We start from the raw sequence: 127,193 nt of genomic DNA on the forward strand, positions 1-127,193 counted from the left end.
ATAATACCCTAAAGATCTTAATAATCTTAACCCTAATAATCTTGTCAAACAGGTTTTGCATTAGAATCTGATTTTAAGAAAATATATGTAACATTGTCTTAATAAGATATTACAGCTAATATTGAGGTGGATTTAACCAGTAACAACAATGGTTGCATATTATCCCAGCAGAGGAAACTATCCTCTTATTATTGTCCTTATTTTCAGAGTAAAAGCAATTGAACAACTTCTCAGTTTCAGAGAATGTTGTCTGGTCCCAGTATTGGAAATGAAGCAGCTGTTTAGTTTTTCAGTGTTTAAATAAAAAATTATAAAAATAAGAATGTTTATGTTTCCTTCATTTAACACAAAGTCACTGACTTTTATTAAGCTGTTTGAAGATATTGTTAAAATTCTTTCAGCTCAATAAAGAATAGTTGAAGAATCTTAACTTAGTTAAATTTTTGGTTTTCTTTCTCATTTTAAGTTTTTTTATGCTGATTTTAAGAATTCCAACCAAACAAAACTTTTCTACCCCATTGGCAGATTATTTTTGCTCAATAAAAGAAAATGTGATTAAATTTAAGAATGTCTGTCTGTTCCTGCAGTGTTGAAATAATGAGGAGCAGGTTTCAGTTTAACAGGTTCAATTCAGAGACTTTTATCTTTAAGAAATAAACATGATGAATATAATCATCCTCTTTATCTCTAACTGCTCTGTTCCACTGTCACACTGACCTTCACTGGTAATATCTTCAGTGGGACATCATCGACAGTGTAAATGAATGGAAACATCCTCTCAGTGAAAGTGTGTGTGAAGGTGTGTATGTGTGTCTTAGTATCAGGATCAGAGAATGACAGCTTTCCTCTGTTCCAGTCCAGATTCACTCTGATCCTCTGGAGCTTCTTCTGAACTACAAGATCAGTTGGTGGAGCTGATGGTGACTGTGCTGAGTATTTACCTTCATACAACCATATTACCCATAATCCAGACAGTTCGTCTCCCTTCCTCTGGACAGACTCTGCTAACACACCAAGAAACCAGAATGTACTGTCTCCAACCTCGACATCCCAGCTGTGAGTCCCTGAGTTAAAGCCCTCTGAGCCCAGAACAGAGCAGTCATGATCAAACCTCTCTGGATTATCAGGAAGCTGCTGTTCATCTCCTCGTCTCACACTGGTCAGATCTTCAGACAGGATGAGTTTTGGATGAGCAGTGTTTGGATCCAGAATCACAGGACTGTATGAGACCATGTCCTTCATCTTGTTCCAGATGTTGAAGGTCAGGTTGCCCAGGTGTTTGGCCTCGTCTATCAGAGCTCCTGAGGGCAGCTGTGGATCCTCCAGCAGGGGGCGCTGCTGGACTCTTTGCACTGCAGCCTTGTAGTTGTTCAGGAATGAGACGTCTTCAGCTCTCAGCTCCTCCTCTGTGGCTCTGACTGTGTCTGACAGAGCTGCTATCTCTCTGCTCAGAGCCTCCATCTTCTCCTTCATCATCTGACTCTTCTGCTCCTCTTCCTCCCTCAGTGCAGCCAGCCTGACCTCCTCTTCCTCTTCTAGAAATTGGTGAAGCTTCTTAAACTGCTCCTTAATCTGCCTCTCTGTGCGTCGGGCCTGGACCTTCATGTGTTCTGCTGTTTGATCAAACTTCACTTTAACTCCTTCACAAACCTTTAACTTCTCCTTTAAGGGCTCCAGAATTTCCTCAAGTTCCTTCTTGTGATGTCGTGCAGCTTCATCGATGGGTCTGAATCTGTGGTTGGAGTGTTTTTCTGAATCTCTGCAGACGACACACACTGGCTGCTGATGGTCCAGACAGAAGAGTTTGAGTTTCTCAGAGTGCAGACTGCAGAGAGCCTCTGAAGATCTCTGATCGCTCTCCTGTAAGAAACTCTCACACAGGTTCTTTAAAGTCAGATTACAGGGTGGTTCTTTCCTCGAAGATCTTCTCTTACAAACTGGACACTCACATGTTTGTTTCTCTGTCCACCAGCTCTTCAGACAGTCTTTACAGAAGCTGTGGCTGCATGACAGAACAACAGGATCTCTAAAGACATCATGACAGATCGGACAGCAGAGATCCTCCTCTAATCTGGAAGCCATTTTGTCTCTGAGTGCAGCTGGAAACAACAAACAGCACGTTAAACATGAACTCAGGTATGTTTCCACACCCTGCTGTAAAATGTTGCCTCAGTTACTTTCACTTTGAGTTTATAGTGTTTTTTTTAAGTCAGCAGCAGGTTGAACTACTTCAGTATACTTCAGTATACTTCAGTACTTCAGTACTACTGAGGGAGAACAGTAACTGTTCTCCCTCAGTTAAAGTCACAGCTTTGTAATGAAGGTAAATCTTACCGTCTGTCTCTCTGTTTGTGTGTCTCTCCTCAGTGAGAACTGAACAGAAACAACCTGTTTCTCGGTTGGTCTCAGGTGATGTCAGTATGGGGCGGAGTTTTGTCAGCTCATTGTTAAAGGGAAATATGATCCATCACACTGCTCTGAGATAACATCACAAAGAAAACACGACCAGAGAAAAATCTTACTCACTGATATTTCTGTTTTACTTTGTTTTAAGTGTCAGCCTACAGCTACATAGCAGGCCTCAGTCTGCAGTGTCTAGCATGGATTGATTTTATATAAGCAGAGGTTGGTGAGTGATGAAAGCTGCCATCATCTACACAACAACAATAGTCAGTTTCAACCGGTAGAGTGGGGTAACTATGCAGCTTTTATAGAAAAATATGTAAAATTCAAATGCTTCAGACTAATACGTCCAGATTTGGAGTTGAATTAATCAAGAACACTAATGAATACCCATACACAGAGGTTTTCAGCAGAAAAACGTGGTTTGGAGTTTAGTTACTCTTTACAGTGTACCTCTTCCTCGCCTCACTCAAGGAATGTTGTCCAGTAAGATACCTCACTCATGTTATCAGAGAATCAGTAAAGTTCTACTTCAAACAATCACTCGGTGTCTCACTGTGGGGATATACAGACTCCTGTGTTGCCAGACAAGCTCATCTTGAAGATCGACTGGCAACCATTAGGATGACGAATCGCGATCCCAGCAAAGTGACAACTAGTGCATAGAACCTTGCACAGGTATGAGGTGAAGCCAAACTGGCTGCTAAGCATATATCTTGGATAGACACACCTCAAAACAGGACCCAGGACATTGAAATCCCCCTAGAAGAGATCAGCTGGTGCCTGAAGTCCCTTGCTGCTGTAGGCCACAAAGATTGCCCCAAATAGCAATGAGAATGAACAACTGATCCTTTTCCAAAACCATCGTGTTGCCCCCTGTATGCCCACATAGATGCATAATGCATCCTCAGGATAATTTATGCATCTGTTCTAAGAAGGACACATGTCAAGGGAGGGACACACCAAAGTATAGTTCTTCGCTATAAAGACCGGATTACACCACACGTGCTTCTGCAGCAAATTGAAGACTGTCAGGGTCCACCGAAAATGCATGAATATTGCTGAACCACTTCAGAGATTCCAGTGCCAACAAAAGAGCAGTGTTAAGTGAGAGCACTTTCAGTTCTACCTGATCCAAGGGCTCAAATAGTGGGGTGAGACAGTGCATCCGAAACAGTTGATAGATCCCACGATGGGGCAATCTGTTTGAGCACTCTTCACAAAACAGCTTACAAGGGATGTTGTCCCAAAGCCTTACAATCAAAACCCACATGGCATGCAGCAATAGCAGCCAAGTAAAGTACCAACATGTTTTTATAAACAGTTTTGGCACCGGGGCATGTAACATTACAGTTGGCAACAGTTAGCTTCTTTTAGCAACAAGTCCATCTGGAAACTCCATAAATCATCTCGATACTTTCGTCACACTGTCCTCTGTCTGTCTCTGAGGTTGTGTTCATAAGGAGGCTGCTGAGTCCTGTTCATTTGAGGCTACTGGCAGCTAAATTAGCAGTTAGCTAACAGCAGCTAGATCAGAGAACGACAGCTTTCCTCTGTTCCAGTCCAGATTCACTCTGATCCTCTGGAGCTTCTTCTGAACTACGAGACCAATTGGTGGAGCTGTTGGTGACTGTGCTGAGTATTTACCTTCATACAACCATATTACCCATAATCCAGACTGTATGTTTCCCTTCCTCTGGACAGACTCTGCTAACACACCCAGAAACCAACCTCTACTGTCTCCAACCTCGACATCCCAGCTGTGAGTCCCTGAGTTAAAGCCCTCAGAGCCCAGAACAGACCGATGGAAATCAAACCATGTCCTTCATCTTGTTCCAGATGTTGAAGGTCAGGTTGCCCAGGTGTTTGGCCTCGTCTATCAGAGCTCCTGAGGGCAGCTGTGGATCCTCCAGCAGGGGGCGCTGCTGGACTCTTTCCACTGCAGCCTTGTAGTTGTTCAGGAATGAGACGTCTTCAGCTCTCAGCTCCTCCTCTGTGGCTCTGACTGTGTCTGAAAGAGCTGCTATCTCTCTGCTCAGAGCCTCCATCTTCTCCTTCATCATCTGACTCTTCTGCTCCTCTTCCTCCCTCAGTACAGCCAGCCTGGCCTCCTCTTCCTCTTCTAGAAACTGGTGAAGCTTCTTGAACTGCTTCTTAATCTGCCTCTGCCGCTGTTTGATCAAACTTCACTTTAACTCCTTCACAAACCGTTAACTTCTTCTTTAAGGGCTCCAGAGTTTCCTGAAGTTCCTTCTTGTGTTGTCGTGCAGCTTCATCGATGGGTCTGAATCTGTGGTTGGAGTGTTTTTCTGAATCTCTGCAGACGACACACACTGGCTGCTGATGGTCCAGACAGAAGAGTTTGAGTTTCTCAGAGTGCAGACTGCAGAGAGCCTCTGAAGATCTCTGATCTCTCTCCTGTAAGAAACTCTCACACAGGTTCTTTAAAGTCAGATTACAGGGTGGTTCTTCCCTTGAAGATCGTCTCTTACAAACTGGACACTCACGTGTTTGTTTCTCTGTCCACCAGCTCTTCAGACAGTCTTTACAGAAGCTGTGGCTGCATGACAGAACAACAGGATCTCTAAAGACATCATGACAGACCGGACAGCAGAGATCCTCCTCTAATCTGGAAGCCATTTTGTCAGGAACATCTGTTTCCTGGTTGGTCTCAGGTGATGTCAGTAAGGGGCGGAGTTTTGTCAGCTCACTGCTGTGTCTCATTTTAATCTTTTGTACTCATATTTCTGTGATTCCTTTTACTGACTGTTGAAGTGTCGGCCTACAGCTACATAGAAGGCCTCAGTCTGCAGTCTAGCATGGATTGGTTTTATATAAATTGGGCTTGGTGACTGACGAAAGCTGCCACCACATATGTCACCTGCCAGAAGGCTGCTTTCTTAAATAATATTTGAGTTCAATATTCTTTAACATGTTGTTGTTTGTTACTGTGCATTAAATGGTCTGTCTGTGCGTGGCGCCTAATTTTGATGTTTCATTCCGTTCATCGCAGCCAGCGACCGGCAAGGTCCCTATTGTTTTTGCTTGATTTCTTCTTCTTCTTACCTATTATTATTTTTAGCCCCCATTGACTGCATTTTTGCCCCCCTGAATATATACGAAAAGTCAATTTTATTTGGCAAAGTTGTCAGGCCTGGTGAAAATGGGGATATTCTATGGGTCGCTTTCGTGTTGGCCACTAGGTGGCGCTAGTATCATAAAAAATGCGTTTATGCTAATAACTTCTGCATAGTTTGTCGCACATTCAAAAACCTTATATCCACACGTTCGGTGAATGGAGCTGAATCTCCCCATATAGGCCACGCCCACTTCCGCCTATAATTTTTCTCCGCTAGAGCGCGAAATGTCCGTAAACTACTTGTTCTCCCCATGCGCTTTGTCCGATTCGCACAAAATTCTTCACGTATCATCTGAGGACCCTCATAATAAAAAAGTGATTAACAGAATTTTGATATTTCAAAAAACCAGCACGTTATAAAATTAGCACTTCCTGTGGATTTTTCGTCAAAAAAGGAAGTGGACCATTTCTACATTTTTACACCAAACTTGGGTCCATAGTTCCCCATGTCTTCCTTAAGCATCGTGCACAATTTCAGGCCATCGACACTAGGTGGCGCTCTTTAAAATGAAGAAGTTTATATCTCTACAACGGTATGTGTGATTAAGATGAAACTTGGTACGATGCTTCCCCATGGCTCCCTGAGGCTCCCTTAAAAAGGACAAAAAAAATACGCCACTAGGTGGCACTCTTTTGGCATGATAAATCACTGTGCGGAGACCATAATAGTTATGAATATGAAATTCACAAGGCACGTGTAGAGTAGTGCCTGAAGCTCACATACCAGAAATCGTGTTTGTCGTGTGTGTAGCGCCCCCTACAGGATAAAAAAACAGCAGCCCCGGTGCCACGTTTCACCGATATGTATGAAACTCCGTAGGCACATTCAACATGCCGTGACGTACAAAAAAGCCTCTTGGACCCATACCCGAAACCCCACAGGAAGTCGGCCATTTTGATTTTCATTTTCACTTTTCGCGTTGTATTTGAACGAACTCCTCCTAGGGAATATATCGGATATGCTTCAAAATTTGTGAGTACAGTCAAGAAATGGTTCTGATTAAAAGTTGTGCTATTTGTGCATGTACGTTGAAGGGCGTGTCCGTGGCGTGCCCTCAAAGTTGGCCATAGTGAATTCCGTGCACATTTTTGGTCAGGTTGAATCAAATGTCAAACTCTTGATGGCATTTCCGGCATTTTGCAATGATTTTCAGCGTTTTTTTGCGTTGTATTTGAACAAACTCCTCCTAGAGAATTTATCAGATCTGCTTCAAAACTAGTCAGTACAGTGAAAAAATGGTGCTGATTAAAAGTTGTGCTATTTGTGACTGTATGTTAAAGGGCGTGTCTGTGGCGTTCCCTCAAAGTTGGCCAGGTTGAATCGAATGTCAAGCTGTGATGCTATTTCCGGCGTTTAAGGGCTTCTGTTTTAACTAACTCCTCCTACAGATTTTATCAGATTGACTTCAAATTCGATCACTTCAATCTACACACATTGGTTATCAAAAGTTGTGCTATTTGTGACTGTATGTTTAACCGTGTGCCTGTGACGACGTGTCGAATTCAACCGATTGGCCATCAAACAGATAGTACTCATATCTTCAGTGGACAGTCCCACCCTGAACACGTCCTCATAACGTACATGATCCAATCTCAATGAAACTTCACGTGTTTGATAACAGTCCCATCCTGAACACGTCCTATAACGTACATGATCCAATCTCAATGAAACTTCACGTGTTTGATAACAGTCCCATCCTGAACACGTCCTCATAACGTACATGATCCAATCTCAATGAAACTTCACGTGTTTGATAACAGTCCCATCCTGAACACGTCCTCATAACGTACATGATCCAATCTCAATGAAACTTCACGTGTTTGATAACAGTCCCACCCTGAACACGTCTACATGACAATATTCAGACATAGTGATAGTGCCACATACTGGTAACAGGAAGTATCACGTTTTATACTTTCATGTTCTACTCCTCGCAGGATGATCAGATCCAGCTGAAATTTACTTATAAAATCCAAAACACATTGTTGATGATATGTGTTGACTGTGGTGAGGGGGCGTGTCTGTGGGGTGGCGGGAAATTTTGATGGACCGCCACAAAACACGAATTCGCTATAACTTGAGTGTACATTGTCCAATCGGCTCCACACTTCAAATGTTTGATCACAGTCCCGCCCTGAACACGTGTACATGACAATATTCAGACATAGTGATAGCGCCACCTACTGGCAACAGGAAGTAAGCGCTGTGTGGCGATTTTGAGCAGATTAACGGCAGATTTTCATGTTGTGGTCGGCACGTGTTACAACGGCAGGCGACGCGGCCGCAGCACGCCCCGAGTTGTGTGGAGTGCGAGGTCCTGCCCAACGCTGCTTGCAGCTTTAATTTTAATTGTTTTAGCCCCTCACTCAGATTATGTAAACCTGGGTGTGTAATTTGTTTGAAACTCAATTGTCTGTAGGACAATCTGTGAGCTATGACACTTAAAAGCTGGTTGACAGATGCAAATGCTTCCTTGTCAGTTACAATCGGTTCACACAACATGCAGCAAACTTTTGGCATCAAATCTATTTTTTAAAATGCAGCAGACGGTCACATCTACACTCATACAGCCAGTTATTTATGATCAGATTTGTTGTTGTGGTTAATTGTACATGCAAAAAACACTTATACTTTCTACTTTTAATGGGTTAATAGTTTAGAAGATGCATTTTCTGTAAAATAAATGTAATTCTACTTGATTTGAACTGTTATTGATGCTCCACTGAGGCTGTGGTGGAAATTATTTCTTAAAGACTGTGCACCGTGCAAACGTAATATCAGTGAAAGAAATGAAGTCGGTTATAGTACAAAATTGTTCTTTTAATAGAAAACCATTTTGACTCAACTCAGAAGTTCACAACGTCAAGCTGGTTTTACATAAATTGTTGAAGAAAAGTCTTGTTTTCTTGACATGGCTCCTCCCATCTTGTGCAAAATGCTGCTGGTCTCATGTGAATGAAGAACAAAAAAAAAAATCTACAGTGGGTTCTGCACAACAAACCAGATCTCTGCACGCTGGATAAAGCTTTTAAAGAGCGGGGGGTCACAAAGAAATCCAACTCTTCCCATCAAACCTCAGTTCCTGCATTCAATCAATGCCAGTCTGGTCGGTTCAATCTGGAACAACAAGCTAAAAAACAACGCAGCACCTGCACATTGTGCTTTCTGAGAACATTTCAAGGCAGTGATACCAGGTCAGATGGTGATTCAGAGTCAACAAAAACCAAGACATTTTCACAGGAGAGAAGAAACAAGAGTGGAGTAATCTGCAGCGAATCCATCCCCTTTGGTCTAACAAACTATAAAATAGGTTCTGATAACGTTTGTTTCTCCCCAATACAGATTCCTGAAGTTACCGGGTACCGGTCTTAATTGCTATCATTATTGTCTGGCCTGGCTCAGGCGATGACTCTATCCTAGTAGCAGGGTCCTGTTTTGGGGCTAATAAATTACACAGTAACAGGTCGATACTAACCGATAACAAACTCTGCTATAAAACGTCCCGGGTGGAGTTCAGCTACATTATTAGAGTCTTCTGTACATGACGGCCGGCACAGCAACAGGAAAAAAAAACCAAAACCAGAGAAAGTTCTTCAGTTCATGTTGATGGCTTCACCTGTGTACAGCTCCAGGCTCCGCCTCCTCTGAATGTAGGCTGCAGCTATTCATTATAATTCATTATCATTTTGTCAATTAATCATTTAGATGATAAATTAAGGGAAGATGCAGCAGTTCCCAGAGCCCTTGTGAGAGACCAGCAGTCCCCAAATCCCCAAAAGCTTCAGTACGATTTGAAACAAAAAGCAGCAAACGCCAAAGAAACTGGAACCAGCACCTGGAGAAACAGTTCAGATGTTTGATCTGTGACAGTTCAGACCACCCAAAGGACTGTTTCAGTACAAGTGAGAAATCAGAAGATCTACACTTCTAGACTTCAGCCTCAGAGATAACTCTAAATGAGTAGCACACAAAGACAATTGTGGATTTCAAAATGTGAAGTGGGACACGGTTTAATGTCCGTTTGTCGTCCGGGAGAAAAAACAACAAGTCCGTTTAAACGAAAGAAGAAGCAACGATGCGTCTTGGCGTTGGTGTGCTGGCAGTAGAGGTCGCTGTGAGAGAGGAGCTTCCAGATGAGTGTTTCTGAAGAGTAAAAAGATGTAGCACCAGCAGCAGGAACTGCACCAGAGGACAGCGTGTGGGTCCCAGGTGAGTCCTCCTGAGTTCTCTGCATGTGTAAACAGAAACTCAGTCACCCAAAACCTGATCCAGGATCCGATCGCAGCTGTCTGAGTGGGTTTGTGTTCGACTCAAGTCTTTAGAAAATTGAAGGATAGAATAAATATTCAGAGATATTGATGATCAGATGGAGAACCAGCAGTTGTGTGAGACTGTAGAGAGACCTGGACGCCTGATCAGAGACCTGGACGCCTGATCAGAGACCTTTTTAAAGATTTGTAGACCTAATTGGAAACCAGATTACACACCTGGAGATACCTAGAAAACCAGTAGGAGTCCTGGGCACCTTATCAGACACCTGGTCAAAAAATCTGTGACACTAATGTGGATGTAAACAAACTGGGTGATAAAGAAAACCTTTGGTGGAGTGTTGCTATATGTAGATGATGAACCCATTTGAGTTTGTTAACGAAACTACGGAGCGAGCACAAAGTGAATCTGAGCGGAGGCCAAACTGAAGGTCAGAGCGATTCCTCCTCTTTGTTTGACTACAGCGAGCAGCTGTTTTAGTTCAATGACTGAACCTTTTTAAGAATTAAACTGTATTTGTGGCTGTTTTGAAAAGATTTACATCTTGAGGAGGAACCAATCTGCTTGAAGCTGAGAGCCACAGACAGGAAGTGAGAGAAGCACAGACACTGCTCGTTATCTTTTGACAAAAGGAAAACTACAATATTGCTAGCTTCCTCTTTTGGGTCCATTCAGACTGGAGTTGTGCTTTCTCCGTAGTTTTGTTGTTAATAAACGTCTTGGGTTGGACGTGACAGGAAACGGTTGCAGCAGAGTGATCGACTGAGACATTAAACCCGGTTACATATCAGGACACTTGACACAGAACAACAAGAAAATGTTGTTTTTTTTGTTCAAGTTTTTCTAAACTCCTGTCTTTAGTTATGAAATGATAAACGCCTCTGACGCGTCTCTTCTATGTAAATGTGTAAAATCTTCCTCTTGTTTCCGAAGTAATCTGCCCTGTGAAACAGAATCCCTGCAGTAAACCTGTGTCTGTTCCTTTTGATAGATTCTGGCCTGAAGCCTCATTTTATAACCACAATCCTGTTTGGGGATCTTTGTGTGTCTCTGATTGACGGTCAGTTTGAAACCGAACCGGAGCCGCAGAGTTTCTGCTTGGTCGACCGTTCTATCGCAGCTCCTCCACCCTCTGCCTCTTCCTCCGCCTCTTCCTCCTCCTGCTGCTGCTCACTCTGCTGGTTTCCTTTCTCCAGGCAGCCGTTGTTAGTCTCATCACTACAGGGTTTATACTCCACCGGATCGAGATCTGGATCTGGATCTGGATCCAGCTCCGGCTGGGACTCCACGGCCGTCTCCCAGTCCTCCTCTTCCTCTTCCTCGTCGTCTTCCTCCCTGTCTTTCTGGCGGGCCTGGTTCTGGGTGAGGCGGAGGCGGGCCATGGCCTGGTCGATGGTCATCGTGCTGACCAAGTTGAAGTCGTGCATGCTGATGAGGTGCAGCAGGAAGTTGCGAAAGAGGTTGTGTTTGACGATGTGGGCGGCGTTGCGTTCGGCGAACAGCAGGCAGGCCTCGTTCATCTGGTTGTCCGCGATGAAGCTGGAAGGAGAGACAGGATGATTTAAAATGTCATGGACAATGATTTCTTAAAATAGTGGGAGCCCTGAATTTGTCCGATACGTTTTTTCCACAAGAAAGAGTTTCCTCATTAAAACCCTTAAAAAGTCGTCTACTATCCATGAATACAAACAAGAAGAAAAGCTGATGTATCTCGCTTTGAATGACAAGCGAACACGCCAGGAAACAACAAATATGACGATGAGATCGTTTCACTTGAAATATTCAAGATTTGATTCACACAAGTGACTGAGTGAATGAAAACACCAGATTATGTTGAAAAATCTATCTTTTTTCAATTCAAGCACTGTTCAAATGAACAATTAACAAAGAATTGTCAGAGATGCGTCACTTAATGTGTCGGGTCCATTTATTACTCCAATTACTGCACTTGTGCATCATTAGCTTGTGAAATAAAGCAGATTATAGCTGTTAACTGTGTGTCAGATATATTAAATTATCACAGATATTCTGTTCCTTGCCTTAACTTTAGGTTATTATTAATTATTCTGCAGTGTTTCTGACAATAACTCATCTTTGAGTTATTTAATTCCCGCCAGGGTAAACCAAATAAGATCTGATAAGTGGATTTGATAACACATTTGTATACAATAAGACCGCACTGAACCCTAACCCTACTTATACGCACCCGTGCTTCATGACGTGGAGGTTCCACAGCTTCATGATCTCCTTCTCCCCCTCGTTGACGTCAGTAAAGTCCTCGATTTGCTGCAGTGAGAGCAGAGCATTAGTATTAGCTAGCAAGGCAACATTAACTGCTTCTACTGCCCCAAACCTCATCAACCGGATCAACAGTCAAACAAAGAGCTGTTTTAACAACTGGAGCTACCTAACACTGACAAGTAAACTTCAGCGGCCCTTCACTCGTTCACCGGCTGTAAACTAACCTTGGCAGTCTTCTCTTTCAGCCAGTACGGGTCCCGCTCGTCTTCGCTGTCAACTTCCATCTCTTGAGGTCGCAGCGGCACACAGCTGTCGCTGTGGAAGTAGAGGCGGTTGTGTCCGCTGATGTGCGGCCTCTGCTGCTCCCGATCGCTGTCCTCTGGCTCCAGAAACTCAGACAGACTTGCCTTTGTCCTCTTAGGTCTGGAAAATATTAAGATTTCCAATGTGAACACAGCTCCCTCGAGAGTTATTGCCACCCTCTGACGGGTAAAGTGAGGATGTAGAAAAGCTCCAGAATCAGAGTGAAGAGATCATCAGCGGTACCTGCAGGTGAGAATGTGGGTGACGGCGGTCCTCTTCACCGGGCCGTTCCTGCTGAAGGCGAAGCCCGGCTGGTTGTGGATGTCCTGCGGGTTTCCTGCATATGAACCATCGTAACTCTCGTTGATGGAGACCTCGACTTTCGCTCCTTTAGGGTGGGGCTGCCAAACATCAGGAGAGGTTCGCAAGATCAGAACTGACAGCGACAACAACCTTTTTATTGCTTCATTTTTACTTTTTTTTAAAATCAGGATCTTTATGTCTGTCTCCCTCTCCCCCTCTCTCTCTCTCTCTCTCTCTCTCTCTTTCTCTTTCTCACCACATAGTTGAAGATGAAGCGGGAGTGAGACAGTTTGAGGTGTTTGAGCAGACTGTAGAGCTTCCTGCAGTTGAGGGTGCACCAGGGGCAGTGGAGGTCGTCTCTGGCCTCCGTCTGCTGCCGTGTGTTGTTGTTGTACTGGAACTGGACGGGAAGAACCAGAACAAAGGCTGAGATTGAAGCTCAGTGGTAATAACTCACATTGATATCAGACTGATAGAACAGGTTTGCTGTGCAGGCTGTCTGAGGAGAGACCGACCTGGTAGAAGATGCGCAGTTTCTGTCGGGGTTCAGCTGAGATTTGTTCTCTTCTCGTCTGCACGTCTGCATTTATGGATTCTTTAACAGCTGCAGCACAGAGGAGAAACACAACCATCACTCACTTTAAATAAAAGAAAAGCAGTTTCACCACCGACTGAATAATCTGAACACAATTTCAGCATCTGTTGCTGTTTCTCTGCTCACCCAGAGTGTGTGTGGCTCTCAGGGTGCTGGGTCTGGTGTCCTGGTTGGTCTCAGAGTTGCGGGTGGCCAGAGGTTTGGCCACAGGTGCAGTGGAGCAGTCAGAGGAGTCGCTGGTCCAACGCAGGGTGAACTGCAGGGTGGGACCCTGAGAGAAACTCTCAAACGGAGGCAAACGCTACAAAAAGAGAGCAGAGCGAGTTTAAAGCTCACTTATTATCAACCTGACAGACTTTTTACGGGTTTACATCCATCTACTGTCTCTGAGTGACACAACAAGTGAATAATACATTCCTGTTTAAATGTGTTTCATTCGATGATGCAGCCAGCTGAATGTTGGAAAAACCACCGAAGACGATTTTGGTGAGTTTAATTTAGTTTGAGTCCATTTTCAAGTGTTTTATGATTATCTGCTTGGTGGAATTACTGGTTTTGTGAATGGAGTCTGGTCAGCTGTTTTGTGAAGTTTGTATATCAATAACCTTTGACAAAGGAACCCCGGTGAATTTCACCGACTTGCTCTGCGTTTGAGGTCAGATCAGAATATTTTTATTTCTTTATAGAGTTAAAAAAATATTTAGTTTAAAAAGGAAAACTCTTCATCAGACAGATTTTATTGTTTTGGGTGACCTCAGCCTGATGATGACTCACAGAATTCAATAAATAAGACGTGTAAGAAACGAGGATTTAACTGCATGGTTTGGTGAAAACATCTCGCTTTTGAATTAATACGTTTCCCTCTCTCGCTCTCGCTCTCACCTTTCCATCCAGGATGGTCTCCCAGGTTGCCCTCTTCTTATTGACGGGACACTCCTCCATCTCTTGCATGGACACCTCATACTCGCCGTCTAACAGCTGCAGTCGTCTGCACACAAACATTTTCTCACTTGTTGATTCTGCAGCACTGAGTGTAACAGCAGTTTCTTCCTGTGTGTCAGCCTGTGACAGTTTGTGTGAGCCTCACCTGTTTTTATCAAAGACAGTCATCTGAGCCACAAATGTGGTTTCTCCCTCCTCTCTGAGAGAGGAGCTCCTCCTCTTCCTGTTTACCACTTCCTCTGCAAAATCTGAAACAGACGTAAATTACATTTAACCTTCTTTTCTAACACACAACACCGACAGAGAGGCTTCAGACTGATCGGTGCATCACAAAGAGCCAAACACACACAAATAAAGAATTTGGTTCATCACAACTTGGGTCTTATTTTTGCTGTTTTCACAGTTAATTACTGAGCTTAAAATATTGATGATATCAAGGAAAGTTGTAGCGGATTCTTGTGACATTGACGTGATGTAATCAGCCGGATAATGTCTGAACAATGTCGTCTCTGTTTGTGTTATTGGACAGTAGAAAACACAGTGTGCTCATGATCGTAGCATCATGTGTTACAGCATAATGTTTCCTACCCTTCACAAACAATCTTTGGTGAGTACAGACACTGAGCTGCAGAGGGCCGTTAACGGGACAAGAGTTTCATTTCCACCATTACTGAATTAAAAGTAAGTGGCAGTTAATTAGAGATGTCATGAGAACTGATACTTCGGTACCAAATCGATGCCAAGAACATTTTAAAAACGTACTAGTTTCTCTACAGGACCGTAAGTACCGTGGTTACCAGGGTAACAATTCTTCCCGACCAGGCGGAGCTTCTCTGGTTTATTTGACCAGCACGGACCAGTTGAAGCAACAGTGAACAGCAGAGTTCAATGGTTTAAAATAAAAAGGACTGTATGTTAAAGTACGTGGGATTTATTGTTTTGTTTTTGGTTTTTTTCCCGTTGTATCAAATTTCTATCGAGAGTCACAGAATTTCACTGATACTGTTATCGACTACTAAATCTCCGGTATCATTACATCCCTACAGTTAATCACAAATTTCCATCAAATGGCTTTAAAATCTGCACAGCTGCAACGCCCGCTGTCCTTAAACACCTGATTTACATGGAGGGAAAATCCCTTTAAGAGGCACAAAACAGGAGTAATGTCAGGATGGACCCAGATGAAATAGAGGTTGTGTTCAGAATACAACAGCCGCTCACCTCTGTTGTGGTGATTCTCTCCGTTAGCCAGGCCGTTGATCTGCGTTCGGGGGTAACCGGGCCTCGATACTCTGAAGAGTAGCGAGTAAGACTTGACCATGTGAGAGTTGCTGGGTTCAAACTCGCTGCTGGGAACCAGCAGAGTGGGGAAGGAGCCCGGCTTGGCCTGGACTCCAGCGCTCGCTTCTGGGTTCAGAGGAACCTGCTTCTTCCCCGTAGGGACCTGCTTCACCGGACAGCTCACATCCTGGACCAGAGGACAGAAATATCAGATGTGTTTCAGTGCAGGAAAAAGCAGGAGATGCTCGTCCTCTAAAAGACACACAGACAGACAGACACAGACACACACACACCTTCCTCTTCTTGTGACAGACTTTGACCAGCAGCACCTCCAGAGATACAGAGTTCTGCTCATTCTCACTGTCCTGAGACAGCTTCCCTGAGAACAGCACAACACAAACCAGGTCAAAACACTTCCTGTATCAGTGGAAGGAATATATATAGATGTATATATTTTAAAAAAGCCAAAAGGATGGCGGCTGAGAACTTACCAGCTTTATGAAAGAAACCAGTAAAGGTGAGCTGCAGGTTAGAGGCCAAACTGTGGGGAAAAACAACAACAACTTTAATCAACTTTACCTTTTAAAAACAGGTCAAATGTCCACTGGAGGTTCACATGGACAGCAGGTCTTAGAGCAGCAGTTATATTATTCAAAGAACTAAATTATATTCCAAAGTCTGGATTAGTAAGATTAGAAACTTTTGTCTTTATTGGAGCTACATTATTTTATGTGTTTTCCTTTAAATCACCATAATCTGACTGTTTCTGCAGGTTGGATTTAAAGCCTCATTCAGACCAGAAGATTCACAACGAGACGAGTTGAAACTTGAAAATGTTTGCAAGTTTCAACCCCGCCAGTTCGCACCAATGCAGGTAGTTGTGACGGAGTATCGCCTCCATCTCTGGACTTCCGCTGTAAACGGATTTTCAGACTTTTTCTGTAGTTGGACATAATTTCTAGTGCTTCAAAATATGAATGAGCCACGTCGGCTTTGTTTTGTAGTTGTTACAGATATGATCAACACTAAGTTTCCCTAAAAACACTTCTGCCATCTGACTGCTGGTGAGAATATATCACTATTATTATTTATACATACGTGATGGATGAAAATACATGAATATAACGTCCCTGTAAACAACAACAACATCACAGACAAACATGAAACATTAAATCTCTTTATGAGGACCGGATATTTTACCTGTGAGTCTCCTGTTCGCCTCTCATCTTTTCCACTTTGAACAACAGATTGTCAACCTTGGAGCTCTTCCTGTACATGCAGACAAACAGCGGGGGTTAACAACAATACCACCCAACAACAGATCCCTGTACAGGGGAAGAATTTCTATCAGTCCACTGACTAACATCCTCTGCACTTTTAATGGTCACTCTCCTGCCAGACAAGTCAACTGTATTATAATCCTTGTCTTGTTAAACTAAAGCAGATACTTCACATAAGATGAGATGCTTTAAATACTGTACAGACCAAATCGTGCAGCTTGAAACTGATTGTGTTTGAATAAGTTGCAAAAACACACAAATCTTTAAACAATAGAAGTAGTAATGGTTAAAGGCTGATGCCAAAACCACAACAAAGAAAAGCCGTGTATAATTATATTCTACAGGAAATTAGTCCAACAGTTTCCAACGACAACTTCCCAGATGGTTCTGTGTATCAGCTCTCCTGCTCACACAGGATCTGGTTCTCCAGATAAACAGTAAAATGTGTTTGTGAACAGATTTGAGGAGAGAAATAGTCAACAACAGAATCTGGATCCATATCTGATCAGCACTGTTTGACAGTTTGATCTGAGTTTGGTTGAGCTGGACGGACTCACTGAGAATGAGCTGTCAATCACAAGGTAGCCCCGCCCTAAAGCATACCCTGCTTTATGGTCTGTTTTACTCTAAATGGGACCATCAGTTACTAAATGAACATCATGCTGTATGGAAGAAGACTGAAACTAGAGACTGAGACCAGAAACTCAACAGGAAACTGTTTACTGAGGGAATAAATCAACTGAGAAGTCGGATTATTTCTCCATAAGACTGAATGGTATCAGTTTATATTGCAACCAGTGGAGCTGCCCCCTGCTGGCAGTTACAGAGAATGCAGGTTTAAGACACTTCACAGACCCAGAAGCTCTGTCCGTTATATAAACTGTCGATGTGCCATTCTGTGCGCGGACCTGAAGGTAGAAAGCCCACCTGGCTCAGATCAGCAGTGTGTCCGTGGGGGTTTTGGATTCACACACACACAGTTTGAGTTTGGTGACTTCACATAATTCGCAGTTCTGTCCAACTTCAACCTGAGCAGACGTCTAATGAGCCAACATAACTGGAAACACCTGCGAGCCTGTGCAGAAACCACCCTCACATCTTAAGCCCCTGAATCAACTAGAGTCCAATATCCGGCCAACGCACTGCATCGACCAAACACATGAAAGCTCTCAGTTCTGGTGCATTACTGCCATTATTCTACTGTTACTGACTGCTGGTGGACATGCTGTCGGCTGGGCAGCTTTTACATATGTAAAACATCAACAAGACAGGGAGGATAGGCTATGGACCCATTTAAAAAAAGCACTTTTGAAAAGACAACACAAGAAAGAAACTACTCTACTTGATCGCACTGAGCCTGAAAGATTACATTCATTAGAAAACATCAACAGCATTTAATCTAACTCATGAAATCTACTGTCTTTCTGTTTGTTTAGTTTATTCCAGGCTCTGTGAGCAGTCAATAACTGTGTGTGGAGTTTATTCATCTCAAATCACAAGCAGCGTTTCATGTGACTGAAGCATGCAACAGTGCAGCGGAAAGTGAAACTGAGCCGAGCTGCAGCGAACGCGTCACCGGGTTCACTGCCTCCGCTTCAAATCAGGAATAACATGATCTAACGGCTGCCACTTTAAGCCCTGAGCGAAGAACAGAAATTAGTGTTCATCAAAGAGGAAGAGTCCCAGTGTGATGAGAGCATGCCCATATAAGGACTCTACTAAACCTTATTGATTTTGATCGTAACAGAGATAAGCTGACAGTGTTTCACATATAAACTGATCAAATGACTAATGTTCCACAATAACTACGTTTTCTCTTTTATAAAAGTTTTGATTGATTTTAAAACTTCAAAATTAAAGAAAAATACTAAATAAGAGAATTAAGTTTCATGAGCTTTAAATTATTACATGAGCACTTGTTGCGCTGTAATACAGAATGTGTCCATTACTCAGTTAAATGTCATTTCTCTTTTCTTTTGCACATAAATGTAAACAAAAACAAACAAACAAACAAACACCTGCCATCTTGTGCTCCTGTTCACGTCGGAGGTTAACCACAGGTAAACCACCGTCATCAGGTGCTTCATTAGAAGTCTTTCGATGTCGCTGTCATTGTGACGTTTGAGTTTTGGTTCCATTTCAATCTTTTACTTTTCTGACAATAAAAACATTTCTACAAATGTCACTACCAGCGGTTCAGAAAGCTTTTGACTTTTTAAAAGACCATTATGAAGGAAATGTAAAACCTATTTCACGTCCAAACTGGTAATAAAAACATTTAATAATAAGTACAGAGGTGGTTTGCAGCTTTTGGTTACAAATGAAAAACTAATTATCACCTCCAAACACTCAACTTGCACCTACTTAGTGTAAATTTAATAATAATTAATAAAAATCATATTTATTCACCCTGAACTCAGAACCTGCTGAGCTTTAACAACCACGTGACAGCAGCAGACACTCTCTGTATTCAAACCCCCCCCCCATGTGTATTTTGCGCAGCGTCTGTATGCAAAGCAGCTCAACTGAAAAACGTCTCTCCTGTGATAGGAGGTTGGTTTTTTTTTCCTAACTGATCCAACCAGCCCACCGACGGTTTACTTTCAGTCCAGATAACACATGACCTGCTTTTCTATTTAACAGCAGGTTTCAATGCACAGAGAGGAGCGAAGACATAAAGAAAGACACCAAACACAAACTGATCGGAGAGCTTTTATCACAACAATCTGAAGGAATAGGTTTTATTTTTTACCTTTTGATGTTGTTCCTGGAGTTTCTGTGGGACATATAGGTGAGAGTCCTGTGCAGGAATATGGGCTGAAATGCAACAGGAAGAGATAAAACCTTGTGTTACAGATCTATTTCAACATGCTAAGAAATGTTTCCTCTCATCTCAAAAAGGTCAAGTTAATCATGTGACTGGGCTTCAGAGAGACACTCACAGCGATCAGGTTCCTGGTGCGGAGGAACCTGTAGATCTGTGTTGGTTCTGTAAATAAATAGAGTTACATCATCAGCACATTACTTTGTGTGTTATTCATCATTCAAATACAACGTTTGAAAGCTTCAACAAGAGTCAGGACATTTAAAAAGCACAATAAGATCAGTAAACTCAAATTCATTTAATTAATGAAGAACTTTAGCAAAAGTTATTTAACAAATAAAACTACCAAACATTTAAAGCTTAAAGGGGATCTGACATTTTGTAAACTCTATAATTGACTAAAATTGAATTAATAAATGATCTGAACATAATCCTTTTTACAGCAGATTGATTTAAAGAACATTTCATTTGCAGCTTAAAGTGGATTTGAACTTTACTCTTTCTAATTTTGACATTGTAAACTATTTAATTGACTAAAATGTAATTAAGCATTATTTGGGAGACTGTTAAAAATGAATTATTTGACTGTTTCCAATAAACTTTGATCTTCCAAGTTCACCTTAAATTAAAGACTCACACAACAACAAGTTATATAAGACCGATATAAAGTCTGACAGCACTTTAACAGCTGTAATTCACAGTAAAAGGACCCTGACTGTGGGTAGACTGAGAGAGTACAGTGTCTGTAGAGGACATTGTACAGCTGTACAGCTTCCTGTGACCTTTCATTTAAACTCCATCACTCAGATCTATTAATAAGCAACCTGACGACAGCAGGAACTCACTCTCGAAGGCCTGCAGGAACAACTCGTGGTCGGCCTGAATGAGCTGCAGGTTGGGCTTCTTGGCGGCTGCAGCCATCGCGGTGGAAGAGGAGGAGGAGGAGGAGGAGGAGGAAGAGGACTGGTGTAACCCGTTGGCTTTTCCCCCAGAACCAAAACCCACCGGATGGCTTCCACCTGAGGAGCTCTGCTTCTGTGGAGCCATTGTGCCCCCCCCCCGCCCCCCCCAACCCAAAACACACACAGCAACACAAACAGGCCGAAACAATCAGTCCCACTAGCAGATGTGAAGTCGTGTAAAAAAAAGAAAAAAAGAGAAAAGGAAGAAAGTGAGCTCGTCTTCCTTTGTGAAAACAAAAGAGCCGCGTCTGCAGAAAACCAGCCGGTTCCCACAAACAGCGGAGAATAAAAACTCTTTTATATTTCAGCAACCAGTGGAGACACACGCTGCTGTTCTCCTGAAGGAACCGGGGGAACCGGGAGGAACCGGGGGAACCGTCCCGGAGGTCGCTGAACGGGGCTGAAATGCGCGAAACAAGATTTCAGACTCCGGCAAGCTGACGCGGCTCGCTAGCTAACTGGCTAACTTCCTTAGCCAGTTAGCAGTGTCCCCCGGGCTAACTGGCTAGCATTGTCCGGCACTCTCAGCTTCACTAATGAGCCGCTCGGAAGCTGCTGCCCAACGACAGTCGGTTGTACGCACAAAGGGCACACGCTTTCAGAGGGTTCGATGCCATAACTTCACCAAAATCCGCATTATTTGTCGCCTCGAACGGAGCGCCAGTCGGCAAGTTGGGTTAGCGTCACTGGGAAACAGCGCGACGTAACACAGGCGTCATCCGGTCGGGATCTTCTGAATAAAGTTTAATTCAAATATAAAACAGTTAAAAAAACATGTTAAACTTAGTTTTTTAGTAAAACAAAAGCCGATATATAAAATATAAATACATCTCTATGGAAACACTGACTCCATTAAACACATATTATATCAAAGCGGTCTCTTAATCGAGTGTGTGCTTTTATTGTGAAGGCAGATTCCGTACGAGTTCCGTCTGCCTCGTGTCTATGTGCGACCCTTGACGGCTGTAGGTCGACGCTTCCTCTGTGACTTGTGTTGAAAGATCCCGCCTTCCGACCGCTCCAACCAATCAGCGCGCTTGTTTGTGAAGGGCTGCGCTGTGATTGGTGCTCGCGTTGTCCGAACTGGAGTAGGCGGGGCCGACAGCAGACACATTTGCCGCCTTGCTGAGACCGTGTCTGCATTATAATGTTTACTGTAAATAAGTTGTGTATAATATACTTTCACTCAGATTTTATCTTTTATCCTTGAAGGCAGATCATCACACTGCAATAATTTCATTCAATAATCATTAAAAATATAATAATTTTGAGACATCCACAAGTTAAAATGAAGTGTTTATAGCCACTAACTGATATTAATTGTTTATTCCCATGTATATATAAATATTACTATATAATATTACTAAATAACACCTTATTTAGTAATATAAAACAATATGGAGCTCTGACACTCACTGATTTGTCACCATTTAATCACCACAGAAATAGAAATGTTTGATTTTTATGAAGATTATTTCTCAAATACAAATCCATAAAAACAACCTTCAAACTATTAAAAATATAACGACTACTCGTGTGGTTAGAAGAGACGGTATGATCTCAGTAATCTCTCCTGATGTGGTCCCAGATTAGCTCAGTACTGCCAGCACACGACTAAACCACTGACCCGACATAATGGAGACTAAAATAGCTCATGAGCACACACACAGCACTTGAACCTACCACACACTGGTGAAATATGTCCACTGTGTTACTCAGCTGCAACAATAACTGACAGACAGACAGAGTCCAAAGCAAAGGAAATCACTGGCAGCATGTCTCCGCTCAGATCCTTTTTCACAGCAGCCCTTTTGACATGAAATAATAGGGTAAACATACTAATAGTGTAGCAGAGTTGGTCTTTTGTACAGACTTTAACAGCAATGTTACTCTGTAAAACAGCATATCTTAATAAATTGAGTGATATAACTTTATCCTCCATAAAAATGTGGAATTATTTAAATCTAACTCAAAAATTAACTGTTAGTAAATTAAATTAGTGCCATATTTTAAATATTACTGATATAATTCCAGTTTGTTTCATCGACTTATTTTCTTTCAGTTGACTTTATATCAAAAATGTAAGCGCGACTGGGACATAAAGTTTAGGATTTTATCCTTAAAAAAATAATATTATTTCAATTTATAAATCATCATAGATCCAAATAATTCTTAATAATCCCCCAAAAGTGCAAACATTTGATGTTAGTCGAGTAATTTCAACTTTTTGTTCAGGTACATTTATATAAGTTTAGATAAATGCTCTGTGATATTAGTTTTAAGTTAAATTTACTGAATGGAATTGGTAAAAGTAATTAATTTAAAAGTTACTTAAAATACTTTTACTCAAATCAAATATGTTTCATACTAAAATAGTTTGAGTTAATGAACTTAAATTGTTTCCTCACACAGTTATTTACTGTAATTCTTTACTCCTTTAATCACAGTAAGATTGTTGCTGTATTTTTACATAATCTTTTCCATCTAACAAGAATATTTTCCCTCTTGCTTTACACAGATTTTTGGCTGCAACAGCACATTAAATAAATATAAAACTGACTTATTTACCAGTAAAATACTAAAAACTAGGGCAGAATGTTCTTTCCTTTGTGGGTTTTCTGTTGACGGGGAACAAAGAGGTTAAAATTAAAACACAAACAAATGGGACAAAGAACAGCCTGGACTTAAATTCTGATTTATTATTCAAACATATTCCCTTTAATAGTAGCCATGGTAGTCAGAGCAAGTACACGAGAATGAAAGTAAGCAGGTACAGTAGTGAAAGTGACAACTTGATTTAAACGTTGGACCATTTTTCTGACATTCAGTAACAAAATATTTGGATGACAAACTGGAAACTGCGTCGGTAAAAATGTTAACGGACAAATTAAAAACACACACGTGAAACATAAAGAATAAATCACATAGAGGATGAATCCATATCCCAGTGTTTGAACTTCTTAACAGTGTTTAATGTGCTTTATCCAGGTCCGTCACTCACAAACCAGGAAAACTTACAGACCAGCAGCCAAAAGTGCAACCAGAGGGACGTCTGACACGAGGCATTAAAACCTATTAAAACCTATTAAAACCTATTAAAGACGACACAGTTTTACCTCAAAAAGTCCAGTAGTGGATAAAGTCGTTGGTGGGAAATGGTCCCTCCCCCAAAGTGACAAATCATGTAAACATCCGCCATCGTTTTCTAAGCCTGCCGTCTCAAGATCACAACTTAATTATTATGATGTTTTGTTTTTAACCTCCTGAGATCAATCTGAGTTCATTATGAGGCCGTTTTTCTTTTTAGACACAAATCTCAAAGCAGAGTTGTTTCCTACAAACTATCCAAAGTAGGTTTCAGCATGTTCCTCTCACCTTGTCAAGAAAGACGCGGCGCTGTAGTAAAAGTCTGAGTCAGGATCGAGTCCAGAAAAGGAACGTACTGTAATGCCAGCTGTTGATGGATTTTGAATCAATACCCATTTTCATCAACGGAGGAAGTTACATCAGAAACCATCTAGAATATTCAGCAAGACCAAATGCACAAGTCCGAGTCGAAAAACATCTCGAGACCGGACTCGAGTACTAAAGGACTGGAAAGAGGAATCTCGGAAGAGAACAGAGGAGAACGTTACATGATGACCTTCATTTGTTATTATAGAGAGAGATAATTACATCAGTATCTGAGGTTAATGGAGCCCTACAATCACATGATTCAGTTGTAAACATGAGAAAACAGTTGATCTCGAGGTCATTATGTTGTGATCTTGTGATAACAGGTTAAAAAACAACATACTAATCCAACAGAATCCAAAGTTTTCATCCTGAAGCGCTCAGAGAAAGTCTTCGCCCTCTCGTCACACACTGGGAAGATGTTTGAAATGAAAACACACTGACGTCCTTCAAGCTTGGCAAAAAAAGTGCAAAAGATGCCTCAAGAAGCTGTTATGATTTCGTTTTAGTATTACAGACAAACAGACACTGAGAGACGGACCCACAACCCGAACGGGTGCCGGATGAGTTTCAGAGACCGCATGTTGATGGAGTCCTTATGGAGCTTCGTTTCTCTTCCCATCAGTGCTCCTGACTTCATCTTCATCTGTTACTAAACACGCTTTGGAGCAGCCACGTAATCCAAACCGTCTCTCTGGCCAACATCAGCATGAAACTACCCTGGGAAACATGAGATATCCTGCGACGACACAACATCTAGCGGGTGCCTGGCCTCGGTCAAAAGGGGGCTCTCAGTGTTTTCTCCACAGTATGTAGGTCATCAGCAGGATGAGGCCTGCCGACAGGCCCGCGATCACAAACTGGTGGATGGAGAGGACGTTCTCCAGCGTGTGGATCCTCTCCTCCATGGCGCTGGTGTGGAAGTAGTCGTAGACGCCAGCTCCGATGCTCCACAGCGCCCACACGGCGTCCACCACCAGCGGCATGGCGAAGCAGACAGGGAGGCTCAGCTGCAGCAGATCAGATCTGTCAAAGACTGCGACAAGAACACAAGATTTCAACCCGGCACCGAGTAATCCCAGAGAGTCCTTTACACTGACAGAAACATACGCTTTAATGCTTTAATGCTTCGTTCACCTGCTTTATATCAGTGGGCTGGAAGATATGTTTTATATACAAAGATAAACCAAATCTATACCAAACTCAGGGCTGCACGATATGGTACAAATATTATAATGCCATTACGATGTTTCACAATTAGTGGGAATAATTCACAAGCTTAAATCGAAAAGAAAAACAGATAAAATTGTGATGATGTGACATTTTGTTGGAGTTGTAACAAACAATCAGAACAAAAATAAAATAAGTTTTAATAAAAAAATAAAAAGTTTTCTTAAATCTGGAGAACAACACTTGTAAGCCAGGGAATCTAAAATATGAATTATAATGCTGTTTGACACATTTTACATTTATTAAAAGAACTGCAGCTTCATGAAATTTGAATATTAACTGCGATTAACTGAGCAGCTTTAACAAAAATCACATGTAAAATATTAAAATTGAAGTAAAATAAGCTTAATCAATTAATCTGAATCATTCATTTAAACAACAAAATGTTTGTAAAACAATAGGAAAGAAAATATCACAATATTTTATTCTGTGATTTTGTATTGATGCTCAAAAAAACATATTTCTGTATTTTAGTGGTTAAACCTCCAAACATTGTTGGATGTTACAGAAACTTTTTAAAACTCAGATTTTAAGCACATGGTGCTGTGTTCTTAATAATAATAGTTTTAATTAAATCGTAATATATGTCCTAGCTCACAGTATCACAATATATCACCATACATTCATCATATAATCCTTTATACTGATTCACAGCCCCAGTTTGGTCACAGAGAACAGGTTCTTTCTTTCTCCACATTCAGCTTCAATCACTAAAACAAGTGTCAACTTAAACAACCTTGCATTATTTTCAGAGCCGAATTAAAGAACAGCTCACAATTACGTGTAATAAGTATTAATTGGTGCTTTTCCTAACATATAAACTATTTATCAGCACGGTGAAGGTTAATTCTGCATAGTTTTAAATACAATTTCGCCTGCGTGACTTTCAGCTTTCTGGAATATCTGTACAACAAACACACAATTATATCATTAACACAAACTCACATTTACAACACAATGAGGTTAATACGCAGATAAATAATCTAATAATCTAATAATCTAATAATCTGTAAAACGTTGTATAAATAAAATATCCTCGGCTAGCAGGCTAACGCTGAAGCTAACACACAGGCTTGTTTCTTCCTTCCAAGCTAGCACAGATTCTTTAAAGATGTCGTATTACTTACAGCATGAGATGCTTCCGGACACACTTTGTTCACACCAGACAACATGCAACTTTCACATCATCCTATCTGTAGCTACCATGTTTCTGGGAAAGACGGAATTCCCATCTGCCGTGAACCACTTTAGCTACTTCCGGGTTGTGTCCCGATCGAGATTCCCGTCGAGGTGACAGAGGTACGCCAAACTTCATTCAAAATTTGAGCGATTTTTATAAATTCACCACCCCACAAAAAATATAATTAATAAAACATCACCTAAAACATTTCATTAACCCAGAGGATATCATCGGGGATATTCGGCTGAAGATAATAATTCTGTCAATGTGTAGTTTGATTACAATGTGTTCACATCTCATCTGATCTTGGTAAACATTACGTGCTGCAAGACGGTCAAAATAATATATATTTTGAACGGAGTCTGGAATTTAGTCCTTTCAGAGTCGCAGCAGGTAATTGCAGAAACACTAATCACCCATCATACCAGGGGTAAATCACCAGAGTGTGCCCCATTTACATTGCCAGGCGCGGTGGCCAAGTGGTAAGGCGTCGGTCTCGTAAACCGAAGATCGCGGGTTCGAACCCCGTCCGTGCCTGTGACCTGTGAATTAAACCATGCTACTTTTTCGTATACCTTAATCTTGTGGATTCAATAATATCGACGAAATAACGCGACTGTTAAACACACACGGACATAGTTGATGTATTTTTCACCATTTTCAGCTTTAAATATCATAAAATATCACAAATCACATCCACAACAAAACAGTTGTGACTGAATGCAGCTCCTGTTGGAGAAAGTCTCTTATAAATCCACCAGAGGACACCAAAACAACATACCAGAATATATTCCATTACTAATGAATGCTTCACTGTAACTGCTGTGCGATAAAGAACCTTATTTATTTATAATTTATAAACCTAATGCTTTAAGGATTATTACTCTGATATTAGTCTACTTTTAGAGATGTTTGCACTGAGTCAATTGTCTGTCTGATCTCTGTGTACAACTTTCTGTCCATGTGGATGCAAACACAAAGCTGATGTAATAATACGTCTTAAAATTAGATTTTAGATAGATAGACAGAATACTTTATTTATCTCCGAAGGGAAATTATAGTGTTATAGCAGCTGATTCAGAGTCAGTTATTATTAGAAAGTCTTATTGCAGAGGGGGGGGGTCGTTCCTTAGAGCAGTGGGGTTGAATGAGTCTGTTGCTGAAGCTGCTCTTTAACTTTTGACGGTTCTTCAAGATAAAGTATGTCAGTTATTGTTATGTAGTGTATGGGTTAATTGTTTCCGTGCCAAGGCCCCCAAAATAGCATTAGTTTATGCTCGGGGGGCCCCCCTTTTGCAAAGTGTCTTTCAAGACACAAACAAGGGCAAAGGGAAAAACAACAACCCAGAATCCAACAAAAACAACTCCCAAATAAATGTTTTTTAAAAAACTTTTATTTTGTATCAGTTTGTATCAGTTTGTAGCAGATTTGTAGAAGTTTTTCTATTTTTGTTATTTAGCATTTCCCCTCATCTGGGGGCCCCACTTAGAAACCGGTTCCATTGTGCATATTCCCAAACACAATTTCTATTAAATGAGCACAAATCAGTTCATTCTCAGTAAGACTGGAGCTTCAGGAGCATCAGAGCAGTTGCACTTTCCCTGGTTAATGGTCCAGTCTTTTGTATATGTTAGGTGAGTACTGATTATTATTATGTACAGACATTGTCACTATAGGTTTTTATTAGATATTGGTGCACAGATGCATTTTAATCAACAAATCATCTACTTCACATAACGTATACACACATACATGTAATGTGGCTACACTGATTTCCATTGGCTGCAGAGCTTTATATTGCCTTGTTTGACATTATGACATTATGACATTACTCCAGCATGTCGTGTAAAGTTACAGTTTACGGTTAACAACTACCACGTCCCCATTGATTTCAAGCTCTGTGCTTTCCCAGTCAAAAACATTTCCTCTCTCTACTTTCTTCCCATAGAACATTTTTCGGATCGTGCTGTCTGAGAGGACAGTGTCCCACATATTGACATCACTGATCTCCCCAACAAAACTCTGTTTGGCGTCAAAGTTACCAAAGTATCTGTCCGAATCCTGTCCAAGGGCGACCTTGCCTCCGGCAAGGATAACGTGACCCTTCTTGTACATTTTGGTCAAGCTTTTCCTCCCGTCCACGAAGACGGCAGCCGTACCTGAACTGGAGTCCCAGGTGAAACACAGGTAGGTCTCCATGGGACCGAGCTCAGGAGTATTAAATAAAACACCATCTCCACTCAAGTAGAAGGACAACCTAAACACACATATATAAAATTAATTAGTATGCATCTTTTAAAACAGAGTTTCAGAAGGTTTAACAATGCAAAATAAAAATACATCAAGGTTTTAACACAAAGGAAATATAGAGCATTGGACTTGTTTGTCGTAATAGCAGCAGCAGTATTGTTAGTGTTAGTTTTTGCACTTGTAATAACAGAAGTATTCAGCAGTAGGCCTGGTGCTATTATTTGTTGTTTATTATTATTATTATTGTATATCTATGAATATCATATTAAATTTCTGCCAATAGAATATTTTTGTCATGAAAATTACAACAAAATTCAAAAGAATATGAATATCAAAATTCTGACATAAAAAGTACAAATTATAAGATAAAAAGTTGGTTATGAGATCAGAAAAGTGTCTACCTGCCGTCCAGCTCGCGCCACACATTGAGCTCATCAGAGTTTTCAGTCTGGTACGCAAAGAGGATGATCTCACGTTCACCGCTGAGCTCTGTGGCCACACGCATGCACAGGGTGAAGGCACTCAGATTGAGCGGTTTCAGAGGGGTCATCTCAACATAACTGGTACTGGTCTGAGTGGGGAACACCAGGGTCTTCCCTGAGAGGCAAGAAAATGTACAGCAACAGCAAAAACATCTGTATTTAAGAGTAGTCTGTTGGGGTCATAGATGATTGCAGTACAGAGAGAGATTAGCACACATTTTCTGACACCTCTTGTTTCCATATCATCTAATTTCCCATTATATATATATTTATATATTATAATTAGATTGTGGTTGGATAAATGTGCACATGTTGAAAGGAAACCTGTCAATCTGCTGCCCTAAATGTAATGCATCTACATAATTACCTACAATATTTTCCCTTTTATTCTTATAGAAACACCGAGGCGGTCTACAAGAAGGGCCAAAGCCGACTCCTTTTCTTGAGGAGGCTGAGGTCCTTTAACATCTGCCGGATGATGCTGAGGATGTTTTATGAGTCTGTTGTGGCCAGTGCGATCTTCTTCGCTGTCACATGCTGGTGGCAGTGGGCTGAAGGTTGCAGACAACAACAGACTAAATAAACTGACCAGAAGACTCCTCTCACCCAGATGCACCACAGAACGCCACAGGAAATCATTCCTGCCTGTGGTCATCAAACTCTACAACGCCTCCCTCAGAGAGTCAGACAAAGTTGCACTTTTTGCACATTTCAAAGTGTGATTTTAAACTGTACATTTTAACCCTAATATATATATATTTTTATATATTCTTAATATATTATATGTCTATTACATCTGGAGCATGTAATGAAAGTAATTTCCCCCTGGGATTATTAAAGTATTTCTGATTCTGATTCTGAGTCTGATTACTGTAAAGATGTTTAATCTATGTTCGTGTCTGTTAAAGGGAGACTATTGTATTCCTCTGGTGCTGCACAGAGTTAATAACATTTGAGTAAAAGTCATATACAGGGATTTACACTGCAAAAACAAACCAAATATTCCTAAATATAATCAAATGTTCTTGTATTGAACAACAACAATCTGCCAGTGCGGTAAGACAAATTGTTCTTGGCCAGAATTCTTAAAAATCTAGAAATAAAGGTTGAGCTCAGTGATTTAAGCAAATAAAAAGCAGGGCTAATAAATGAAGTGTTACGGTAATTTGCTGTTTTTTGCTGGAAAAACGACTTAAACAATAAACCACATATAAAAAGAATTTATAGTAATTCATTCTTTGGAAGTAAACAATCCCTTAAAAACCCACCAGGTCACTCACTTGAGTGAGTTTTAAACTGCTTAGAAAAGAATTAAAGGCTTTTCCCAAATAAAGGTTTTACGGTACATTCCTGTTTTTGCTGGAAAAATGACGTAAACAATTAAACGGTTATAAAAGTAGTTGCAGATGAAGTTTCTGTTCTTATTATTTAAACTTTAGTCAGTGTATTCACCTGTACGGTTCCAGATAAATGATCTTAAATTAAAAACAAAACAATACTTTCAGACATGCACATAAAGACACAAAGGAGAGGTTTAATATATAATTACCTGCCAGCACCGTGGAGACGGCACTGAGAAAAAGGACGGCTGAAAGTTTCATTTTGTCTAAGCAACCTTCAGAAGATTTATTATTATTAATTTCATGAATCATGCAATAATAGTTTTACATGTAGGAAAGGTTATTTGAAGGTAGTTCAATGAAGCTGTATACATACTGTACCGCTGCGAAGGTCCTGTTACAGACAGTCTGAACTGGAGGTTTTTATAATGTGATTATAAAAACTCCTCCCCATTAAATAATACTGAAATGCAAACAACAGCATCCTTCATCCTGCAGTCGTACTTGTGTAATATTCAGACAAACAGACTAGATTGGATCACATCACAAAGTCCAGGTATATTGAACAAGGCAACTTCCCAGCAAAAGGTTGAGGACAACAAACACCCGAGGGGAGGAATGTGGGACAGGGTTGCTTTTAAAGGCCCTTTGTAAAGACCAACAATGATCACAAGTTATTGATAAGTACTGTATATCCAAAGCTTAATGTGTATTCTTGGGGTACATTTTTGCTCACAAGTCCAGCTAAAGATGATCTCTAAAGTTACGTCAAACGCTTTCATTTACTCTCGGCTTCATTACTGCAACGCACTTTATCAGCCGGGACTTCCTCCAACTTCTCGTCACAGTTATTTAGTGTCATTAAGTTCCTGAACTGTTCCTGTCAGTCCATTCCTCTGAATCTGTGCCAAATTTAAACTTAATTCTTTATCTTTATTTCAGCACTGTATCAATAACACACATGTTGTCAGTCTCAGACCATTTCATGTATTTATTTAAGGTTTTTAAATGGAAGATTTGCCTTCTTTGTAATAGAGGACTTTGCATTAAGACACTTCAGCTGGTTTACCAAAACTGTATTTATTTACTTGATTGACATTCTGGGTCATAATATGATCAAAAATACAAAAAATAGAGTGAGAGACGGTATTTTTGTCTTCTAAAGACTCAAATGATGCCAATTCTTCTTTTGTTATGTGTGAAATATAAAAATGTTACAAGGGCTTGAATAAAATGTGTATTATAACTAACATGAAAACTATTACAGCATAAATAAAAGGCTTTCCGGAAAATATGTTTTGAGAAGTGATTCAATTCAAAAATCTGATTAGTAACATCGGGGCCCCCCAGGGAACTGTACTGTCTCCCTTCCTCTTCACCAGCTACACTGCAGACTTTAAGTACTGCACTGAGTCGTATCATCTGCAGAAATTCTCTGATGACACGGCTATCGTGGGGTGTGTTGAGAGTGGGAGGGAGGCTGAGTACAGGGACCTGGTTGACTGCTTTGTGAAGTGGTGTGGGGAGAACCACCTGCAGCTGAACGTGGCAAAGACAAAGGAGATGGTGGTGGATTTCAGGAGGAACAAGCCCCTGCCCTCTCCTGTCAGCATCAGCGGGACCGATGTGGATATGGTGTCGGTGTATAACTACTTGGGTGTCACACTGGACAATAAACTGACCTGGTCAACAAACTCAGAGGCCATCACAAGAAGGGTCTGAGCCGGCTTTACTTCCTGAGGAGGCTCAGGTCCTTCAATGTCTGCAACAGGATGCTACAGATGTTCTATCAGTCTGTTGTGGCGAGCACCATCTTCTTTGCTGCGGTGTCCTGGGGTGCGGGCATCCAGACAAAGGACGCCAACAGACTGAACAAACTCATCAAAAAGGCTGAATCTGTTGTTGGCTCTTAGCTTGTCACCCTGGAGGAGGTGGTGGAGGAGAGGATGCTGGCAAAACTGCTGGCAATCATGGACAATCCCTCCCACCCCCTCCACACAACACTGGACAAGCTAAAGAGCAGCTTCAGCAACAGACTCATTCAACCACGCTGCTCTAAGGAACGATACAGGAGATCGTTCCTCCCCACTGTTATAAGACTGTATAACTCATCTGCCTCTGTCAGATCCACAATCACAGAACTGGACTAAATCTACCTGTGGAACATATACTTCATTTTATACTATCATATGTGATATGTTTTATTGTTATTATTGTGTGATATTAACCATGTTGATATTATATATCATATTTATGAAATATTTTATTATTATATTAATAATATTATATTATTATTACTACAATTATTATTATTATATAACAATATATAACAATTTATAAGATATTATCTATTGTATGTATATCTTCTTGTATAGTCAAGTATCTATTATACATATGCTATATATCATATCACATCCTGTGTATATATATGTGTGTACATATTATATATATATTGTGTATACATATTATATACAGTATGTATGTATGCACACATGCACATGTTTACATTATATCAATATTAATGTTTAATATCTATGTGTATACATGTATATCTGTTCAGTCATCATATTATATATATATACATATTATTATTATTATATTATTATAAATATTATCATTATATACTGTTATTAACAATAACACTACCATCATGTCATCAGTACTATTACCACCATCTTGCAACTGCAACTCTTTGCACCTACCTACCTATTTATCTTTTTTTATCTTTTCTATCTAAGTATTTTATTCTATTGTATTTTATTGTATTTTAATGTACCTGGCTGCTATGACGACCCAATTTCCCTCTGGGGATTAATAAAGTCTATCCATTTATCTATCATATAGAGAGAGTGAGAGCGTGTCAGGCGGGGCTTTTATAACTGGGAAACACCGGGCCCAGGTGCTTCCGGCTATGCCGATTGGTCCAACCCACAAGTACCTGCTGCCTTAAAAGGAGCCACTGAGGGGACCGTCACACCCCCCTCCATAAGAACGGGGTCTTGAAAGGAATCCCGACAGAGAAATCTAACAAAAGATTTACCAATATAACCAAAATACTCTCAAAAAGATAACACATACTGTAGATTACCAACATTCTGTGTTAACAAGAAAAGCACAACATCAGAGGTGAAATATTGGCCCGCTCCAACGGTCCAACATCCCTTGCAGCACGTTCCTGCCCCAGCAACCAGTGCACCTAGGAAGCAGTTTAAGAGGCTAGGAAGAGGCAAGAGGAGAACCAAACACAGGAAAACAGTAAAGGTATCACACCTTCAAACGTCAGTCTGTCCAACTATGCTGTGAAGATAGTGACATGGTGGCTAAGGCTAAGGCAGTAAGGATGGATCACGACTACGTGACACACCCACCTGCAGGTAAGATTGTTCATAATGTTTAGTAGGCTAAGTTAACGCTAGTCAACTATGTGTACCGTTAATGGATAAATGCATTTCTAACTGAACAACTTCATATTTCTATATCATGAAATTCAACTAACGTTAGCCTACATCTGTAACATTTCAATTTGACACGACATGTGATTACTGCTCTGTGTTATGTTGAAAGGTGTCATAAATATGTTAAGACTGGTTTTTAATTTCTTTACCTTTACAGGTGCTCTGGATGACGCGTTAGATTACATCCATGACATAGAAGCCATGTTGCAAAAGACCGACCTACCACCCCCTACTCTCTTCAGTAGTAGTCCACTATGCCCCTTAAATTCCAGAGGTATTATCCCAATGTCAGAGTGATACTGGACTGCACAGAAATTGCCCTGGAGACAGCCTCATCCCTGACCTTACAGTCAGAAACATTTTCAAACTACAAAAACAGGACAACATTGAAAGGGCTGATTGGAGTTGCTCCCAGTGGTTTGGTGACATTCGTCTCACCCCTGTACACTGGGTGCATCTGGGAGAGATCACCAGGATCAGTGGAGTCCTTCCCTTGCTGGAGCCAGGAGACGATATCATGGCAGACAAAGGGTTCCTCATTCAAGACCTCCTTGCTGACGTTGGAGCTAAACTCATCATTCCACCTTTAAAACGTTCAGCTCAATTCAGCAAGGAGGAAACGGAACAAACCCAAGCCATTTCCCGCCTCAGAATAATAGTGGAGAGAGTGATCCGTAGGGTAAAGTCCTTTCACATCTGGGACTCTCCCGTGCCCCTCACACTGATTGGCAGTGTGGATCAGATCTGGCTTAACTGCTGTGTTCCAGCAAATTATCAAGGACCTTTTTGTTTTGAAGAGTGAATGAATTAACGTTTTGTATGTAAAGAATGTATAAATAATGTGTAAACAGTTTAGTGTTCACACATATTCTTAAACATCAAATTAAATGTAATTGTTATATTCTTAATATTGAACAATTAAAACAATTTTGTTGAAAATGATGCATCCTTTATTTTTTTTGTATGTGTAACACATATTTATAGTTAGTTTATACTCTAAACCACCTTCTGTAAACCAACTGTATACTACTGTCTACACTGCACTATATTTCTTGTACTGCCTGTCTATACTTTGTATATCACATTGCACTTCTGGTTAGACGCAAACTGCATTTCATTGTCTTTGTGCTTGTACTCTGCACAATGACAATAAAGTTGAATCTAATCTAATCTTATCAACTGATTAATAACTGATTAATAACAACTGATTCAATCAATAACAATAACAAACATTCAAGGCAAAACTGATTGGTAAAGACAAGATTAGTGGAATTCAAGGTATGCATTCATGTACATGCCATACTAATATATATCTAACTTCGCTTTCATTTCCGCTATGAATGAGTCATCACGGCAAATTCTTTCCACAGTTAAATTTGATAGGGTATCGGTAACAAAGTCACACCATGCCAGTCCTGTGATTGCCAATTGGCCCTGAACCTGCCAGTAGTATTTATGTGTACGTCTCAGACTCCTCAGGTGAGCAACCTGAGAAGGATCATTTTTTGGGCTGCTCTTCACCTCAACCAGGCCAAAAGGAGGCGACTCTGAGATGTGGTGCGTCAGGGTGAATGATGAAACCTGCTGGTAACACATTACATTGCATTATTTCAGCATAGTTTGCCAGCACTTCAGGCTCCACCAGCAGACCACGCTTCATCGCAGCTGTTTGCATTGTGGAGCCTCTGATCATGTGAACAGCTGCAGACTCCTGCTCAGCACTACCCGCCCTACTACTGCAAACATCCCGAAAACGACTGGCAGTCAGCCTTGGTCGCCGTAGTTGTGTCCACGCAGGACATTTGGACTGCTGCCGGGTTTCTTCTTCTATCTTGCTGGACAGCTCTGGTGACACTTGAAGAGACTCGAGATGCATTAGCTGATGTAGTGTCGGGACGAAATGCAAGGTGCAATGCAAGGTGTGCTGCATCAGTGGAAGGGATGGAAATTCTGGAGCCATGTGGTGTATGATGAGGTGACTGGACTTCTTGGGTGGACAGTGATAGGACAGGGGGGAACCACGAGGGAAAGACCCAAATTTAGATGGCGTCAGCTCCATCTCACAAAGCCCATCCAAAACAACAGCCATGAGAGGCTGGGGCAAGACAAGAAAACTTTATGTGTTATCTCACATGGAAATACACAACTTCACTTCGTAACGTTAATGTTAAGTCACAACACAATGTCTGTAACATTTCACATTTACCTAGTACAGCTTCACCAAATTACTGGTTGTTATGTTATCTCATGCCATCTCACTTAAACATACACACAACATCTTCAATGCGATGTGTTATACCTTATATTACAAATTCACACTCTGTATCTCCACATTCTTCACCACATCTGCGCTGGTGAACTTCGGTAAACAAGTCAGGCTTGTCGAAAAATCTCAACATTACCGTTAGCTGCCATTTCTCCATCAACAAAGCATGCAACGGAAGTGGGTTAAGGGTTAGGGTTGCGTAAATGGCCTATTCACTCTCAGGTTGGACCTGCTCAAACAGCACCTACAGGGAGGGGTCAGCCTGCTGCTCAGCAACCAGATCACTACAGGATATTGACACAGGAGAATTAGACAGAGGTATTGAGAACTTCCCGGAAACATTTTCCTTATTTGACCGAGCTTCAGATTTGAAAATTATGTTCATTTTCATCTGTCTGCAATCCCACCAGTGACCAAGGCAGGTGGAGGTACCTCTGCCCACATCCGAGCACCCATGAAATCGTTACCCAGAATTACATGAATTCCCCGAATCGGCAATGCCGGACGCACAGCTAGCTCAGCTTCACCCTGGAACAGCTCACAGTCAAGCTTCACTTTGTGCACCGGAACAAACATATTCAAATCCATACCCGGAACAGGAACAGAGCTGCCTGTTTGTGATTCGTTGGACAAGGGTAAAACCTCAGTGTGAATGAAAGAGTTAAATGCCCCAGTGTCTCTCAAAATAGTCACTGGCACCTTCTCCTTACTTCCCATCATAGACGCAAAACCTTCCCGAATAAATGGTCGGAAAGATTCCATATCCGAAGGATACAAGTCTTTTTTACGCATGCTAGAAATCAAATCAGGAGTGATGACTTGAGAAACAGGTGCGGCTACACAAACCCCTTTAACATTGTCACCAAAAGCAGCATTTCTAGGCTTTTGTTTTAACCACTGACAATCAATTTTCCAGTGTCCTGGTTTGTGACAGTAGTTACAAACTTTTTCTGGATCCCGTATATTGCCACCTCTACCATCAACTTGATAAGGTTTACCATGCCGGCCACCCGACTCCACCCACCAACAGGACCATTAACAGGTCTAGACCTCCCAGAACTGCCTCTGTGCGTCAGCACATAAACATCAGCAAGAGCTGCAGCTTCAGCTGCACTTTTTGCTTTCTGCTCACTGATGTATGTGGCAATACGCACTGGCACTGAATTTTTAAGTTGCTCAAGCACAATGAGATCACACAATCCCAATCCACAAGTACCTGCTGCCATGGGTGCAGATCCCGGGGGGGGGACAGGGGGCACATGTCCCCCCCAATTTCTGAAAAACATGAATTGTCCCCCCCAATAAAAATACCCTAAATCATTAAAAATTGAACAAATGTATTTTCAGACTTCACATTCTTCACATTTTAGATTCACATCTAAAAAGAAATGATTGAAATGGTGGAACAAATAATGTTTGACAAATATATTTCTGACTCCACATTCCATCTCTGGTCTCCTCCACTACAGTGCAAATGAATGGGTAGTTTCTTACACAGACGCTGATGACATCTGCAGGCTTTAAAAAAAACCGACCCCCTCAATCTTCCTCTCAGCTCTTGAACGTGGCTGCAGCCTGGGGCTCTGGTAGTTTGCTGCAGAAGAAGATGCCTTTCTGTGAGTCATTTTGATCGAAAGTAGAATACTAATACTAGAACAGTAGTGTGCCCATAAATGATTTAAAAACGTAATCAGACTCTGTTTGCCACCTGTAGTGAAGTAACTTCACTAGAAGCTAGTTTAGCAGCACTAGCTCTAATACTTCTACATGCACTAGCTAGATGGCTTGCCTGCTTGCTAGTGCACATTGCACTAGCTAGATGGCTTGCCTGCTTGCTAGTGCACATTGATCAGGTGTTTGTTTATATTACCTAGCTATATTACTGTGAAGTTAAGTTGAAGTATTTTGAATCATTCCATAATAAACCAGTGTCTGTCCTGTTTGTACGTGTGGTCCAGGTCACTGTTTCCCAAAGCATGGCAGAAAAAATGAGGGGACATACGAGATTTCTTTCTTGGGCCAATGAAAGTTAGGAAGACCGCTGAAGAGGTGGTGAGCAGCTTCAATAACATTACCAGACAAGATGATGGGGAAAGGGAGTCTCAGGTAAGGTTTCATAGTATGATGATTATTTATTTTGAATTGAGAGGCAGAAGAGGACATCAGGGAGAGCGGCGTGGTGGAGTGTCAGGCTCAGAGTTCAGGTTCAAGCTCCAGGGAGAGACCAGTGCCAGTGAACAACCAGACCAGTGCCAGGGAACAACCGGACCAGTGCCAGTGAACAACCAGACCAGTGCCAGGGAACAACCAGACCAGTGCCAGTGAACAACCAGACCAGTGCCAGGGAACAACCAGACCAGGCCAGAGCCCAGATGCAGTACAGGGGTAGAAGGTGGCACAAAACCTTATTAGCAACACCCAAAACACATAGAAACACAAAAGTTGTCAAAGAGGGTTTTATCTTTTCAAGAAATATGGTTTCAAGAGTACACCTGGCTCCATTACAATCCACAGGTCAAAGGGGTCTTGTGCTTTTATTGTAACAAAGTGTTTACTGACAACAGGTCCTCTTTTGGCCAAAAAGTGGACGCTGCTTTTGTAACTGAACAGGAAGAAGGCTTTAGAGAAATTTGCAGCTCACCAAAAAACCTACTCTCATTTGTCAACAGTGAGTGCACATGACTCTAACCCTGTCAGTGTCCAGCTATCCAGCTCATAGGCTAAACAACAGGAGGAGGAGGCCAGGCATAGCCTCCTGAGAATCGTCAGCTCTGTTCAGTACCTGGCAAGACAGGGTCAAGCCTTGAGAGGTAAATCTGGCAGTGGGAATCTCGACCAACTGTTGAAGCTGAGGTCAGAAGATGAAAAACCCTCACCACTAATAACACCAGCTGTCATGCACAGAATGAGATACTGAATGTAATGGCAAACACTGTCATTCGTGACATAGCAAACACCATCAGGTCTCTTCCCATTCTGAAGTTTTCAAAATTGTAGATGATACACAAGATATATCTGGTGCAGAGCAGGAGCCTATCTGCCTCCGCTATGTCGATCATGACCTAGTGCCACATGAAGAGTTTATTGGATTCAGGCCATTGCTGACATGGCCACTGATGTTTTGGTGAGGCTCAACCTACCGATGGCTGGTTTGCGGGGGCAAGGCTATGATGGAGCAGCTGACATGGCAGGCAAATACTCTGGTGCGCAGGCTATTCTGAGAAGACAGCAGCCACTAGCGCTGTAGGTCCACTGTGAGGCACACTGTTCCAATCTTATTACACAGGCTGCCTGCTCAGCCTCCCCACTGATCCGGGACTCACTCTTTTGGGTGTGCTCTTTGGTCAGTCAGGGAAATTCAAGGCCATGTTTGCAGACATCTGAGCCAATGACAACCTTGAAACCGCTGTGCCCAACCAGGTGGACAGTCTGGGACACAGCCATTAAGGCTGTGCTTACTCAGTATGACAGAGTTCTCTGCAGCTTGCATAAAATGGCTGGTAATACATCCAAATCTGCAGCCAGTGCCAGCAGCTTAGCAGAGCATTTTAGAAAGGGCAAAACAGTCTTACACTCGCTTCTGCTGTGGTAGGAGAGCTTGAATGCCTCAACAAATCCCTGCAGAGGAGAACCCAGACTGTCTCTGGTATGCTGGCAGCCGTCGACTGTGTCCGCTCCTCTTTCCAGGAGAAACGAAGTGACCAACACTGTGACCCTTTTTGAAAAGGCAAATGCTGCAGTGGTTGAGTCTGCACAGATACAACCCATTGAGGTGCCAAACGCCGACGCTTTCCTGGTGAAGCAGTTGACTACTACCGTGTGGAGTTCTTCAAGGTCTTCGATACTGTGGATGCTCAATTTGCTGAACGCTTTGATCAGGACAGTTTTAAGGATCTGCAGAAACTGGAGAATATGCTCCTCACTGGGCAGGTGGATGATGTGGTAGACCAGTACCCTGAGCTGAAAAGAGGTTCTCTTGCTGTTGAGTTGCCTTTATTTAAGAGTAAATATGAGTTCAGCTGCAGTAAGGAAGCAGCAGAGGTACTCAGGGAACTGCCTGTAGAGGTGCGGGGACTGTTTGAACAAGTGGAGGCTCTGGTTAGACTTTTATTGGTAGTGTCAGCATCTTCCTGTGAAGCAGAGAGGAGTTTTAGCACCCTGAGAAGTCTTAAAACCTTGCTTAGAGCCACCATGTCTCAGGAACAACTGAACAGTGTTGTCGTGTGTCAGGTACACAGAGACAAGGTTGATGAGCTGGATAGACCAAATCTCTGTCAGCAATTTATTGCTGGTAGTGAAACTTGTAAACACACCTTTGGCTCATTTGACTAGTTATGATAGTTTGTGAGTGTAGTGGTCAATACTCACATGATTGTATAATGAATGGATATGAATTCATGATGTTGTTGAGTCTACTTGTTGATGATGTTGATAGAATTTGTGACAACTGGTGTTGGAGTTAGATCAGCTCTGCTTCTTCCATCCCCATTTCAAACCCAGGTGGTTGTTTCTGTTTGGTGTTTTTGTTTGTTGTTGGTTGGTATTTGTTTCATCTGATTGGTTTGAAATAAACTATTTGAATTGAATTGAATTGAATATTTTTCATGATTTTGTTGAGTCTACTGGTCAGATGGATGATAAAAAAAAGGGCAACATAGGTACATTTTTTTTTTTTTTTACTATAAAACATGACTATATAAATGAATGGATATGAATTAATTGTCAAGTTGTAAAATTCAGTCCAGATACAGATGAGAAGAGTTATATAGATACAGGATCTCTTCTTCCAGGGAGTCCTGGAAAATGACAGATGAAAACAAACAAGGAATGATTTTATATAAATTTATGTAAATAAATCAGATTTTGTTGGGTCAACTTGTGTCGTGTTTATTGTGCTCTTAGAACTGTGTTTTTTTTAGAACTGTTTACCAGAATAACTTGCATTTTAAATACATGATCAGTTAGTTTACACAACTTGGTTAGGGCTTCATATTTTGATATTCATCCATATCAGTTAATCATGCATAAAGTAGTCCCATACACTGGGAGAAAAGGAAGATGGTGAGAAGGATTGGGGATCTGGGAGGGTTGGAGGGAGGCGAAAGATAAGAACATGAGCAGACATTATAGATCCTTAAAATGATGATTGAATGATGACCTTTAGCTCTCTCTGGCGGCCATGTTTGTTACTACATCCTGTGACTGAACGGGCGTTAGGACCCAGAGGAGACCTGCAGCGGGGAGGGCCGGGGAAACATGGCGGACCACAACAAGACAGACAGCGCAGAGAAGTTCTTCAGTGAAATATTAAGGTGCTTTCTTCTCTCTATTGGCACTTATCAATACAGTTATCGATTGGGATCAATCAGTTTCACACTGAGTCGCTGTGTGGTTGTTTATTAAACAGCTCACAGTTCATTTAACTGTCGGTTAGTAAAGTGAAGATATTCAGCTGCTAATCAATAATTATTGTTATCGATATTCTACTTTTATCTCTCTGTGTGTGAAAAGGACCATAATCATAAAGTATGGAAGCACATTTTCACCAAAAAAAGATTCTTTAAGTCAAAATATTGATAAAGTTTCTCATTCTTTTGAGATAATAAGTCAATAATTGAAGTTGTTTAATCATTATTCTCATTATAATGATTAATAAAAGGAATTCTACTTTTAGTCCTATAAGATAAAGTCCAACAGCACTTTATCCTGTAGGATTTCTATACGACTACTGCCTCTAAACCCTCATAAAGTCTTCTAAAAGGAGCTGTAGTTCCAGTGGTGATCAGTTATAATCTTATAGGATTTACTATAAAGTGTTATAATCTTAGATATAGTCTATAGGATTGTAGGTTTGGTTTTCTTATTCAAAACCTTTAATTTCTAGATATAGCACTTCTAAAATCAATCTGTTATAAACAGAGATACACTTTAATTACTTTAATATGTTAAAAACATTACAGAAAGTATTATAAACATGAATCATCCTCCGGTCTGTTACTGGAACGCTTGGAAATGTTAATGAAATATTATAATTGTAATATTCATTGTATTGATGTTTTTATGATTTAATGCAGCTGACTGATCTTTAAAGGAATAAAACCTGTCTGTGACAGTCAGTCACAACTTCATGACTCATAATGAGCTGGAAATAAACCGTCACATGCAGCTGTGTTTCATCCTGTAACATAATAATCTGAGTTCATCAGCTGTTACTGTTATACACTGAATATAATATGAAATATCCATAAGATATTGGTAGAAAGATCAATTTAAAACAATAATTGATCAGTTTATTTTCCAGTTTCAGTCTTTATCTGGTGATAAGAAGCATCGACTGTCTGAAGCTGAATGCTGTCGTCTTCCTTTTATCAATCTCAGTCCGTCGGAGCTGTTCGCGGCCCGATCCCGGAGCCACAAGATCCCAGTCAGAGGACAGAAGGATTTCTTCCCCGACGACTCGGACGAGCAGAGACGGCGACTCGAGCAGAGTCTGAAGGAGCACTGGAGCCTCGTCTCAGAGGAGAGAGTGGAGAAGCTGTGAGTAGACGTAGCGTCCGTCTGTCTGTCTGTCCTCAGGGATAATTACTGATGTATGATCCGCACGCTCAGCTCCTAACATCACTCCTTACTGATGCACTCAAGGATGTTTTCTCCCAAGACTGGTTGTTTCTGATTGTCCTTGAATGCATCATCATTGTAACCTGTGTTCTGCAGTCAGTAACTCTCCTCCCACTCCTCCAGTATCAGATTACTTCTGTCCATAGATCTCTGTTGTTGTGTCTTTATTGTCATATTTGAACTTTAATATTGTTTTTCTGTGTTTTATGTTTTAATGTCTCGTATCGACTTTCCTCCCGTCTCTCGTTCAGGTCGTCATTGTTAATGTAGAATTGGTTCTCAGTTGACTTATCTGGTTGAATAAAGGTCAAATAAAGGAAGAGGAGAGTTTAAAGCAGCTGCACTCTAATATTAAGATAAAGGTAAATGTGAACAGTGATGGATTACAGGCTGAATATAGTCCAGAACAATAAGTGGACAGTAGCTGAAAGTTAGGAAATATTTAAGGCTCCTTCAGTCAGTATGTTCGTATTAATAATGAGTCAAATGATTGCACGAAGAGTAAAAATAAAACATTATCACAGAGCTTTATTTTTGCCTCTTTTAGCTCACAGATTTGGATTTCCGTCACATTTCGGTTCAACAGGCAGCTGTTTTCAACAAGTGTAGTTAAAGAACCAGATGTTTCCCTCAGGAGTTGGAGCTAAAGGAGTGTGTGTGTGTGTGTGCAGAGTGTGTGTGTGTGTGTGTGTGTGTGTGTGTGTGTGTGTGTGTGTGTGTGTGTGTGTGTGTGTGTGAGCAGTGTGTGTGTCAGTATTACTTTATAAGGAGATAATGTGTCCATGCTGTGTTGCACTGATCTGAGGTCAGTACAGTTGATGCTGTGTTTTCTTCCTCTGTAGGGGAAACTTGGTGAAGGCCGTTTGGGTTCCCAGTGAGCAGATAGTGGAGCTCCAGTCTCCAGCTGTGAGTACTTTATCACTGACTTACACTGTATCCAGACATCCTGATGATCAATGATCTGATCTGTCCTTTGTGTTTAAACCTGCGAGTGGCAGCAAATCAGGAAGGAAACTTTAGAAAGGTTGTGAAACGCTGCCTGAGACACATTCTTAACTACGTGTCTCCTTTTGTAAATTCGGCAAATGTAAGAACACACTGTTATTTCTTACTGTTTATCATTTCCACCCGTAGGACGCGTCGTTTGGGCGTGCGTGGTGCAGGGAATCGAGTTAGCGCTCGACTCTGAGGCTCTAACTCTCACTCATCCTGCTGTAAACGATCAATGTCCTCACCATCGTCTTTTCTAAATGTTTACACTTCTCTCTCGTCCTAACTGACAGATAATCTGATCTACAGCCGTTACCGGCTGATGTTAGATATATATATAGTGTAATAATAATGCAGTGAATGACCTTATTTACCTGAAATCTACAACATAACTCAGTGTATTTGTCTGTTTTATTCATTAATAGAAATTCCATCTAAAACAACTTATTACTGGCTAAAGTAACAATGTATATGAGACTGTAATGTAATGTTATAAGGAGTTCGGTCTAGACCTGCTCTATTTGAAAAGTGTCCTTAGATAACTTCTGTTATGAATTGGTGCTACACAAATAGAATTGAATTGAATTGAATTGAATTAATGTACATGGAATAATAGAGTTATACCTGGCTTTTCTTTGTTCTATTATCAGCATTATATATCAGCAACCGGTTGCTCTGCTCTCTAAATCGATCCAGCACTAATCAGAGGCGCGTCTCTAAATATAAACAACCACCTACAGTATATTTAATGTATCTGAAAGATCCGAACCACCGTGCACACTACCTGCAGATGATCATTAACGTGAGTTTCTCTTTATCTGGACGATGTGTGATACAGATTGTAACACCAGGTGTAAGTGACACAAACTGTAAACACAATAATAAGTGAGTCAGATTGTTGTCATGGTAACGTGTGTGCGTAGGGAAAGTTCTGGCAGACGATGGGCTTTTCTGCCGACGGCAAGCAGCATCTCCTCCCTGAAGAGGCTCTGTACCTGCTGGAGTGTGTGAGTGGCAGATAACAGCTCTTTCTTTATGTTATATTATATTTCATATTTAACCCTCGCTGTGTGACACACTGATGCTCTGCGTTTCCAGGGCAACCTGCAGGTGTTTTACCGGGACCTGCCGCTGTCCATCCAGGACGGCTATGAGCGGTTTCTGTCCTCCAGCAGCGTCAGCCTGCAGCAGTATCAGGTACAGATAGAAGCCCACACACGCTGACGGAGGACTGCACTGCTGCACCGCTCTAACAACTCTTTCTTTCTTTCATCACAAAGGTGTTTGCACATTTGAAGAGGCTCGGCTACGTGGTGCACAGGTTCGATCCCAGGTGACAGAATCTTAATGCCCCGTTCAGACAGAGTATCGGTGGAGCCGCGGGGACGGCAGTGGTTTGTTAACTCTGGACCCTGAATGTGGTTGTTGTGTCTTACAGTTCGGAGCCGTCGTCCTACTCCAGGCAGCTCAACCTCCCGCAGTCACAGAGAGACAGAGCAGTGAGACAGGTGAAGAGGAAGCGCAGCGCCAGCCCCGCCGCCACATCCAGGTAAACAGGATCCCGCCCTCTTTACTGTACAGTGCACCAGGGACGTCTGTCTGTGTAACCCCATCAGGGTAAATGCATTCATCTGAATGATACTTTAGAGCCTATTGAACAGTTATTAACAACATTTAGAACTTTTTAGCTGATAATAAACAAGGAAAACCTTTTTCCTGCCAGAAATACACACACAGAAATTAATATGTAATGCAGTTATATGTACTGTATGTATGTGTGTAATTATATGCATCAAATTCTGATTCTATTACGCAACTACTGCCCTATAAAGAAAAAGAAATAGAAAGTAGGACTATTCTTTTTTTCTATTATAGAACAAATTATTGATATTGTCGATATCTGTCTGTAAGTGTTCTTTGTTCTGTAGTCCCTCTGATGTTTCCCCGGCTGACAGAATGGAGGAAGAACTGACGTCGTCTCCGGGGACTTCAGGGACCGTCGCTGCAGGTTCAGCAGACGGAGGCGGGGGCAGGACCTGGTGGATGACGGACCCTGTCGGGGGCCGATCGGATCACCGACCCGACTCCGGTCGCTCGCGCTGGCACTTCAGCTCCATCTCGTTCCCCGACCTGGGCTCCAGCGAGGGCCTCTCCGGCTGCCTGTTCCCTCCGGACCCCTCTCTGCTCCCTGAGGGTCTGACTGTGGGGGTCTGCGACGTCACCCCCTGGAGGCAGAGGATTAACCTGCGGAAGGTGAAGATGTCCCCGAAGGAGCAGAAGAGGGAAGAGGACGAGCGGCGGCACCGGTGCGACGTCAACAAAGACAGAGAGGTAACGTAACATCTGAAAAAAGTTCCACACAAATTCAGGAAGAAAGATCCGAACCATCCCTCCGTCTGTTTCCTCTGAAGGTTCGTCGGTGCAGAAACTGGGCCGAGTACCACGAGCTCCTGGCGAGGCGGCAGGAGAAGCGTAAAGGCCGACCGGCACACTTGTGGAAAAGGGAAGTCACGCCTTTACATGACCCAACACGACCGATCTCCACCGGTGAGATCACATGGACCTAGTCTGTAAATTCAGAGTTAATAAAGTTTCTAGATTAGAATCTGCATCGATGAAGCCGGGCAGACGCTGGTGTGAAACCATTCGCGTCACACAGCAAAACATTTTGTCTATTCACATTAATTTACATTGACTTTGTACGTAATCTACTGAAGCGAATCCTTTTATTAATAAATCGTTGAGTGTTTGCTCAGCTTTAGTTGTATCTAACTCACCTGATTCAGTGACATTTGCTCTTTATTCCAGGGGAACTGTTGGACAAAATCAGTGTGATTAAACCTACACATCTGCTGGAGGGAGTGTCCAGGTATCACTTGTTTTATATACTATAACCTAAAGATCCTACAGTCTGACAGGATTTTATTAGTCCAAGACCTCGAACTGTTACTGTAAACATCAATTTGCTTCCACTGAGTTAATATATACCGCAGAAATATATAATATAAATAGCAATAAATGGCTCATTATGACAGTATCTGCTAAAAGACTCTTCAGGACTCACAATAATCAGGTTCAGTATCCAGTGATCGCTGTCTGTACGTCAGTGGGTGTTACTGCAAACAGGAGCTGCTTATAGAAGATTCTGCATCCTCAGTGGCGCCAGTGTGACAAAACATAATGAATATAGGTTAAAACAAGCCTCAAAGCCTCACATTCAGTTAACTGTTATGGGTTCAAACCGGTTCCCAAACAGGCCTTTATGTTGGTGTTAGCAGGACATTCAGCATTCACATTTTCTTATTATTGACCATAAGAATGGTATTAAATTTCATTCTTTGTGGTATTTAAAGGTTGTACACTGCAGATTAAATCTGGGTGCAAGAGGCAACTTATGACTCACCAGTGAACAAATATAATCCATATTCATGCACCTCCTTTATGTGAACTGATTATAAAACATCAGCTCTGAGTCCCCTGTGTGTGGACTTTATGTGAGTCTCTCTGCTATCACAGTTCATGATCTTTAATTTATGAACCCATAAAGACTGAGTGTTTGCCGCCGCCCGGCCGCGCTCCCGTACAGCGAGGCCGATGCATTGTACTGTGATGGAGCGACCCGTCATTCAGCGAACGACGTTGTGCTTTTGTCTCCGCTCAGGTTCAACGGCTCAGACGAGTGGAGGATTTGTTTCAATGTTTACCAACCGGATTCAGTGGCTGACTTCAGGAAGAGCAACCCGGGGAAACCTTACGCCCGCATGTGTGTGTGCAGGTAGGCACTCAAACAAAGTGCCTGTGGCTGAAATATAATATCACACAGTGGTTGGAGGTCAATGTTCTGTCTCATCTTCCTTTCAGTGATACATACATCTCTTGATTATTTAAATCTAATAATTCTTACATCATTTACATTAAACTTACTTATATTTGTGTCCACTGCTGAATCCAACGAAATCTAATGTCTGCAATGATCCGTCACACATATCTGAATAAATGAAACCTTTATATAAAGTGTTTATCTTTATCTGAACAGAAACTGAGGCTCAACACAACTTGAACCCAATGTGACGTCTTCAGTCTTTTGTTTCCGACCAACAAATCCAAAATTTCCAAAAGAAAAGCAACCTGGAAACTTTAATCTGTTAATTGACTAATTCAGAGGTTCCCAACCTGAGGGACCGGACCCCCACTGGGTCTGATTGTATATATATATATATATATATATATATATAGTTTCTACAGTAGCCCAGAACAGACAAACCAAACGACCAAAGTTTCTCTGACACACTTCACAGCCCGTTCTCATTCCCAGGTCGTCAAATACAGACTCCTACACACTGGTCCTTTAAATTGTGTATGTAAAGGTCTTAAGTTGAACCTGCAGAAACCCTGAACAGTATGTTGGTCTCTCTCTAAACCGCCACCATCGTTTCCTCCCTGTTGCGTCTCAGTTTCGACGGCCCTGTTCCTGACCTGCGAGCTATGAAGCTGCTGGCCTTCCAGAGCGGAGACGTCCCGGTGGTCTTTGCTGTCGTGGACTACGGAGACATCTCCTTCTACACCTTCAAAGACTTCCAGCTGCCCACTGATGTGTTCCCCTAAACCTCTCTGTACCAACGCGTATCCAGGACCTTTAAATAAATCTGTTGGGTTGGCGGGACGTAGAAAAATAAAATATAACCAGTCGTTGATGTTACAGATGGTTCTTTTGTGTGCCAGAGATTCAACTCCTGATGGAGTTTGCTCTGCCGTCTGCGACTGTGTCGTTTTTGATGCTCCCTCTGACCGCTGAAGTGTTTAAATTACAACAGTGGGTTTGTCAGTTTTCAGGCTGCGGAGCTTTTAAAGAGAAAAGATATTTTCTCTATTTAACTTTGGGGCAAACGGACCGATCACAGTGACGTATACGAACTATTAAACTGACTTTAAAGACTTGTTATTGTTTATTTTCTACAGCAACAACAAGAAGATATGTTTATTTCTAGATTTATTTATTCCCAGTGGGAAATAAATGGTTGCTACAACACCTATGATACAAGAAATGTTTCCAGTCAAATGCCTGGAAATTAGTTCAATTATCAGCTAATAACAGGAAATGTATAATAATGGATTATACCTATATTTAATAATAATAATTAATTTTGAATTCTTATGCAAAACGATTGACAGCTTTATGTTCTATGAATGTTTTTGATGAACTTTACTAGAAAAAACCAACAATCTGAGAGTCACAACTGTTTGTTTGTTGTCAATCAGAGTTATAAAATATTAATATTAAATATTAAATCATCCATCTTTGCTCGCTAATTTCAGCCTTTCTGAGTGTGTGAGAACGTTAAGAACTTATGTTTAAGATAGAAAAGATGTGAAATTAACGGTTATCAGGAAATATGTGTTTCAACCCTTCAGATTATTTAAACCTGGGTATTATTTTATTTTAAATATTGGATTATTGGAAGGATAAACTGACTTCACTCAACGTTCAGCTAACATTTGGCATCAAATCTGTTTTGGAAATACAGACGGTTACATCTACATTAGTGTTTCTGGTTGATTAATTAATACACACTGATGATGTTTGTATGTGTAAAACTTTCTATTATTTCTGTAAAATAAAATACATTCTCCTTGATTTGAATTGTTATTTATTTAAATCCTCTAATTAAAATCTCCAGCGTGCACTCTGATGTCACACTGAGAACTCCTCGTGTTGACTTTTCTCTTCAGCTGCAGGGTGACAATAGAAACGACCTCCAACGACAGACCGCAGAACGGCGCCTTTAATTAGATCTATTGATGCCTTCTTCCGCACTTACCTGTTGTATTGTTCACCTGTTCTTTGTGAGGCAGTTTAAAAGGGTTTGTTCAGACTGAGATGAAGGCAAACAACCATGTCAGCTCTGAAGGTTGCAGCTTTTATTGCTCTCATCGGTGAGTTGTTAAATTTAACTTTATTATCACATAAAACATTGCAACTGTTTGTATCAGTTCCTGCAGGTTCAGATCCTGGTCTCTTCCCCCGGCAGGTATTTCCAGCAGTCAGACTTCAGACTGCTCCTATTTGGGTCTTCTGAAACACTTGAACCTGACATCGACGAATGATGTTCTACAGATCATGCGGCCCGTGAAGAACTGGACGACATCCACCCTCGTTCAGGTGGACATGTTGATGTACGGTATTTTACAAGTGGTACGTGTTGTTTAAGGGTCAGCTCACCCAAAACCATTGTGGGATGTAACTAAAGGAGGCTGTATTTACTGTACTTCACTCGAGTTTTTCCAATTATATTTTACTTATTGCATTTCAGACAGAAATATTCTCCCTTTTATTCCATTGAATTGATTTTACAGCAAGATAAGAAACTTATTTTGTTAAAAACGAAAATGAAAAACAAAAAGAAACAGCTTCTTTCTTAATGTATTTTAGATCTATTCAGTCGTCAAACATAACTAATAACAACTTAATGGATTTTATTAACTTTAATGTACTTGATGTGAGCGCTGTGCAACTGCATTATGTAGGAAAATACAAGCATCAGATCAGGACTCACATTCGTTCAGCTGGAAACAAAAACGTATTTATTTTTTATATATATATTTTTTTTTTTAAGTTGACGTGAAAGAGCTCCATCATTTTATACATGGTTGAATTTTAACTTTCACTTAAAACAGCAACCACTGACAGTAAATATAACAGACAGAGCTTCCAGGTCTGTGAAACCTGCAGTCTATGTAACGGCCAGCAGGGGGCAGCTCCATTACCATTCAGTCTTATGGAGAAATGAGTCGACTTCTCAGTTGATGGATGAGCTCAGTAAACAGTTTCCTGATGAGTTTCTGGTCTCAGTCTCTAGTTTCAGTCTTCTTCCATACAGCATGATGTTCATTTAGTAACTGATGGTCCCATTTAGAGTAAAACAGACCATAAAGCAGGGTATGCTTTAGGGCGGGGCTACCTTGTGATTGACAGCTCATTCTCAGTGAGTCCTTCACGATAGGTCCACTCATTGATTTCAAGGGGAATCCACAGTAAGAATAACTAAAATAGCCGATCTCTTTACAGACTAATCTGTATTAAACTGTTTTATAACCAGTTAAAACTCATTCTAGTACATTTAAGTTAACGGTTTTATCAGCGTTTGTCTAAAAATCCTGAGAAAATGCCCCCAAACCTGTCTGCATGGATAGAAACCGCTCTGATTTAAAAGAGATCCTGTTTTGTTTTGCAGGATGAGATGTCTCAAACTGTCACCAGTCACATCTGGATTGAGATGGTAAGTTCATGTTTAGTTCAAGAGCCAAAGAACTGAAGTGCATTATTAAACAATACATCAGCTGTAAGTTTACTGTCATAAACAGTTTTAAAACGTTTTCTTTTCCCAGAGTTGGATGAATGAATTCCTGACTTGGAATTCATCAGACTTTTGTGGGATAGAGAAGTTTACCGTTCCGATGTCGAGCCTGTGGACCCCAGATGTATCCATCCTAGAGGAGTATGTATTATTACTATTACTGTATTAATAATTATTAATAACATAACTGCAGTTTATGGTTTTGATCTTATTCAGAGGTGATTTATAAAGGTAAAGCTCAATGTAAACAAACCTGAGCCTCTAGCAGACGGGATCTACTCAGAGTTTATACCATTCAAAGCCCAAAACATTTTAATTCAAACTTTTAAAGTCCAGGTAAGAAAAATAAAGACAGTACAATCAGTGTTTCTGTATCCTTGAGTTCTTACAAACATGTTGAAAACATTTCTCTCCTCCAACCAAACCAAAGGCGGCTATATGTGACCAGACTCCACTGACAAACCCATTGATTTAACCTTGCAGATAATCGTAAAACACACACTTCAAACTGGACTCAAACTAAAAAAAACTCATCTATATTAGTCCTTCCAACCATCGGCCATCTCTTGTTTGGTGGAAATAAGTCCTTAATTCACTGATGTAGATAATAAAAACTGAGCCCGGTAACGTTGTCCACCCACTCAGCTCCACTCTGAGAATATTTCTTTACCTTTTAATTCCCTCTTTGTCTTCAGTGCCTCTGATACTTCGAGTATTTACAGAAGTCCACTTGGTCAAGTGTCCAATGGTTGGGTGTACGTGACCACTCGTCAGCGGCTGACCTTCACTTGTCATATGAAGCTCAGAGACTTCCCCTTTGATACACAGAAGTGTACGATCACATTTTTGTCCATGACCTCTGATGGTAAATTGCACCTCATTTGTTTCACATCCAGAACGGCTTCAGAATATGTGATAATTTAATACTTTTTATCACCAATACAGCAGGAGTCATGCACCTAGGAACAGCCCATAATGACACAGCTCTCACTAGAGTCTCTGAGATGTTCATGGTCACACGGGGAGAATGGGACCTTGTAACAATGGAAATTTCCGCTCCTAATGTGACAAAAGGCGGCACAGCTCAAAGCAAACTTATTTACACGGTAAGAAAATATTTGTAATGAAATCTGACAACAGTTTGTTCTTCAAAGTCTCTAATTAATCTGACTCTTTTTCTGTTTTTCAGATCATAATGATGAGGAAGCCGATGCTTTACGTGGTGATTTTAATCGTGCCCCTGTTCTATTTAATGATCCTGGATCTGGCCTCCTTCTTCATCAGCGAGGCCAGAGGAGAAAAGCTGAGCTTCAAAGTGACCGTCCTCCTTTCCATCTCCGTCTTACTGCTGATCCTTCAGGACATGTTGCCTTCAACTGAAGAAAACCTGCCAATGATGGGTGAGCCGCCGACCTCACACCAGAGATCACAGAGAGTCCTCCGTACTGATACACTCACCAGTTTAATGTCCCTGCACCTTTATTCCAGCCGTCTACTGTGTTGTGACCTTCGCCCTGGTGGGGATCAGCCTTCTGGAGGCCATGCTGGTGAGCTTCCTATTTGACCTCGATGGTTATTGTGGTCAGAAGACTCGAAGCTCTGTTAACGCCCAAGAGGAGATTCAGCTGGAAGCAGACTTTGACAAAGGTAAAGATTGATGTTTCTATGTTTGTTAAAGGTTTTATATACGAGCATCTCAGACCAGAACAACAGGACGGAAACATAATAAAACTCACTAAAAGTTAGTGATTTCAACAATCACCAACTCTGGTTTGGGGGAAATAAATCTTTAATTCACCGACGTGGATGATAAAAACTGAGCCCGGTTACGTTAACCTGAAGCTCTTACACTCCCAACAGAGGCAGTGTTCACTTTATTGTAACTCAGAGTAAAATCCAAATGAAAGTGAAACTGTTATTTTAAGGTAAAAAAAGTTAAATAATGTTGCTTTAAATCCGTAAGGTTCAGGGGAAGCTGCAGATTCACGTAATTATTCTCCTTCACATTGTCATTCCATACATTGGTAGTATAAAAACACTGATTACGCGCCAAAAATTCTGCAAGTACATATAGACATTGAACTAATTTTTCCTTGAGCTCATTCTGCTGAATTATCTTTCCCTCAAAGAGACTGCCAGCGCTGCAGAGGAAGGTCAGAGGAAACCAGAGAAAAGCCCCCTCACTCTGGACAGGTCTGCTGGTCTTGATGCGCTCAAACTGATCCTGGAGGAAGTGAAGGCCGCTCGGCGGGAAGCTGAAGGACGAGAAACAGACCAGAGAAAGTCTCGACGCTACAGACGAGTGGCAGAAATCATAGACTCTGTGTTTTTTGTCCTCTACTTTCTAACTGTCGCCTCTTTTCTGACTTACATATATGTGGTGTGGATAAGTCGATATGCTGAAAATATAGCAATGAAATCTGACTAAAAAAAGGAAGGAATCCATCCTTTAGAGTTTCTCAAAAAACGTTCGACATCCAATCTCCTTTCCACTCGGCGGATCGATTGCTGAGGACCCGAAGTTCGAAGTAGTTCGGATGCTCGGTTCTCGCGAGAGTTGAGAAACATCGCCCTGCAGAGCCGAGCTGGAGACATCCGCAGTTTCAGGGCGCGGCCACGTGTGTGTGCAAATTGCTTCATCTTCGCTTTGCAACTTTTTGCTTGTTTGTGTGACCCATAAAGATATAAATGCATATGGCCGCCTTTAGCTCATGCTGCATGTTTTTACGCACACGTTAAAATGTGACATTTCTTAAAGGGAGTTTGGTGCAGGGAGCTTTTAGTTGAATTCAAACTGCTAATATGTATAATAAACCATCTTGCAAAACATGTACCTGTCTCTACTTCTACTACCTATAAAAGCAATAGACAAATTCTCACTGTCACTGAAAAGAAATGTTAGTTTTGTTAACCACAACCAGTTACTAGCTATATCAGAATCAGAATCAGAAATAATTTAATAATCCCAAGGGGAAATTACTTAAATATATATGCTACCTAGCTAGGTCTGTGTATTGGCTGGTGATAGGGATCACAACACAGGGGTTACAGTTCAATACATTGTAAACAAGGCGATATATTGGCAATATTTTAATCTAATTTTAGGAAATAATAAGCATAAAATCTTAACTCTGAGTTTAGTCACAACAAACTGACACCAACTAGTATATCGTCCAGGCAAAGCCTAAAAGTTATGCTTCAGAGGAAGAGTGTTGGCTTGTCGCAGGCTGGGCTCAAACCACCAACCTCTCAGTTAGCAGCCCAATGGCTGCACAGAGTGGAGTTGACTGGTTTCAGTCAAAATATGTTGTGTTCTACTCTTTCAACATCGGTTGGTACAAAAGTTATTTTAAGGAACTTTAAGGCACCACTGGGATTTGAACCCAGGATCTCCTCTTTACTAGACAGGTACTTTAACCAACTAAGCCACAGCACCAGCAGATGTTGCTGTAATGTAACACAATAAAGAAAACCAACTAACTTTCAGGCTCTAGGAGCATCAGGAGGTAAAATTAAGCACCTCTGAGGGCTGTGGAAAGACAGTTTAAGCTTCAAGGGACTAGGGAGGTTAAATTGTATAAAATAGACAAAGTTTTAAGACCACCAACCTCTCAATTAACAGCAGAGCACATTTGGCCAATTGCACTACAGAGACATATTCAGCTGGAATCAAGTAACAGCCACATATTTTTTCCACTCACCTGGTAGTTCATTTTCCTCTTTTACTTTCTTTAGTTCCCCTCCTCACTGGTGCTTCCAAGCTGAGCGGCATCCCAGAGTAATAATAATAATAATAATAATAATAATAATAATAATAATAATAATCATAAAAAGAATAATACCAGAGTAATGCTGCGTTCCCACAGAGAGCAAAGCCAGTGTCCTCCTCATGTTACTATAATGATAATGATGATAATGACGACAATATCCGATGGGGAATAAATAATAATAATAAGCAATAATTGTGGTCTTTAGAATCCACCGAACACATTTGAAGTGGTTTTTGTTTTTATTTATTATTCTTTATACATTTTTTCATTATTTTCCTTTTTGTTATTTAGAAGTAGGCCTAATATAATTCTGGAATTTCTGTGTGTGTGTGTGTGTGTGTGTGCGCGAGCGCATTTTTAAATGTAAACATTAGAATTAAATAATTTTATTCTTTTTTTTTTTTTGCTTTGAAATCTGGAATGTGATGATGTCATGCGATGATGTCGTTCAAAGATCAAAGTCAGTTGGATGTTCCTTTGATACGACGCTGACATTCTCTCTGTGAGTCTATATATAGGAACCACATCAGGACGCTCACTTCATTCCAAGGAGACAAGCAGACAAATTGTGTACTTTATTCACAACATACAACAAATTCAACAAACAGAGGAAAGATGGATTGGAAACTGCAAACGGTCCAAATGGAGACTCTTCGTCCACTCGTGCGACATTTCCTGGACCAGCTCACCACAATCCAGTGGTCCATGCTGGAATCCGGGTCTGTTGATATCGAGATAGCAGAAATCATAACAAGCATGTGTGTGGATATTGTCAAAGTTATATCTACACACATTTATGATCTATTTAAACAAAGACAAGTAAAGAGTGACTTGTGTTTGACCCAGACTGTTGGAGCTGATGGATCACAGGAAGACTCTTCTGGATCTGAGGCATCACAGAAGAGCTTAATAACTGAAGACCAGGTCCGCGAGTGTCTAGGGGACATTATTGAACTTACATTTGCAGAGGTGACGGGTGTGTCCGACGGAATCAGTTGCCCGAGCACAGAGAAGGTGACACAAATTGTGTCGAAAGAAGTGACAGAGCGCATTAACTCTGAGATCTGCAGGAGTGGAAGCAGCGGAGGGAGTAGTGAAGGCAATGAACCGCAAATCTCCGGATCCTTCCGCCGCAGACTAAGGACAATTGTCAAACACGTGGCGAAGATATTAAAGAATTGCGCAGCTAAGGTGAAATGTAGCTCGCGTGACAAGAAAGGTCAGAGAACTTCTAAACTGGAATCTGACAAAACCAAAGAAATTCTGGAAGAATCATCAGACTTTGAGCTGAATGAAGGACGGTCACTGCAGATCACCGTTCTTCCCTTTGAAGAAGACAAACCAGAAAACAGCCCGCGTGACAAGAAAGGTCAGAGAACTTCTAAACTGGAATCTGACAAAACCAAAGAAATTCTGGAAGAATCATCAGACTTTGAGCTGAATGAAGGACGGTCACTGCAGATCACCGTTCTTCCCTTTGAAGAAGACAAACCAGAAAACAGCCCGCGTGACAAGAAAGGTCAGAGAACTTCTAAACTGGAATCTGACAAAACCAAAGAAATTCTGGAAGAATCATCAGACTTTGAGCTGAATGAAGGACGGTCACTGCAGATCACCGTTCTTCCCTTTGAAGAAGACAAACCAGAAAACAGCCCGCGTGACAAGAAAGGTCAGAGAACTTCTAAACTGGAATCTGACAAAACCAAAGAAATTCTGGAAGAATCATCAGACTTTGAGCTGAATGAAGGACGGTCACTGCAGATCACCGTTCTTCCCTTTGAAGAAGACAAACCAGAAAACAGCCCGCGTGACAAGAAAGGTCAGAGAACTTCTAAACTGGAATCTGACAAAACCAAAGAAATTCTGGAAGAATCATCAGACTTTGAGCTGAATGAAGGACGGTCACTGCAGATCACCGTTCTTCCCTTTGAAGAAGACAAACCAGAAAACAGTCTTCCACAGATGACGTGCACTTCAAGCCTGCATAATGACATGGAAAGTCATGAAATGGAAGCTGATGAAAGTACAGAAGTCCTGGGAGAATCAGCTGACCAGGATACTAAGCTGACTGGGGAGTCGTGGCAGAGCCCCGTACTCGCCGTTGAAGATAACCTAAAAACCTTGGAAAGGAAGGATTATACTACTGAAGCTGTGAAGAAGATCCTGCAGGACGAGGCAGATGCTATCAGTCCCATTGACCTTAATAGTGAAGGTTCACAGGAAGAACACGACCTGCTCGTGTCAAGCGCCCGCCAGGATGCAGACACAACAGCCTCTGAGATCGCCAGAGATATAGTGGAGCAGCTGAGACTGGAGACTGGGAAGTCAACCAAAATGTCCTGCTGGAGAAGGGTGGGACAGAAACTTAAAGCCTTTTTTGTCAACAGATTTGCCAAGGCATCAATCCTCAACTTGGTGGAGAAACTGAGGAGGAACTGTAGCTGCTTCCCACCTGCAGAAAAAGAATCAGTGGAGGTGCTATTTGATGGGGTGGGTCAGGTGGTGGCGGATATGATTCAACATCAAGAAATGGATATGGAACGGTACATAGAGTGCATTTATGAAAGACTTGCTAGGGGCATTTCCACTGGCCAATTGGAAATGGCCACTATGCAGCTGACAAAGTTGGTATTTTTTCATTTAAGACAAGGGCGAGAGTTGAAGTTTCGGGTCGAGATTAAAGCTGAAGTCGATACATTTATGAAACAAATGTGGAATTGGCTTAACCAACAAGTGCAGCTGCGCAAAACCAAGAGGGACCACATGAGCATTGCTCTGACCAAGATTAAGGGACTAGTAGTAAGTGTGCCGGCACTTGCTGAGGGCCCCCCGGTGACACTTGGGTTAGACTCAGCACCAGTTTCTGTTGCTGAGCCAGCTATCAGCAAAGAAGCTGGTGAAACTTTGACACCAGTGTTTGAAGCAGCACCTCCTTCCATCACTGATGAGCCAGCTTCCAGTGAGAAGGTCAGTAAACCTGCAGGAAAGGCTTCCAGTGAGAAGGTCAGTAAACCTGCAGGAAAGGCTTCCAGTGAGAAGGTCAGTAAACCTGCAGGAAAGGCTTCCAGTGAGAAGGTCAGTAAACCTGCAGGAAAGGCAATCGCAATCGCACATGGTCTCCACCAGTGGGACGAAACGTCCTCTGGGCTTTTGGTGATGCAGCTGCTTAACCGGATTACGAAGGTTTCGCAGATGGATGTGCCTGTTGCCAAAACTGCCTTCAACTCACTCAAACAGAGGCTCTGGGCAGATCTTGCAGATTCTGCTGTGGTCATAAAGCCAAAGAGACAGAATATTAATAACATAGCAAAGGCGGTGTACAAGGACCTGTGCCAGAAGATGGGTGACGCAGACGGAGTGCGGCTGAGCCTAATGTTAGATGATGAATTTCTTTACAAAATTATAACTGAGACTCTAAAAAGTCATCTGATGACACCACAAAAGACCGGGGTTAAGAGGTTCTTCACAGGTCTTTTCAAGACCATGGCCTCACCATTCAATGCCTGCTGTAGATGTGGCTGCAAATAATAATCATTTGCAGTCTTGGGGCGCGTGGGAGGGACAGGCTTCACTTTGTCATGGAAGACAAACAACATTTCCATTTAGTTCGTAAGTCATCGGTTTCCTCCCATATTTTAGATAAGAAGAAATCAAAGGTGACATGAGGTTTACTCCGAGTGCTTCGGTTTCTCCTGCATTTTAAATTATAATGAAAAAAAATTGTCCAGCAGAACACTGTGCTACCAGCCTCCATTCAGCTGGTAGCACAGTGTTCAACCTGGACTAGAACTAGGACCAGGTCTTACAGGGCCACACAGGTGCCTCAGTGTTAAACACTGTGGCCTCGCAGCAATAAGGTGAGGGTTCAATTCTGGGCCTTGACACCATTACTGTGAGGAGTACAGAGTGCTCACTGTGATGACATGAGGTTTACTCCGAGTGCTTCGGTTTCTCCTACATTTGACATAATAATGAAAAAAAAATGTCCAGGTTGGACACAGTGTGCTACCAGCTAAACTAAGGCTGGTAGCACACAGTGTCCAACCTGGACTAGAACTAGGACCAGGTCTTACAGGGCCACACAGGTGCCTCAGTGTTAAACACTGTGGCCTTACAGCAATAAGGTGAGGGTTCAGTTTTGGGCCTTGACACCATTACTGTGAGGAGTACAGAGTGCTCACTGTGTTGGCATGGGTTTACTCCGAGTGCTTCGGTTTCCTCCCACATTCTTAAATAAAAATAATAATATAATCAATTATAACATCAAAATCAAATAAAAAAAATATTAATCATATTTCTGTTTTTAAAATATCTAATTTCTTATTATTTGCTGCATGGTTGTAGATGTGTATCAGAGACTAAAGTTCCTGTGGTTAAAAGATAAAATTAGACAGACTTTAATTGTCAGAGCCGAGGACCATTGAGAAAACCCTGAAACTACCACTCAAACAAAAAGCTGTAATTCAAAAACTGTCAGGCCATACTGTTGACATGAGGTGACTGTCAGCATCCCAAGGCTTTGCTGAACGTGTGGATAAAGTAAAAAATGTGACCGTTACAGCGATTTAAAAAAACAGGCACATTTGCTTTTCTCCAGAGATTTCTGCTGTAAATTAACATTGGAGCTTATGGAGCAGATGGTTGGAACTCTTGTTGGTCCGGAGCTCAGTGCGTCAAAAGTTTGAATCTGTTTGATTCCAGAGTTCATTGTGTAGAAACAGCACAACATTTCCTAAGTTTTCATGTAGAAATTATGTCTGAAGAAGTAAATTTGTGGGAATGAGAGCAATTTAAAGATACATTTTATTGTTAGATTTTACAGCTTCTCTACACTCTAACGATGATGTCACACACTCTAGCTCCGAACATTCCGTCCGTAAGCGCACAATTAGACCAAAAGTTTGCGCAGTTTTTTGCGATTTTCGTGAAAACAGTTTGGCGGATCACCAACAAAAGTCATAGCGCACCTCTCCCGATCAAACCGCACATTTTGATGTATTTTTTGTGTATGTGCTGGCAAAGCTGCGGGACTAGATACACGCAGAATAAACATACTGAAGACGAATAAACAGTGAATCTACGTATTTGAAGAGAATCTTTACTCTTCTTATTTTCAATAAACTTCATTAAAGTTACAAACGTTTCAGTCCTTCGACCTTCATCAGCTAATAACTGTTTTACATACAGGTTGCCTGTGGATGTAACCTCCTACACCCCGTCTACAAGAGCACAAACAGCTTTTCTATTGTAGCTTGTTTTAATTAATAGTTTTTTCTTTGCTGGAAACCTCTGGCGAACCTTCTGGTGGGACAACTTAAGTGTTATTCTGCCCGCTGTGTTCACATATTTATTAATAATTAGGGATTCTACATATTTAAAAGAGCATTTTTACAATAAATAAATAAATAAATTAACATAAACAATGATTTATATTATTTGAAAATGATTTATGTTTTTTCAGCTAGAAACATCCTTATGGTGGACCCACTCACGTTTGGCAGCACTGTGAAAATGTTTTAAAGCTGTGTATCATATTTATGGGCTTAAAATATAATTTTGCTTAGATTTTTTTATTAGTCTTTAATGTTGTGATTACTGTACTATATGTATTTATTTATTTAGTTGTATTATTTATTGTTTTAATTATTGTATTATGTGTATTCATTTTGTATTATAATTTTTTCATGTAATCATTGTATTTTATTCATTTAGTAGATAGATAGATAGATAGATAGATAGATAGATAGATAGATAGATAGATACTTTATTGATCCCGGGGGAAAATACCACGTTACAGCAGTTCACATTCAAAGGGACGATTTAAGAAAAGAATTAATACATAACAAAGAATAAAAAAACAACAAGTAAACATCTTTAAGAAAACAAAAATAGACATCTGATAAATTCAAATGTATTTATTTAAACTTAGCACAAAAAGTAAGGAAATTTGTGTTTGGTAGATTATTTCTCTGTGGTAACAATACTGTTTGGCAATAAATCTTATACCGTTGGAAAGCCTGTTTAGTTCCCTTTCAAATGGTGCCCCATTTTAAAGGAACATGCATTTGTGGGATTAGCAGCAGCGCTGAGTATGTGGGTTGCGCCCATGAAAAATTTGCCAAATCTTTTCTGCCATTGCCAAACAGCTTATTTTGCTGTTGGTATTGACACTTGTTTGGAGCTTCTGGTACCCCCAGGTGCTGCCAATCAGGCGCCTGATGTGGAGGAACGTTATGTTCAATGATGAGTCCAGATTCTGCCTACGGCAGTTGGATCGTAGGGTCGAACCCTAACCTTAACCTTAACAGGAGCCACATCAATGTGCCACCTTGTCATCTTACACCTGTACTTCTGTTTACAACTGCGCTCTTGCACAACTGTTTTGCACATCCCATGGTATTCATTGCACACTGCACATCAGACACTTCAAATTACTGTAATATTGAGTTACTTTTATTTGTTTACTTACTGTACTTATTGTAATACTGTGTTTTTGTTAATTATTGTATTCTACTATTGTACTTTGCATGCAATGCTTCAGTATCAGGGTGGACAGCACAGCAAAGAATTTCATTTCACAGAGGAAAACTTACTTTCTTTTGTTTCATATGACAATAAACATCTTGAATTGAATTGAAGTGTGGAGAAGACGCGGAGAACGCTATGCTGATTGCTGATAGATAGAATAACATCTTTTGGTGGAGGCAGTGTGATGGTGTGGGGCGGCATCTCCCTCACTGGAAAAACGAGGCGTGTCATCATTGGAGGCAATCTCAATGCAGAGAGATATAGAGAAGAGATTCTGCAACCAGTGACAATCCCATATCTCCACAGTCTGGGACCGAACTCTATCCTCCAAGATGACAACGCTCGCCCCCACAGGGCGGGGTTTATCAGAGACCACCTCCTGAATGTGGGAGTGGAGAGGATGGAATGGCCTGCCAGCAGTCCTGACCTCAACCCCATTGAACACTTGTGGGATCAGCTTGGGCGTGCTGTTCGTACCAGAGTGACCAACACAACCACGTTGGCTGACTTGCGACAAATGCTGGTTGAGGAATGGGATGCCATCCCACAGCAGTGTGTGACCAGGATGGTGAGCAGCATGAGGAGGAGGTGTAGGCTGTTGTGGCTGTATGGTTCTTCCACACGCTACTGAGGCTCCTGTTTGTGAAATGAATAAACTGTTAAATTGCCAATATGTCTTGTTTCTTCAAACCAAACGAGTCAGTGGCAGAATAAGCTGTTTGACTTTGGCAGAGAAGATTTGGCAGTTTTTTCATGGGCACAACCGACATACTGAGATCTGCTGCTCATTACACAAGAGCATGTTCCTTACAAACGGGGAACCATCTGAAAGAGAACTAAACCGGCTTTCCAACGGTATCACAGTATTGTTACCACAGAGAAACAATCAACCAAACACAATGTCCGTACTTGTTGTGCTAAGTTTCTATAATGTATTTTTAATGTAATTGTTGTATCAGTTGTATTTATTCATTTTAATTCATTTGCGTATTTTTGAAGCTGAATTAATGAAATCAACTAAAATAAATTAATTAATAAATAAAAACGCTGACGTTGGGCGTGCCTCGTGATGACGCGTTTTACGTCGCACACCCAAATCAAAACATCTGCATTGATCTCGCTGTTAGCCACCGTTAGCTCGTTAGCCTCCCAGCTCGAGGACCAGCTGCTGTTGCCGAGCAACAGCGGACAGTTAGCACAGCTGCACGAGGCGGATCGAACAGGTATGTGTGACGTTATCGGTTATTGATTGGTGGCTGTAGCATGTGTCGGTGTGCTCGCGGGGACCTCGTTGGAAGCTCGTTAGCTTTCACCGTAAAAACGACTGCGTCATACGGAGAGTCGGTTTAGGACAAAGTTCAGAAACATCAGAGAGGAAGCTAACGTTGGCTACATGCTAGCAGTGATCAGAGGGATCGATCAGAGTGATCAGGTGTTCATTCACACAGGTAGTTAGAGCCAGTACACTGTTTACAGCTGTTGTTGTTGTTGTTGTTGTTGTTGTTTGTACACACATTCAGTCACATTCCCTCTGTGTGCAGATACCTGATCAATAAGTGATTATTGATCTGTTTATCAGACAACTGAGTCAGATCAATAAATCCAGTGTTTATTTATTAGTGGGTTATTGATCAGGGACGGCTCACATTGATAAACACTGCTGCACCAATAATAGAAATATTATTGATTATTGATCATCTGTTCCAGTGAAATTAAATTCCAGCCCTCAGAATAAAACAATAATAATCAGATTTTAACATTTTAAAATGTCTGAAACTCTAAAATCAGAATATAAAACTGAAACTACATTAACTCAAATTCTAATTATTTCATAATAATAATAATAATCCTTCAGGTATTAATACAAACAGGCTCATAATAACAGTATTGTTATGTCAGATGGTGCCTCCACCTTCAGAGAATATAATGAATTATTGATCGATTATCGGCAATAAGAACAGTTTCTGTTCAGGAAATTCTGAATATCATGTGCACTTAAACCTGTAGGTGGGCTGACTGTGTTTATTAATGATTGATTTATTGATTTATTTAGAAACCTGATTAACATTGAGACAGGAAGACGTGTGTGTGTGTGTGTGTGTGTGTGTGTGTGTGTGTGTGTGTGTGGTTCAGTCAGTAATTTCAGAGAGGAGAGGAACTGGAGAACAGTGAATCTGTCTCTATCCCTTTAAAGAACCTCTCTGTGTGTTTGTCTCAGCCCCCCCCGACCCCGTCCGATCCCGGCGTCAGGATAGGGAAGCAGAGCGAGGTGGCGGCTGCCGCCGGCGCGGCGAGCCTCGTGGACAGGATGTCAGAGAGCCCGGAGAAGAGCGCCTCGCTGTCGGCTCAGGAGCTGAAGGAGCAGGGAAACCGCCTCTTCCTCAACCGCAAGTACCTGGAGGCTGCGGCCTGCTACGGCAAAGCCATAGTACGCACCGAGTCACACTATTATTATTATTATTATTATTATTATTATTATTATGTGTTAAATCAGACTGTTACTGAGAATAACCAGTGTCACCTGCTGGCTGGAATATGTATAATGTTCACAATAAATAAAGTGTTCATCATTTAACCGTTAATTCATTTGATTATTTAATAAACAAAGTTAGAGTCATTAAGTAAGGTTACAGATAGACCCGGAGCTCCACACACTGAGGTCTGCATCGCGTCTCCCCGTCTGTCAGACCCACAGTCCGTCCGTCCCGGCGTACTACACCAACAGAGCGCTGTGCTACGTGAAGCTGCAGCAGTACGGTAAAGCTCTGGCCGACTGCAGACACGCTCTGGAGCTGGACGGCCAGTCGGTGAAAGCCCACTTCTTCATGGGCCAGTGTCACCTGGAGATGGAGAACTACGACGAGGCCATCGGCAACCTGCAGAAAGGTACGGCGGACTCTGGTTAGCCGAAAATCCCACCGTAACGTACGCGGCAGCTCCGTCATCCCGCCGTCTTTCTGTGGCGTTTTCCTTCCAGCTTACAACCTGGCGAAGGAGCAGCGTCTGAACTTCGGCGACGACATTCCCAGCGCTCTGCGGATAGCGAAGAAGAAGCGGTGGAGCAGCCTGGAGGAGAGGAGGATCAACCAGGAGAGCGAGCTGCACGCCTACCTCACCAGACTCATCCAGACGGAGAAGAGGAGGCAGGTGGAGTCGCTCTGAGACGGATGATTGTTGTTCTCTCCCCTGAATTACTGCGTTTTAAAGCGTGTGTGTGGTTGGATGTGCAGGGAGCTGGAGAGCTGCAGACACAAACAGGAAGACAAGTCGGACGACAGCAGAATTCAGCACAACCTGAACGAGATCCACACCAAACACGTAGGTTGTTTCATCCATAACGCAGAACTTTTAAACCTTTCTTTTAAACATTCACAAGAAGAAATCGTCTTACTGTCATTTCCTGTTTGTGCTGCATTCACATGGGTTCAGGCACACATGGCGACACGTTGCTATGGTGATAAAATTGAATGGTGTATATTATTTAATGTCATTGTTTCATTATTAGCGTCTTGTTGTGCCGACTGATGTTTTCTGGGAGCTACGCAGCATCCGGTTGTTAAAATATCTGAACTGGTCTGACGCCGACTCCGTGTGAGTGCGGCAGTCGGTTACAGTCCGGTAACGCTGTCTGTCCCTCTGTCAACCTGTTCTTATCCTCATACAGGACAAGTATCTGTCGGACATGGAGGAGCTCTTCTGTCAAGTGGACGAGAAGCGGAAGGTCAGTGTGGATGGCGACATTATTAAAGATAATAACGGTGATGATGATGATGATGATGATGATGACTGTAATCGGAGCGCGTTGCGTTTGACAGAAGCGAGAGATCCCGGACTTCCTGTGTGGAAAGATCAGCTTTGAGTTGATGAGAGAGCCGTGTATCACTCCCAGCGGGGTCACGTACGACCGCAAAGACATCGAAGAGCACCTGCAGGTAAGAACCCCCCCCCACTAGAGCTCAGTATGACAACAACATGTGTGAAGATGGACAACGAGACAGCTATAGACTCTCTGTCTGCCCCTGGTGGCATTTAATAGATTGAATAGACCAGACAGTTTCTGGCATTTTAGGTTCTTCTTAAGTGTTTTAACTAATATTGCAGCAGCTGGAGCACTAAACAAATAAAGTAAAACAACAATAATACAGTAATTTTCTATATTTAAAATACAGTTTTTAGCTTTATTTTTGTATTTAATGTCTAATTATTTGTCTTTTTAATGTTTAATTAAAGATATTTACACTGTAAAACCAATGCAGTGAGCTATAAATACTGGTGAATAATCAGACTTTAATTAAGATTTAAAATTTTAATCTGAATGTTAAAAGTTATAGAACTGTAATAAAAGTCATTATCTGTGAAATTACAGTAATTATTGCTGTTTACACTGATAACAACTGTATTTGAACAGTTGTACAGTGGGAGGAAGTGTGGATGGTCTGGAAGAGGAAGAAGTAACAGTACTGATACCACACTGTAAAAATACTCAGTTACAAGTAAAAGTATATCATCAGTAAAATGTATTAAGCTGTTATAAATGAGATTAGAGGCAAAAACTGAGGTAAAATGTGGTAAAAGGTTAAAAAATGTTTGTTCTCTTGCAGCGAGTCGGCCATTTTGACCCGGTGACGCGCTCTCCCCTGACCCAAGATCAGCTCATCCCAAACCTCGCCATGAAGGAAGTCATTGATGCTTTTATTATGGAGAACGGTTGGGTGGAGGACTACTGACCGACGGGAGGGCCAAACTCTCTTAACTAAACTCAACTGTGTCTGTTACAGGAACAAAAAGGATCCTGTAGAACATTATAATGAGAAACTTTATCTCAATAATGACTCAGTATCACACAGTTCTGAGAAAGCTTCTCATTATAATGTCTTACTGAATCACACTGGAGTCCAGACTTCCGGTCCATAGTTTGATGTTCAGTGATCGAATGATTGATTAATAGGAGGAAGAAAAAGGTTAAAAAAAAGACCCTGAATAATAAAACGAGGAGAAATGAGTGAAATCATTAAATAAGAGTCATAAAATCAAATGTGCAAGTATTTGCTCTGAGACGTCACTAGAGGGCGCCGTCTGTTCAACATGTTTTTACCAACAGTGGAAGAAGATTTAAAAAAAGACTCTTAAATAAGTAATACTGTTATAAGTAAAAGTTACACCTAAAAGTCAAATTGTACAAATAAGTAACAGAAGTAGAAATCCTCATTTGGCCCCATTCAGTTTTATTATTATATTTATTACATTATTGATGCTTTATGTGTAAACAGCTCATTTAGTTTATTAGAAATCATGATTTGAAGAGTAACTGTTTCCCTCTGAAGTGCAGCGGAGGAATATAACATTTATCAAACATTTGCTTTAATCGAGTTCGAAGACTTCATCACTGCAGTTTTATGCAGTTTTAAAATATTTTATTGTTGCTGTTACTGGAAATATATTAAAGACAACCACAGACACAGAAACTCTGGAACAATAACGTGTGCTCGATGTGGTTTTCCCACCAAAATGACGTCCACATCCACTCGTTTTCCCTCCAGAATATGTGAATATCTGTCATTTAAAGAGTGAAACAACTTCTTCACCGACAAACTCAGTAGACGAATCTTATCTGAATTAATGTAAATGAGTTCTTGTTTCCGTCCACGGCTGCTGTGTATGAAGAGATAAACAGCAGGTGGCGCTAATTCTCCGGTCTGTGACATTAAAGCGTTGTAGAGGAAGAAGACGACACGATGAGGTAATGATTAAAAGAGCCCCAGGTCAGAGGTCAAACGATGTAAACGTACAAAATAATTTTCGCACTTTGTCACATTTATATTTTATCGATAAACTTCAGCGAATCTTTAATTAAACGCTTAAAACTCGCCCCGACAGCGTCTGACGCAGATTTCGTTGCTCTGATTTGGTTGTCGATCCAATTTACCCTTCTTGAGCCCCGCCCCTTTTTGGACCTCGGTCACCTTCCTCCTTTTCTGTACTTAAAAAAGTTGTCCGAGGCTAGCTCAACTGTTATTGGAGAACAGAGCAAAAAGGGGCGGGGCTTAGGAAGGGTCTGAACGGTATCTCTCCGCAGTTACTTATTGGTGTCATTTCACAATAAGTATTGATCGTCTGTTAATGCTGACTACAATCCGGAGCTGATCGTCACTTTAGGTGGAAATGTGGAACGTTGCGTTTGCTGGCAAACTATAAAATGGGAAACTATAGCGTTGCGTCTGAGAGAGAGAGTGTTTGTTAAATAAACTCTGGACCAGTTTGTTGTAAACATTAATCAGTAAATTGAGATCTTAGTGAAGATTGTTTGCTTGTGATCTTCTTTATTGTCTCTTTAATTGATAATATTGCTGCGTTTTAACGCCACATTTGTCTTACGTCAGACCTCAGCTGCATTCTCATACCGGAGCCTGATAATCAACGTTTATGTCTTTATATGGAAGCTCTAAACTGTCATGCAATCATTCACTTCTTTTATCCCGTTATTGCGAGTTAATTATCTCGAGAATTTATCTCCGAGAACAAAAGGCAGATTTCTTGAGATAATAAACTTTATAAGAATCATAAGGTTGAAATGGTTTGGTTGAAAGGATGTTTTCCCTTCTGTGATTTGATATGAGGGATTTTACATTACGGCTCATTACAAACATTCTTACAGCTACAGTTCATAAAGTCACGTTGTTTAGTTTGACACACCCGACAGAGCAATGTGTGTACGTCATAGTCCGTCCAGATTAATCAACCTCACCTTTGTTGTACTGAGATAAAAGATTAAAAAATCTTTGCATTTATGGCGGTTCAGGACTTCCGTAGGTTTCAGCCATATCATATCAATCAAGTGAACGTCTGATTTAATGACAGCAACCGAGCAGATTTACATCTTTTCTTTGTTTTTCTTCACAGAAACCAGTTTTCAGTTGTTTTCAGTCGTTTTCAGTCGTCAAAACAAATGTGTTTGAAAATGTGATCAAAATAAACGTTCCAGCTTTTCTACGTCTGAGCTTCATTTCTTTCCTCTAAAGTTCAGAGTTCAGTAATAAATCTGTGAACTGAGTGGAGAGTTGGATGGGTTGTGATGAAATGTGCTTCAGACATTAATGTAACAAGCTAAACTCAGATGGTGAACAACATAAACCTGCTACACATCAACATGATAGCGTTTAGCTCATTAGCTACTCCACATGAGACCTGAAGGTTGAAGATGACACATCCTGGAAAACCTGGAAATTGAGAGACTAGTTTTCCAGGCATGGAAACACCTGGAAATTTAATAAAATGATAAAAACTATCCTGGAAATAATCTCTGTCTGAAAATGTTAGATTGTACATATTTAGTTTGAAACTCGACTGTTGGCAGTAAGACCTGCGCGTACGACAGCAGGAAGTCTTGTTATGATTATATATTAATGAGTCAGTAATCAGTAAATAAATTCCATTTTCTTTCATTTAAGGACTTTTATTTATTTCAGGGTATCTTTGTTTCCTGGTGACACATTTATTTCCATCTGTTATATTCAAACGAAGGTGGTTATTTCTCAGGTTCAGACAATAAACTATAAAGATGAAACGTCAAACAGAAGTTTATCCTATTAAGTAAAAAAACATCATGCACACTGTCACAGAGAGAAAAGACACGGAGCTGAATGAAGCCTGGAAAACAGCCACGCCCTTAATTATGCAAACATTAATCCTTAATATCATTTTAATGGCTGACTTGTATATAAATTCTCCTTCTGTACAGTCATCAACAGGGGAATTATCTCTAGAGACCGTAAAGTAGGGGCTGTAAACGTTTATTTCTGCTGTAAAGTATTTTACTATAAGACCTTATGGAGACTCACTGCTGGAGCCTCTAGTGGCCGTTAAGGAACTGCAGGTTGATTTTTATGTATGTGTTTATCCCTGTATTAATGACAAACACTATAAATAAACCTCATTATATTTTTGTTATTAGTATTATTATTATTATAAACTGACTGCGTCCACATTCAGTTATTTCATCAGTGATTTACGAGCTCACTTATTCACTACCGGTAACTTCTGTCGGCCATAAAATGATAAAAAATAATAAAGCATTAGGTGATAATACAGATATAATGTTCCCTTTGAGACAGTATGCCAAAGAGATAAAATCATCATAAAATCAGTTAAATATATATTATATAATATTTTATATATAATTTTATGTTAAAAATGAATTTAATATGTTATAATTGTATTTTTTTAATATTATTTTTTATGACTTTAAAGGAGTCTAAAGGGTACAACATTGAATTTATTATTCATATCATTGATTAGAACATGTAATAATTTTATTGTATATGACACTAAAATATCCTTTAATAAATAAATACAGTAAATAAAATACATAAACTTTCTTTAGGTGCTGTAATATCGCAGTGTTGTTGCCTTATTGTTTATGATTTTATGTTATTCTGTCTTTTAGCTGAGAATACAGCGTGAGACAGTTTTATTTCTCCGGGTGGAACTAAAGTGAACTGCCTGTTTCCCAGCAGTTGTTTAAGGTTATCGAGGGAGAAGCTTTAAAAGACCTTCAGCTGTCAGCCTCGGCACACAAAGCAGAGCTGGAACTCCCTTTAAAGGCAGATAAAGCTATGAATGAACACTTGGACACACCTGTGTGTCAGGGTCGAAGGTCGAGCTCTGAGGAGGACAAAAGGCGTGACTGTGTGTAGAAATATGAACTTCGTTACAGTCAGAAAATTCACTTTATTACAGACTGTAAACGAGGTGGAAGCTTTTCTCACACATTCAAATTGTTATTCTTATTTGTTTTTTAAAGTTTTGTGTTTAATTTAGTTTCCAGTCGTTTCTGTTTATTTATTTTTAACACATTTTATTGTTTTTAAGTAGAGATAATACAAAACACAGAAACAAGACCCCCCCCCACCCCGACCTATACAGAGTGAGACAAGAAAAAGGTGAAAATAGCCATAATGACCAAGACAATAATAATAATAATGACATATGATGAATAGTAATTAAAAAGAAAAAGAAAGAGGAAGAGTTTATTTATTTTGAATTGTTGAACATTTTAAATGTGTTTGTTAGTTTCAGTGTTATTTTTAGTTTTATTATTATAAGATAGGAGGTATTTGTCAGAACGCTGGTTTAACTTCAACCTACGACGCACAAACTATTTATCTTTATTTATCTTTAGCACATGTACAGTTTAGATTTTTAGTCAAAAGCTGCTCAAAATATTTTCTATTATATTTTGTAATATTATATTTTGGGATCCTTATTGTACTTCAATAAGCCTCCCAGTGAACACAACCTCAGAGACAGAGGACAGACAGACGACAGCGGTACCGAGGGGATTTATGGGAGTTTCCAGATGGACTCATTGCTAAAAGAAGCTAACTGCTGCTAACAGTAATAGATTTAGTTAGATTATGTTAGCTACCCCTCTGTACTGTATTCCCTGTTGTAGAACGGACCTCTGTCAGCATCGGATGCTGTACTTGGTCCGGTGTGGCCGTGCTGTTCACTGGGAGCTCCAATAGGATTGTTATAGCTGCCTCTTTCTACGGGTATTGCACTCGGATTTCCGTTTCATGTAGACTTTCCTGTAAGTCCAAAACGTTTAAAGTCACAGAAGAGAGGCTTTTACATGCTCTCCCATAAAATCACATTGGTCCTCCATTAAAATTATAGTGACAGTGACAGTTAGCCACAAAAACACAGATTCACATGGATCTTTATGAGACCGCCGCGTTCTTCTGCCTTTAACTTCTCTCAAACAACCAGTGGTGAAGTTGAAGAACTATTGTGGCTACAAAACCAGCAAAATATGCCCGAAGAGTCCCTCTGTAGATAAAAACGTCTCATTCTAAGGTAACAAGAACACAATGATTCTGATTTTCAGCTGATTAAACACTAATAAAACATAAATATGATATTATATTACATTAATGAATCCTCCTGAATGTTACACACTGAAGGCCATTAATGACCTCTGTTGGTACTGTGTAAAGATGTTCAGAGTCAGACTGTGTACCTAACTAATTTTGCTCTTTGCTCTTGGACTCAGGTTTATGACTCTGTTATCAGTGAGAACTCATAAATTGACCGAGCTGTCAGCCAGCGAGCAGTCGAGGCTTCCAGCTGCATCAGGGAATCACACCATGGAGGTCAAAGCGTTAGTGTGTGGAGTCGTGCTCGCGGCTTTAACAGTTACAGGTGAGTGCTGTTAAATACCGTCTCAGCAGTGTTGATAATCTGGATTTATTTATTCATTATTAATATTTAATTCTGATGCTGTAGCTTCTTCCCTCCGGCTGTGAGACTGCTGAACTCTTACTCTTACATAAAGGGAATTATATGTAAACGTACTCAACCCTGCAGTGTAAATCTATCAAATAACCCTGAATCAGGAGAATAAGTCTGAATAAAGTGTGTAATTATTTACTGATTGCAAATTAAGACACTTCATTTATATCGATATATGTATCAGAATGTAAGGTGGGTAACTGTAATGTTAGTTACTGAGCAAAGTTATAAAAAAATATTCTTTTATTCTTTATTTTTCGTTATCAGGCAGCCAAAGTCGATGCTCATCCGAGATGGATTTTTAATTAAACTTGTTTTACTGAACGAGCGTCCTCAGGATTTTGTGTTGAAGGAGAAAAACTAGAATATTTGGTGAGCTCAATGTCCGACATACAGTAACAAAGTGTTCATTCTTTGTCTCCAACAGGAAGCTACGCACAGATAGACGGTGAGTTATGTTCTTGTATTTATTCATTTAAATTCTCTTTGCAAAGAGAACATAAAATACATTTTCTCTGTTTACACAAAAGTAAAAGTTGGAACCGTCTGAATAATCTGCAGCAGTTCTCACTTTTCAGACTCCACTGAGACACTGAAATACTTTTCTTTTTCTTACATTTTGTTCACTGTTCCTTTACTTTTAGCCCAAGCTAACATTTAATAACCATTTAGGCATTATGGGATATCGCAGGGCCCCAATTTTGTCGACCATGTACCCCCCCCAATATATATATATATATATACATATATATATATATATGTTTTTTTTTTGTTTATATACATATTTTATATATATATACATATATATATATATATATATATATATATATATATATATACATATATATATAAGTCAATAAAACTGCATTCGGTCAACAAACGGTAAATATAATTTGACAGTATGTTTAACAACAAGAGTACCGATCAGCCATGTCGGGGTAATAAGTTGCGTGGCACCAGAGGGCGCATTTCTCCCTGACATTCAGGAACATTTTTGACAAACAGGATTATATTCGGTTCAGTCCCATTCTGATAAATGCTAAATCTCAAACTTTAAGGTTCGAGTCCGCACATTTTGTCTACGTTATCTCTAATAACGAGTAAAACATATCATGACATTGTCGTTCATTTTACTACCCAATGAAAACAGGTCCCAGTTTTTTTTACTTTGGGGAACCCGTAGTTGTTGAGTTATTTCAGACTGGATCAGACATTATCATAAATATAAAAACCTGCAGCGTTTCCATGAATTCTGACTGTTTCCCTCCAGTTTGCGGCACCGCTCCACTCAACAGTAAGATCGTTGGAGGCGAGAACGCCACCGCGGGGTCGTGGCCCTGGCAGGCCAGTCTGCACATGAGAGGCATGCATTTCTGTGGAGGCTCCTTGATCAACGACCAGTGGGTCCTGACTGCTGCTCACTGCTTCCCCAGGTATAAATACACAGCTACATTATTCTAATTCAACTCAGTTTATACGATATTCTTTTAACTAGTTTTAATTCAGTTTCCTAATGATTTACATTGTTAACATGCATCTACAATTAGGATAGTTTCCATTAATAAAATCATTATTAAAATATTGTGTTTAAATGTAGCAACTCTTTAAAGACAGTTAATTATTTAATAAAAGCACTTTATTGATTAATATATATATATATATAATTAATACTTAAGCATAAGAAAATACAAAATTATTCTTTAAATTATAAAATGCATAATATACAACAGCATAAATAATGAAAATTCTGTAACAATAAAACTGTGTCACTGAATAAAGACGTGATTAAACAGAATTAACACGTCCTCACACTGTTTCTGTTTCTCAGCACCAGCACATCCGGTCTCATCGTTTACCTCGGACGTGAAACCCAACAGCTCCCGAACCGTAACGAGGTGTCCCGGTCCGTGACCCAGGTCATCAAAAATCCGAGATATGTTCCCGACACATTCGACAACGACATGTGCTTGTTGCGTCTGTCCTCGCCCGTTACGTTCACCGACTACATCAGACCGGTGTGTCTGACGGCGGACGGCAGCACCTTCGATCCCGGGACCAGCTTCTGGATCACCGGATGGGGAACCATTGGAACCGACGGTGAGACTTCATGATCACATGGATTAATTATTTTTTCATAATTATCTTTTTATTGTTGTTTACTGATTTGCAATCAACTGTCCACAACACAAGACAAACACGTCGATATAATGTTATGTGGGGTATAATGTCTGCCGAGGTGTTCATTATCAGGAATTAATGGACGGTGTTGAGCAAAGTCCATTAATTCCTGATAATGGACGCTACGAGCCAACGTTACGCTACGAGCCGGTAACATAAACTGGAGTTAATTAATAAATCTTTTCTCTTTTAGTTCCGCTTCCTTTCCCAGAGCAGTTGCAGCAGGTGAGCATTCCCACCGTGTCCAACAGTCAGTGTAGCGCCGTCTACAGCGGAGTCGTAGTAATCACTAACAACATGCTCTGTGCCGGTCTGAAAGAGGGAGGGAAGGACTCCTGCCAGGTGAGTCTGCAAAACACCCCTTCCTTTAACCGCTGGGGGGCTTTTATTTCCTTAAGTTAGACAGGAAACAGCAACAGGTCGGATTCAGTCCCAAATCCAACTCATTGTGTGTTATCTTCCACCGCTCTATGTGACCTCCGCAGGGCGACTCCGGAGGCCCGTTTGTGAGGAAAATAGACAGTAAGTGGGTTCAGGCTGGAGTGGTGAGTTTTGGAGCCGGCTGTGCTGAACCCAAAATCCCAGGAGTCTACGCCCGAGTGTCCCAGTACCAGTCCTGGATCAAGAGCCACATCTCCAAGAACCAGCCGGGCTTCATCTACTCTGGAACTGCTCAGCTGGTTTCCCTCTGGGTTCCTCTGCTGATGTCCGTCATCGTCTCTCTGTCTGTCCTCTAGGAAGCTCGTACTTTGGACTGAATTATTTAATCAATTGTTGTCTTTAAAATGTCCAAAAACAAGTCGGACCGACAGCGTAAAACCCAAAGATCTTTGAGGACCTGCTGCTTTTTAAGAAGAGGAAACATTGAAATTATACTTATTAATGTACAATTTATATGTATTAATGTATAAATTATACTTATTAATGTACAATGTGTTTACAGGATTCAAAGAGACAATAAAATCTTGGGTTGGACTTTTGGTTTCAGTTTGTTCTCTATAATAATCACAATGCTATGTGCTAGGCCAATATATATATATATTACTAGCTAACTAGCTATCAGATCTACATTAATCCATCAATTGTTTAATTAATTAATGTTTATTATTATATTCTTATGTTATTATTGTTCTATTATAATGTTAGATAATAAAATACAACCACACTGTGAAGAAGAAAACACTAGCTAATTAGTTTTTTTTGTAAACAAGCAAAAACAAAAACATTTAAATAATAATTTTTATTCCTGAAACAACAACAGTGGCTGGAACAGACGTGTTCTGCTTTCTTGCTTCAAGTTCAACCGGCTGATAAAAATAATACGATGACACAGATCAATAACTCATCACTCACACATATTGATCCCGACATTACGTTGTCACTTTTAGCTCCTTTTGGTCATTAAATACAATCTTTGTTTAAAAGATTCACCTGGAATGTAAATGTGGAGGAAATATTCATCCACAATCGATCACATAAACCAATATTTGCTTGGAAAAGATATTTTAACTTGATGATTGTGGCACATTAGTGAAGCTTTGAATAGAAATATATCTATAAAGGTGAAACACATCTCACTTCAGTCTAAAAAAATCAGTAAATGATATGAGTTAATTTACATTTTCTTATAATCTTTAGATCCGCCTCTGCTTCAGACTGAAATATGATCCCAACACTCGACAGTTCATCGCTCTGAAACATCAAACACAGGAAATACTGCAGAGCTGAAGAAGAAGCTCAGCCGAGGAAGGTGGAGATGAAGACGCTGGTGTCCAGGTTGAGAGTGGCGTGCCACCAGCGGTCGGGGAAATACAGAACCTGACGGAGAAAAACACCAAGAGTGTCAGATAAAATATAAATACATCTGTGAAAGTAGTTTATATTGATGCTTCAGCTCAATAAGTGACGTTACTGCTGTGAGAGGAAAAAAATAGATTTAAATTAATTATTAAAATCCAGATTGTTGTTTTGGTGTCACTATTAATTTCCATTATTAAGTTTCTTCCAATAAAAAACAAACAAAAAAAAAGAAATCAGTGTTGGAGAAAATTTTACACCAAATAATACTGAAAATATTTCTATTTCATTTGTTTTTGGTTAAAATATTCTTAATTTCAAACTTATTTATACGATGAAACCAAAGATAAATGGATGAAATGCATCATATGATGAAATTTATTAAATGTAGGAAATGCCTCCAAAGGTCCTCTTAACCATTAATAAAGGTAAGGTAAATAAATACAGAAGCTAATAAAAACACAAATATTTGATGAATAAATTAACATTTATTTATTAAATATTATTTTGGTGCATTTAATAGCATTTATTTATTGAGTCATCCATTTAATTTTGACTTCGGCAGTGTCGGTCCTCCATATAAAATCACTAAAACGATTAGTTAGAAGATAAAAATTAATTTCACAGGCTCATATAATCAATAATAAATAATAAATGTGTTTTAAAGAGTCTGGTTACCTCTCCAGGTCTGATGGTGCACTCCAGCGGGGCCTCGTCCTCGGGCAGGTTGGGGTAGATCTCGGTCACCCAGGACAACGTGGTCCGGTTCGGGTGGAAATGAGGCTCCTGATCGGGCGGGTAGAGGAACCAGCGCTGTGGGATCAATACAGAATCATTCACTGCGTTCACACATCAGATGACGAATCAAACTGATTCAGGGAGGAAATAATTCAACGTGGCATCTTATTGCCTCACCTTTCTTCCATAGATGACCTCGGAGTAACCGGGACCGTGCCAGTGAAACGGGACTCCTGTTCCTGGACCTGCAGACCAAACACCACATCTGGTCACATAGCAACAATTTCATAAATATTTGCTTTAATGCTGAACAAGATTTTATTTTATTCATTGTGGAGATTTAATTAATTTTAGTACGGAGGCCCGAAACTGCCAAAATCAAAAAGAAATAAGGAAATAAATGAATTTGCCTTGAAAATAAATAAGTTTTGGTAAAGACATGCAAATATATAATAAGGAATAAAATAAAGAATAAATTAAGTAAAATGGAAAGAAAAAAGTATAGAAAAATGGGAATTAATACAAATGGAAATAAATATAGAAATTAAAAGCAGAAATATCAATTTCAGTTTTATTAATTAATTAATGCCTACATTTATTTTTAATATTATTTTTGGTGCATTTGGTGCAAAAGGGAAAACCACAGCACTTTTTTTGTGTTTTCTTTGGTCATGTACCAAAAATATTTGCGTTCACGCTGCACAATTAATCTAAATATTATCAAATTTGCAATACAGCAAAGTGCAATATGCAAATCGCAGAAGTTTTCAAGCAATTTTTGTTGATAAAAGTTAAAATGTGACAAACTGCATTATAATAAAATACTGTAGTTCTGAAAAGATTTCCCGGACTACAAATATTGTGTTTTCAGATTTAAGAAAACATGTTCAGAGCCGCTAGCGTCGCTGTAGACAAACACCGACCTGCGATCCCGAAGCTGAACGCTCCGGTGGTGTGAGGCAGGAAGTACGGCGGAGACTTGTAGTGCTCGAACAAACTCTGCCACTCGGTGAAGTTGTTGTCTCCGAAGAAATACAGCGTGTCTGAAGAAGAGAGAAACACACATTAATCCCACATCAGTAGGAACCAATGAGCCTCAGACAGGAAGTCCGACAGTAATTAAAGTACTGTATTAAGTACTAATAAGTACTAGTATTAAACATGTATTTATATGTATTTTCTTCCTCTATTAAATTATAGTTCAGTTGTTGTTCACATTCAAAACTTCATTTGAAAACTGTGAACTTTTCAAGTCAATCTTTATAAGACTTCCTCTATCCTCAAACAGCTTGTTCTTTTAATGAGTTTTATTCTGTTTCTGTTCACTTTGAAGTGTTTTACGATTATCTGCACAGTAAAATCACTGGTTTTATGAATGGAGTCTGGTGGGTTGATGCACCCGTTGTTTTGGTCTGAGCTGCTGTTGCTCTACTGCGACCTCTAGTGGCAGCAGTGAACTGTGTGTAAACAACCTTTAACTGAAGTGTTTGACTCACCGCTGCCGAGAGCGTCCGCAGACTGAGGCCTCAGTAAAATGTCCACATACTCCTGAAAGGGGACGTCCACTGGAACAAAGCGATCAGTCAGTAAGTGTAAAAGATTAATAACAAAATAAAAGTCCCTGCAGGTTTAAATCAGACAGCAGAGGGAGAGTCAGACATTCATACCTTTCCTGTAAGAGTAAGTGTTAGCAGTACTGAGCCGCACTCTCCGGTCCCCGTACTCTTCTAGTAAACTCCACCTGGAGCACAACGACCTGAACTTCTAGAACAACATTCACAGTCCGATTCACAGAGTGCAGTTTGTGTTTGATGGTTTTATCAAAGGAAGATATACAACTCTTATTATTATTATTATACAAATATCTTCAGTCCCTGTCCTGATACTTAAGAGTCTGCGTTCGTTCTAAATGGATTAAATAAAACATGTTGTAAGCTTATAAACTATAAAAGTAAGAAGTCAAGAGTATATAAAGATACAGTAAAGTGCAGCTTACATGTTAAAGCATCAGAAATTATGATCCAGTATTATAATAATGTGACATAATTTGAATATTGTGTGTGAATATTGATCAGAGATGAGTTTTCCTGATATTTTTAGGAACTTTTCAAACAATTCTTTGTCAGTATTATGTTTTTTAACCATTATTGACTCTTAATATGCCTCTTTGTGACTTTTATTTATTTATTTTTTGTTTTAACTGCGTACTTTAAGAGCAGTTTGTGTTATCTTAAATAGAAATCTTTAAAAATAACAATTTAATTTAGTTTTCTTCACAGAATTGGAAGAAACACTGAGATACCTCTTGACTCCTCCTAGTGGGGGTCCCGAGGTCACATCCAGATATCACAAAAACTCACTAAATCAATAACGTCCTGACCATCAATCAGTGTTTGTGATTTTCCTCTGATACGTACAGATATTTATAACGTTTAAAATTAAAAATAAACTGTAGGACTTTCAGTGTTTGCAGCGAGTCAACCAACAGTCAGTGAACGTACCGTGTTATCAGTGAGGCCTCTGAGGATCACCGGTCGGCTGTACGCGTATCTGAGACACAGCAGCAGCAGCAGGAGGAGGAGGAGGAGGAGGAGGAGGAGGAGGAGGAGGAGTGAGTGAGCGTACAGAGACAGACGGAGGTCAAACACAACAACACGCTCATTAAACCAGAGTTTTAGAAATACTGAGGGCAAAATAAAACCCTCAAATCCCTGAAAAAGAGACCTGGAACACGATTTTCATCCATTCAAGAGTTTTATTTTCTACAGAAGCTCAATGCTGCGACGCCACAACAAGAAACACTGATCACTTTTAAATTATAACGTTAAAGGTTTGATGTTTAAGATGTTTTTAATATTATAACTTAATATTTATACGATATCACAACATGTTTCATGGAGTTTTTATTACTTTCAGTACTGTAACTGTACATTAGTGTTACATTATTAGTTGGGCTGGTGTTTTATTTATTATGTGAGTTGTGTTTTGTATTTATGTATATTAGAGTTTTACACTGTTACTAATAATAAAATAGTCTTTAATGTCATTTTTCTGCCTCTTCTTAAAGAAAATATCAGTTTAACCCTAAATAAACACCGGTTGTTATAAAGTTTGTATGTTTGACCTCAGATAAACTCTAAATGGATCTGCCAGTGTGAAGTTATTGATCCATAGTTCATGTGTTTGTACCTTTCAATGAACTGCTGATGGGAGAGCGAAGAGCTGTCCCACACATCGATGTTACAACGACCTTCATCCTCCAGTCTGAACTCTGAATCAGACCTGAACAAGAAGCACACATGGAGATGAGAACAGAGCAGGGACATGAGACTGGGCTCCATGGAAGCAGTGGAAACACTGGTACGAATTCTGTACCAAACCTCATTTAACTTTTACTCTATTTAGTTTTAGAGTCAAGTTAGATAAAGTTTAGTTTTATTTAGTTTGTAAAAGCTTTTGTCACATCACTTTGGCAGCCATTTAACATTTATATTTCTGTTTTAGCTTCTGTGACTTGAACTTTTCGATGGGACGTTAACAAACCTCTGTGATGTGTCATATCAGGGCGGACGTTAAAGTGACAGAATTTTGAATGGAGTTTGGTGTGAAGTTCAGTCAGATGAGCAGGTGTCGGGGCTAAACTAGGCAACATTTTGAAAGTGTTGAAATGAATTTCAAGGTAAAATCCCCAAAATGAAAATGTCAAACATTAAAATTTAAATGAACGTAATCATAAATCTGTCCGGTAATGGACTCACCAGCCTCCTCCGTCCCCGGACAGCTGCTCCGCCTTCAGCACGATGAAACATAACAAAACAAACGTGTTTAATACAACTTTATTATCTTCCATTCAGACTTTAATCACCGCAGACTCTAATTAACTACAGCCAGCCTCAGCTCCAGTCATAGCAAAGCTTTAGCTGCCGTTTCGCTTCCTGTCTGGCGTCCAATCAGAATTCACCACATTCATCGCTTTCTGTCGGGGATCCAATCAGAAACCACCACAGTTTCAACGGGACGTGTGCTGCGTTCATGTAAAATGGGAACTATGAGATCTACTGTAAAAACTCTGTTAAACAACAATCATAATTATATATGATTATATTACAGTATATTCTATCATCTATTATATTGTTTAGTCTATTGTGTTATTTAAATGGAAAATAATTTAGATTACCAACAACGGCCTCTGAGTGTCAGTCCTTTAATGTGCACATACATTTACTCAAGTACGGAACAACTTATTATCTCGTTATATCGACATAACAAAGATCGTTTTCTCGTGATAACTAATTAATTAATAATGTGTTTGTCTTGACTTCAAACTAACGCGCTGCCACGAACGGCGTCCGCAGCCACTGGCCGTAGCTGTAGCTGACCGGTAAGTTACACTTTACGTTAGTTTGTTTACTTGACTGGAAGCCGTTCGTGGCAGCTCTTGTAGGTTGAAATCAAGACGAACACATTATTAATTAATTAGTTATCACGAAAAAACAAACTTTGTTAAATCGAGATATCGAATTAATAAGTCGTTATCACAAGATAATGGTGCATAAAATGTTTAAAAAAATCCATGGCCGTTCTCGGCTTCCGTACTCAAGTACTTCAAAATTATTAAAATTTAAGAATTTCACAATAAAATGAAGAGTTTATATTAAACCACCCAACAGTTTCTGCAGCTTATCAAATATGAGAATTTGCTTCTTTCCCTTTGAATTATTTTAATTCTCAGCTTTTTTTGTTTGTTTTGTTTTTGTTTCACTTTCAAAGACTTTTTACTTTTATACTTTGAGTACATTTCAGTGTACTTTTATACTTTTACTTGAGTAAAGAAGTTTAATTAGTACTTACACAAGTACTTCAACTCAAGTATAATGTGTGGACTTTGCCACCTTTTAGTTAAGTAACATTTTCAATGCACATCTTAATAAAAGAAGTTAACATCATTTAAAGATTAGTGATATAATTCTAGTTTGTTCCACTGACTAATTCTCTTTTAGTTGATTTTATATCTTTATATTAAACATTATAATGCTGTGTAGCTCAGTATTTTACCATTTGGGTTTTTATTTCAGTTTATTAATCATCATAAAGAACCCAAATATGCATCCAAATAATTCTTAATGATCCCAAAGTTTGTCACATAAAAAAGTACAGAAAATTACTAATAATAATCAATTCATTATAAATAGTTTTTATTGTAATGTAATAATAATTTGCTTTAATGGAAGAAAACTGAGTAAATTCCACCTAATATTTGTATAAAGAAGATCCGTTTAAGTGACTTTATTCAGATAAATTCTGTTCACACATTTTATATCAGTTTGGAGAAATACTGCATATGAGTTTAACTTCAATTAACTGAAAGGAATTAGTTCAATTAACTTAATTTACTGAAGTTACCAAAGTTTAATATCTATATTACTGTTAAACTTAAACAGCTCAGTTTGAGTTGAAGCTTCCTCTATCACTACAGTCCAAAATCTGAATCCAATCAGTCCAAATGTTAAGAAAAAAGCATTTATTTCACATAACACAGTCAAAAGATACAGAGATTGTATTTAGTGTTTTTAAAAAGATTTACTTACAGTAAGATACCAAACAAATATGAACATGTGTGCAATGTGATCTTTGTACTAATTCATACTTTATGTGCTTAAAAAGTAAATCACAGTAACAGGCGCACAGTGCATTAATAGTTACAGTAGTTAATGAATCACAGATTAAAGACCGTCACTCCTCCTGTAACATCGCAGGTTAAAGCTCAGAAATAATAAAATTCACCATCAGTGCAAATGTTTAATATTTGAGTTCATAAATACGGAGAATTCAGTTATCTTTTTCAAATCTGTTAATTTGTGTTTAATTGTTAATACATTCACCTTAAAGAGCTTTTAAGACTTGATTTGTTCAATTTTCATTTAAATGATGGATTGTAAAGGTCAAAGATAAAGTAAAAAGTGTGTTGGATATAATTTCTCTATTTTCTGTCATTTCTTTAGACAAAATGGAGAAAATAATCCGTAAAAAACTTTTTTTTTATATTAATTTCTGTAAAACTCCTTCAATGCAGGAAACTGCTCTGGAAACAGAATATTTTATACCTGAGCACATTTGTGTTGCTTGTTTTAAAAACATGAGACAGTGATAGAGAGACATTAAACGTCCTATAACAGGACGAAGAGCGAGAAGAGAACCGGTAAGACGGACAGCAGCAGAGGAACCGAGAGGGAGACCAGCTGAGCGGCGGCGGAGGTCGAACCGTCGCCCTGGAAGGTGACGAAGCCTGGCGGGTCCCCACTGACCTGGCTGTTGATCCAGGACTGGTACTGGGACACTCGGGCGTAGACTCCTGGGAAATCTGGATCAGCACAGCCGCTTCCAAAACTCACCACTCCAGCCTGAACCCACCGAGAGCCGTTTTTACTGACCATCGGGCCTCCTGAATCCCCCTGCACAGAACAAACATGTTGGTTACATAAAGAGGAATATAAACTGTAAAATAACTCGTAAAAATACAATAATTTTCTACAATGAAAATACAGTTTTTAGCTTTAATTTTACATAAAATCTTGTGTAATTATCTGTCTTTAATGTTGAATTAAAGTTACAGTGTAAAACAATGATCAATAAATCCAGGTGAACTCTGCTATAATACAATAATCAGACTTACATTTACAGCAGAGTGCTGTTATTATTGGATTGTTATTATTTTAATGTGAATGTTAAAAGTTATAGAACTTTAATAAAAGTCATTATCTGTGAGATTACAGTCATTATTGCTGTTTACACTGATAACAACTGTATTTGGACAGTTTACCAATGCTTATACACTGATAAACAACATTTATTCAACTTCCATCATTATATAAGATATCTGTCAGTTAACTAACTAACACATTAAAATTACACAACTAATACTTTTTATTGTTACTGTCACTGATTTTACACAATTTTAGAAATGTATTAACAGTATTGAACTTGAATGTAACAATATTTATATGAAATAAACAATAAATATCTGCAAATACACATTTGAAAATGTATTTTAATCTTTTTATGTGAAAAAAAGGATATTTTCTAAACATAAACAGTAATTTTATAATTATTTACAGTTGTTTGTAAATTCACAGGTAATTTTTGTATGTTTTTGATGCTGATATAAACATTGAACAGTTGATGGAGGGCTGTTGTGCAGACTCACCTGACAGGAGTCCTTCCCTCCGTCTTGCAGACCGGCACAGACCATGTTGTCAGTGATTCCTCCGCCGTAATCATTGTTACACTGACTGTTGGACACGATGGGAACGCTCACCTCCTGCAGCCGCTGTGGGAAAGGAAGGGAAACTGAAAGAGAAACAAGATATTGATATTAAGTCTGGTGATAGTCTGTGTCACAGTGTCAGACACTTTTCAAATAGAGCAGGTCTAGACCGAACTCTTTAACATTAATTACAGAGACCCAACAGTACCACCATGAGCAAGCACTTGGCGACAAGGGCAAGGAAAAACTGCCTGTTAAAAGGCAGAAACCTAGGACAGATCCTCCGGCTGTAGGTGGGTGGGAGAGAGAGACAGAGAGAGAGAGAGAGAGAGAGAGAGAGAGAGAGAGGTAAAGACAGAAGGAGAGAGACAGATACAAAGGTGCACAGCAACAACTACACTAATAGTAACAGGAAAACAGTACAGACAGTCGGAAAAATGTTGAATCACATCCGATAATACGGTGGCCGCAAGGGCAAACGCGCCGCAAACGTCAAAACGCTGCAAACATGGGAATAATGCAAATCCAAAAACACACAAACATATAAAAACGCAGCAACAGAAAAATGCTGCAATCACAGAAACGAAGCAGAAGCAAAAACTTACAAACCCACAAAACAACTGCAAAAGATAAATGCTGCAAATTCACTCGACAAAACAGAAGTGCGCCAGACCACTAGGGGGACCCGACCTGAGGGATGGACCAGTCCTGTGGGACCAGACCTGACATGAAGACATGAAGAAGAAGAAGAAAGTTTGCTAAGTTTTGGAGAGGACAGTAAAAAGATAAGTTTTCCTTTATGTCTTTTTTAAACACTTGGCCGTAATCTTTTATATAATATAATAATAATATTATATTATAGAAGAATACTCTTCTATAACAGAATAATTATTATAATATTCTTCTATAATAATATTATTATTATAATATTAAATAATATTATTATAATATTAAATAATATTATAATAATATTATTATAATATTAAATAATATTATAATAATATTATTATAATATTATTATAGAAGAACAGTATAATAATATTATTTATTATTATTATAATATTAAATAATATTATCATTATATTATTTAATATTATATAATATAAAAGATTACAGCCAAGTGTTTGAAAAAGACATAAAAAAAAATTATCTTTTACTGTCCTCTCCAAAACTTTCTTCTTCTTCATGTCTTTCAGGTCGGGTCCCCCTAGTGGTCTGGTGCACTTTTGTTTTGTCGAGCGAATTTGCAGCATTTATCTTTTGCAGTTGTTTTGTGGGTTTGTAAGTTTTTGCTTCTGCTTGTTTCTGTGATTGCAGCATTTTTCTGTTGCTGCGTTTTTATATGTTTGTGTGTTTTTGGTATTGCGTTTGCCCGTTTGCGGTGCGTTTGCCCTTGTTGGCCACCGTATGAAAATCATTCAATCCCTGAACTTTTGTGCTAATTACGTAACCAGGACAGTTTCAGGTCCACCCAAGACTTGAAGTTCTCCAGCTGTGACTCACCTAACATTGTCTAAGGGAAAGATAAATAGGACTTGAACTCCAGGAAGAAATAACTCTTTCAAACCTGTTGCTCTTCAGGCCACGCCCCCAACCTCTGATGTCTTAACAGGTGTTTTCCTTCAGCTGTAAAAACCTGCTGACTTCCTCTCACGGGTTTCAAAGTCAAAAAAACACTCCCACTGAACCTGTTCTGGTATCACGAGCACCGACTCATACAAAGAGGCTCAAACATGCTCCTGCTAACGTTAGCTCAGCTTGTTTCTCTGATAACTTAAGATCCAGACGTCCGATGACTAAAATCCTTCTTCGGTTCAAATCTAGAGTTAAAAAGCACCAAGATCTAAACAGTGGATGGTAAACAGTCAATGTATGACACTAACCTTTGATCACTGACCCTACCTTTAATAAAATCACGCACTATTGAAAATAAACTTTAAAATTATATTCTTACTGCCAGAGGAGTCGATGGTTCCCCATCCGGTCACCCAAGTGGTCGTCCCGGCATCAAAGGCGCTGCTGTCCGCCGCCAGACACACTGGTCGGATGTAGTTGGAGAAGTCAACAGGTGAGGACAAACGCAACAAGCACACGTCGTTGTCGTTGGTGTCGGCATTGTAGTCCGGATGTCGGATGACCTGGGACAGGGTCCGGGACTCCTCGTTAAGGTTCAGGGACTGTTGGGTGTCGCGTCCGAGGTAAACGATGAACCCGAATGTGCTGGCGCTGAGAAACAGAAAACACAACGTGTGAGAGACGCACGCTTCAAAGGTTAAATACGAGATTTATAACGTTAATATATCAGCTAACATTATATTCTCTATATAAAGATACACATCAGTCACATGGTGTCTCTCTCCCTCTGCCTGTGTTGTATCGCAGTTTTTATCATCTACGTCGGTGAATTAAGGATTTATTTCCACCAAACCAGAGTTGGTGATTGTTGGAAACACTAACAGAGACGCTTTAATGAGTTTTATTCTGTTTCTGTCCACTTTAATGAAGTTACGATGATCTGAAGGTAAAATTAGTGTTTTTGTCTCTGGAGTCTGGTGGAGAGTGATAGTGATATTACGGCTGTTTGTGGTTAAACTAAAGGTCTATCTCTGTAGGGATCCTTTCCATAATGCTGTCAGACACTGACAATAACAACCTGAGTCTGTCAGTGGAACAAACAACAATTGAATCATCATAGATGATCCTCATCTGAACATCTGAAATACGAGTTTCCAACAATGACGTCCAACTGGTTCCAGTTTTCATTTATGTACAGAGTTTAGTTTTTTTAATCAGTTGTTCTTATCTCTGCAGCAGTTTCTCCATATTATTCTTTTATGGTGTTTATGGTTTTGTTTTTCTGCTGCGATAAGAATCCAACCCAGCTGACTCTTTCTGATTGCATGAAGAAAAACATGCTGAGTGTGTTCGAAGTGGTTTTCCTGCCACACCCTCGCTGTATTTCTGTCTTTGTTGCCATACAAGCTCGCTCTGTTTAGACAGGTGAAGTGCTGAGTCACATGGTGGGATGGGCGCTCACCTGGAGAAGCAGTGAGCAGCGGTCAGGACCCACTGGTTGTTGATCAGGGAGCCTCCACAGAAATGTCCGCCGCTACTGTGCAGACTGGCCTGCCAGGGCCACGACCCCGGGGGGGCGTCCTCGCCTCCCACGATCTTAGTGTTGAGCGGAGCGATGCCGCAAACTGGAGGGAAACAGTCAGAATTCATGGAGCCGCTGCAAATATCTCAACAGCTATCACACTGACTGTAGTGACAGTTCATATGTTCATGATCCTCTGAGGAGGAATTAGCTGCAAACTAATCTAAAATGTCAATAAATTAAATCAGACATCAGGCGTCTCAGAAGGAATTCACAGGGCTCACATTAAAATGCATTAAAGTGTCCCATGAAAATGTGGAGTTTATGATAAATATTGTGGATAAAATCAACATATAAGTTGTTTTATAGGTGCTTTTAATGATCTTTGGTTGCTATTTGGAGACTTCAAAGCTGATGTAACCTGGTTGTTGTGAGTTCAAACACTGTACTGAACCCTGTTTGAAACCTTTGTGTTGTGTATACACAGAGTCAATCAGCTGTATGTGCTCTATTTGCAAAGAGAAATCCAATAAATAAACTAAAGTATGAGATAATAACTCACCGTCTATCTGTGCGTTTCCTCCTGTGAGAGACAAAGAACATTCAGTTATTTAAAGGAAACTGGTTCTAAAATCTCTGTTATCAGAAAAGGTTTCTAACATTTCACAGAAGTGGTTTGAAGTAACTAAAACAACTGGTTGTTGAGGCATTCAGGAGAAATGTGGGTAAGGTAGGAATTTGTGTCGCAGGGTCAAACAAAAGTGTTCCAAGAAATTAGATATCGTATTACTGTGTTACTGTATCTACTCAGTTTTATTTCACAGTTGTATTATGTCTCTGTCCTCTTTGAATGAAGTTACAGTGTTATAACAATCTGAGTCAGTGGCAGAAACAACTGTTAGTGGACCGACTTTATCTGAGCAATAAGCCAGAATTGAGCTCTAATGCTCGCAGTGTGAACGCAGCTAAAAGGGGGAATTTAAGCTGCATAAAAGCCAACATTTTAGGATTAAAAAGTGAATTTTGAGGGGAAATAAAGTGTGAATTGTTTGTTTCTGTAAAAAGTCAGAATTCAGTCGAGATTTACAGAATCAGAGGCAACGAGGGACATACTGAACTTAAGTCCTTGTGTTAATTAATGAGCATTTAAATAAATAAACTTCAAACTTCATACAATCCTTCATCATAACATTTCATGTAGTCGTTCAGTTCTTTTTTCACAATACAAAGCAACTGAATCCCTCATATACAACCCTCATGTGACATCCTTAAATCTGAAATACGAGTTTCCAACAACAACGTCCAACAGGTTTCTTTGAATGAAGTTACGGTGATCTGAAGGTAAACCATGAACCTAAATTCTCATTGATCCCCAGAAGTGTAAAGATTTTATGTTTGTCACACAAAAAAACATAAAAAAAAAAAATTAATTGGTTACCAGTTTGATAATCAATTCATAATGATATAAATTGTTTTATTGTACATCAGCTGTTTTGAACAGGTGAGTTAAACTTCAATTAACTTACCAAAGTTAAATAACCTGAGAAAGAACCAGTCTATCCCTCTGATATATATAAAGCTGTTTTATATTATTTCCTATTTATTTTCAATCATTTGTTAAAGAAAAGTGTGACTCCCCCCTTCCATCTGTACAATGGTTTCACCCAATATCTTCCTCTCTTCAGATCCTCTTAACAACTTTATTTCTTAAAAGCCAAAAGTTTTGCATCTTATTCAAACCATCAGGGAAAAGAAATATAAATTATAGTAACATTTGTTCAGCAGCGTTTCTCCCTAATAAACAACAGAAAACATCAAAACAAATGTTTTAAATGTTCTAAATGTTCTAAATGTCTCCTCATCATGATCCAGATGTCTCTGAGTTGTTTTTACACCAAACACACATTTAATTTATAAACTTTTATCTACAATAAAACAACATATTTTATGGATGTTTAATATTATATTAAAACTGTACAATGAACCCAAACAGAGATTTGCATGAATTTTGAGCTGATTATTTCCTTCTTAGGAAACTTTTTATACTGTATTCTGTATTTTCTATAAAATATATAAATAATTATATATAAATGTAACACGGTGGACCTTTAACTAATATAAAATAATAAACTATTCCTTTAAATCCTTGGTTCGTCATTATTTTTTTCCCTCTTTAGATCCTTCTGATCATCAGTCCAGGCCGTGGACACATTGAGTCTGTGGTCTTTCTTTTGTTTAAATCAGTGGTTTCCAACCTGAGGGTTGTGGCCCATGCTAGGGGTCACCAAAGTGTCACAGGGGGTCGCGAGGCCTTCTTGATTTTATGGGATGTAAGAAAATCTTTAAAATATGCACAGAAGATGTATATCTCAGCATTTTAAGATGTAAACTGAACACAGTGTATATTCAGTCTCTGATCAACAGCCTCGTCCTGCTTTAGAAAACAACCAAAGAGCTGATCAAACAATGAGAAGGAAAGAATGAATCGAGTCTATATGATGGTTAAAAATTAAATTAAAAAAATACTGACAGAGGATTGTATAAACACCAAATCTCTGGTTTTACACAAACTTCCTGCAGTTTATCAGTTTATCAGCTGTTATCTGCTGTTATTGATACGTTGAATATAAATATCCATAAAATACAGTCAGTTTACTCTGTGATAACAAAGTTCTCCCACTGCTTTAATGTAATCATTGTTCAAATAGTAAATTCACTTTTTTCTACTGTAATAATTTAAGGAAACTCAATAAAATATAAGTTAAAAGATCAGAGATTAGTAACCTAAATAAAGCCCTGACTGACATCCCTAAGTCAGCTGTACTCTCAGTCAAACTGGCTGTTCTGGATGTGTTAGTATCTATCAGCTCCACTCACCTGTGGGAACAAGTGACGCTGTGTGTGTGTGTTTCTATATTTCAGACTGATTAGTCGACTTTTCTGGTCCGTTAAAGTGAGATTTTTCATTTGCTCTGATGTTAAATCCAGTTTGTTCTGAGCAGTAAACACATCAACATACATGGATAGAAGGTAGATAATTACCCATCAATAAAAGAGTCAATCTACTCTATTAAGACTTACTTTCATTATAAATACAGTCAAATTATAAACAGTGGAGATAATATCCAGCAGCACTCACCTGTAACCAGTACGACCACGAGCACAGCGAGCAGTTTGACCTCCATGCTGCGTGTTTGAACTGAGTCCTGTAATCAGTGGCGGTCCTGAACAACCTGTAGTATTCAGGTTTAAGTGTGTTTGCACTGAACCTCCCCTTCTGTCAGCCACATTGTGCTGCTGTCATACTGGTTACACCTGATGTACCACATACGCCCTTTTTTTACAAACACAGCCAAATGAAGCTGTCAACAGGTCACGATCCAGACTTTCTGTGGCCCCGAGCGACACACTGCTGCTGTTCTGCCAGCTTTTATTAGATAGTTTATTGTAATTTGCTAATAATTTCAGCAAGTTCAAACTGTACCTGCTCTATTTGAAAAGTGTTATCGATCAGTGCAAATAAAACTAAAATTGGATATTAAAGTCACAAACCTGTTGAACAGTTGAAGGAAACTTGATCTATTAAAACAACATATCTTGATAAAAGAAGTTAGTTAAGATAACATAACATTAAACCCAACTCAAACATGAATTACACAACTTAAACAACTTACATTTGTCACATAATTCCAGTTTGTCCAATTCATGACTCATTTTCTTTAAGTTGACTTTATATAACTACAAACATGTGATGGATGATCAAGTAATTGTCAACTGTTTTTATCGTACATCAGCTGTTTGGAGAGTCGCTGCATTTGAGTGTAAAATATACTTTTAGTTTTAATGGAATTGGTACAATTAACTTAAACGGTTAAAGGTGATCGGTTTCCTCAAATAGTTTGAGTTGAACTAACTCACAACTTTTAAGCTTTTAAATCAACTAAAAAAAGTTTTTAGTCCAGAAGCTTTAGTGTAGATATAAATGTCTCATATAAGGTAACAAAAACACAACGATTGTTCAGCTGATTAAACACTAATGGAAACATACCGATTTATATTATATTACATTTTACAATAGATCCTCCTCAATGTTACACACTGGACAGAAAGAGCAGTGACCACTGCCTCAACATGCTCCGAACCTCATGAAACGTGGTGCACATGTCAGTTGTGGTGAAAATGTTTGTGTCATATGAATCTCACACATGACTGTGGCTGGGAGGGGCATAAACTAAAGCCGGCACCGATATGTGTGAAAATGGGTACACGTGTCCAGAGGTACAAAAAAGCCTCTTGGACACAAACCCAACTGGAAGTCGGACATTTTGGGTGTAGTGACCATTTTTGGTGATTTGCACATGTTGTACTTTAACTAACTCCTCCGAGGGAATTCATCAATGTACATGGTCCAATCTGCTCCATGAAAGATGTGGAACCTTATATGTTATATATTATATTCCTGTTGGGTTTGGGGTATGAATCCTAGAGGATTTTTTGATTGTCTGATCATGATACACTTGTATACCCATTTTTGTACATGTCGGTCGTACGTGTCTTGGGGGCTGATTCTGGGGGGCGTAGCTTTGCCGTTTTGTGAAGCACATGTGCGAGACAAGAAGAATACGTAAATTCTCGCCATGACTGAATTTTGTGCGAAGTTTCATGAGTTTTCGGGCACGTTTAGGCCTTCAAAAATGTGATTCATTTGGTATTAAAACAATAACTGGAGCAGTTTCGATAGGGCCTTCACACATTAAGCACTCGAGCACTAAATATGAACCGGAAGGTGAACTGCATTGCTTAAATAATGACTGTGAGCTAAACTGCATTTCTGACATAACTTTGTATGACGTCTGATTCTTTGAAATATATCTTCTAATCAATGGAAGAGTTGAGCAACCTGTAACAGGAAGCGGTGTCTGTACTAAACCTGCCCGCCTGTCAGGTGCTGCTGTCAAAGACAACACCTCACGTAACACGTGAGCCGTCTGTACAAACCTACCCAAATGAAGCTGCCGGTGACTGTGGCCAAACGTATGGAAATGTTGGCCATTGATTAATGAGATACAAATACATTGTTTAAAAATGACTTTCAGTTAATGTTTCAGGCTGCAGTGTGTCAGACAGCTGAGTTAGACTTTGTAAGTCGTGAACACTGTGAACCTTGTTTAAATATTTCAAGGCTTTTTATGGTCACGTCATGTTTTAAACTATGCTGGAGAGCATGGGGGGGGGTCATTCCCAATTAATACGCTTCCTACATTGTATATGGACCCCAGTATGCAGAAATATTCAAATACACCAGGCAAACATTTGCACCATAAGCAAAAAATTTACCATATGCAAAAAAACATTATGTTGTAAATGTGTAAAAAATACCATCAGGTCACTGACTTTGTGCGATATATGTAAGTCATTAGACTGCAGTCATTTTAATTCCTGTCTGGAAATTCAATGATCGCATTAAGTAGATTAAAAAAAAAGACTGTTAAAGTTGTTAAAGCACAGTTCTTAAATAAGACATGAAATAAAGTATTTACCTCTGAAAACAGTGAGGTAATATGCCGAAAGTCAAATTATGACATCTAGTGGTTGTTTCTGTGAACTGCACTGCTTCATTGTGACATCTGATCACATTAACGAGTCAAGATATTCATAATTTACCTCACTTGAGCATAAATTTATCTTATAAATTATATAAATTTATCAGTAAAGTTTGAATTACCTATAGTCATTTTAAAACCTCACATAATTTTAAAATGTTAAACTGTAACAGCTAACATTGACTCTGATATTGATCTTATTGTGGCTGCACTTCTTCACTGTGAATGTTATAAATCTTTCGTTAATGATGAAGATGAAACTAAGAGACACATAAAACTTTATTCACCATCAGCTTTATTGCAAAGTCCAGCAATGCAACATTTAAACATATTAAAGAACCAGTTCTCAATCACATGAACATAGACATAATCTAAAATATAAGGTATAAAGTTTTATATTAAACATTTAAAATAAGTCCATATGAAGGGCCACTTTAGTCCACCTCCTCAATGGTGGGCCCCTGGGAGCCGGCTCGTGCCTGCTCTCTGCAGCTACCAGTGGGCATTCCTCCCTGATACAACTTGCTGATGACGGGGTTACACACTTTCTCCAGCTCTTTCTGCTGGTGTTGGTACTCCTCTTTATCAGCCAGCTGGTTGTTCTCCAGCCAGCCGATGATCTCGTCACACTTCTCAATCACCTTCTTCTGGTCCTCCTCACTAATTTTGCCCTTCAGGTTCTCGTCCTGCACGCTGCTCTTCATGTTGAAGGCGTAGGACTCCAGGGAGTTCTTGGCAGCGATCTTCTCCCTCTGAAGGTCGTCCTCGGCTTTGTATCTGTCGGCGTCCTGCACCATCCTCTCGATCTCTTCTTTGCTCAGACGGCCCTTATCGTTGGTGATGGTGATCTTGTTCTCTTTGCCGGTGCTTTTGTCCACCGCAGACACGTTCAAAATGCCGTTGGCGTCCACATCGAAGGTGACCTCGATCTGCGGGACCCCTCGTGGAGCGGGCGGGATTCCCGTCAGCTCAAACTTGCCCAGCAGGTTGTTGTCCTTGGTCATGGCTCTTTCCCCTTCGTAGACCTGGATCAGGACCCCGGGCTGGTTGTCGGTGTAGGTGCTGAAGGTCTGGGTCTGTTTGGTGGGGATGGTGGTGTTGCGTTTGATCAAGGAGGTCATGACTCCTCCCGCGGTCTCGATACCCAGGGACAGAGGCGCTACGTCCAGCAGCAGCAGGTCCTGAACGTTGCCAGAGGTGTCACCCGTGAGAATGGCGGCCTGGACGGCAGCACCGTAAGCCACCGCCTCATCTGGGTTGATGCTCTTGTTCAGCTCCCTGCCGTTGAAGAAATCCTGCAGCAGTTTCTGGATTTTGGGGATGCGGGTGGAGCCTCCCACCAGGACGATGTCGTGGATCTGCACCTTGTCCATTTTGGCGTCCCTCAGGGCTTTCTCCACCGGCTCCAACGTTCCCCTGAACAGGTCGGAGCACAGCTCCTCAAAGCGAGCCCTGGTGATGGAGGTGTAGAAGTCGATGCCCTCAAACAGAGAATCAATCTCGATGCTGGCCTGGGAGCTGGAGGACAGGGTTCTCTTGGCCCTCTCACAAGCTGTGCGCAGCCTCCTCAAGGCTCTCTTGTTCTGGCTGATGTCCTTCTTGTGTTTCCTCTTGAATTCCTCCACAAAGTGGTTGACCATGCGGTTGTCAAAGTCTTCCCCGCCCAGGTGAGTGTCTCCGGCCGTGGCTTTGACCTCAAAGATGCCGTCTTCGATGGTCAGGATGGACACGTCGAAGGTGCCTCCGCCCAGGTCAAAGATCAGGACGTTGCGTTCTCCGCTCTTGCCTTTGTCCAGACCGTACGCGATGGCGGCCGCCGTCGGCTCGTTGATGATCCTCAGGACGTTCAGTCCCGCGATGATGCCCGCGTCTTTCGTGGCCTGTCGCTGGGAGTCGTTGAAGTACGCCGGGACCGTGACGACCGCGTTGGACACCTGGTGGCCGAGGTAGGCTTCGGCGATCTCCTTCATCTTCAGGAGGACCATGGAGGAGATCTCCTCGGGGTAGAAGGTTTTGTCCTCCCCTTTGTATTCCACCTGGATTTTGGGCTTCCCTCCATCTCCAACCACCTTGAAGGGCCAGTGCTTCATGTCAGCCTGCACCACTGGATCATCCAACTTTCTTCCAATCAGTCTCTTGGCATCAAACACAGTGTTGCTGGGGTTCAGAGCCACCTGGTTCTTGGCCGCGTCCCCGATCAGCCTCTCGGTGTCGGTGAACGCCACATAGCTGGGGGTGGTCCTGTTGCCCTGGTCGTTGGCGATGATTTCTACTTTTCCGTGCTGGAAAACCCCCACACAGGAGTAGGTGGTGCCCAGGTCGATGCCGATCGCTACGCCTTTAGCTGCAGACATTTTCACTGGAGACGCTCGTCTGTCAAACAGTTGAACAACATTTTAGAAACAAGTTGGAGGAAGTAAACATCAGCACATTACTGCACATGTGCACTGACTCACAGCACATCTTAATACTGCCATTATACTGTTCTGCTCTTCATTAGCACACTTATTCATCCACTGCTCAACATTATCAACACTAATTATTACGATTCATTACACTTCTGTTATATAACAGTTAGTACACATATTTTACATGTCTGATTTTCTATTTCTTTATACTTTGTTGTTATATTTTGTACTATAATGCACATATTTTAAAGTTCTTTATTATTATTTCTATTTTCTTGTGATGTCAATTTATTTTCCCCCAATAAAAGGATCAATAAAGTATTTCTGATGGTGATGTCACAGTCTACAGTCATATTTATCATCATTAGTTTAGTTCAATATTGTTCACTTTAAGTCAAATTGTGTAAAAATGCAGCAGAAAATGTTTTCTGAGCTTCTCGTGTTCAAGAAAACATTTAAAAACTAAAGAGTTTGCTCTACTTACATCCCTTCAAAATAAAACGCAGATATGAATGGAGCAGATATGAAAGCATGAAGCTTTGAGAAATGAGTGTTGGACTTACAGTTGAGTGCTGAGTGGTCTGTGTTGTGAAGAGGATTGATCTTCTCCTTCCTCTCTGGATCTTCTGCTGCGGTCTGATCTGTTTCTGTTGCTGTCTCCGCTCTCCGACCAGCAGCTTTATATCTGTGGAAGCTGTCTGGCTGCTTCTAGACGTTTCACACACACACACACACACACACACACACACACACACACACACACACACACACCATCAAGTAGGAGTCTGTGGCAGAGACAGCTTCCTGTTGCACATTTCAAAATAAAAGCATCTTGCGTCATAACACTGCTTAAATAAGAGGGTCACTTACACATTTTTGTCTTATTTTGAAGGCAAGCTCATTCTAGTTCCGGAACATTGAATGTATCTTAGCAACGCTGACCAATCAGAGTGCAGCTTTAGTTTCCGGTGTGATTACGTAATAAAAGGAGTGTGAGAACTTTCTAGACAAATGGAGCAAAATCCAGAAACTTCAACACTTTGAGTTCATAGTTTAATTTAATTGTTTTTATTCACTGGTTCCAACATTCAACAGAAAGAAAACAGAAAGATAAAATAAACTTTTATTCATTAATATTTATTCACTTTTGTAGAAGCTGTTTATCGTTCTGAGGCTGTTTATTTAGTTTTTATTTCCATATTTCCACTTTCAAACAAAGAATCAGAATCAGGTTTATTGCCAACTGGGTTTTCACAGACAAGTAATTTGCCTTGTTAAGATGTTCCATAATAATTAAACATAGACAAATATAAATAAAGATTAAAATAGAGACAATAAAAGGAGCCAGTATATACAAATATAAAAAGAGAGATAACATGTACAATATGGCCGGACACTGACATATAATGATATATATCTCAATAATAACACTGTAAGTAAGAAGCTCCCAAAACATTTTTGACTTATTTTGAAGGCCAACTCATTTCCGACTTCCTGTATTGTCTGATCAGTATCCATTGATGACGTTTTTCTGGTCTATGTTAGAACTTTCTAGACAAATGGAGCAAAATCCAGACAGAAACAGAGTTCACAGTTTGATTCCTTGTTTTTATTCACTGGTTCCAACATTCAACAGAAAGAAAACAGAAAGATAAAAGTAACAGACTTTTATTCAGGAATATTTATTCATTTTTGTAGAAGCTGTTTCATCATATTTGGACTTTTTAATAATCCGTCTGAGGCTGTTTGGATCGCTTTCTTTATTTTGCTTTTATCCACGGTGTCATTATCTGATCTTATTCAGACTTCATCAAGTTTCTCAAAATAAATAGACAAATTAAAAGATATTTATTGAATGTCCTGCAACAGATACTCAAGTAATAGTTTTAAATGAATGAAAGTGATGTTTCAAATAAACAAGAACTTACATATAAAGTTTGCTTATTTATACAAATAAATGTAAATTTAAGTCTACAGGAAAGATATTTACAATGTGCAGGATAGAAAAACCAACAGGAGTGCATTAATGTAATGAACATATACAGGGTAGGTATAAAAGTCGGTGTCAGTGGGGGTTCTGGGCCTTGTTAATGAAACCAGCTGCAGATGGAAAGAAGCTGTTCTTGTGGTGAGAGGTTTTGGTCCTGATTGACCGCAGCCTCCTGCCAGAGTCAAGTGTTTCAAAAAGTCTGTGTCTGGGGTGGGAGGGGTCAGCCACAATCTTGCCTGCACGCCTCATTGTCCTAGAGGCGTGCAGGTCCTGATGTTCAGCTTCCACTTGAGGTCCTGGGTAATGATGGTAGGCTTAGCTCCAGGTTGTTCTGGCTGCACCAGGTCACCAGATGGTCAATCTCCCATCAGTAGGAGGACTCATCTCCACCAGAGATGAGCCCAATGAGGGAGGGGTCATCCGCGAATTTCAGGAGCCTGACGGACTGGTGACTGGAGGTGCAGCTGTTGGTGTACAGGGAGAACAGCAATAGTTATAGAGTCACATGACAGCCTTGGAAGACACAGACATACTGAAGCCTAAATCCTGTTGGGTACACGTTTCTCACAGATGCAGAAGGTTCAATCAAACTGTAAAACCTGACAAAAAAATGTTTTCCTCTCCACAGAAGTCTTCAGTCAAAGATGAAAGACGATGAAGAGAAACCGGAGAAAATACTGCCCTCTGTTGGAGAGCTGAAGTCTAGTGTTGTCTCAGCTACTAGTGAATAGTAACCATTGAATTACTGCCTACCAAGATCCCAGACCACACCTACTCAAGTTACATGCATAAGAGCTCCTCCCCTGTACCTGCAGGTAAAAAGATATTCTGCTGCAGGCTGACAGAGGAACAAACTCAGCTTGACTTTACTGTCTTCTTCTTTCGTTGAACTTTCAGAAAGAGGTAAGGAACTCTTTCTGTCTTCGCCTTTCCTCATGTAAATATCTTAATTTATAAAAAAAATCTCAAAGTAAAACACTTTCTGTATATTTAACCCACCTGAGAAGTTTACGGATTGTGACTCTGCTCTTTGGTTGTGAAGATCTTTGTTCTGTTTAACATATATTTAGAAACAAAGACTCCTCAGCTCATAAAGTCTAAAATCCTTCCTGTAGTTCTGCTCAGAATGTGTAAGTATCGTTTTCTGTCTGCTCGTGGATTACATTTCTGTTAACGGACTCTTGAGACGACATTCATTTACTTTCTCTGTGCTTCAACAAACTCCATTTCTATATCAATGGGTTTGAATCTCAATAAACTGATCACAAAAACATGTTCATAATATCTTCAGTATAATGACACAGCTTTATTCTGTTGCCCTTCCTGTTTACACCAAGGTTAAGGCAGTAAGGTATGAGGAAGTGGTGCAAATAAATCCAGACATGGAGTCGCTATGAATAAAAGAAAAAAACAGTTCAGACTTCAAATTCGGGACTCCTAAAAACTCTGATATTTGACCTGGATTTTACAGGGCATTGAATATTACTCACAAGACGATCATCATTATGTTTTCCTATAATTTGTATGTTTGGTCTCACACCTCGGTACATGTGGTCTGCACTGATATCAGCATAAAGACATCAGAGTAGATTTTTATTGTTTGGACATCAATGTGAGTATAATCAGTTGTACAGTGGTTGAAGCTGTGCCAGCAGTTCAATAATCTAAGTATGTCTTGGGATACATTTTCCTGATTTCACAGCAGTTTTTATTTAAAAAATTGCATGTTAAAAGCTTTTTATTCATTGCAATGAAATCTAAAACAAGAGAAAATGATAAAAATAGACATGATTTTTTTAGACATTAGTTTACTCAGGTGTCATGGAGATGTTTTTAGTTGCACCAAATAATTCAAAGTGTCCTCTGACTGACTTCTTTCAGATTTAATCAGTTTTCTTACCTGGAGGATCAGGAGGATACAGAGACCTCCATCATGGCCACTGCTGACCAGCTACTGGAGCTGATGTTCTCCTGGATCGAGCAGAGGGAGATCTGTGCAGAGAAGCTGAGGACTCTGGCCCACGAGTTGGAGCCATCTGGAAGGAAACGCAAGACCACAAACACTGACTGCTTCAAATCCAGTGACACCTTGAAAGAGACACAGGACATTGAAGAGAAGAGCAAAAAAATACAAGAAGAAATCCAGAAACTGTTTGAGCGACTGAAGACGGAGAGTTCCTCCACAGACCCGGATGAAGTGGACCGACACATTATGGCTGAGGTTCTGAAAGCCATGGCCAGACGAAGTAAAGTGGAGGGGGAGATCACCATCCACATGCATAACGATCGATCGCTGGTGATCAACAGTGTCCACCTGAAGCCCGAACTGTTAGATGGACTTAAACAACTGATTGAACAAATGTCTAAAACTGGACTCCTGAAAGGAGAATACAAAGTAAGATTCAGTAACTATACACACACATTGTCTGAAAATTACACAGAACATTATATAGAATTATTAATATTTTTTGTGATTTTGATAACCGTTTTCCTTTGAGGGTGATATTACTGAATATGAATCATGTATTGTTCATATTCATCATCAGTTTGTGGGAGGAGCTGTTGGACTGCTGTTTGAACTTCCTGAGGCGATCGACTACTGGAAAGACCTGATCGAGAGGAATCGTGTGACTGAAGCCAGCCAATCACTGAGAGATACAGCTGATGCCATTCTGAAGATCTGCCGGAAGCCGAAGGAACATTTTGACAACATCAAGTATGAAGTTTTCTGTGATTCTCATAAAACAGACATTAGAAACAGAACACATTTATTTAAATATTACAGCTTATTACCAGCTAGTTGGTAGTGGAACCCCACAGCAACCACTGAGCAACACACTAGTGAAAACTTATAACAACCTCTACAGAATTAGTCTATCAGCCGATACCGAGTACGGACACAGTAAGTCTCTTACTGCTGCATATGCTAACTGTATTAGCTGCTATTAGCTAGTTAGCTGTCCTGTTAGCTGTCTGACCCAGCAGGGCCCGAATGAGACACAGAACCAGAGCAGGAGAGGAATGAAACAGAGGAAGAGGAGCCAGTTTGTAGCCAGTTAATTAGTGAGTAACTGTTAACGTTATCAATCATCCATCGTATCCATCAGTCAGGAACAGTTTCAGTGAAGTTGGAAGTTATTTATTCCGAGTGTTGAACAACCAGACTGTGTGATGTTACACTGTGTTGGAATAAAGGAACTAAAGGTTCAGTCTCCTTGCTGCTGGTTCAGATTCACAATCATTACTGCTGTTTCTGTTAGAGTTTAGCTGTTAATATAATAATGATACAGTAATATCTGAAACATGATGACTAGTTGACTATTGGCTTTATCTTACGACTGCTAGTCTAGCTCTGGCTAACCTTACACTAACAATCAGTGCACATGATGGTTAGGTCAGTGGTAAGAGTCAGACGTCGGGTGTCATAGAAATCTCATTTTAGTTTAAAATTAGTTTTTCAGCCACCATTGATCTTTGGGTATTGATGCTGTATTCTCACTTGTATTATTCACAGGAAGATAATTGAAGTGGTGGATAAAAGTCAACGAGAACACGAGGAAAACAAGAGTTCAAATCCAGCTCGGGACCAGAGTGGAAACCAGCAGACTTCTGCTGAATCTCAAACAGATCAAAGACACGAGGATGAACAAGAAGGTGGAACAGGAAGTGATCAGCAGGGAGGGGGTGATCAGGGAGATAAGGAGACAGATAGTGACGATAGGCACAGGGATCCGTACTATGAGACGAGTGAGGACTATGAGCCGAGTGAGGACTATGAGCCGAGTGAGGACTATGACCCGAGTGAGGACTATGACCCGAGTGAGGACTATGAGCCGAGTGAGGACCAATACAATATCAACATCTTGAATGAGAAAAGAAAACTACATTTCGAGAACACCCAGACACCTCCTGGAACAATTAAAGTTGGGTTACTTAATGTTCGTTCAATGAATAACAAGATATCCAGGATCTTAGAGCTCATAACAAAAAACAACCTGAACGTCTTCCTCACAACAGAGACGTGGTTACAAGACAACAATGCCGCCACAGTCCTCAAGGAGGCCTCGCCACCTAATTACCATTACTATTATCAGAATAGGGTTCGTCCAAAGAAAGGAGGTGGGGTAGCGATTCAGTTCTCACCAGAGCTGCAGGGTGAACAAATACATTTGAACTTCTTAACAACCTTCGAATGTGTTGTCACAGTTCTGCATCATGATGAGTGGAACCAGTGGGTCCCATTCATCAACGTGTATTACCCACCAGGGTACGACAAGGCCAAATTTAAAGCCTTCCTGAATGAGTTTCAAAACCTCTTGGCTAATTTCAACAACTACAACAGCATCGTTGTAACCGGAGATTTCAATATCTGGGTCGATCAGAAAAAGAGGTCCTTCACTGATGAGTTTGATCATATTTTGCCGATCTACGACCTCGAGCAGCACGTACGGGAGCCGACACAACGGGCAGGTCACACTCTGGATCTGGTCATCACCAGAAACGTTGAAGTCTCTAATCTTGTTGTCTGGGATGACAAAATATCTGATCATTACACCGTATATTTCAATGCAAGGCCAGTTTCACGAGATACAAAGAGAGATGAGCAGGATAAACAGTTCAATAAGAGAGAAGAATAGAAATGGTCTCTGGCTTAAAGGTTTTGCTGATCACTTACACACTGAAAGTCAATGCTTAAAGCAGATCATCAAAACTTCTTTGACTCTACTGACTCTACTTTCTGACATTTAGACACTTTATATATGCAATCACTGGGAAACACAGTAAACATACATATTGAAGACCAATTCATCAGTTTAAGTTGTTAATGGACTCTGGATTTTAGTAGAGAGTAATTCTACTTCTCTTTGTGTTTGTTGTGTGTTGATTGAGATTTGAGTCGATGTTCTGCACAGGAAGTCTGTGTGAGAAATATTAAAGGTTCACACAGGCAGCAGCAGTGTTTGTGTAAAGCACATCTGTGTTTTTGCTGTTTGAATCAGTCAGTCAGATGTTATTGTGTGTGTGTGTGTGTGTGTGTGTGTGTGTGTGTGTGTGTGTGTGTGTGTGTGTGTGTGTGTGTGTGTGTGAGTCATTTGTTGCAAAAACGCCATTTTCAAATATTCTCACTTTAATCTGTCGGCTTGATCTAATCTACTGCGGCAGTATGAATGAGAAATAAACTGTGATTTTATGTCAATTAATGGATCAAAATGATGCTGAAATAATGATGATGTTGATTTGTAATAAGTCTGAATTGATACTTTGTCGGGTCTGTGTGCAAAATGACGTGCAAAAAACTTAAAATGCTTGTTTTCTGAATGGAGTTTGGTGATGCTATGCTATGCTCCCCATTCTTCATGTACTACTGGTATTACGGGTATTGTGTTGTGATAATATTTTATTTATTTGTGCCGCAGAGAATAATAAACTGTACCAAAAAACAAATAAATCTTAAATATCCAAGATAAGTTCCGCCTCCTTATGTGTTGTTTGACAGTTGGATGAATAAGCTCCTCTGTTTCTGTGAATTTTCACACTAGTTTCTCCCACTACAGATGACTTTCATGTCATAATTTTGACATTTTATCTCATAACTTTGTATTTTTATTCATACTGTAAAGCACTTTGAGCTCATTTCATGTATGAAAGTTGCTACAAATAAATGCTGTAATTTTAATTATAAATAACAAACACAAAGAAGAAGAAGGTAATTCAGTCTTAAAGCAGGCAATAACAGTTGAAGTCATTAATCAGACTGTCAGCTGGAAGTCCAGCCTTTACTTCCGGGGGAAAAAATGCTTCCAAAAGTTTCTGCTAATACGAACTGCTTCCTGCTGCATCACCTTCACATTAAAATCATCTGTCTGGAGAAACACAAGCTGCCTTTTATTGTGAAGTACAGGAAGTGCACAGTGTCAGTCGGTGAGTGTGACCACTGTCGATGGTCTGCAGTGCATGTAGAGAAGGAGACTGTGCGATGAGTTGTAAAGGCTTTTGGAGGAAGAACACCTGCATCTACTCACACAGGTAAACTTTAACAACTACTTTCACCTCCTCTGTCCACAGGGAACAAAAAGCTGCAGTCAGTCAGACTTTAAACTTTCCAACAGTTTCCAAACTCTCCAAAGTGTAAACAGGAAGTCACAGAAGGTTTTAAATCCTGTTAGATCATCTGTAGGCTGCCTGTAGTTTTTAGACCATATTCAAATATATATAAATATATTATTATTCTTATTATTATTATTGTTATCAACCACACAGGATGTGTTTGTGAACAGATTAAATCTTCATGAGAGAAGAAACAGCTACAATCTACAGGTAAATATTAAAATCACACAGAAAGTTAGGAGAATGGGGTGTTTGTGGTCAAAAAGAACCAGTGAGCTCTTTGATCAGGCGTTTCCTATCAAGCCCGTAGTCCCTGCAATCTGTAAAAACTGTGGCTGCCTCAGTCATGTGAGGATTACTGTAATTTTTGTATTATTTATTATTTTTAAATTAAATGTTTCCATTTAAATTGCATAACTTCATTTGATATCAGATTTTTTTCTATTTTTCTCTTTATTTATAAAGAGATAGATATATAGATAGATAGATATATATATATATATATACAAGTTCAAATCAAACCAGGGACATAAAAAGAACAACAGATAAAGTGGTAGAGGGTGAGAAAACAATGACAATGACTCCTGACAGTAAGACCAGAGTACTTAATAATATAATTAAATAATGATCATTAACATTACACATGAAAACAATAAACAGAATTACATAAGAACATATTAACGGGTTGGGTCTGGATTTGACTTGGAGATAATTGTGAGTAATGGGTTGGTTGAGAGCTCTGCAGATGTGGGTTTGACATTAATTGTCTTTTAGAAACTGTTTATAACAATTTGAGTCCATTTGACAATAATACTTAAGTTGCAGAGGAGAGGACAGATACAGGGCAGAAGTCAGCGCTGTAGAAACAGGGCAGAACTCAGCGCTGTAGATACAGGGCAGAAGTCTCTATTGACTATAATAGTAACAATGATGATACTTTTAATTAACTTTATTTCATAAGTTTTAGTGAATTACACTAATTTGACACAATTAGTGGCACTCATTGTTATCTGTCACTTCAACAACAACATTTAAACAAAACCTTAAAAATATTAAACAAAGAAAATTAAACTCTTCATCAGCAGATAGAGTGTCATGGAGATGTTTTTAGTTGCACCAAATAACTCAAAGTGACTTTCTTCTTTCAGATTTGATCTCAGTTTTCTGGTCTCTGGTTGAAGGATCAGGGATCAGAGACCTCCATCATGGCTATCGCTGACCAGCTGCTGGAGCAGATGTTCTCCTGGCTCGAGCAGAGGGAGCGCTGTGCAGAGAAACTGAGGAAACTGGCCAAGGAGCTGGAGTTACTCAGGCAGAAGTGTAATGCTGCAGAATGTGTTGGAAGCACATATGCTGTGGTTGGAGCATTATCTCTGATCGGGGCCGGCATGGCCACATTTTTCACCGGCGGAGCAGCTGCTCCACTTTTAGGTGTGGCAGGAGCAGTGTTTTCAGGTACAGGTGTCACCATATCTGTGGCTTCTAAAATCATTGAGGGTTTCTCATCCAGCGACACCATGAAAGATGCGCAGAGGATAGAAGAGAAGAGCAACGAGGTTGCAGAAGAAATCCAGAGACTGTTTGAGAGACTGAGGGCGAACAGTTCCTCTGCAGATCCGGATGAAGTGGACCGACACGTGATGACTGAAATTCTGAGAGCCATGGCCAGACGCAATGGACTGGAGGGGCAAATAAACACCCAGACTTTTTTTGATAATATACCCATGAGGTTTACCCAGAGCTTCTCAAATTCTGAACTGACAATTGGACTTGCTGGTATTTTAAGTTTTTTCACATTGAAAACTGTTGGGAATGAATTTAAACATTTGCTTGATAAAGGAGCCAATGAACTGATCAAACAAGTGGCTAAAACTGGGTTTAAAAACGTCCTTAAAGGAGGAGCCAAGGTAAGAGTCAGTAACTATACAAAGCATTGTTTCCTTTTTTAGAGTTAAATAAGAGTAGCAATTATTATTTTACTTGTAAAGAACTTTTCAAGCTTCATGCTTTCCAGATTAAAACATATAAAGGATAAAAATTACAGTCAGAGTCACATGTGTTTTCCTTGAGGCGGACAGTCTGATAATATTGAAAATGAATCACGTATTGATCCATATTCATGATCAGGTTGTGGGAGGAGCTGTCGGACTGGCGTTTGAACTTCCTGAGGCGATCGACAACTGGAAAGACCTGATCGAAAAGAATCATGTGACTAAAGCCAGCCAATCACTGAGAGATACAGCTGACGCCATTCTAGACACCTGCCGGACACTCAGGGAACAGTTTGACAACATCAGGTATGAAGTTTTCTGTGATTGGCCACCCAGAAACTGTCCTCCTGTAGATCTGAGAACAGCAGCTGGACTTGGTTTGGATTCATGTCACTTAGACTGGATTCAAATACTGACTAGTTGTCTTACTCCAAACAGTGATTTGCAACAAATAACAACCTCTTAACATCCACAAAGCTGTAAAAATGTCCTATGACCAGTTGTTTCACCATACACAAATTATGACTTAGTGTTTTACGTGGATCTTATTTTAGCGTAAAATTAGCTTGTTGCACTTTGTGGTTTCTTGAATCATGCTAACTGTGTGTTCACTTGTCACAGGAGGATGTTTGAAGAGATGGCTAAGAGTAAAAGAGAACTTACTTCACAGCATGTTGTACCTCAGCAAGCAGCACATTGTGACATGACACCTATGCAGCAGACATGGCAAAAATCAGTCCTGGCAGTAGGGTTACAACCCTTTACATCATGGGCTCAACCTCCCACTGATCAAGCAGCCTCTACTCATGGTTTCCAGTCTTTGATTACACCAGTCTATCCAGTGCCCAAACAGCTAGGAGTCCCTGAGGTCCTTACTTCACGGCATGTTATACGTCAGCCAGAACCACAGGGGGACCCGACAACTATGCAACAGACGCAGCCAAATTCCGTCCTGGCAGTCCGCTCTAGACCCATTTATGCTCAGGCTCAAACTCCCCCTTCACAAGCAGCCTTTACTCATGGTCTCCAGTCATTGATTTCACCAGTCTATCCAGTGCCCAAACAGCTAGGAGTCCATGGGCTCCTTACTTCATGGCATGTTGTACCTCAGCCAGAACCACAGGGGGACCCGACACCTATGCAACACACGCTGCCAAATTCCGTCCTGGCAGTCCGCTCTAGACCCATTTATGCTCAGGCTCAAACTCCCCCTTCACAAGCAGCCTTTACTCATGGTCTCCAGTCATTGATTTCACCAGTCTATCCAGTGCCCAAACAGCTAGGAGTCCATGGGCTCCTTACTTCACGGCATGTTGTACCTCAGCAAGAACCACAGGGAGACGTGATACCTATGCAGCAGACGCAGCCAAAGTCAAACTTTGCAGTCAGCTCTAAGCCCGTTTATGCTCACGCTCAAACTGCCCCTTCACAAGCAGCCTCTACTCATGGTCTCCAGTCATTGATTACACCAGTCTATCCAGTGCCCAAACAGCTAGGAGTCCATGGGCTCCTTACTTCACGGCATGTTGTACCTCAGCAAGAACCACAGGGGGACCTGACACCTATGCAACAGACGCAGCAAAATTCCGTCCTGGCAGTCAGCTCTAGACCCATTTCTGCTCACGCTCAAACTCCCCCTTCACAAGCAGCCTTTACTCATGGTCTCCAGTCATTGATTACACCAGTCTATCCAGTGCCCAAACAGCTCGGAGTCCATGGGCTCCTTACTTCACGGCATGTTGTACCTCAGCAAGCAGCACAGGGAGACATGACCACTATGCAGAAGACGCAGCCAAAGTCAGTCCTGGCAGTCGGCTCTAGACCCATTTCTGCTCAGGCTCAAACTGCCCCTTCACAAGCAGCCTCTACTCATGGTCTCCAGTCATTGATTACACCAGTCCATCCAGTGCCCAAACAGCTAGGAGTCCATGGGCTCCTTACTTCACGGCATGTTGTACCTCAGCAAGAACCACAGGGGGACCTGACACCTATGCAGAAGACACAGCCAAAGTCAGTCCTACCAGTCAGCTCTAGACCCATTTCTGCTCAGGCTCAAACTCCTCCTTCACAAGCAGCCTCTACTCATGGTCTCCAGTCATTGATTTCACCAGTCTATCCAGTGCCCAAACAGCTAGGAGTCCATGGGCTCCTTACTTCACGGCATGTTGTACCTCAGCAAGAACCACAGGGAGACGTGATACCTATGCAGCAGACGCAGCCAAAGTCAGACTTTGCAGTCGGCTCTAAGCCCGTTTATGCTCACGCTCAAACTGCCCCTTCACAAGCAGCCTCTACTCATGGTCTCCAGTCATTGATTACACCAGTCTATCCAGTAACCAAACAGCTAGGAGTCCATGGGCTCCTTACTTCACGGCATGTTGTACCTCAGCAAGAACCACAGGGAGACTTGACACCTATGCAGCAGACGCAGCCAAAGTCAGACTTTGCAGTCGGCTCTAGACCCATTTCTGTTCAGGCCCAAACTGCCCCTTCACAAGCAGCCTCTACTCATGGTCTCCAGTCATTGATTACACCAGTCCATCCAGTGCCCAAACAGCTCGGAGTCCATGGGCTCCTTACTTCACGGCATGTTGTACCTCAGCAAGCAGCACAGGGAGACATGACCACTATGCAGAAGACGCAGCCAAAGTCAGTCCTGGCAGTCGGCTTTAGACCCATTTCTGTTCAGGCCCAAACTGCCCCTTCACAAGCAGCCTCTACTCATGGTCTCCAGTCATTGGTTACACCAGTCCATCCAGTACCCAAACAGCTAGGAGTCCATGGGCTCCTTACTTCACGGCATGTTGTACCTCAGCAAGAACCACAGGGGGACCTGACACCTATGCAGAAGACACAGCCAAAGTCAGTCCTACCAGTCAGCTCTAGACCCATTTCTGTTCAGGCCCAAACTGCCCCTTCACAAGCAGCCTCTACTCATGGTCTCCAGTCATTGATTACACCAGTCCATCCAGTGCCCAAACAGCTCGGAGTCCATGGGCTCCTTACTTCACGGCATGTTGTACCTCAGCAAGCAGCACAGGGAGACATGACCACTATGCAGAAGACGCAGCCAAAGTCAGTCCTGGCAGTCGGCTTTAGACCCATTTCTGTTCAGGCCCAAACTGCCCCTTCACAAGCAGCCTCTACTCATGGTCTCCAGTCATTGATTACACCAGTCCATCCAGTACCCAAACAGCTAGGAGTCCATGGGCTCCTGACTTCACGGCATGTTGTACCTCAGCAAGAACCACAGGGGGACCTGACACCTATGCAGAAGACACAGCCAAAGTCAGTCCTACCAGTCGGCTCTAGACCCATTTCTGTTCAGGCCCAAACTGCCCCTTCACAAGCAGCCTCTACTCATGGTCTCCAGTCATTGATTACACCAGTCCATCCAGTGCCCAAACAGCTAGGAGTCCATGGGCTCCTTACTTCACGGCATGTTGTACCTCAGCAAGAAGCAGTCCCTAGGATGGCCAGCGTATGGTGAGTATGCTGATTACCTTTTACCCATTTTTACCCCAGCAGAGAGAGCATGACATATGTGCAGACAAAGCTGCGCATGTCAGAACTGCCTGCCCAGCCCGAGTTGGAAAGTGTAAATCTTGCAGCTATCTCACGACATTTCTCTGAGACACACCCCCTTTTGGTCGTAATTTCATCCGTTTATTCATCATTGATAAGCACATTAGTTATGGATTGGTAAATACTGAATTCATCATTTATAAAGCATGTTTCTGCTGTAAATAGTCATTACTATGTGGTTTATAATCACAGTTATAAATGTTTTACTCTTCATTGTACTGTACATTTCTGCATGCATTTGCACATCCACTATTCAGACATGTATTAATGATTAGTGACTGTGTTAGCAGATGTTCTATAAAAACTCACAATAAATTCATTTTCTAATGATGGCCTATAAACAGTTATTAATGCAGGAATTCACAGTTACAAAGCACTGTCAAGTGACAAGCTAAGTTAGCTTTCAACCATAATGTGTGCTACCAAACAAAGACACATACTCACCTCTAGAGCCGCTGACGGCCGCCGACTCCAATGTGCTTCTCCATGCTCCCCTGGGCTGCACTGTCAGAAACTTCTGAGAGTTAACGTAAATATGACGTAACATCCCGCTCTCAGCACGTCATCACGTTGATGACGTGCTGAGAGCGGGAGCTCAACGTACACGTCCCAAACAGATAAGATCACAACAATAGCATGTCTTCATAAACCACCCTTGTTCGTCTTCATACAATATGTTGGGAAGTTGCAATAAATATCAACACAATATGTTCTATATCCCTTTGTGTTGTGTCTCTCCTTCGTCTGTTAAGATAACTGAACATTTTGTGAGTCTTGAGGCAGTGCTTTGTAACTGTGAATTCCTGCATTAATAACTGTTTATAGGCCATCATTAGAAAATGAATTTGTTGTGAGTTTTTATAGAACATCTGCTAACACAGTCACTACTCATTAATACATGTCTGAAAAGTGGATGTGCAAGTGCATGCAGAAATGTACAGTACAATAAAGAGTAAAACATTTATAACTGTGATTATAAACCACATAGTAATGACTATTTACAGCAGAATCATGCTTTATAAATGATGAATTCAGTATTTACTAATCCATAACTAATGTGCTTATCAATGATGAACAAAACATTTTTAACTGTGTTTATAAACTAGGTACTAATGTGTATTCATGCGTTATAAATGATGAATTCAGTATTTATTCATGCTTAACTAATGCTTAATAGTGTGTACTCATTATAAAGTGTTACCTGGAACTTTTGTTTTGGCATTTCTTCACATTGGTGCAGTAGAAATGCTTGATATTAAGTATGTTAATGTAACATATTTTATTTTAAATATAGGTTCGAATTATAGCTTACTGTTCTTAATACCTTTATTTTGAAAACCGGAAGTGAATACGCTGTAAATTTAAGTGCGGCTGATTTGACCACGGAGATAACGGCTGGTTTGACCGCAGTTATCATATCACAGTCGTTATCTCTAGATCTCGAGATAATTAACTTGTTATCACAGGAAAACGGAGGAAATAAAATGTATGAATACATGGCCCTTTAGGGCTTCCGTATTTAAGTACGTCTATTTTCATTGCATATTTTTCTTGTTGGCCACCAGTGATGCTAGGGTTTCTTGAATCATGCTAACTGTATATTTGCCTATATTACTCACAGGAAAGAAGACAAGAATGTTTCCAGAGAGAAAAACATTCAACAAGGCTGTAAAGAAAAGCGAGAGCCACTAAACAAGCACCTATTTATGAGTTCAAATCCAGCTCAGGACCAGAGTGGAAACCAGCAGACTTCATCTCCAACAGATCAGAGACACCAGAATGAACGAGAAGGTCATCAAACTGAGCAGACCGGACGTGGACAAGAGAGAGAAAGTCAGCAAAATAAAGAGACAGGAAGTGGTCAGCAGGGAGGGGATGATCAGGGAGATAAGGAGAGTGATGATGAAGATGAGGAGAGTGATCAGGAGGATGAAGAAACTGATAGCGAGGAAGAGTCAGAGGAAGATGAAAGCAAGAAGACTGGTAGAAAAAGGAGAAAGCGTAATCGAAAGAAGGGCACTCGAAGTAAACAAAGAGGAGACAGTGAGGAAGTGGTCAGACAGTGTCAGGATAGTTGTATTGACCAAGAGCAGAGAACCATCCAGACACCTCCTGGAACTATAAGAGTGGGGTTACTTAATGTTCGCTCAATGAATAACAGCCGATCCAGGATCTTAGAGCTCATAACTCAAAACAACCTGGACGTCTTCCTCACAACAGAGACGTGGTTACGAGAAGACAATGCAGACAGAGTCCTCAGGGAGGTTTCGCCACAGAATTACCATTACTATTATCAGGTGAGGGTTGGTCAAAGGGGAGGAGGGGTAGCGAATCAGTTCTCACAGGAGCTGCAGGGTGAAAACATTCCTTTTGACTCCTTAACAACCTTTGAATGTGTTGTCACAGTTCTGCATCATGATGAGTGGAACCAGCCGGTCCCTGTCATCAATGTGTATCACCCACCGGGGTACAACAGGGACCAGTTCCGTACATTTCTGGATGAGTTTGAAACGCTCTTGGCTCATTTCAACAACTACAACAGCCTCATTGTGACAGGAGATTTCAATATCTGGGTCGATCAGGAAAGGAGGTCTTTCACTGATGAGTTTTATCATATTTGGCCAATCTACAACCTCGAACAGCACGTACGGGAGCCCACACACGAGGGAGGTCACACTCTGGATCTGGTCCTCACCAGAAATGTTGAAATCTCTGGTCTTGTTGTCAGGAACGACGGAATATCAGATCATTACACTGTAGATTTCAAAGCAAGGCCAGTTTCAAAAGATAAGAGGGAGGAAACTAAGAAAGAAAAGGATCAAAGATGAACAGGCAAAACAATTCAAAAGGAGGGAAGAATAGAAAATCTGGTTTAGAAAGATATAGAATATATCTGTCATTAACTGCAGTTTGTTTAAAAAGGTTAAATCCAAGTCTGTCTCCGTCAAACTTGTATCATGCCTTTCTCCTCTTCATCGTCACACACCGATGCACAGCAAGTTAGGGTTCAGTATCTTGCTCAAGGATACTTCGACGTGCAGTGCTCTGCCTCTGAGCCACAGCCACCTGCTACATTAACGGATAATGGAGTCCAAGCTCTGTCTGCATCAACTATCAGTACTTTTTGTCACATGGGCAGACTTCACCAGTGTGTTTGTTAAACTGACAACCCTCTGAAGCTTCATTCAGACATGAGTGTTTGAGAACATGTGACAATAGTGTGTAATGTTATTAAATGAACTGTATTGAACATGGTAATGGTAATATAATCCACAGAGCTATACAGTAATTAATAGAATCACAAATTCAATCAACTGCTCCACTCCTTTATTTCCTTTATCACAGCTCTTTAGACAAACTAACAATAATAATATAAAGTCATATAATGTATAATGTACTGTATTATAAGGTCATGTACTGACTATATTGATACAATCATAACACAAACAGCACAGACAATAAAATTGAATAATTAAAAAATTAAAACCAGATTGTGGTCATGGATGTCTTCATGGTGGTAATTAAGATGGAGGAAGATAACATTGCAAACTATGGAACGGCCCTCACAGTCCTTTAAATGTTATCATTTAAAAATCTGATGGTAGATCTTAAAAGATTTGCAATTAATGTGAAAAAAATCCCAAATATAAGAAGTGACGACTTTTAGCTGCTAGTAAAATGTATTATATGTTCCATATCCAGAGAGGTTGTTTACATCTTTTCAATTAAAATAATTACCTAAATCAGTTATTTATCAAGGAGTGCCCAAACCTTTGCATACAGCTGTAGGTCCCTAGTTCTTCCTTTGTAATAACACCTGCAGTCCATTTCCTCTGTAGATCTTACTTTATTCATTTTTAACTAAACAAAAATGATTCTCCTTTCACACGTACAGCTCGCTCCAGTGGACAGCTATTCAAAAGCTGTTTGCTTGTACATACATCATCATCCCATACGCCGCCACCCACTGGCCAGCTATTGTTAGTGCAACACAAATTACTTAAAAAAAAGAAGATGGCTGACTGGAGAGCAGCTCAGGAATATGTGTCCAATCCTTCTACAGTAGGAGACCCTGCAGGTAAATTAAATATTAATCACGTGTTCACTAAATTGAATTCACGCATCACTGGATATATTTAAACTAAAATGTCTGCTGTTCTATATGAAAGGTTTCATCTGCAGTGTCTTTTATGGCAGTAATTTGATTTATGTTGGAGGTAACCTGCAGTTTTTGTAACAAAAACAATATTTAGTTCAAATAATGTGAGTAACAGTTAGTGTATTTATATTTTATATAAATATATAGCTATATATATTTGAGGCTTTCGGAATGAAATTCAAGCTTTATAGTAATAATGAATATATGAAAGAGTTAAATGGCAGATTCTGTCTGGTTTTATGTTGATTCACTGTCCCTTATCGACCTACAGTGGCGCTTTCATTCATTTTAATTGCTAAACTTTAGTTATATATTTACTAATGTAATTAATATGCACAAACCTTTCTGATCAGGTCCCATAATTAAATATTATTATTTTATCGAGCTAAAACTGAAGCAGATTTCTGAAACTAAAGAATGAAAATGAAGAAATGATTGAATTAATTAAAGTTGGTCATAAAAATGTTTGTGGTGGCTGACTTATACATTCATCAGTTACACACTAACGCTAACTGAGAATTAAATCCACAGATTAACAGGTGATGCTAAAATGTTCAGTGTTTAAAATGAAGCTGAAAGGTGTAACTGTGTTACAGTACGTGTGCACACACACACACACACTAACATATACTCCATCACATGCATTGGATTTAACAACTATACTGTTTGTTTAAAATAAGTTATTATATTTTTAAAACACTGGGCTACCTTTAGGAACATGTACATAATAAAGACACACCAATGACAAGAAAATAGAAGTTTTATTGCATTTAGCAACTTAGAAAGGACAGAAACTGGAAGCAGGTTAACTGGTTAAGACTTTGTGTCACACATAATAATAATAATTTAACACCAAATGTCACTGTAATTTAGATTTCTTTTACACATTTCATGGATACATTTCTGCACATTGTGTTCCCAGAAATGGATGAAAGTTAAGAATGAAATGTCGTCCCTCCTCTTCACTTTGCAGTTTGTGTTACAGCTCAACTCTGCCTAGCAACTGATGGTGCAATAACATGAAGATAATTTAATGAATGTGTTAGTTGTCCCTATAGGAAATATATGAAACGTTTATAAAGATAATAAAAAGATAACGTTAGTCACACTTGTATTGATCAATTACAGCTTCCTGACAAACACATGTATAATTTTTTACCATAACTGCCACTTCCCCAGTGAAACAGATAATATAATTTTGAAGCTCGACTGTCTTGTCAGGTTGCTTGCACAGTGAAAATAAATGCATTCAATCTCAACAACAAGAGTTGGATGTCACCAAAGGAATACACGATACCCAGCAGAAATACTGCCTTCACTAAGTGGGTTTAAATAAACTTAAAACCACGATTCTTTGTCTTGAGCTGGATTGTAACTTATAATGTTGTCTCTGTGATTGCTGAAGATGGATCAGTTTTCCATCTGGAAACCTTTTCCTAGTGAGGTACGGCCATCGCGTCAAACATCTGCCTGTGAATGAGACAAGTGAACTTAGAGTTAGCATCATTCAAGAAGCCCCAGGACCAATGGTTGCAAAGATTTAAATAATAACTTCAGTGTCAAAATGTGTCTAATGTGGCAAGTTATAATTTATAAAGTTATATCTTTATAAACCTTTATTATTAATAGCAGATAACATTACAAGCACTTCTCATCCTGGCTTCAACAACGTCACATTCACATAACCAATTACACCAACATAATGAAGCTCTCTCTCTGCAGGTGTATTGATCAGCTTCATGTTATCCTGGAAAGTCCACATTGAACCTTTTTGCAAAAAGACTAAAATAATTTATTTTATCTTTCAGGAAGAGAACCCTACACTGCTCGGGTTATTTTATTCCACTATTAATCACATTTTTGGATGTCGCAACATGCTCAAAAACGTAAGAAACGTGTCAAAGTGTAAATATTCTATTTGTCTTGCATGCACGTGTATCATGACCAGGGCCTCTTGGACTCATACCGTAAACCGTACAGGGAGTCGGCCATATTGAATTTCAGTCAGTTTTGGCGATTTGCAGGCGTTGTATTTGAACAAACTCCGAGGGAATTGATCGGATCAACTTCAGATTTGATCAGTGCAGTCTATAAACCATCATGATTAAAAGTTGTTCTCCTTGTGAATGTGTGTTAAACGGTGTCAAATTGAAATTTCTCCATGAAAGAAGATGTCCTCATAACTTCAGTGTACTAATGTCTAATCTGCAATAAAATGCACATTTGATAAGAGTGCCGCCCTGAACACATCTACATGTCATACTCATAGTGTCCTCAACTGGAAACAGGAAGTAAGCCTTATTTGCCGATTGTGATCTGATTTCTGTGTCATTTACACATGAATGCTGTCCCATAACACAACTGGGACCTGATCGTTGCTGCGTGCAGCTTTATATTTCTACGATTATGCCTGTTGTACAGTGACGTATTGACATGAAACGTTTGTCAAAACTGCTCCACCAAATAAAAATCTTGTTTTTGAAGGTCAACCTCTGAGAAACTCTGAATCAGCCTATAATAATAATAATAATAATAATAATAATATATGAAGGCAGTATCGTCTCTCCTGAACAGTGACTACAAATTGTTACCCTCAAACCAGAGATATGTTATATGAGCCTCCAGGTTACACTGAAGCACTCCTTTCTGCTCAGGTTCATCCTAAAATGAATTAAAGCTGCAAACAGCAATGAACGGCCCTCGCAGTCGTGTTATGTAACATAAATCAGATAATGTTCTCCATACAAGGCTTACTTCCTGTTTCCAGCAGGCAGCGCTACGAGTCTGACTAAATATTTGCATGAGACTCTTGTCACCATGCCAGGGACGCAATGCTTCAATCCTATGTGTCTCTAGAGCGTACTGATTCAATTCAAAGTCAGTCTGATCAATATTCTAGGATGAGTTTGTTACAATGCAACACCCGACCAAATGGCAGCAAAGTTGCACATTCATTTCAAAATGACTGGCTTTATGTTGGGTTCATAATATGTACATTTTGCTGACCGCATTTCATGAGTTTGGTAGCAAATTTACGCTGCCAAAAATGTGGATCTATTGCTAATTAGGTTCGAGCTGCTCGGGCGCTCAATATGGAGCTTAATCCCATATCTAACACATGTTGCAGGGCCCCGAATATTGTCTTCTGTATTTGAAATGGTTTCTTACGCTTATGTATCTTTGTTTCTTGGCAAGAGCAAGAAAAAACTATCAATGAATCATCAATCAATCAGTTTTTCTAGCTTTAGTAACTCTAAGAAAAGTAATTTGAGTACTGGTCGTCAGTCACTAATAGAACTTAGTGGGTGGTAAGAGGTTGTAATTTGTTAACTTTATACCTGATTCTGTCAAACCGTTCCCTCAGCGTCTGGCAGGTCTCTAGAATGGCGTCAGCTGTATCTCTCAGTGATTGGCTGGCTTCAGTCACATGATTGTTCTCAATCAGCTCTTTCCAGTCTTCAATCGCTTCAGGAAGTTCAATCGCCAGTCCAACAGCTCCTCCCACAACCTGATGGATCAATACAGGATTCATATTCAATATTGTCAGCCTCAAGCAATGTACAACACAATAAACCAGTAATTATCAACCATAAATTGCTTTATTTTGTGTGATAATGAAACAATGACAGACTCGTACCATGACACCTCCTTTAAGAACTTTTGAAGGGATTTTTTTGAGGAGTTTTTTTGCACCAGATTTGACGATCCGGTCCAGTCTTATAACACTAAATGTACTTATTTGTTTGATCAGTTGTTTAGCTCCTTCAGTAACAAAGCGTCTAAATTGTGTCCCACTAAGCTTAAATGAGAAAAATGTTAAAATAATAGCAACTCCAACTATTGTTTCACGGTTTAAGAGGGCCTGGTTGAGCCTTGTGTTTCCTGGTCCTGTATCAAAAGAAACCTGCAGCTGGTTATTAACCCTGTTGATATTGATCTGCCCCTGCAGTCCTCTTCTTCTGGCCATGGCTCTCAGAATTTCAGTGAAGACGTGTCGGTCCACTTCATCCGGATCTGCAGAGGAACTGTTTGCCCTCAGTTCATCAAACAGTCTCTGGATTTCTTCTGCAACCTCGTTGCTCATCTCTTCTATCCTCTGCGCCTCTTTCATGGTTTTGCTGGATGAGAAGTGCTCAATGATTTTAGAAGTCACAGATATGGTGACACCTGCACCTGAAAACACTGCTCCTGTTGTAACTAAAAGTGGAGCAGCTGCACCACCGGTGAACAAAGTGGCCACACCGGTTGCAAACAAACATGCAGATCCAACCACCAATGATGTGCTTCCAACACATTCCCTGATGTTGCATTTCTCCCTGAGTGACTCCAGCTCTTTGGCCAATTTCCTCAGCTTCTCTGCACAGCGCTCCCTCTGCTCGAGCCAGAAGAACATCTGCTCCAGCAGCTGGTCAGCGATAGCCATGATGGAGGTCTCTGATCCCTGATCCTCCAACCAGAGAACAGATCAAGTCTGAAAGAAGAAAGTCACTTTGAGTTATTTGGTGCAACTAAAAACCTCTCCAGGACACCTGAGTAAACTCTATCTGCTGATGAAGACCATGAAATACAAGTGAAATCCCCAATTTAGTGTCAAACTACTACTTTTAAGGTGAGAATGAACTTTTTCACACATGTTAAGCATCTGGTTTAACAAACTGTAGAACCGAAAAATAACTTGTTTAATCTTGTTTGTATCAAGTCTCACTACTACCGAGGGTTCTCTCAGCACACAATCCAACAACAGAGTTTAATAAACATGACAACTTTATTTCTTTGTCATCCTTTGTCACACACTAGCAATACAAAAGTCAGCCATCTTCAAAAGTCCATGAAGGTTAAAGGCGCCGGTTGTCTCTTCTGGTGAGGTCAGTGTAACTACAATGACATCCTGTTTGACTGTACAGTTTGAATTATAATATAGTTGTAAATGTATCATACAGCCTAAAGATATCCTTATTTGTGTAAATAGTCTATTGATGGAAGTTTTTGAAAACTATTTTTGTAGAACGGGGTGAAATCTGAGTCATGAGTTTTACATTAACATGTAGAGTTAACATCATTATCATACAAATACTATACACATACATTTAGTTTCACCCCCACTGCGGAGTGCACTAAAGACATCATTTTATGACAGACTTTATACACGTATATGAGACTATAATTTACTCTGGCCTCTTGTTGAATCTTATCGGCTGAACTTTCTTACGTTGAGTCTCTATATTTACTGTTTGACATAACAGACACACCCTGGCCTGGTTATTTGCCAAATCATGGGATCAGCTGTGTCTCAGAGCAAGAGCGGGGCGTTAACTAATCAGATGGTTGTGTGTGAATGTGTGTGAATGTGTGTGAATGTGGCTGTAGTGTAAAAGTGCTTCGAGTGGTCAGAAGAATAGAGCGGCACTATACAAGTACAGATCCATTTATCATAATATGAAATACGAGTCAACAAGCAAAGAATGTAATTACAATGTTTTATGTATTAATTGGTAATGAACATTATAGTTTGTGATCTCATTTGAGAGATAGATACATACTGGGAATATTATGCTGCAGGTTATCTACTCAGGAGATTATAACTTGATACCACAGCAGATGTATTTGACCTTCAAATGTATGTGCACAATAAACCTCTTCATAGCTATACACACACACACACACACACACACACCCTGTAACCTGAGGTATACAGGAAGGATTACATAACACACACTATACAACCACATCATTGCCATATAATTGAATATCTTAAATCATGATCATTTCATTAAATTTACTGATCTTAAACTCATCTATAAATGCCAACATAACCATAATAACATGATCATTTTAAACTCTAATGATGCTTTATTGTAATACTTCTGAGTCTTCCCAGTATTTATTGTAAAATCTGCTCCTCTTCTGTGTCTAATGTTCATTTTATAATGATCCTAACTAAAGTCCAGCAGCAGGAGTTCACACAGGGAGTTTATCATTTGCTGGATGAGCTGCTTAAAAAGCCTTTAGGGGACATAAAATAAGAGCGTACCCACTTCTCCTGCCACCACTACACCACTGGCTTCAGCTATAGAGGCTGTGATTGTTGCATTTCTTTAGGCCATGTACACAAGATACAAATAAACCTTAAAACAAACAAGATGTGGTTGAAAGCTCCAGAAGCGGCATTTCATTTAGAGTTTGTGCTGAGATTTTATTTTTTATAAGATTGAAACATCAATCTGACTGGAAAACTATGTGTCATAGACTAAAGTAAATATGTTGGAGAAACAAAATACCAAATTAAAAATAATAAAATAGTTTGATCTTACCTGCTGTGGAGCGTCACAGGGTCTTCAGTCCAAACTTCAGCTTTATCCTCAGCTCTTACTGAGAGACAGAGGGAGGACGCAAGGAAAAAAAGAAAAGAAAAGTGAAAGTGAAACTGCTGCAGTGGAAATTTCCATTGTCTTATAAAGTTGGTATCAGTGAGTATTTCTGGGTAATGTTTGACAGAATAATTACAGGTGACTGTAAGTCACTGTCAAAGTGTCTCAGAAATGAAACAATCCCTGTTTAACTGCTTATTCCAGAACATTTACGACCATTTGAGCTCCATAAGCTCCAATATTAACTGAGAAAGTCTTGTATTCACACTCTCGTTGTTCAGAGAATTGTTCATAGTGCCGAGATAATTACTGTCTAAAGGTCGAGGCTGGCTGCAGGTGAAAGATAAATGTATGGCAAAAACAATCAGAGAAGTTGGGATTCAGGCTGAACCAGGCGGGAACCAGGACCAGGATGTGATACAGCAGTAAACAGAGGATGCAGGACACAGGAAGGGAGGATTGTTAACAGCAGTTGGGACGAAGTGACCTGAAGTTTATGTAACACAATGAAACAGCAAGAACAAAGTGTAAGAATGGGGAGCCAGAGAAAACTCACACATTTAAATACTGAACAGTCACTTTACTCAAAAAAAGTGCCGAAACTGAAAATAAATAATATATATTACAAAAGCTCAGTTTTGTAAGTAAAAAAGATTCTTTATGAAGCAGCTTTTATTAGTAATTTTAACTGACGTCATTTTCCTGATTAAGAACTTCTTCTTCTTCTTCTTCTTCTTCTTCTTCTTATTATTATTATTAGGTATTTTGTTTTCACAGAACAAATAAAAGTTACAATATAAAATCTATGTTACTCAAAATTACTAAAATGTTACTTGCTCAAGAATGTTTTTTAACTTTTATTAAGAATTTTCAATATAATCAGTGTTGAGTAAAAGTACAAAATCAGAATAAAAGTATTGATCATTCACAATGTCGTCCTCCCAGAGAGTCATTTTATCATATTAACTGTATTATTGTGTTAATAAAACATAAATCTATTAGCTGACTGTAAATACATTTTACTGCTTGGTAGTTTAATCCATAACAATATTCATTATAGGTTTATATGTAAAATATAAAAAGTTCAATATTTTAGTTCAGTTTAAATAAACTAATAATTCATGATAATTTACTTTTCTTCTTTATAAAACCTTGAATCTGTATTTCAAACATTTGTCAAGTGTAAAACTAACCAATAAAACAAAGTATTTCTGGTTCTGGTTTTCAGTTGTAAATAGATGTAATCTTTTATTTTCAAGCAATCTAACAATGAAAAATAATTGTGAATGATGAAAACTGACTTTATGGAACTCATGTAACTATTGTTGTATCTTGTTTTGCTGAAATCTTATTGTTGCCTAATCAACATACCACAGCAGTGAAGGATGATCCACCGAGAGTCTCTCCCCCGGTACCGACTGGAGCCAGCTGACGTATACTGGGATTGACCCAGAACTCTTCTGTTTGAATACAGAAACACTTCCAGATCCTCTTCGGACCAGATTCTTCATCCACAGTGAACAGTTGTTAAATACTCAATCACTTGTTTCTAAAAACTCAAAGATTTCAGTTTTTCTGAAGAAGAAAAGTAAATTAACAACAGAAACTTTTTATTTTTACAGTTTTTTTACAAATTCCTCTGAATTGTATTAAAGTAAATCTACTTCCAGCACTGCTTCTGTAAAAGTGTTTTTTACCTGAATGGAATAAAACCCACAAAATAAAAGTCTTGTTTACTGAAGTGTGAAACATATGAGACATAATAGAGCTCATTGGGACAGATGGAGCATTATTATATGACAGCTGCATTAGATCTAACATCTAACTGATCTAATCAATATTTAATCTGCTGCCCATTCTCTCTTAGGCAATCACAAACCTTCCTCGTTAATTATATTTACAGTGAAGGCAGCTCTGTCACATTTTATTCCTTTTGGACTCTCTTTGTGAAACACATTGTTTTGCATCTATTTAAGTGTGAAATAAATAAAGTTGTATTATTTAAAAAGGCAAATGGCAAACACTGAAGGCCTGCAGCCACTTTATGCGTCAGTTCTTTGTATGTTTATATGTGTTAAAACATCACTTCAATGCATTTGAAACAATTGCTGGAAGATCTTTATCTCTTGTGTATTTTTTTGTGTATCTTCACAGTAACTTGTGAAACAATGATCGGGTCTATAAGGAGAAATAATGCTGGTTAAATGAGTATTTAGTGCATTTGAATGTGGAAATATGGAAATAAAAACTAAATAAACATCATTAGATAATTAACATCAAGGATTAAATGATGACACAGCTTCTACAAAAGTGAATAATATTAATGAGTAAAAGTTTCTTTTATCTTTCTGTTTTCTTTCTGTTGAATGTTGGAACCAGTGAATAAAAACAATTAAATTAAACTATGAGCTCAAAGTGTTGAAGTTTCTGGATTTTGCTCCATTTGTCTAGAAAGTTCTCACACTCCTTTTATTACGTAATCACACCGGAAACTAAAGCTGCACTCTGATTGGTCAGCGTTGCTAAGATACAATCAATGTTCCAGAACTAGAATGAGCTTGCCTTCAAAATAAGTTACATAGTTAAATTAATACAATAATTTCTTCATTTCTTCAATCTTTACTTTCAGAAATCTGCTTCAGTATGTGACATAGTTTGCAATGTTATCTTCCTCCTCCACTGATGTCTTTAAAACCCGTCTAAAGACCTTTTTTCTTAAACATCTTAATTACCACCATGAAGACATCCATCACCACAATCTGGTTTTATTTTTTTTTTTTTATTATTAAATTGTATTGTCTGTCTGTGCTGTTTGTGTTATGATTATATTAATATAGTCAGTACATGACTAAAGATTGCTCGAGCAGTGAAGGCAGGAAGGAAGGGACCTTGAAACTGTTCAGTTAGTCCAAATTTCTTTATTTCCCTTTTTTCCCCCAAGCAATGGATCAGTGCAGCTTATTTACAGTGAGGATCAGCTCGGCCCAAACCGAAGAAAACAACAAAATAAAAATGAAAAACAAATAAACACAACTTAGGAAAAAGGTAACTAGAGGTATCAAAAATAACCTCAACTCTGCTCCGGGCCCTTTTAAGCTTGGGGCCCCTGGCAGCTAACAAACTGTTTGTCCTGCTCACCAACATCCTCAAACGTATTCTCCCCTGGAGAACCCTCAACTCCTGCTTATATGTGCGGTAACTCCTCCCACCACAGGAAGCAACAATTAAGAAAACAATTAACCTTTAGCATTAATTTAGAGTTACCCAATAAATACCCAATAGTTAAGTTTTATAGGTCAACAGTAGAAAGAACTCACTACACATAACAAAAGAGTAAAATAGATCCCAACTATTCAAAACAACAAATCTCCCAAACACCTCATAAACCTCCCCCTCATCTATACTACACCTGGCACATCCTTTGTACATTCTCTTTGTAGACTTCAGCTCTGCCTTCAACACAATTCAATGTCAATCCATGATAACTAAACTCCACCACCTCCATGTGCCACCACTCCTCATTCGCTGGATCCATAATTTCCTCAGTGACAGACCACAGGCAGTGAGGGTGGGAAGCATCACATCCAACACCATTACTGTCAACACTGGAGCCCCCCAAGGCTGCGTCTTCAGCCCCTTTCTCTACACTCTGTACACCAATGACTGCCTTAGCCCCTCTCCCATTACAAAATACTTAAAATACTCTGATGACACAGTCATACTCGCCCTCCTCTCTAACACACAATCAGTTACAGCATATCACCAATCCACTGCCCACTTCACCCAATGGTGTAAAGACAGTCACCTTCTCCTCAATGTCACCAAGACAAAGGAACTCATCCTGGACAGTTTCCCACAGGATTTTTTGAGACTATGGTGGGTGGACTCTAGGAGGGTCCGGGGGCACGCTTACCCGAACTTTTTTTTTTTACATTTTAAAGTTAAATGCATCAATCTGGTGCACTTTGAAAGCAAAATTAAGAGGCTAGATCCATGAAGAACTGTGTGCTCTTGTAAACAAATTAATCTAAATACATTGGTTGTATAGATACGAATGGTGAAAACACAAAATCAACTAGAGCATACATTTGAGCCATCAAAGAAATTAAGCAAAAGTGGTTACCTGTGTTGAACTAGTTTATTTTTTAGCAAATAAAATAATAAATAATTAAACTGTAAGCTAAATTGTAGTAAAAAATAAATTAGATTCGGAAGGTACGTCATCAATTCGTCGTTAGTTGCAGCCTGAAGGGGAGACATGGCAGGCAAAAACATTTTGGGTTATTTTGCGTTATTTTGCGTTATTTTGCCATTTTGCGTCTTCTTTCAGACTAGTGGAAAGAAAACATCCAAAATACACATTTCTACAACTCTCCCTACATCCCTATTCGCAAACTTTTCACCCCGAATTTGGACATTTAATTTTCCTGGGCTTTGAAAAAAACAGTTCTAATGCCCTTTGGTAGTTAAACTCCTCTGGACTCGGCCCATTGATGGAGACCCGCAGGCAGCCAGCCAGGTGCTCTCCTTGCAGCCTGTTACGAAGGTCTGATTTGCGCTGAAAATGAAGGTAACTACAATTAGCCAAATTAATGAAAATATTTTGAGCACACTGCTCTTTTAGGTAAGAAGAATATGCAGTTTATCATGTAAGTGCAATGGGTTAAATGTTTGGCACACATCTCAGCAACATAGTTATATGAAACTACTCTAACCTACTGCCCCTTTCTCTGCTGTTAAACTCACCTGCTGTCCCTCCCTCAGGGGAGGCCGTCTCCCCCTGCTGTCCCTACGTGAACTACCTGCCCTGACTTACCACAAACGAAGTGGTGTCCTAAAATGCCATGACATCTTGGATGCTATCAGGTAACGTTATATTCCAGTGTGTGTGTGTGTGTGTGTGTGTGTGTGTGTGTGTGTGTGTGTGTGTGTGTATGAGTGTGTGTGCGCCGCGTACAGCAATGGGGGGAGGGGCAGAGTGGACTGACTGGGAGTGAGAGATGCTTTGCTGAAGCAGTGGCGCGAAACACAAGTTACAGATCTTTTATGTTATTATGATAAGTGTAAGAATTTTTTTCGGTTCATTCTGAGACTGTGGCGGGACAAATTAGACCATGGCGGGCCGCCATAGTCTAAGTAATTAATGGGAAACACTGCTGGCCACTCTCCACTCCTCACCGCCCCATCTCTATAAACAGCCAACCAGTAGAGATTGTTGACAGCTTCAGGTACCTTGGCATCACTATAGACAATAAACTGAGTTTTGATCACAACATCACAGACATCCACAGACATCCACAGACGCTGTCAACAAAGACTTTTTGTCATACGTAAACTCAGGACTCTCAGTCAAACTACACCTACTGCTTCTCCTGTACCGTAGTATCATTGAACCCATCCTCTTGTACTGTGCCACCTGTTACTTCACCAAGCTCTCTCACCAACAGGAATAAGCTTCTTAAAATCACTAACACTTCCTCCAAAATAATAGGTCTTCCCACTCCCAACCTACCAGCCCTCATTAATACTGCCACTGCTCATAGAGCAGCTACCATACTACACAATCCCAGCCATCCTCTCAACTCATGCTTCACCCTTCTCCCATCTGGCCGTAGATCGCTATAAGAGCATTAAATTCACAGACAGATTAACGATGTCACTCCAGTGTTATATGTGTAGATATGTGTATATTTTCTGTATATGTGTAATATGTGTAGTTTGTGTGTAGAACTGAAGGTGCTCTTTGTACAGACTGTGAAAACAAATTTCCTCCACTGAGGACAATAAAGAATGAATCTGAATCTGAATCTAGTAATTACTAAACCCCAGACACCTGTCAGCTAGATGATATGTAAGGGGCCAAGGTGGACAGGCACTCGATGGTGTGTCTCATTTAAGTTACAAGTCGCGGGGCATCCCCATGACAATGACCTTATAATGCAGTACATTACACGTTATATGACTTTATATTGTTATTGTTAGTTTGTCTAAAGAGCTGTGATAAAGGAAATAAAGGAGTGGAGCAGCTGATTGAATTTGTGATTCTATTAATTACTGTATAACTCTGTGGATTATATTTCCATTACCATGTTCAATACAGTTCATTTAATATCATTACACACTATTGTCACATATTCTTAAAGTACTGTATGGAGTTGCTGCAGCAGCCCAGGGTTCGAATCCGATCTGCGGCCCTTTGCTGTCATCCCCACTCTCTCTCTCTCTCTCTCTCTCTCTCTACCCACCTTTCCTGTCCATCTTCAGCTGTCTCTATCGAATCGAATAAAGGCAATAAAAGCAACAAAAAAAAAGAACTGACACATTAAACTAAATATATTTATAGCTTCCTGACAAATACACATCATTTTACTGTTGTGTATCAAAATGAGCTTTAGCACATAAGACAAACAACTTCTCTCAGTTAAGAAGTTTATTTAGAATTGTATTTAAAATAATACTTGTATGTAGGATCTTGTTGGATTGAGAAGCCACAGTCAGCGGAGTGCTGTTACTCTGTCTTTCCTCGCCCCAAAAAGAGTTGTAATCAAGGGTTACAATATCATTTTTACATTAAGCAATGTGATTGGTGGACTATGCGATGGGACGCAACCGTGGTTTAGACTTGGTGCATCCTCGTTGGTGCTCAGACTGGTCCCAGTCTCTTGGCACCCGACCCAACCAATTCCGAGGAGACAGGCTGAGGTGATATCCGGGGAAGAGACGAGATGGGATGGTCAGAAACAGGCGGGGTCGAAACCGGGAGATCCATCCAAACAATGCTGGAAGGTCTTGCATTAATACAAAGGACAACCTGGCAAAGAGTGACTGGTGAGGAGCAGTATATGAGCCAGTTTGATTGGTGATCAGGAGCAGCTTGTGTGCACAGGTGAGCAGAGTGGCTGATGAGGAGGCGTGGCTGGTTGGCAGAGTGGAAAAGAACTGACATGGCAGTTGGGAGTTGAACAGGTGATGAGGAAGGCAGACTGCGACACTCTCACCAGCGTTGTGCTTCTTGATGACGGAGATTCTTCCCTCCTTTTGAATTGTTTTGCCTGTTCGTCTTGATCCTTTTCTTTTCTTAGTTTCCTCCCTCTGGCCTTGCAATGAAATATACGGTGTAATGATCTGATATTCTGTCGTTCCAGACAACGAGATCAGAGATTTCAACGTTTCTGGTGAGGACCAGATCCAGAGTGTTACCTGCCTGGTGTGTCGGCCCCCGTACGTGCTGCTTGAGGTCATAGATCAGCAAAATATTATAAAACTCATCAGTAAAGGAATTTGTTGTCTTTTTGACCCGGATATTGAAATCTCCGGTCACAACAATGCTGTTGTATTTTTCTTTTAAATGAGCCAAGACCTTTTGAAACTCATTCAGGAAGGTTTTAAATGTGGCCCTGTTGTACCTCGGTGGGTGATACACGTTGATGAATGGGACCGGCTGGTTCCACTCATCATGATGCAGAACTGTGACAACACATTCAAAGGTTGTTATGGAGTCAAAAGGATTTTTTTTGCCCTGCAGCTCCTGTGAGAACTGAATCGCTACCCCTCCTCCCCTTTGACCAACCCTCACCTGATAATGAGAAGTGTAATTCGGTGGCGAAGCCTTTGTGAGGACTTTGCCTGCATTGTTGTTTTTTAACCACGTCTCTGTTGTGAGTAAGACGTCCAGGTTGTTTTTTGTTATGAGCTTTAAGATCTTTTCTGGGCCTCCTTTTTTATTCATTGAGCGAACATTAAGCAGTGCCACTTTTATTGTTCCAGGAGGTCTTTGAATGTTCTCAAAATGTAGTTTAGTTATGATGTAGATGATGATATCGAAATGGTCCTCACTCAGCTCATAGACCGGATCCCTGTGTTTATCGTCACTATCTGTCTCCTTATCTTCCTGATCACCCCCTCCCTGCTGATCACTTCCTGTTCCACCTTCTTGTTCATCCTCGTGTCTTTGATCTGTTTGAGATTCAACAGAAGTCTGCTGGTTTCCACTCTGGTCCTGAGCTGGATTTGAACTCTTGTTTTCCTCGTGTTCTCGTTGACTTTTATCCACCTCTTCAATTATCTTCCTGTGAATAATACAAGTGAGAATACAGCATCAATACCCAAAGATCAAGGGTGGCTGAAAAACTAATTTTACTTTATTAATTTAATTA

At 40.1% G+C, this 127,193-nt stretch overlaps 14 protein-coding genes, 1 long non-coding RNA gene and 2 other non-coding genes across 46 annotated transcripts in view; 7 read left to right on the forward strand and 10 right to left on the reverse strand.

The window, feature by feature from the left end:
- Positions 1–8: 8 nt before the first annotated feature.
- LOC127356790 (zinc-binding protein A33-like) lies at positions 9–5,060 on the reverse strand. Its single transcript, XM_051388812.1, has 3 exons — positions 4,612–5,060; positions 2,335–2,440; positions 9–2,099 (listed from the first exon to the last, which is right to left on the reverse strand). Exons 1-3 carry the CDS (start codon positions 5,041–5,043, stop codon positions 688–690), a joined length of 1,950 nt encoding a protein of 649 aa, XP_051244772.1. The 5' UTR covers positions 5,044–5,060; the 3' UTR covers positions 9–687.
- Positions 5,061–8,342: 3,282 nt separating this feature from the next.
- On the reverse strand, positions 8,343–21,249 carry LOC127356621 (polycomb protein suz12-B). The gene is made up of 16 exons (XM_051388538.1): positions 20,427–21,249; positions 19,700–19,746; positions 19,510–19,574; positions 16,678–16,746; positions 15,969–16,018; positions 15,771–15,856; positions 15,418–15,664; positions 14,342–14,444; positions 14,137–14,242; positions 13,381–13,555; positions 13,175–13,263; positions 12,916–13,059; positions 12,600–12,757; positions 12,278–12,476; positions 12,019–12,098; positions 8,343–11,351 (listed from the first exon to the last, which is right to left on the reverse strand). Exons 1-16 carry the CDS (start codon positions 20,626–20,628, stop codon positions 10,874–10,876), a joined length of 2,298 nt encoding a protein of 765 aa, XP_051244498.1. The 5' UTR covers positions 20,629–21,249; the 3' UTR covers positions 8,343–10,873.
- A 1,973-nt stretch (positions 21,250–23,222) lies between these two features.
- LOC127356700 (uncharacterized) lies at positions 23,223–26,955 on the reverse strand. The gene is made up of 2 exons (XR_007882035.1): positions 26,354–26,955; positions 23,223–25,032 (listed from the first exon to the last, which is right to left on the reverse strand). It is a non-coding gene; the product is annotated as an uncharacterized LOC127356700 (long non-coding RNA).
- trnat-cgu (transfer RNA threonine (anticodon CGU)) lies at positions 26,872–26,943 on the forward strand. The gene has a single exon. It is a non-coding gene; the product is annotated as a tRNA-Thr (tRNA).
- An 827-nt stretch (positions 26,956–27,782) lies between the features above and the next one.
- On the reverse strand, positions 27,783–30,945 carry LOC127356677 (pentraxin fusion protein-like). Of its 2 annotated transcripts, XM_051388667.1 has the most exons (4): positions 30,856–30,945; positions 30,689–30,754; positions 29,059–29,254; positions 27,783–28,664 (listed from the first exon to the last, which is right to left on the reverse strand). In XM_051388667.1, the coding sequence occupies exons 2-4, from the start codon at positions 30,738–30,740 to the stop codon at positions 28,259–28,261; spliced, it is 654 nt and encodes a 217-aa protein (XP_051244627.1). In that variant the 5' UTR covers positions 30,741–30,754; positions 30,856–30,945; the 3' UTR covers positions 27,783–28,258. The 2 variants fall into 2 exon arrangements, with proteins under 2 accessions (XP_051244627.1, XP_051244626.1); XM_051388666.1 differs by having other exon boundaries at positions 30,689–30,880.
- A 10,456-nt stretch (positions 30,946–41,401) lies between these two features.
- Positions 41,402–49,443, forward strand: LOC127356640 (tRNA-splicing endonuclease subunit Sen54-like). Of its 2 annotated transcripts, XM_051388594.1 has the most exons (12): positions 41,402–41,512; positions 42,579–42,737; positions 43,661–43,724; positions 44,732–44,815; positions 44,907–45,005; positions 45,089–45,141; positions 45,247–45,357; positions 45,737–46,139; positions 46,220–46,355; positions 46,617–46,677; positions 47,470–47,583; positions 48,263–49,443. In XM_051388594.1, the coding sequence occupies exons 1-12, from the start codon at positions 41,457–41,459 to the stop codon at positions 48,411–48,413; spliced, it is 1,491 nt and encodes a 496-aa protein (XP_051244554.1). In that variant the 5' UTR covers positions 41,402–41,456; the 3' UTR covers positions 48,414–49,443. The 2 variants fall into 2 exon arrangements, with proteins under 2 accessions (XP_051244554.1, XP_051244555.1); XM_051388595.1 differs by lacking the exons at positions 41,402–41,512; positions 42,579–42,737 and having other exon boundaries at positions 44,703–44,815.
- Positions 49,444–49,629: 186 nt separating this feature from the next.
- Positions 49,630–53,970, forward strand: LOC127356654 (5-hydroxytryptamine receptor 3A-like). Of its 2 annotated transcripts, none has more exons than XM_051388616.1 (9): positions 49,630–49,742; positions 49,838–50,001; positions 51,041–51,085; positions 51,195–51,304; positions 51,859–52,028; positions 52,109–52,269; positions 52,353–52,563; positions 52,652–52,810; positions 53,293–53,970. In XM_051388616.1, exons 1-9 carry the CDS (start codon positions 49,703–49,705, stop codon positions 53,589–53,591), a joined length of 1,359 nt encoding a protein of 452 aa, XP_051244576.1. In that variant the 5' UTR covers positions 49,630–49,702; the 3' UTR covers positions 53,592–53,970. The 2 variants fall into 2 exon arrangements, with proteins under 2 accessions (XP_051244576.1, XP_051244577.1); XM_051388617.1 differs by having other exon boundaries at positions 51,859–51,995.
- A 555-nt stretch (positions 53,971–54,525) lies between these two features.
- On the reverse strand, positions 54,526–54,599 carry trnat-agu (transfer RNA threonine (anticodon AGU)). The gene has a single exon. It is a non-coding gene; the product is annotated as a tRNA-Thr (tRNA).
- A 7,950-nt stretch (positions 54,600–62,549) lies between these two features.
- Positions 62,550–68,451, forward strand: LOC127356674 (E3 ubiquitin-protein ligase CHIP). Of its 2 annotated transcripts, none has more exons than XM_051388660.1 (8): positions 62,550–62,909; positions 63,680–63,889; positions 64,149–64,347; positions 64,439–64,608; positions 64,696–64,779; positions 65,126–65,182; positions 65,277–65,393; positions 66,063–68,451. In XM_051388660.1, the coding sequence occupies exons 2-8, from the start codon at positions 63,770–63,772 to the stop codon at positions 66,186–66,188; spliced, it is 873 nt and encodes a 290-aa protein (XP_051244620.1). In that variant the 5' UTR covers positions 62,550–62,909; positions 63,680–63,769; the 3' UTR covers positions 66,189–68,451. The 2 variants fall into 2 exon arrangements, with proteins under 2 accessions (XP_051244620.1, XP_051244619.1); XM_051388659.1 differs by having other exon boundaries at positions 62,550–62,684.
- Positions 68,452–71,549: 3,098 nt separating this feature from the next.
- On the forward strand, positions 71,550–74,904 carry LOC127356663 (serine protease 27-like). The gene is made up of 6 exons (XM_051388647.1): positions 71,550–71,661; positions 72,179–72,199; positions 73,022–73,184; positions 73,580–73,848; positions 74,123–74,271; positions 74,415–74,904. The coding sequence occupies exons 1-6, from the start codon at positions 71,607–71,609 to the stop codon at positions 74,664–74,666; spliced, it is 909 nt and encodes a 302-aa protein (XP_051244607.1). The 5' UTR covers positions 71,550–71,606; the 3' UTR covers positions 74,667–74,904.
- Positions 74,905–75,154: 250 nt separating this feature from the next.
- jmjd8 (jumonji domain containing 8) lies at positions 75,155–80,396 on the reverse strand. Of its 3 annotated transcripts, none has more exons than XR_007882032.1 (9): positions 80,223–80,396; positions 79,654–79,746; positions 78,966–79,014; positions 78,132–78,228; positions 77,961–78,029; positions 77,388–77,507; positions 76,642–76,729; positions 76,405–76,539; positions 75,155–75,747 (listed from the first exon to the last, which is right to left on the reverse strand). XR_007882032.1 is itself a non-coding variant. In XM_051388662.1 (9 exons), exons 1-9 carry the CDS (start codon positions 80,312–80,314, stop codon positions 75,667–75,669), a joined length of 801 nt encoding a protein of 266 aa, XP_051244622.1. In that variant the 5' UTR covers positions 80,315–80,396; the 3' UTR covers positions 75,155–75,666. The 3 variants fall into 3 exon arrangements, 2 of the variants coding, with proteins under 2 accessions (XP_051244622.1, XP_051244621.1); XM_051388662.1 differs by having other exon boundaries at positions 76,642–76,709; positions 78,132–78,225; XM_051388661.1 differs by having other exon boundaries at positions 76,642–76,709.
- Positions 80,397–81,970: 1,574 nt separating this feature from the next.
- Positions 81,971–90,107, reverse strand: LOC127356670 (trypsin-like). Its single transcript, XM_051388656.1, has 6 exons — positions 89,965–90,107; positions 87,388–87,408; positions 86,766–86,928; positions 85,683–85,954; positions 83,669–83,811; positions 81,971–82,916 (listed from the first exon to the last, which is right to left on the reverse strand). The coding sequence occupies exons 1-6, from the start codon at positions 90,008–90,010 to the stop codon at positions 82,632–82,634; spliced, it is 930 nt and encodes a 309-aa protein (XP_051244616.1). The 5' UTR covers positions 90,011–90,107; the 3' UTR covers positions 81,971–82,631.
- Positions 90,108–92,706: 2,599 nt separating this feature from the next.
- On the reverse strand, positions 92,707–95,561 carry LOC127356623 (heat shock 70 kDa protein 1-like). The gene is made up of 2 exons (XM_051388543.1): positions 95,400–95,561; positions 92,707–94,801 (listed from the first exon to the last, which is right to left on the reverse strand). Exon 2 carries the CDS (start codon positions 94,780–94,782, stop codon positions 92,863–92,865), a length of 1,920 nt encoding a protein of 639 aa, XP_051244503.1. The 5' UTR covers positions 94,783–94,801; positions 95,400–95,561; the 3' UTR covers positions 92,707–92,862.
- A 2,068-nt stretch (positions 95,562–97,629) lies between these two features.
- LOC127356852 (uncharacterized) lies at positions 97,630–102,294 on the forward strand. The gene is made up of 4 exons (XM_051388884.1): positions 97,630–97,729; positions 98,708–99,221; positions 99,373–99,542; positions 100,341–102,294. Exons 2-4 carry the CDS (start codon positions 98,760–98,762, stop codon positions 101,461–101,463), a joined length of 1,755 nt encoding a protein of 584 aa, XP_051244844.1. The 5' UTR covers positions 97,630–97,729; positions 98,708–98,759; the 3' UTR covers positions 101,464–102,294.
- Positions 102,295–102,753: 459 nt separating this feature from the next.
- LOC127356568 (nucleoprotein TPR) lies at positions 102,754–111,999 on the forward strand. Of its 19 annotated transcripts, none has more exons than XM_051388406.1 (7): positions 102,754–102,853; positions 104,083–104,841; positions 105,062–105,231; positions 105,547–106,149; positions 107,428–107,948; positions 108,162–108,411; positions 110,132–111,999. In XM_051388406.1, the coding sequence occupies exons 2-7, from the start codon at positions 104,140–104,142 to the stop codon at positions 111,336–111,338; spliced, it is 3,453 nt and encodes a 1,150-aa protein (XP_051244366.1). In that variant the 5' UTR covers positions 102,754–102,853; positions 104,083–104,139; the 3' UTR covers positions 111,339–111,999. The 19 variants fall into 19 exon arrangements, with proteins under 19 accessions (XP_051244366.1, XP_051244369.1, XP_051244367.1 ...); XM_051388409.1 differs by having other exon boundaries at positions 107,428–107,735; XM_051388407.1 differs by having other exon boundaries at positions 107,428–107,522; positions 107,736–108,411.
- Positions 112,000–113,411: 1,412 nt separating this feature from the next.
- LOC127356892 (uncharacterized) lies at positions 113,412–119,094 on the reverse strand. Its single transcript, XM_051388954.1, has 4 exons — positions 118,981–119,094; positions 116,307–117,140; positions 116,008–116,177; positions 113,412–114,139 (listed from the first exon to the last, which is right to left on the reverse strand). Exons 2-4 carry the CDS (start codon positions 117,090–117,092, stop codon positions 114,106–114,108), a joined length of 990 nt encoding a protein of 329 aa, XP_051244914.1. The 5' UTR covers positions 117,093–117,140; positions 118,981–119,094; the 3' UTR covers positions 113,412–114,105.
- Positions 119,095–125,449: 6,355 nt separating this feature from the next.
- The window catches only part of LOC127356337 (uncharacterized), a 34,619-nt gene continuing 32,875 nt past the window's right edge, over positions 125,450–127,193 (reverse strand). For 4 of the 6 annotated variants that reach the window (XR_007881972.1, XM_051388008.1, XM_051388007.1 and 1 more), the window contains one exon: positions 125,450–127,106. Coding sequence is in view for 5 of the 6 variants with exons in the window: in XM_051388008.1 (XP_051243968.1) it covers positions 126,116–127,106 (991 nt within the window). In the remaining variant the exon portion in view is untranslated. The remainder of the gene's footprint in view (positions 127,107–127,193) is intronic. The other 2 variants (XM_051388000.1, XM_051387999.1) reach the window with 1 other exon arrangement.

Source organism: Dicentrarchus labrax, unplaced genomic scaffold, assembly GCF_905237075.1.
Source record: "Dicentrarchus labrax unplaced genomic scaffold, dlabrax2021, whole genome shotgun sequence".
NCBI classification, from domain to species: Eukaryota; Metazoa; Chordata; class Actinopteri; family Moronidae; genus Dicentrarchus; species Dicentrarchus labrax.

What these genes read in the sequence shown, in the direction of transcription:
- LOC127356790 (XM_051388812.1), bottom strand. Translation starts at nt 5,043, where the DNA reads ATGGCTTCCAGATTAGAGGAGGATCTCTGCTGTCCGGTCTGTCATGAT. An exon ending in CCTTAAAGAAGAAGTTAACG is followed by an intron (nt 2,441 to 4,611) that starts GTTTGTGAAGGA and finishes TTTAACAATGAG; the next exon opens with CTGACAAAACTCCGCCCCAT. An exon ending in CACAAACAGAGAGACAGACG is followed by an intron (nt 2,100 to 2,334) that starts GTAAGATTTACC and finishes TGTTGTTTCCAG; the next exon opens with CTGCACTCAGAGACAAAATG.
- LOC127356621 (XM_051388538.1), bottom strand. Translation starts at nt 20,628, where the DNA reads ATGGCTCCACAGAAGCAGAGCTCCTCAGGTGGAAGCCATCCGGTGGGT. An exon ending in TGGTTTCTTTCATAAAGCTG is followed by an intron (nt 15,857 to 15,968) that starts GTAAGTTCTCAG and finishes TGCTGTTCTCAG; the next exon opens with GGAAGCTGTCTCAGGACAGT. An exon ending in CTCCACGTCATGAAGCACGG is followed by an intron (nt 11,352 to 12,018) that starts GTGCGTATAAGT and finishes CTCTCCTTCCAG; the next exon opens with CTTCATCGCGGACAACCAGA.
- LOC127356677 (XM_051388666.1), bottom strand. Translation starts at nt 30,791, where the DNA reads ATGATTCATGAAATTAATAATAATAAATCTTCTGAAGGTTGCTTAGAC. An exon ending in CGTCTCCACGGTGCTGGCAG is followed by an intron (nt 29,255 to 30,688) that starts GTAATTATATAT and finishes CTTGCCTCTCAG; the next exon opens with GGAAGACCCTGGTGTTCCCC. An exon ending in TGGCGCGAGCTGGACGGCAG is followed by an intron (nt 28,665 to 29,058) that starts GTAGACACTTTT and finishes ATGTGTGTTTAG; the next exon opens with GTTGTCCTTCTACTTGAGTG.
- LOC127356640 (XM_051388594.1), top strand. Translation starts at nt 41,457, where the DNA reads ATGGCGGACCACAACAAGACAGACAGCGCAGAGAAGTTCTTCAGTGAA. An exon ending in GAGGAGAGAGTGGAGAAGCT is followed by an intron (nt 42,738 to 43,660) that starts GTGAGTAGACGT and finishes CTTCCTCTGTAG; the next exon opens with GGGAAACTTGGTGAAGGCCG. An exon ending in TGGAGCTCCAGTCTCCAGCT is followed by an intron (nt 43,725 to 44,731) that starts GTGAGTACTTTA and finishes GTGTGTGCGTAG; the next exon opens with GGAAAGTTCTGGCAGACGAT.
- LOC127356654 (XM_051388616.1), top strand. Translation starts at nt 49,703, where the DNA reads ATGTCAGCTCTGAAGGTTGCAGCTTTTATTGCTCTCATCG. An exon ending in AGCTTTTATTGCTCTCATCG is followed by an intron (nt 49,743 to 49,837) that starts GTGAGTTGTTAA and finishes TTCCCCCGGCAG; the next exon opens with GTATTTCCAGCAGTCAGACT. An exon ending in GTCACATCTGGATTGAGATG is followed by an intron (nt 51,086 to 51,194) that starts GTAAGTTCATGT and finishes TTCTTTTCCCAG; the next exon opens with AGTTGGATGAATGAATTCCT.
- LOC127356674 (XM_051388660.1), top strand. Translation starts at nt 63,770, where the DNA reads ATGTCAGAGAGCCCGGAGAAGAGCGCCTCGCTGTCGGCTCAGGAGCTG. An exon ending in ACGAGATCCACACCAAACAC is followed by an intron (nt 64,780 to 65,125) that starts GTAGGTTGTTTC and finishes ATCCTCATACAG; the next exon opens with GACAAGTATCTGTCGGACAT. An exon ending in ACATCGAAGAGCACCTGCAG is followed by an intron (nt 65,394 to 66,062) that starts GTAAGAACCCCC and finishes GTTCTCTTGCAG; the next exon opens with CGAGTCGGCCATTTTGACCC.
- LOC127356663 (XM_051388647.1), top strand. Translation starts at nt 71,607, where the DNA reads ATGGAGGTCAAAGCGTTAGTGTGTGGAGTCGTGCTCGCGGCTTTAACA. An exon ending in CGCGGCTTTAACAGTTACAG is followed by an intron (nt 71,662 to 72,178) that starts GTGAGTGCTGTT and finishes TGTCTCCAACAG; the next exon opens with GAAGCTACGCACAGATAGAC. An exon ending in GCTGCTCACTGCTTCCCCAG is followed by an intron (nt 73,185 to 73,579) that starts GTATAAATACAC and finishes TCTGTTTCTCAG; the next exon opens with CACCAGCACATCCGGTCTCA.
- jmjd8 (XM_051388661.1), bottom strand. Translation starts at nt 80,314, where the DNA reads ATGGAAGATAATAAAGTTGTATTAAACACGTTTGTTTTGTTATGTTTC. An exon ending in TCCGGGGACGGAGGAGGCTG is followed by an intron (nt 79,747 to 80,222) that starts GTGAGTCCATTA and finishes CTTCTTGTTCAG; the next exon opens with GTCTGATTCAGAGTTCAGAC. An exon ending in CATCAGCAGTTCATTGAAAG is followed by an intron (nt 79,015 to 79,653) that starts GTACAAACACAT and finishes GCTGTGTCTCAG; the next exon opens with ATACGCGTACAGCCGACCGG.
- LOC127356670 (XM_051388656.1), bottom strand. Translation starts at nt 90,010, where the DNA reads ATGGAGGTCAAACTGCTCGCTGTGCTCGTGGTCGTACTGGTTACAG. An exon ending in CGTGGTCGTACTGGTTACAG is followed by an intron (nt 87,409 to 89,964) that starts GTGAGTGCTGCT and finishes TGTCTCTCACAG; the next exon opens with GAGGAAACGCACAGATAGAC. An exon ending in GCTGCTCACTGCTTCTCCAG is followed by an intron (nt 85,955 to 86,765) that starts GTGAGCGCCCAT and finishes TCTGTTTCTCAG; the next exon opens with CGCCAGCACATTCGGGTTCA.
- LOC127356623 (XM_051388543.1), bottom strand. Translation starts at nt 94,782, where the DNA reads ATGTCTGCAGCTAAAGGCGTAGCGATCGGCATCGACCTGGGCACCACC.
- LOC127356852 (XM_051388884.1), top strand. Translation starts at nt 98,760, where the DNA reads ATGGCCACTGCTGACCAGCTACTGGAGCTGATGTTCTCCTGGATCGAG. An exon ending in TCCTGAAAGGAGAATACAAA is followed by an intron (nt 99,222 to 99,372) that starts GTAAGATTCAGT and finishes ATTCATCATCAG; the next exon opens with TTTGTGGGAGGAGCTGTTGG. An exon ending in GAACATTTTGACAACATCAA is followed by an intron (nt 99,543 to 100,340) that starts GTATGAAGTTTT and finishes TATTATTCACAG; the next exon opens with GAAGATAATTGAAGTGGTGG.
- LOC127356568 (XM_051388404.1), top strand. Translation starts at nt 104,140, where the DNA reads ATGGCTATCGCTGACCAGCTGCTGGAGCAGATGTTCTCCTGGCTCGAG. An exon ending in TCCTTAAAGGAGGAGCCAAG is followed by an intron (nt 104,842 to 105,061) that starts GTAAGAGTCAGT and finishes ATTCATGATCAG; the next exon opens with GTTGTGGGAGGAGCTGTCGG. An exon ending in CCTAGGATGGCCAGCGTATG is followed by an intron (nt 108,412 to 110,131) that starts GTGAGTATGCTG and finishes TATTACTCACAG; the next exon opens with GAAAGAAGACAAGAATGTTT.
- LOC127356892 (XM_051388954.1), bottom strand. Translation starts at nt 117,092, where the DNA reads ATGGCTATCGCTGACCAGCTGCTGGAGCAGATGTTCTTCTGGCTCGAG. An exon ending in TTCTTAAAGGAGGTGTCATG is followed by an intron (nt 116,178 to 116,306) that starts GTACGAGTCTGT and finishes TTGATCCATCAG; the next exon opens with GTTGTGGGAGGAGCTGTTGG. An exon ending in GAACGGTTTGACAGAATCAG is followed by an intron (nt 114,140 to 116,007) that starts GTATAAAGTTAA and finishes TCTCATTCACAG; the next exon opens with GCAGATGTTTGACGCGATGG.